Source organism: Ornithorhynchus anatinus, chromosome 16, assembly GCF_004115215.2.
Source record: "Ornithorhynchus anatinus isolate Pmale09 chromosome 16, mOrnAna1.pri.v4, whole genome shotgun sequence".
NCBI classification, from domain to species: domain Eukaryota; kingdom Metazoa; phylum Chordata; class Mammalia; order Monotremata; family Ornithorhynchidae; genus Ornithorhynchus; species Ornithorhynchus anatinus.
The window spans coordinates 44,720,812-44,838,279 of record NC_041743.1 but is presented as its reverse complement, the minus strand read 5'-3'; the positions used below and the strand labels follow the sequence as shown (position 1 = coordinate 44,838,279).

At 61.7% G+C, this 117,468-nt stretch overlaps 6 protein-coding genes across 8 annotated transcripts; 3 read left to right on the top strand and 3 right to left on the bottom strand.

Annotated features, from left to right (window-relative positions):
• The first annotated feature begins 1,231 nt into the window (after positions 1-1,231).
• Positions 1,232-6,752, top strand: CD164L2 (CD164 molecule like 2). The gene is made up of 6 exons (XM_029080390.2): positions 1,232-1,421; positions 2,955-3,056; positions 3,482-3,562; positions 3,696-3,737; positions 5,202-5,358; positions 6,413-6,752. The coding sequence occupies exons 1-6, from the start codon at positions 1,325-1,327 to the stop codon at positions 6,417-6,419; spliced, it is 486 nt and encodes a 161-aa protein (XP_028936223.1). The 5' UTR covers positions 1,232-1,324; the 3' UTR covers positions 6,420-6,752.
• Positions 6,753-11,300: 4,548 nt separating this feature from the next.
• On the top strand, positions 11,301-26,862 carry MAP3K6 (mitogen-activated protein kinase kinase kinase 6). The gene is made up of 29 exons (XM_029080845.1): positions 11,301-11,652; positions 13,496-13,635; positions 13,809-13,832; positions 14,336-14,523; positions 15,282-15,450; positions 15,814-15,920; positions 16,153-16,323; positions 16,919-17,031; positions 17,144-17,303; positions 17,825-17,975; positions 18,674-18,781; positions 18,933-18,982; positions 19,505-19,600; positions 19,747-19,828; positions 19,928-20,061; positions 20,185-20,312; positions 20,842-20,978; positions 21,086-21,191; positions 21,376-21,533; positions 21,654-21,879; positions 21,961-22,117; positions 22,419-22,581; positions 22,781-22,966; positions 23,580-23,685; positions 24,118-24,277; positions 24,371-24,483; positions 25,115-25,194; positions 25,469-25,545; positions 26,474-26,862. Exons 1-29 carry the CDS (start codon positions 11,301-11,303, stop codon positions 26,556-26,558), a joined length of 3,927 nt encoding a protein of 1,308 aa, XP_028936678.1. The 3' UTR covers positions 26,559-26,862.
• A 474-nt stretch (positions 26,863-27,336) lies between these two features.
• On the bottom strand, positions 27,337-39,958 carry SYTL1 (synaptotagmin like 1). Its single transcript, XM_029080852.2, has 15 exons — positions 39,804-39,958; positions 37,267-37,534; positions 36,231-36,379; positions 35,971-36,061; positions 35,788-35,836; positions 35,045-35,084; positions 32,853-32,974; positions 31,123-31,254; positions 30,499-30,665; positions 30,307-30,409; positions 30,055-30,216; positions 29,783-29,861; positions 29,228-29,327; positions 27,776-27,981; positions 27,337-27,634 (listed from the first exon to the last, which is right to left on the bottom strand). Exons 2-15 carry the CDS (start codon positions 37,392-37,394, stop codon positions 27,495-27,497), a joined length of 1,668 nt encoding a protein of 555 aa, XP_028936685.1. The 5' UTR covers positions 37,395-37,534; positions 39,804-39,958; the 3' UTR covers positions 27,337-27,494.
• Positions 39,959-41,908: 1,950 nt separating this feature from the next.
• TMEM222 (transmembrane protein 222) lies at positions 41,909-50,152 on the bottom strand. 2 transcript variants are annotated; one of them, XM_039914379.1, is made up of 7 exons: positions 50,026-50,113; positions 47,583-47,970; positions 46,116-46,200; positions 45,253-45,284; positions 44,069-44,165; positions 43,614-43,744; positions 41,909-43,183 (listed from the first exon to the last, which is right to left on the bottom strand). In XM_039914379.1, the coding sequence occupies exons 2-7, from the start codon at positions 47,795-47,797 to the stop codon at positions 43,096-43,098; spliced, it is 648 nt and encodes a 215-aa protein (XP_039770313.1). In that variant the 5' UTR covers positions 47,798-47,970; positions 50,026-50,113; the 3' UTR covers positions 41,909-43,095. The 2 variants fall into 2 exon arrangements, with proteins under 2 accessions (XP_039770313.1, XP_028936693.1); XM_029080860.2 differs by lacking the exon at positions 47,583-47,970 and having other exon boundaries at positions 50,026-50,152.
• A 7,432-nt stretch (positions 50,153-57,584) lies between these two features.
• WDTC1 (WD and tetratricopeptide repeats 1) lies at positions 57,585-73,443 on the bottom strand. 2 transcript variants are annotated; one of them, XM_029080851.2, is made up of 16 exons: positions 73,186-73,443; positions 67,677-67,750; positions 67,510-67,593; positions 66,211-66,257; positions 65,595-65,706; positions 64,387-64,574; positions 63,766-63,948; positions 63,484-63,578; positions 63,166-63,281; positions 62,597-62,672; positions 61,258-61,351; positions 60,492-60,665; positions 59,413-59,648; positions 58,544-58,727; positions 58,217-58,409; positions 57,585-58,033 (listed from the first exon to the last, which is right to left on the bottom strand). In XM_029080851.2, exons 2-16 carry the CDS (start codon positions 67,716-67,718, stop codon positions 57,836-57,838), a joined length of 2,022 nt encoding a protein of 673 aa, XP_028936684.1. In that variant the 5' UTR covers positions 67,719-67,750; positions 73,186-73,443; the 3' UTR covers positions 57,585-57,835. The 2 variants fall into 2 exon arrangements, with proteins under 2 accessions (XP_028936684.1, XP_028936683.1); XM_029080850.2 differs by having other exon boundaries at positions 57,586-58,033; positions 61,258-61,354.
• A 15,022-nt stretch (positions 73,444-88,465) lies between these two features.
• On the top strand, positions 88,466-115,970 carry SLC9A1 (solute carrier family 9 member A1). The gene is made up of 12 exons (XM_029080846.2): positions 88,466-88,801; positions 108,435-108,895; positions 109,585-109,835; positions 110,100-110,317; positions 111,432-111,634; positions 111,871-111,960; positions 113,317-113,387; positions 113,562-113,735; positions 114,323-114,437; positions 114,645-114,746; positions 115,098-115,170; positions 115,583-115,970. Exons 1-12 carry the CDS (start codon positions 88,498-88,500, stop codon positions 115,915-115,917), a joined length of 2,397 nt encoding a protein of 798 aa, XP_028936679.1. The 5' UTR covers positions 88,466-88,497; the 3' UTR covers positions 115,918-115,970.
• Positions 115,971-117,468: the final 1,498 nt, after the last annotated feature.

The window sequence follows — 117,468 nt, the reverse complement described above, 5'->3', positions numbered from 1 at the left end:
TCTGACTCCCGGGGTGTGCTCTTTCCATGAGGAAACGCTTCTTCTCTACACTCAGTGACAGCTGCGTGAATTGTCTTCCACAGGTTTAGCAGGGCACACCTCTCTCCACTTCAAAAATCACCCTTGATTACCCATCTCCCTCCCTATAAAGCAGAGACCGCCTCAGTGGTGGCTTCAAAGCTCTCCCAACGTGGCGAGGGAGGAGTCTATCTAACCCTTTCCCGCTATGGTTCAGGCTTGGGCTCTGGGGGACGCACCAAAGGTGGAAAATCCCCCTGTGATGGCTGGAGAGAGGAAATCTAATGCAGCGTGTTGGAGGAGAGGAAGGGAAGGCCCTCAAGCAGGGAGATACAGTGGGTGACCACTCTAGTTCTGGCCCTGAGGGTGTTTGTTAAGCGCTAATTATGCTCCAAGCACTGTAGCAGACACGGGAGTAGATACAGCTAATCTGGTTGGACACATTTCATGTCTCCCCCGTGGGGCTCACAATCTTTAACCCCCCTTTTACAGATGAGGTAAATGAGGCACAGAGAAGTGAAGTGAGTTGCCCAACTTCACCCAGCAGATAAACGGTCGAGTGGGGACTAGAACTCAGGCCCGGGAGTGTCTGCGTCTCCTGTAGAAGCAGGAGAGCCTGATGTTGTAGAAGTGGTCACTTCCCCTTGGCAGGAGGCAGGAATGGGGAAGGGGCAGGCCGGGGTCCGCAGGCTCCCCCCACCGAGGGGGTCGACCCCTCTATGATCGGGAAGGGCAAGGGGAAAACGCCCAGCGCTCTCCCTCCACCCACACCTGTCCCTGGGAGGCGGAGGAGACAGCTGGTCTTGCCCGTTAGACCTTCTCCAATCCGGACGTATTTATTCTATTTATTTTATGAATGACGTGTATATATAATTCTACTTATACTGATGCTATTGGTGCCTGCTTACTTTTTTTGATGCCCATTTTTACACCGTGAGCTCCATGGGGGCAAGGATTGTCTCTATTTGTTGCTGAATTATACTTTCCAAGTGCTCAAAAAGCCCGTTGTCGGGCAGGGATTGTCTCCATCTGTTGCCGAATGGTTGTTTCCAAGCGCTTAGTACAGTGCTAAGCACACAGTAAGCGCTCAATAAATACGATTGAATGAACAAATGACACCCTCACCCCCGTCTTCTTTTTCCCCGCCCCCCGGCGTCCCGGGTCCGCCCAATCCCTACCTCCCCCTTCCTTTTCCCCTCCCTCTTGGCCTGTGCCCCCGCCCCATCCTCGAGTGGCTCCGGCCTCAGGCCCCGCCTCATTCGGGACTGTCCTGTGCCAGGGAGGGACGGTCCGCTTGCCCCCGGCCATGGCCTTGCCGGAGCTCCGTGCCCACCGGGCCCTGCTCTGCTGCTGCCTCTGCTGCTGTTGGCTCCTGCTCCCGGGGGTCCGGCCCTCTGCGGCAGGTAGGCCGCCCACAGGGTGGGTTGGGGGGGGTCCGGGGTTCCCTCCCCTGCCCCCCTGCCCTTATGTGCCTATCTGGAACACTTATTTATAGTCATGATCTTCTCTCCCCTCTCTAGGCCCTATACTAGTTGTGGGCAGGGAATGTGTCTGTCTTTATACTGTACTTTCCCAAGCGCCTAGGACAGTGCTCTGCACACAGTGAGTGTTCAATAAATACAGCTGACTGATTCTGCTCACCCCCTGCTCCTTGCCCTGAAGACAGTCTGCCACCCCCCAGCTCCAGAACACTTATGTACAGATCTGTAACTTATTTATATTAATGTTTGTCTCCCCCGTCTCTAGCCTGTAAGCTAGTTGAGGGCAGGGAATGTGTCTGTCGTTATGTTGTCCTCTCCCAAGTGCTTAGTACAGTGCTCTGCACACAGTAAGTGCTCAGTAAATATGACTGACTGGCCAACCCCTGCTCCTTGCCCTGGCGACAGTCCTCCGCTCCAGCTCCGCAACACTTTATGTACAGATCTGTGACATTTATATCAAAGGGCAGGGATTGTCTCTATCTGTTACCGATTTGTACATTCCAAGCGCTTAGTACAGTGTTCTGCACATAGTAAGCGCTCAATAAATGCTATTGAATGAGTGAATTAACGTTCCTCTCCCCCCTCTGTAGGTTGTAAGCTAACTGTGGGCAGGGAATGTGTCTGTCGGTATATTGTAGTCTCCCAAGTGCTTAGCACAGTGCTCTGCACACAGTAAGTGCTCCATAAATATGGCTGACTGACTCTGCCCACCCCCTGCTCTTTGCCCAGCAGTCGGGGCCTCTCCACCGACCCTCCAGCTCCACAATAATATACATATCTGTAACTTATTTATATTAATGTTTGTCTCCTTCTCTAGACTGTAAGCTAGATGGGGGCAGGGAATGTCTGTCATTAGGTTGTACTCTCCCAAGTGCTTAGTACAGTGCTCTGCACACAGTAAGTGCTCAATAAATTCAGCTGACTGACTCTGCCCTCCGTCCAGCAGACAGTTCGGGCTCCTTCTCCCCTCTGTCCACCCCCTGCTCTCTGCTCAGGGGACAACTGAGACCTCTTCCCCCTGAGTCTGTTTCCCGAAGACTGGGAGTGTTGGGGGGGGGGGCCAGGTTGAGTGGGTCCTACCCTCCTCCTCCCGTACCCTGGCCCTTGTTTGTGCTGAGAAACTGGATTAGCTAAGGGAACCTGGACAGGCAGGGCTCATGGAACAGGTAGGGCTCTCTCCTGCTGGCTGACGAGGTTACAGGTACATTCAATCAGTCAACGGTAGTTACTGAGTGCACCATGGGTGCTCAGCCCTGTGCTGAGCGTTTGGGAGAGACCAGAGACACAGTCCCTGCCCTTGGGAGTGGTGGGGGCTCCAATTTAATGGCACTCGGTTGTGACAAGCCTCTCTAATGGAGAAACTGAATCCCCGTCCCACGGGCACTCTGGGAGAGGAAATGGCTGCGGCCATTCCTCCTCCCCATTCAACCTCCGGGCCCCGGGCACCTTTTGCAGAGAGCTGTGCGCGCCTGGAGTCCTGTATGCGGTGCGTCCAGGGAGAATCCGCCCGCAACATCACGGCCTGCGTGTGGGAGAGCTGTGGGGGTCCTGGGGCAGGTAGGGTCGCGGGTGGGAGGCGGGGGTCACGGTTGCCCAAGCCCTCGACTCTGCTCTTTGGGCCCTGGGTGGGAAGGGGGGAGAGCTGGACTCAGCTTTAGTTGAACACCCGGTTGGGACCAGGCCCCAAGACCACCACCTTCCCCCCGGCTTTTTCGGGTTCCCCGCGGCTGCAGCCGGATTTCCCCTGAGAAGCCTCCGCACTTCCTACTCCAACTCAGACAGGGCCATCAGGGCCGGGGTCTCCAGCGCCCGAAAGCTCCTACCCGGTCCCCATCCGGGCGAGGAAGGCTTGCGCCTGGGAAACGCAACTGCTTCTTGGGAGGGACGCTGCTGAGCCAGTTGGGCACGGCCACCCCTTGCAGGCTTCTGCGGGGGGTGCTGTGCAACACACTCTGCCCGGTCCCGGGCCACTTGTCCCGCAGAGCTGAGCCGCTGTGTCGTCCGGGGCGAAGCCGCCGTCAAGGAGGGTTGTTCCGTCTATAACGCCACCGCCATGTGCCGAGGTAGCGGGCTCCCGGGGGGTAGGGGCGGGGTGGGGGGGTACGATGCACCTGCTGCGGGGTGGGAAAAGGGGGGCAGAACACACTTCCCCCACCTCCCCCCTGGACCCTGACGGCGTTTCTGCTCTCCTTCCAGCACTGCACTTCCCCACCCAGGAACCCAGGATCCTCACAACAGGTAATAAGAATAACAACTATGGCATTTGTTATGCTCTGTGTGCCAGGCACCCTACTAAGTGCTGGGGTGAATACAAGGAAATTTCTACCCAGGCCCCCACACCCGGTCCCCGATCTGACGGGGTCCGGTCCAGGCCAAAGTCCCGTTGGGCCGAATGGGAGTGAACAGGCCAAATGCCTGGGTTCGGGAGTGGCGGCCTTGGGGGGCGGGGTGTTGGAGCTGGAACTCTCGGCTTAAATAAAATGGGTAATGGGATCCCTGACCCTGAATTATTGATGGAGACGCTCCTGCCACCGGGGCCTCGCTCAGCTCTCCCCTGCCCGATAGGGCTTTGCTCCTCTCTTTTCTCCCTTCTTCCCCACCCTCCACTCTGCATCCCCAGGGCTCCAAGTGGTGGCTTCTCCTCATCTTCTTCCTCCTCCTCCTCATCCTTCTCTCCTTCGACCCCTCTCTTGGGCTTACGGGGAGCTGGGCCCTCTGCCCTGCTGCGCTCTCTCTCTCTCTCTCTCTCTCTCTCTCTCTTCCCTTTCTCTCATCCCTCTCTCTTCTCTCCTCTGTTCCTCCCTTCTTTTTCTCTCCTCTCTTCCCCCCTCTCTTCCCTCTCTCTCTTCCCTCTTTCTCTCCTCTCTTCCCCCCCTCTTCTGTCTTCCTTCTCTTCCCTCTCTTCTCTCTCCCCCTCTCCTCCCTCCTCTCTTCCCTCTTTCTCTCTTCTCTTCCCTCTCTCTCCCCTCTCTGTCTCCCCCTCTCTCCTCTCTTCCCTCCCTTTCTCTCTTCCCTCTTCCCTGTCTCTCTTCTCTCTCTTCCCTCTCCTTTCTTTTTTTTCTCTTTCTCTTCCCACCTCCCAGCCGAAGCCCCTTTCGAGAGTTTCCAAAGTCCCACCCTGTGCTGGGAAACCTTATCTCCTGGAGGGAGGGAGGGAAAGAGGGAAGGAGGGAAGGACAGGTCACTCTCAGCCCGGAGCCGCCTCACCCCTTCCCACTTGGCTCTTGTTCCCGGGCCGCGGCTCCCACGGCGCCCCCTGGCGGGAAGCCGGTCTCTGCTCCCCCCCCCCCCCCCCCGCTCCGCCCAGCCCCCGGCTGACTAGCCAGTAATAATGATAATAATTATATTTAAGCGCTTACTATATACCAAACACTGTTCTAAGCGCTGGGATGGATACAGGGTAATCAGGTTGTTCCCACTTGGGGCTCACAGTCTTAATCCCCATTTTACAGATGGGGGAACTGAGGCACAGAGAAGTTAAGTGACTTGCCCACAGTCACACAGCTGACAGGTGGCAGAGCCGGGATGAGAACCCATGTCTTCTGACTCCCAAGCCCGTGCTCCTGCCACTAGGCCACGCTGCTTTGGTTTTGCAGAGCTGCTTGCCAGCCAGGGGCGGCACCGGACTCCCCACTGCAGGGTGTGTGTAGGCGAGGGGTGCCCTGGGGTCAGGCTGACCCATCCGTCTGTCCTTCGGTCCAGGTGTCCCCGGGAGCCCCTCGCCGCCCCCAGGCTCCCGACTGCCCGGCTTCGACGCCGCCAGCTTCATCGGGGGCATCGTGTTGGTGCTCAGCCTCCAGGCCGTCACCTTCTTCCTGCTCAAGTTCCTCAAGTCCAAGGACAGTAGCTACCAGACGCTGTAAGGGCCTGCGGGGTGGTGGGGGGCTCTGGGTGTGCCCAAGGCTGGGGGGAAACCGCACCCCCCATGGGGAGGGCACTGGTAGATTCGCCAGCTCCCTGCTTATCCATTTGTGGTCGGTGGTCGGTGCCCCGTGCTAGAGTTTGGGCTGACCCTTGCGCGGGCTGTCTGTCTGTCTCTCCCCCCGACACGCTGCCAGTGAGGAAAACCAGTAGGCTGCACCTCTCACCTGTGGGGTCACGGGGGTTGCCCCGCTCCCCCCACCACCTCTAACCCATCATCACGGTTGTCCGGGGGTAGGGGGAGGCAGGTGGGGTCCCCGTGGGCTGTATTACGGTTTGTGTGGGGAGTAGGGGTGGGGGGCACTGGTGGGGGAGGGCGCTTTCTGCAGGGGGGGAGTGTGATGCTGTGATGCCTCTGCGTTGCCGTGTGTTGGGGTGTGTGTGTGTTCGCAGGTGGGGGGGCTGTGGGAGGGAAGGAGGGAGGCCCGTGTGTTGGGGCAAAACTGTGTAACCACTGGGTCTGTATTAAAGACTCTGCTTTCGGTTGGAGCTTCTGCTTCAAGTGGGGAGGGGTCTGCAGGGTCAGGTTCTCTGGGGGGAGCACTGGGGGCTTGGAGCTGCAGAATCCGGCTCCATTGAGCTTTTAGGGGAGAAGAAGGGTTTGAAACTTCAGGCCAGGTTGTATGGGGGGCGTGGGAAGGGGGAGTGGGGTCTGTCAGTCAGTCAGTCATATTTATTGAGCACTTACTGTGTGCAGAGCACTGTACTAAGCATTTGGGAGTACAAAATAACAGACACGTTCTCTGCCCACAGTGAGCTTTCAGTCTAGTGGGGGAGACAATTAATATGAATAAAATGATAAATATATACATAAGGGCTGAGGGGCTGAGGTGGGGGGATGAATAAAGTGAGCAAATCAGGACGAGGCAGAAGGGATTGGGGGGCTGCAGGCCAGTTTGCATAGGGAGAAAGGGGTGGTTCTGTGCTGCTTGGCCTCTGGGGAAGAGAGAATCACCTCTCTCCTTCCTGGGCTGGGGTCCTCTCCGCTGCAGGATCTGATGCTAGCAGGTGGACGATGGAGGAGGAGGAGGTGGAGAAGGAGGTGGAGGTGGCAGCGGCTGGCACCACTGTCATTCTGGACCCTCTTGGTGGGCCGGGGCCGGGTCCCCGAGCCCCCACCAGAGGGCTGATGGGCTCGAGTTGGTCCTCAGAGAGGGTGGGGACTTTCTTGTGCCCGGCCCCTCCCCTCCCCGCTTCCCTCCACCAACTCTACCCTCCCCCCAGCTGCTTGCCAGGGACTCAGTTCTCTTGCCCAGCACTGACCCAGGGCAGAGGGGGCACACCAGGAAGCCGACTGGTCCTCCCCACTGCAATAAAGGGACTCTGACTTCACTCTCAGTTCTCCGCCTCTGTGTCCAACCTGGGGAGGGGGGAGGTAGGGGTGGGGAGAGCCTGACCCACACTTGGGGGTGAAGGTGGGCTGGGCCCCAGACCACCCCCCCACTGAAGGGGGCTGTCGACCTGGTAGAAGAGCTGGGGCAGCCCCTCTCTGCCATGGCGAGAGACGGGGTGCAGACGGGAGCCCGCAGAGCCCCCGGGCCTGGGCCTGCCACGCTGCATCATCCCAATCTTTCTCAAATGTCATACTTTTCCCATCTCCCCCCTGCTGTGTGCCCATCTCCCTCCACAGCAAGGAAAAACTTGGGCTTTTATTGTTCTCTTCCCAACAAGTAATGCTTTGCCCACAGCTGCTCAGTAAAAATGCTTAACTTGCATTGATTCATTCATTCAATAGTATTTATTGAGCGCTTACTATGTGCAGAGCACTGTGCTAAGCGCTTGGAATGTATAATTCAAAACTTGCTGGCTCCCTGGTACTCTTTTTTTAACATTGGTATTTAAGTGCTTTACTATGTCAAAGACTGTTCTAAACATTGGGGTAGATACAAAGTATGAATCAGGAGAAGAAGGATTTAATCCCCATTTTACAGATGAGGTAACTGAGGCATAGCGAAGTTGGAAGGAGCAACGTGGCTTAGTGGAAAGACCCCGGGCTTGGGAGTCAGAGGTCGTGGGTTCTAATCCCGGCTCTGCCACTCGTCAGCTGTGTGACTTTGGGCAAGTCGCTTCACTTCTCTGGGCCTCAGTGACCTCATCTGTAAAATGGGGATGAAACCTGTGAGCCCCACGTGGGACAACCTCATCACCTTGTGTCTACCCCAGTGCTTAGAACCATGCTTGGCACATAGAAAGTGCTTAACAAATGCCATCGTTATTATTGTGACTATGCAGGTGCCAGCAGTGCCAACTGCTTCCAGTCTGCTCTCTCCCTCCCCAACTCAACCCCCAAAGGGCACCAGAGCCCCACCAGACTGTGTGTGTGTGTGTGTGTGTGTGTGTCTGTGTCTGTCTAATGCAGCCACCTCTGGGGTGGAACACTTGGGAGTGGATAGAAGTTCAGTGTCCAGGCGTAGCAGGACGAAAGAGGAGGTTTGGAAAGAAGCAGCATGGCCTAGTGGATAGAGCAAGGAGCTGGGAAGCAGAAGGACCTGGGTTCTAATCCTGACTCCACCACTCTTGTCTCCTGTGTGACTTTCAGCAAGTTACTTCACTTCTCTGTGGCTGTTTCCTCATCTGTAAAGTGGGGATTAAGACTGGGAGTCCCACGAGGAACAGGGACTGTGTCCAATATGATTAACTTATGTCTACCCCAGTGTTTAGTACAGTGTTTAGTACAGTGTCTCTCAGTAGTATTTGTTGAACACTTACTATGTGCAGAGCACTGTACTGAGTGCTTGGGAAAGTACAATGTAGCACTTCTCTGTGCCTGTTACCTCACCTTTAAAATGGGAATTAAGACCGTGAGCCCACTGTGGGACAGAGACTGTGTCCAACCCAATTACCTTGTATCTACCTCAGCACTTAGAGTGCCTGGCACACACAGCGAGCGCTTAACAAATGCCACAGTTAGCAAATACCACATTCGCTGCCGACAATGAGCTTACAGTCCAGAGGGGGAAACAGGCATAAATATAAATAATAGTAAGCCTTTAACAAATACTGTTTTTTGTTTGTTTTTTTTTAAAAAGACCTTCCTAGGCTAGAGGGGTTGGTTGGTAGTTGAATGGTGGAGGAGTGTGGAGGCAATGTTTGCACCTGTTTGAGAAGCAGCGTGGCTCACTGGAAAGAGCACGGGCTTTGGAGTCAGAGGTCATGGGTTCGAACCCCGGCTCTGCCACTTGCCAGCTGTGTGACTTTGGGCAAGTCACTTAACTTCTCGGTGCCTCAGTTCCCTCATCTGTAAAATGGGGATTAAGACTGTGAGCCCCACGTGGGACAACCTGATTCCCCTGTGTCTACCCCAGCGCTTAGAACAGTGCTCGGCACATAGTAAGCGCTTAACAAATACCAACATTATTATTATTATTACCTGCCCCTCAGTCCCCGCTCACCCCCACCTGGGGCCTGGGAAGAAGACCCCCCCACGATCCAGCTCTTCGAACCCTTGGCCTCCCTAATCACTGCTACTGATTTGCCTCTAATTCCTAATTAAGGTCAGGAGAGAGAGGACAAGGGTCTCTCTGCCAAAAGCAAGGGACCAGATTTGGGGTTTCGCCCAGGGGCGGGGGCGTGGAGACTGGGGGCCTGGCACCCCCCCCAGCCGATGAAGCTGGTTGCCGGGGCCCCCTTCCGTGCTCTGCTGGCCCGTCAGCTCTGTGGGTGGAGTGGGAAGTGACCCGGTGCGGGGTTAAGGCAGACAATTTAATTCCCAACGGGAGAGAGGGCTGTTTGTGCAGGGTGTGGTGGAGAGGAGGAGGGGAAGGGCCCTGCAGGGTGGGAGGAGGTAGAGGCTTCTGGGAAGCCAGAGTTGTTGAAGCGGGTGGCCTGAAACGGGGAAGTGAGCTATCTGGGCACTCCACCCTCCTCGCTTCTCCCTCCCTCAATTGTCCTGGCAGGCCCTGGCAAAACCACCAGGCTCCCTGAGGCCAGGACCGTGGGGAGGTAGGAGGGGTAAGGGCCCGGCCCAGCCCTCTTGCCCCCTGACGCTGGAGACTGGGGCTGCCACATGGGTAGTGTCCTGCCCAGCAAGGCCCAGGTCCTCCTCAAGGTGCCCGCTGAACCCCTAAACCAGACAAAGCTCGCTGGGGATGGGAGAGGATTGAGGAAACACCTCCCCTAGGTAGTTTGGGATGGGGCTGAGGGGCAGGGGAAGGGGGAGGTGGAGGGAGGGCCCAGCCCGGGAAATATTCTGGGATATTCGGGCCCTGCCCGATTTAAAACATAACTTCTTTACCCTTTTCATGTCTCTGCACCTTGAATACCACAATTTTTATTTTTGAATCTCGAGGATTTCAAACGTTCCCCTTTCCAACCTCCATGGCTCCCATCCTCGTCTGGAATCCACCCACCCCTTCCCTCTGCTCGCCATTCTGATTCTTTATTCATTTTAACGTCTGTCCCTCCCTGCAGGCTGTAAACTCATTATGGGCAGGGTGTCCGATAATTGTCTTGTACCCTCCCAAACGCTTAGTACAGTGCTCCGCACATAGTAGGCGATCAATAAATACCATTGACTGATTCCTACAGAAGTCCCCAACCTCTCTTCCCCTCCCCACCCTTTCTCTGTGGCAGTCAGTCGATTGCACTATTCGCTAAGCCCTGTTCTAAGCACTGGGGTAGTTAATCGGGTCGGAGACGGTCCCCGTCCCACATGGGGAACACAGACTTAAGTGGAAGGGAGAAGGATTTAATCCTCATCTTACAGATGAGGTAACAGGCCCAGTGAAACGACTTGCCCAAGGTCCCATAGCAGGTAAGGGACGGAGTGGGGATTAGAACTCAGGTCATCGTAGAGAAGCAGCGTGGCCTGGTGGCAAGAGCCCTGGCTTGGGAGTCAGAGGACGTGGGTTCTAATTCCGGCTCTGCCACTTGTCTGCTGGGTGACCCCGGGCCGGCCGCTTGACTTCTCCGTGCCTCGGTTTCCTCATCTGTAAAATGGGGCTGAAGACTGTGGGCTCCACGTGGGACGAGCTGCTGACCTTGTATCTACCCCGGTGCTTAGAAAAGTGGTTGGCAGAGAGTAAGCGCTTAACAAATGCCATGATGATGATGATCATCTGACTCCCAGGCCCTGGGGAGCGTGGGGTTTGGGAGGGTTGGGGCAGGGAGTCGCGGCCGTTTCCCGCCAGCGCCGGCGGATCCTCCAGGCGGCTCTTGGCCCGCAGCCGGCTGTGACTCAGCGCGGACTCTGTTCCCCCCTGCGTCCCACCATCCCCACCCCCCGGGACCCCGGCGGACGCCCCTCCCCTCCCTTCTCCCCTCCCCACCTCGTCTCCCAGGGGGAAACTCGTCCGGGCCCCTCTGTCCTCGGGAAGGGAGCCACCCAACTCTTTTCCTCCCCCTTCTATGTCCAACCCCGGCCAGACCGGAGTGAGGGGAACCGCCCCCTCCTCTTGCTCCGCCCCCGGGCCCTGCTCCTCCTCCTCCTCCTCCTCCAGGGCCCCGCCTAGCTCAAAGTGCCCGCCTGCCGGTTGCCCATCGGGGCGACCCCTGGGCTGGGGGAGAGAGGGTTAAAGGGCGGAGAGAGAGAGAGAGAGAGAGAGAGGAGGGGGCGTGTGTATGTATGTGTGTGTGTGTGAGTAAGGGAGGGGGCGGAGGGTCTCTGGCCCATCAGGGAGTTGGGAGGGGAGGCAGGGCCCGAGAGTTGGAGGGGTCCGGTGTTGGGGTCTGGGGGCTTGCAGGTCCGGGGTCCAGGGGGCCGAAGGTCTAAGGGTCTGAGAGTTCAGGGGGCTGAGAGTCCAGGGGGCCGAAGGTCTAGGGGTCCAGGGGGCCGAGGGTCCGGCCGGGGCGGGAGAGCGGGCAGGGGGCTCAGGACCGGCCTGCAGCCGGAGCGGAGCCGGGAGCGAGGCGGGCCTCGGCGGCCCCGGGTGGCCGCCGATGATGTCCGGGCCCCCGGCCGAGCGGGCCGGCAGCTGTTGGCAGGACCCTCTGGCCATGGCCCTCAGCCCCCGCCGCCCCCTGGGGCCCCCGGCCCCGACCCGCTGCGGCCGGGAGCGCCCGCTCAGCGTCGTCTACGTGCTCACCCGCGACGGCCGGGCCCCGACGCCCACGGCCCCGTCCCACCCCGACCCCCATCCCGACCCCGACCCCGACCCCGACCCGTTGCCCCTGCGCTGCCTGCGGGAGGCCTGCGCTCAGCTCCAGGGGCCCCGCGGGGCGCAGCTCCGGGCGCTGCCCTTCGCCACCCTGTCCCTCGGAGACACGGCCGCGCTGGACACCTTCTACAACGCGGGTGAGTGGCGGGGGGGGGCCCAGGACGGACAGGAGGAGCAGGGCGCGCCGGGGTGGGGGGTCTCCCATCGATTCAATTCAATAGTATTTCTTGAGCACTTACTAGGCGCAGAGCACTGGACTAAGCGCTTGGAATGGACAATTCGGCAACAGAGAGAGACCCTCCCTGCCCGAAGACGGGTTTACAGTCTAATCATTATCATCAAGTGGCAATAACGAGACAGTCAGTCCTGGCCCACGGTGGAGGCGGAGCTGCTCCTCCTCCTGCTCGCCCCTCGGCCCGCCCGACCCCCCTCTCCAGGACTTCCCCAGCTCCCTTCTTCTGTTTACTTCTTTCCGGCGTCTGGGGATGCGACGCGGCCGAGGGATTTTCCATGAAATCACTAGTTAAAAACAGCTCTTCTCGCGGAGAGCACCGCGGCCGGCCCCGCCTGGACATTCAGCACGCCCATCTATCAGGAAACACAACTCACATGGGTAGTTACAGAGTCAGATACACGGAGGATACACACACACACGTGTTTGAAGAGTAAACCACGGATGGTGCAGTTCCTCGTATATAGCCAGGGTCGGACCCACCGCTGCACGCACAAAAAGTCTGTTCCCTTTTGGGTTGTTACTTATAACGTTTCCAGTGCCTGGTGCTGTCTTCCGTTTGCTTCCTTGTCTCTTCTGGAGGAGATTTCGCTCCGAAAGAGAGGGTCCTTCCTTGATAACAAAACTACACGACAGCCCAGACGACTCACAGGGTACTCACACACACACTCACACAGACGCACACAGGCCCCTCAGGGCACAGGAGATATAAAAAGAAGCAACTTTGCAGCAGGAGACTACACCGAGACGCCTACCAGCCGAGGCGGGTCCCCAGACACGGACACTACACGGGTGTGCACATGCAAATATACCCACTCACACACAGATAAACTTATGGAACAGGGAACAGACGCAGCCTTTCTGCATTCTGGCAGGGCTGGGTGCTGGGTGGATTTAGGGAAACATTTAACTCCCTTCTGCCTCGCCCTGACTTGCTCCCTTTATTCCTCTCCCCCCACTCCCAGCCCCACAGCACTTATGTCCATAACTGTCATTTGTTTTGATTTGTATTGATGTCCGTCTCCCCCACTAGACTGTAAGCTCGTCGTGGGTGGGGAATGTGTCCGCTCTATTGTTATATTGTACTCTCCCAAGCGCTTAGTACCGTGCTGTGCACACGGTAAGCGCTCAATAAGTACAGTCAGCTGCCTGACTGAAATCCCTCTAGACTGTAAACTCATTGTGAACAAGAAACATGTTTATTGTTATATTGCTATATTGTACTCTCCCAATCACTTGGGCAGGCAACTGTCATGGGGAAGGGTGAGCGGGGCTTTGTCCCGTCTTTCCCAGGAGCCCGGAGCAGGCTGGGCCCCAAAGCTTCTCCCTCCCTGCCGGTTGCAGGACGGGGGGGTAAAGGTCAGGTGGTCCAAGGCCCAGGCCAAGGACGAGGCCTGAGCTCGAAGCAGGTGGTTCTGAGATCCGCCGGGGGAAAAGGCCGCACTCCCTCGGGCGGCGGGGTGGGTCGCAGGGGCTGCAGGGAACGGGCGGAGGGGGCCCAGGCCGCCGGTTTCCTGGTGGGGAAGGAGGAGAGATTGCCCAACTCTCTGAGCAGCTTAGACCGATAGCGGTTTATCGGGTGGGGGTGCCACGCCAACCTCCTCAGGCCCGGGGTGGGTAGTCGGGTTCTGTCGCCGGGAGCTCCTCGGCAAGGGGTGAGGGTGACCTGGGGACCCTCTTGGGGCATCGCCAGCTCAACACCCATCTCTCTGCCCCCTCCCGCCCCCGTCTTCCTGTGCGCACCTCAGACGTGGCCGTGGTGGAGGTGAGTGACTCTCTGCACCAGCCGTCCATGTTCTACCACCTCGGGGTGCGGGAGAGCTTCAGCATGACCAACAACGTGCTGCTCTGCGCCCACACCCATCTGCCCGACCTGCAAGCCCTCAGGGTGAGTGGGCACCGCTCTGCGGGGTGGGCATGGGCACTCGTGGGCCTAGAGGCCCGGCAGCTCCCCGTCCCCCACCTCTTCCCCCATCCCCCTCCTCCAGCCCGGGCTAATGATGCCCGGAAGCTGGGGCTTGCGGGGCCCCTCCGGGAGGTTGAATCTGACTCTCCCCGCAGGAAGACATCTTTCAGAAGAACGCAGTGAGTGGAGCCCAGACAGCCCTGCTGCCGGGATGTGCCCCGGGCCCTGCCTACCGCCTCACCCACGCCCTGCCCTGGCCTCGCCCTACACACCCTCTCCCCTCTGGCCCCGCCCACTACCCCTCCCTGCTTGGCACCTCTAACCTCTGGCCCTGCTCTCTACACCTCTGGCTCCGCCCTCTACACTTCTCTCTTCTGGCCCAGCCTCCTACTTCTCCCAAACCTTGTCCCTCTCTTCCCACCCCTATCATCTAGCCCCGCCCCTACCCCTCCTGGATCCACCTTCAGACCCCTCCCTGCCCTGGTCCCTCTCCCACCCCTCCTCGACCTGGCTTCCATTGCCCAGCCCCGTGCCCCATGGCAGGCTAGCTGCCCCTCCCATACCCACTGAGCCTCACTGCCCCCACAGTCGCCCCGCAGCCTCAGTCCCCAGGGCGAGCACCGACGATGGGGGACTGGGGGGCTCCCTCTGGCCTGCTGACCCCTCTCCCCCGCTCCCACAGGACTGTGTGGGGGGCTACACCTTCATCCCTTATGTGGTGACGAGCCAGGGCCGGGTCCTGTGCGGCGATGCAGGGGTCATGAAGGGGCTGGCCGAGCTGTTCCAACCGGGCGTGGGCACGGAAACCTTCCTCACGCCGCTCGTGGGCCGGCTAGCCCGTCTGCTGGAGGCCACGACTACCAACTCCTGGTGCGCCCCGGAAGAGGGGGTGCAGGGTAGGGGGCGGGCAGGAGGTGGGGAGGTGACCCCCTGGCTATTGAACAGAGGAGTCGGTCAGTCAGTCGTTGAGCGCTTACTATGGGTAGAGCACTGTACTAAGCACTTGGGGGAAGACATTATAACAGTATAATAGATTCTTTGCTCACAGTGAGCTTGCAGTCCAGAGGGGGAGACAAACGTTTGTATATATATATCTATATTTTAAATATTACAGATATGTACAGAAGTGCTGTGGGATGGGGAGGGGGGATGAATAGAGGGAGCAAGTCAGGGTATCGCCGAAGGGAGTGGGAGTAGAGGAAAGGAGGGCTTAGTCCGCGAAGGCTTCTTGGAGGAGATGTACCTTCAATGAGGCCTTGAAGCGGGGGAGAGCAATTGTCCGACGGATATGAGGAGGGAGGGTGCTCCGGCCCAGACGCAGGACGTGGGCAAGAAGCTGGCGGTGAGATAGACGAGATAGAGGGACAGTGAGGAGATTAGCATTAGAGGAGTGAAATGCACGGACTGGGTTGTGGTAGGAGAGGAGCGAGGTGAGGCAGGAGGGGGCAAGGGAATTGAGGGCTTTTAAGTCATTGGCGAGGACTTTCTCTTCGTTGTGGAACTGGAGTGGCATCCACTGGAAGCCGCTGAGGTGGAAATGGTGGCCTGGGGTTGTTGGAGGCATCCTGGGCCTGTGTCCTGCCTCCCCCTCCCCTGGATTCAGCCCCGCGTGCCCGGGCTCTTCCTAGCGGCTACTTCCGGGAGACCATACGGCGGGACATCCGGCAGGCCCGGGAGCGCTTCAGCGGCGAGCGGCTGAGCCAGGAGCTGGGCCGCCTGCAGCAGCGGCTCGACAGCGTGGAGCTGCTCAGCCCCGACATCATCATGAACCTGCTGCTCTCCTACCGCGACGTCCAGGTGCCGCCCGGGGGCCGCAGGCCGGGGGTCACGGGGTGGGGGTCACAGGGTGGGGGTCGGGGGGCTCGGGAGAGGGGAGGGACTACTGCCCTGGAAGGGTGGTGAGCGGATGAGGCCTGGCACAGCGGGGGCTGGTGCCCTGGAAGGGTGGTGAAGGGGCGAGGCCTGGCACAGTGGAGGCTGGCCAGAAGCGTGGGGTCGCAGGAGGTGGGGAGGAGGCAGGGCTCAGGAAAAGGTAGGGTGCGAGGGCCACAGGGGTCAAAGGGCAGAAAGAACCAGGGCTTTGGAGCAGGGCTGTCAGGTGGCTGCGAGCCCAGGACCCCCTGCACTAGCCACCCCTCTCCCCCCACCATCTGATGCCAGGACTATGGCGCCATCATCACTCTGGTGGAGACGCTACAGGCGCTACCCACCTGCGACGTGGCCGAGCAGCACAACATTCGCTTCCACTACACCTTCGCCCTCAATCGGTGATGCGGGGATGGGGGAAAGATGGGGGGCCGTGGGGCTGGGGCGAGGTGGGCACGGGGGAGGACGGGGTGATGGGGGAGTGGTGGACATGAGGGACAGGGTGAAGGACTGGATGGGCACGAGGGGGAGAATGGGAACAAGAGGGAGGGGCACGGCGGGAGGCTACGAGGTGTAGGGCATCTCTGGGTGGGGGTTGGGGGGTCGCTGATGCTGCTGCCCCCTCCCCCCTAGGAGGAACTTTCCGGGGGACCGTGAGAAGGCCCTGCGGGTCCTGCTGCCTGTGGTGCAGAGCGGGGACGGGGTGGGGCCCGACCTGTATTGTCTGTGCGGCCGCATCTACAAGGACATGTTCATCAGCTCTGGCTTCGGCGCCGACGAGCATCGCGACCAGGCTCGTCACTGGTGAGGATCCAGGAGCCGCTCCGAGCCCTGGATGGGGGCGAGGAGGAGGATGGGGGGACTGGGAGTCCGAGAGAGCTGAGGGGAGTTGGGGGAAGGGTGGGAGGTTAGGGGATGGGCAGAGGATGAGGGGGTTGGGAGCCCGGAGGGGAGGATGCTGGGGGGTAGGAGTCAGTCAGTCATATTTATTGTGCTTACTGTATGCAGAGCACTGTACTGAGCGCTTGGGAGAGTACAGTAGAACAATAAACAGATACATTCCCTGCCCACAACGAGCTTACAATCTAGAGGGAGAGCCGGACATGATTAGAAATCAGTAAATGACAGATATGGACGTAAATCCTATGGAGCTGGGAGGGAGAATGAATAAAGGGAGCGAGTCAAGGCGACGCAGAAGGGAGTGGGAGAAGAGGAAAAGAGGGTTTAGTCAGGGAAGGCCTCTTGGAGGGAGGGAGGGAGGGGTTGGGGACCCAGAGAGGCTAAGGCGGGAGGGAAGGTGGGGGTCCGGGAGGAGAGGAGGTAGGGACTTAAGGAGGTGAACGGGGAAGGCGTTTGGCTCTAGGAGACCCCCCCCCCTGAACGCAGGCCTCGCCTCCAGGTACCAGAAGGCCTTTGAGACGGAGCCCAGCCTGCACTCGGGCATCAATGCCGCAGTCCTGCTCGTGGCCGCCGGACACCAGTTCGAGACCTCGCCCCAGCTCCGACAAATCGGTGGGAGTCACCCCGCCAAGGCGGGCAGGGGCCTTCCTCTGGGTGTGGGGAGGGTGGGGGGATTGACCTGGAGACCCTGGGGAGCCGCTCCTGATCCTGCGCCGGTGCTCAGGGGTGAAGTTGAGCTGCCTGCTGGGCCGAAAGGGCAGTGTGGAAAAGATGCAGTATTACTGGGACGTGGGCTTCTACCTGGGGGCCCAGATCCTTGCCAACGATCCCGCTAAGGTGGCCCAAGCCGCGGAGAAGCTCTACAAACTCAACCCCCCGACCTGGTAAGTCTCACCCACCTCCGATAAGGGCTGCACTCGGTCCAGGAGGGTAAATTTCCTGCCGGAGCGGATTGGCTCCCCGGCGGGTCCCTCCCGGAAGTAGCGTGGCCTAGTGGCTACTACCCGGGCCTGGGACTCGGAAGGACCCGGGTTCTAATCCAGAATTCGCCACTCATCTGCCGTGTGACCTGGGGCAGCTCTTTTCACTCTCTGTGCCACAGTCACCTCATCTGTAAAATGGGGAGGAAGACTGTGAGCCCCAAGTTGTGGGCCAGGGACTGTGCAACCTGATTAGCTTGAATCTACCCCAGCGCTTAGAACAGTGCTTGACGTATAGTAAGCACTTAACAAATACCCTTATTTTTATCCTGGGAGTCAAGCCGGGTCGGCAGCCCCCAGCCGGACTTACCCCACTTTTTCCCCCCTTCTCCCCCTGGCCGCGGGTCAGCAGAGCTGGATGGGTGGGGGCGGGGGTGACCGTGGGGCAGATGCCCCCGCCTCAACCCCGCTCTGTGCCTGTGCAGGTACGTGGTCTCGGTGATGGAGACCTTCCTCCTATACCAGCACTTCCGCCCGCCCCCGCAGCCCGCCGGGCCCCAGCAGCAGAGCTGCGACTTTTGGCTCAACTTCCTACTCACCTCATGCCAACCCTTTGTCTCCACGGACGAGTGCCCGGTAGGGGCCGGGGCGGGAGGCTGCAAGGCTGTACCGGGTGGGGGTGGGCATGGAGGAAGCGGCCAGAGCGGGGAGGCGGTGCCCACCCTAGACGCAGGGGTCAGCGGGAGCCAGTGGGCAGGAACGGAGTGGACGGTGTGGCCTAATGGAAAGAGCCTGGGCTGGGGAGTCAGAGGACCTGGGTTCTAATACCAGCTCTGCCAATTGCTTGCTGTGTGACCTTGGACAAGTCACTTATCTTCTCCATACTTCAGTTCTCCTGTTCTCCCTCCTGTTTAGACTGTGAGCCCCATTCAATTCATTCAGTCATATTTATTGAAGCACTTATTGTGTGCAGAGCGCTATGTTAAGCGTTTGGGAGAGGACAGAATAACAGTAAACAGACACATTCCCTACCCGTAGTGAGTGTACAGTCTGGAGGGTGAGCTCCATGTAGCTCAGGGACTGTGTCCAACCTTAGTAACTTGTACCTATAGTAAGTGCTCAGTAAAAAACGATGGACTGATCTACCCCAGCGCTTAGAACAGTGGTCGAAGCAAAGTAAGCTCTGAATGAGTTCCATTAAAAAAAATAAAAATAAGGCCCTCCCTGGCTTCCCCGCTCCCTCATGGCTCCCTCTCTCTCTGCCCCCGCGCTTCCCGTGATCTCCGCTCTCCCACCCCCTGCCCTCCGTCCTTCCATCCTTCCGTCCGTCCCAGGTGCTGATCCTGGAGTTGAACAAGGTGCTGCAGCCGGCCCGGCTGGTGGTCCGGAGCGGGGACCCTGAGGAAGCCGTCGCCCTGAGCCTCGCGGGGCCGGAGGCAGAGGTGGGGTAGGGGCGGGGCCCACTTCCTCCTGCCCCAAGACCCTCGCTCTGTGCCATCTTCCCCCCCCCCACCTTGTCCTGGCATCTCTCCCTCCCCTCTGGTTCCTTAGTCCCTAACCTTGCCCCATCCTCCATCTCCTTCTCTCCCTCAGGGCCCCAGCTCCAGCTGGATCTTCCCCACTGCCTCTGTGAGGGGCGTCAGGTGAGGCTAGGCCCTGGTACGGGGCTGTGGGTCTGCTCTAGCCTAGAGGGACCCACCTCTCCTCTGGGGGCTGGGGGAGAGGAGGAGGAGGAGGAGAAGGTGGGAGAAAGGAGGAGGAGGAAGAATGGAAAGAGACGGCCAGGAGAGGGGACTTTGTGGCTTCCTTCTACGAGAAGCAGCATGCCCTAGTGGATGGAGCCTGGGCCTGGGAGTCAGAAGGACCTGAGTTCTAATCCCGGCCCCGCCACTTGTCTGCTGGGGGACCCTGGGCAAGTCACTTCACTTCTCTGTGCCTGTTACCTCATCTGGAAAACGGAGATTAATCCTGTGAACTCCTTGTGGGACAGGGGCTGTGTCCAACCTGATTAACTTGGATCTCCTCTAGGGCTTAGTATGGTATCTGGCAACACAGGGCTTAACAGATACCATAAAAAAAAAAGGATACCAGGGTGGAGAACCGGTATCCATGTGGGTGTCCACCCTCAGTGCCCATCCGTGCCTACCCCCTCTCCCCTCTGGCAGCATCTCCAAGTGTGATGAGCGCTGCTGCTTTCTCTACGTCCTTCACGCGGCCCAGGATTTTCAACTGTATTTCCCCAGCCGGCAACACTGCCAGTGGTGAGGGGCAGCCGGGGGCCGGGAGGGGGCAAGGCCGGGGGTCACAGAGATGCCAAAGGAGGCGCCCGATCCCTCCGGCGGAGGATGGGAAGGCGCCGGGGCTGGGCAAATCCTGGGCGAGTCACCTCTTCCCTCTCCCGGAGCAGGTTCTGCGGGCTGATTCACACCTTCGTGGCCGAGATGGCGGTGCCCAGCGAGGAGGGAGAGGGCAGCCGGGAGGTGCTGGAGGTGAGAGCCGGCCGAGCACGGGGGATGGGGTGGTGGCGGAGCGGGGCCAGGCTCCGGGAACAGTGACCCCTGCCACCCCCCGTCCCCTCGGCCCCACAGTACGAGTACGAGTTCACGGAGAACGGAGAGCGGCTGGTCTTGGGCAAGGGCACGTACGGCGTCGTGTATGCGGGGCGAGATCTCCGCACTCAGGCGCGCATCGCCATCAAAGAGATCCCGGAGCGAGACAGCAGGTGCCCCTTCCCCCGCCTAGCGCCCGGTGGGGTAGGGTCAGGGTTGGGGTTGCGGTTGGGCGGAGCCCGTGTTGTACAGAAGGGCTGAGGCGCTGTCGGGGCCACGGGCCGGGGCTGCCGTAGATTCTCCCAGCCTCTGCACGAGGAGATCGCGCTGCACAAACGTCTGCGGCACAAGAACATCGTGCGCTACCTGGGTTCCACCAGCCAGGACGGCTTCCTCAAGATCTTCATGGAGGAGGTGCCCGGAGGTACCTGCCGGGCCTGGAAGGGGGTGAAGCAGCTTGACCTAGGGGATAGAGCCTGGGTCTGGGAGTCAGAAGGACCTGGGTTCTAATCCCAGCTCCGCCACTTGCCTGTTGTGTGACCTGGGGCAAGTCGCTTCACTCCTCTGTGCCTCAGTTCCCTCATATGCAAAATGGGGGTTAAGGCTGTGAGCCCCGTGTGGGACAGGGACTGTGTCCAACCTGATTTGCTCGTATCCGCCCTGGCGTTTAATACAGTATTTGGCACATAGTAAGCACTTAAATGCCGTCATTATTATATATCATATAAATAATATATAATACTATTAATAATAAATACGTGGGGAGGCGGGCACAGCAAGCAGCTGGGGAGTAGGAGGCTGAGGAAGGGGGAGGGGGCACCCCTCGGGCTGTGCCCGGGGCTAGGCTCCAGGCCTCAGTGGGTGTCCTCTAGACTGTGAGCTGCACACAGTAAGCGTTCAATCAATACCATTGAATGAATGAGTGAATGAATGGTCTCGTGCCGCCCTGGCAGGTAGCCTGTCGTCGCTGCTGAGGTCGGTGTGGGGTCCCCTGCAAGACAACGAGAGCACCATCAGTTTCTACACGCGCCAGATCCTGGAGGGCCTGCGATACCTGCACGACAACCACATCGTGCACCGCGACATCAAGGTGACGGGCAGGGGCCCGGGGGTCGTGGCCTCGGCCGCCACGGGGCCGGTGTCGGGTCAGCCCCCCTCCCCCAACCCCCCTTCCCCCCCGCCTCCGTCCCCCCGCAGGGCGACAACGTGCTGATCAACACGTACAGCGGACTGCTCAAAATCTCCGACTTCGGCACCTCGAAGCGGCTGGCGGGCATCACGCCCTGCACGGAGACCTTCACCGGTAACCGGGGCCGGGCCGTCCGTCCGAGGAGCCTGGCCGGGATCCCTGCAGGCCGGGTGGGGCCCTGGGGCGTCCGGGCTGGGCCGGTCCCCGGGCTGGGGGCAGGGGGCGGCTCGGGGCCCAGCCCGGGCCTGGTGGGCCTGGCAGGGTGGCGGGCTGACCGGGCCCCACGGCTCCTCGCCAGGCACGCTGCAGTACATGGCGCCCGAGATCATCGACCGGGGGCCGAGGGGCTACGGGAAGCCGGCCGACATCTGGTCCCTGGGCTGCACCCTCATCGAGATGGCCACCGGAAGGCCCCCTTTCCACGAGCTGGGCAGCCCCCAGGCCGCTATGTTCAAGGTGGGCACGGACGCGAGGCGGGCCCAGGGGGTGGCGAGGGGCGCGCAGATGGCGGGGCGGGTGGCCCTGAGGGGACGGCGCCCGGACCGGCTCCTCTCCCCGCCCCCACCCCAACCCCAGGTTGGCATGTACAAGATCCACCCCGCGGTGCCCGGATCCATGTCAGACGCCGCCCGGGCCTTCATCCTGAGAACCTTTGAGCCGGAGCCGGAGCGTCGGGCCAGCGCCGCCGCCCTGCTGGGCGACCCCTTCCTGCAGACCCGGGGCCGGGCCCGCAGTCCCGCCTGCAGCCCGGTCCGCCCGGTCCGTCCCGTCGCCAGCTCATCCCCGCCACGGGGCGCCCAGGGTACGGCGGGGCCCGGACGGGGCCTGGGGGGAGGAGGGAGAAACTGGGAGCCGGGGGTGAGCGCCCTGTGCCCCCCTCCAGGGGACAGTGCCAAGGGCCCGGCCCCTCCCAAGCGTCCTGCAGAGACAGCTGGGCAAGCCCGGACTCTGCCCTGCCCGCAGCCGCCACCCCGGAGCCAGCCACCGCCCCCCATGCGCTGCCTTAGCGAGGGAGGCGGCCCGCCATCCTGCCAGCTGGGGTGAGCTGGGGGATGGAGGGTGGGAGGCCTGAGGGCATGTTGTGCCCGGGCTGGGTGGCGTGGTGCCCCGAGTCCTACCCTTCACCCCCAGGCTCGATCCACCCGCTCCGTCTAGCCCGGGGGCTGGGATGCCACCAGCGCCCTCGTTCAGGCGCTCCCTCCGGGCTCGTTCTTGGTCCGATCCCCAGCCGGTGGGAGCGGGGAGGGGGAGGGCCGCCCCTCCCGGGTTGGGGTGAGGGTACGGAAGCCCGAGCTGGATACCCCCCCCCACACTCTGCCCCCAACCGTTACCCTGTGCCAGGGTGCCCGAGGATCTGGGCGCAGAGCGGACCCTTATAGGCGAGGAGAGCAGCCCCCGCCTGTTCTTGCTGCGCAAGGATAGTGAACGACGAGCCACGCTGGACCAGGTGCTGTGCCAGGAGCTGCCCACTGTGGTGGAGAGTCTGCTGCAGGCTCAGGAGCAGGTGGGCACGAGGCACTAAGCCACCTCCCCCTCTCCAAGTCTCTCCCTTCCCTTCTCCCCTTTCCCCACCACCATCTTAAGTGCCCCCGGCAACCCCTGCCCTCGCTCCCTCCCCCACATGCCACCTGGAATACCCGGAGGGGCTGGCGAGGCGGCGGGTGGGATCTGGTCTGCCAACGCCTGCCTCCTCTCCTCACCAGGGCCCTCCCGGCCCCCAGCTCAGCCGGGAGCAGGTGACCCAGCTGGTGAGCTGCCTTCGAGGCTACATCCGGGCCCCCAGTCGCCGGCAGCTGGCACAGGAGCTGCGGGCGCTACGGGGGCTTCTACGGGCACAGGGCCTCAGCTTGGCCCTGGCCCAGGGCCCGCTCTTTGCTTTCCAGGATGCAGTGAGTGATGGGCGGGGTTGGCAGAGGGAGGTCACGAGGGAGTGGAATGGTGGGGAGGGGGTGATCTCTGGGGTCATCTAATCCATTCCCCTGCCTCTGGAAGCTCCTCAACTTCTGGAAGTTCTTCCTACTGTCTACCCTGCTTCCTCCTCGCTGCAGCTCCCATTCCCTCCTGTCCTGCCCAAGTCATCTCAGCCCAGCCTTCCTCAGGTCTTCCCCTCCGGCCCTGCCTGTACCCCTTAAGATCCATCGGCCCTTCCCCAGAGGAGTTCTACGCCCCCTCCTCAGATGGGGCAGCAGCGTGGCTCAGTGGAAAAGAGCACGGGCTTTGGAGTCAGAGGTCATGGGTTCAAACCCTGGCTCCGCCACTTGTCAGCTGTGTGACTTTGGGCCAGTCACTTCACTTCTCGGTGCCTCGGTTACCTCATCTGTAAAATGGGGATTAAGACTGTGAGCCCCACGTGGGACAACCTGATTCCCTTGTGTCTACCCCAGCGCTTAGAACAGTGCTCGGCACATAGTAAGCGCTTAACAAATACCAACATTATTATGGACTCCTCTTCCTCCTCCTCCTCTTCTTCCTCCTCCTCCTCTTCTTCCTCCCCCACCGCAGGTGAAGCGGGTACTGCGACGACATCAGATCCGCCCCCACTGGATGTTCGCGCTGGACTCTCTGATGAGCCGGGCAGTGCAGGCCGCCCTGGCCGTGCTGGTGGCAGGTGGGGGCAGAGTGGGGAGCACCGGGCAAAGGGGCACCGGGCTGGGGGCCGAGGGGGGCGGAGGGGCGGGCTCTGGTGAGGGAAGGGCGTGGGAAGTCGCGTGGCCCGGTGGAGAGAGCCCAGGCCTGGAAGTCAGAAGGACCTGGGTTCTAATCCCGGTGTCTCCACTCCTCTGCTTTCCCTGTGCCTCATTTGTAAAATGGGAATTATGACTGTGAGCCCCATGTGGACATGGACCGTGTCCAACCCGATTACCTTGTATCCACCCCAGCGCTTAGAACGGTGCTTGGCACATAGTAAGCGCTTAACAAATACCTCCATTTAGTTACTGTTAATTATTATTATTAAGAATTAATAAGGGCAGTTCATCCCATCACCCCACCACCACCACATGTGCCCTGCCTGCCCTTACCCAGCCCCTCGCTGTTCCAGAGACCCAGGAAGTGGCGGCCGAGAGCGGCAATGAGGACGGCGGGCAAAGCCCAGGGCTGCAGGGGGCTTCCCTCAGGAAGGACCAGCCAAGAGTGCCCGAAGGGGCACCCCCTCTGTCTCTGGTGACGCAGCTGAAACACCTGCGAGCGGACACACGCAGGTGGGCCCTCCCTGACCGACAATGGGCTTGGTGGCCTGGGGGACGTCCGCGGCCCCCGCCGCTCTGACTCTGATGGGAGTCCGCCGCCCACAGGCTTCTGGAGCAGCTGGCGGAGAAGGAGCTCCAGTGCCGAGCTCTGGCCCTTAAGGCCCTGCAGCGGGTCCAGAAGGAAGCTGAGACCCTCGCCCTGGGCTCCGCCCCAGCAGGTACCTGCGGGTTTCCGGCTGGGCAGAAATGGGCACGATAGGGGCAGCCCCTCGAGCTGGGAGCGGGGAGGGAAGAGAGCGGGGGCATCAAGCAGCCCCTGAGAAGCAGCGTAGCCTAGTGGATAGAGCGTGGGCATGGGAACCAGGAGGACCTGGGTTCTAATCCCGCTCTACTTGTCTGCTGTGTGACCTGGGTCAGTCACTTCACTTCTCTGGGTCTCAGTTCCCTCGTCTATAAAATGGGAATTAAGACTGTGAGCCCTATGGGGGGGCAGGGACTGCGACCAACCTGATTAGCTTGTGTCTACTCCAGTGCTTAGTACAGTGCCTGGCACGTAGTAAGTGCTTAAAAAAAACCACTATTATTATTATTATTAATAATAATAATGGCGGCTCAACCTGCCACCCGCCCTGCACGTGCCCTGCCTGTCCTCACCCTGCCCGTCTCTATTCCGGATTCAATCATATTTATCGAGCACTTACTGTGTGGAGACACTGTATTAAGCCCTTGGGAGAGGACAATAGAACAGTATAACGGACAAATTCCCTGTCCACAACGAGCTTAGAGTCCCCCAGACATCAGGTGTTCAGGGCCTGGTGGGTTTCACCAACCTCCCCCCTCCCCACCCAGGACCGGCCCACAGCCCCCCGGACCCCAGCCTGGTCCACTGGCTCCAGCAGCTCGGAGTGGACGCGGACACCATTGAGACGGTGAGAGTCCGGGGGCCCCTGGCCTCCCGGCCGGAACGGCCCAGCGGGAGCGCAGAGCCGGAGGGGTGGGGGATGGGGGGCACCGACGGACGGCCCCTCAGCTGGCAGCAGCCGGGCCCCCGTGGATCTGGGGCTGCTGGAGGGGGAGGGCAGGGTCTGAGGGGTGGGGGGACGGGGGTCTGTGTCTTCTCCGTCTCCATCCAGCCCAACTCGTCTATCTGTCTGACTCTGCCCCCGCCCACCTGGGTCTCCCCCTCCTCCATTTCCTCTCCAGCTGCTGGGTCACAGCTTCACTCTGCAGAGCCTGCTCACCTGTGCCACACGGGATGACCTCACCTACACCCACATCAGGTACCCTCATGCCCCCCTCACCTCGCCTCCACCCACGTAGGATACCCAGCCTACCCCCGCCTCACCTACACTCTTATCAGGTACCCCCCGCCTTGCCTTTACCCCCATCAGGTACCCCCACCCCCCCACCTCACCTCTACCCACATAAGATTGCCTCCGCCCACCCCCTTTTCCCAGCCACCTCACATACACCCTCTTGAGATACTCCTGCCTCACACCCGCATAAAGTAGCATGGCGTAGTGGATAGAGCACGGGCCTGGGAATCAGAAGGTCATGGGTTCTAATCCCGGCTCTGGCCACTTGTCTGCTGCTTGACCTTGGGTAAGTCACTTCACTTCTCTGGGCCTCGGTTGCCTCATCTGTAAAATGGGGGTTGAGACCGTGAGCCCCACGTGGGACACGGACTGTGTCCAACCTGATTTGCTTGTATCCACCCCAGCGCTTAGTACAGTGCCTGGCACATAGTAAGTGCTTAACAAATACCACAATTACTATTATTTTACCACTGTTCCATTCCCACCTCTCCTACACCCATATAAGGTATCCTCACCTCCCCTCACCCCTCACCTCTACAAGGCAGCTCTACCCCCACCCCTCAGAACATTTCATCTCCAGCCATCTCAGTCTCCCACCCCACTCCCCCCAAACCTCTCCAGCTTCTGGGTAGACCCCGACCCTCTCGCCACTGGGCACTAGTGCTCCAGGCCCGTGCGGGCCTAAGGGGCATCCAGCGACCCTTCATTCCTGCAGCCGCTGCTCTCCCCTGTGCAGGAGGAGAACAGCCCGAGGGGTGAGGGGGTGGGTGCCCATCCAGGAGATGGCAAAACTGAGGTACAGACCGGGACCAGGAGCGTCTCTGGCCTCCAGGAGCAGCCCCTCCTTCTGGTTCGGCTGGCACCTGGAGCTGAGACTCCCATCTCTTCCCAGGGGCGGGATGGTATGCCGCATCTGGAGAGCGATCGTGGCCCAGCGGGCAGCGCCCGGGCTCCACGCGCCCCGAGAGGCCGAGTGAAGGCAGCGGATGCACGGGAAGCAGAGAAGCAGGTGGCCCCGTGTGAGTCTTGCTGGGCTCGATCCTTCTTGCCCCTGCTGTGGGGCACACAGGGCAGCGGTGCTCCCTGGAGCAAGCAGGTTGTCTGAGGAGCTATCAGCCTGAGCTAGTCTGGCAGCCCCAGGGGCAGGGAGCCCGGAAGCCGTGGGGTGGAGGACCCGGGCCTGTAGGTGGGCAGTGGAGGCTGGCCTACAGGAGGACCTGGGTCAGCAGAAGACATGGGTGTCAGTGCCAGCTAAGGATCATTAAACATGGGCATTTTCTACCTCAGCCTCTAGTCATTGGGTACAGGGCTGGGGGTAGGGGGTAAGGGCCAGCCCAGAGAGAACAAAACTTTCCTACAGCCTCTTCCCTCCCCTTCACTCTCCCTAGTGACCGGGGACAACCGCCCTAAGCCTGTTCCCGTCCCTCCCCTTGTGTGTCCAGTCTCCTTGTCCTGCCTGTTCACCCAAGCCTCCCTGTCCTCTCTGTCCATCCGGGCCCCCTTATCCTTCTTGTCTGTCCAGTCCTCAGTCCGTTCCCTGTCCCTGCTTAGCCTGTCCTCCCTGTCTGCCCGGCCTTCCCTGTTCTGGGGGCTATTGAGCTCAGCTTCCCTCTGCCCCCCTGGGTGCCCCGTGCTGTCTTACAGGTTGGCCTGCCCTCCCTCTTCTGGGACATCCCAGCCTCTCCTGCAGCCTCGGGGCAGCCCCAAACGTTCTCCGAACCAGCTGTGCCCTCGGCGCAGAGACCGGCTCCCTGGCACTGTTATAGATTTTATTGCTCCCGCCCACCCCTCCGGGGACCCCTCCGGCCCGGGCACTTGTTTCCTGGGCCTGGTAGGGAGGAGGGCCCTGCCTGGAGGCCGGGGGCACAGCCTGGCAGGGGAGCGGGCGGGAGTTGGCGTTTGGGGCGGGGCAGCTAGGCGCGGGGGGTGAGGTTGGTCCTGAGGGGCAGGATGCCTTCCACCCACTCGCCAGGCTGGGCCAGGAGCTTCTTCCACAGCTGCTGCTCTTCAGGGGTGGAGTCCATCCAGGTCACCTGCAGCCCGTAGCTGCTGCCTGGCGAGAGGAGGGCAGCCGGGGGCTGAGGGCAGGCCCCACCTCGGGCTCTTCACCCACCCCATCCCTGCCCCCTTAGGACCCCCCCCCAGCCCCACCCTGCTCTATCCCCGCCGGGGCGCGTCCCTCCCTCGGGCTCACCGGTGCCCAGGCTGAGGCGGGTGCCCCCCAGTTGGCGGTTGGTGAAGGTGTCACGGTCCCACAGCGTGAGCTCGGCGCAGGCCTGGCGCAGGTCGTCCGCCCGGAAGCCGTCGTATACCATCGTGTGGTTGAACACGGGGCTGAGGCTCCGCTTCACCACGCGTGTCTTCTGCCGGCTGGCACGGCTGTCGTCGGGCAGCACGAAGCTGGGGGGGGCGGGAGAGGGTGTGATGCGGGCGAGGGGTGGGTGAGAGTCAAGGGCGGGAGGGAGGAGCTAAAGAGAAGTGAGTGTGAGGAGGGGGGGCGGGGGTAAGGGCAGGGTAAACTGAGGAGGGCCCTGGGCTGAGCTGGGGAAGTTAGGGCATAGGGAAGAGTCTGGGAGATGGCGGGTGGGGAAGAGTCTGGGGCACCGGGTCATCCCGCCCTCGGCTACAAGGGGGTGGCAGCATTCATTCGATACCATCTATTGAGCGCTCACTACGTGCAGAGCACTGTACTAAGCGCTTAAGCAGGGAGAAAAGGAGGGATGAAGGACAATTGGGTAATAATAATTAATAATGATGGTATTTGTGAAGCGTTATGTGCCAAGCACTGTTCTAAGCGCCTGGGTAGATACAAGGTCATCAGGTGGTCCCACGTGGAGCTCTCAGTCTTAATCCCCATTTTACAGATGAGGGAACTAAGGCACAGGGAAGTTAAATGACTCGTCCATGGTCTCGCCGCAGGCAAGTGGCGGAGCCGGGATTAGAACCCACGTCCTCTGCCTCCCAAGCCCCGGCTCTTTCCACTAAGCCACCCTGAGGAGGAAGGACACCCCGGGACTCAGGGCCTGACCGACACACACGCATTCAATCGCATTTATTGAGCGCTTACTGTGTGCACAGCATTGTACTAAGCGCTTGGAAAGTACCATTCGGCGACACACACACAGCATGCACACAAAATACAAATAGAGTGACCCAGCGTTTAGTCCAGGGCTCTGCACGCAGATGGCTCAGTAGCGGCGTGGCTTACTGGAAGAGACCAGGTTTGGGAGTCAGAGGTCGTGGGTTCTAATCCCGCTCCTGCCCTTTGTCAGCTGTGTGACTCTGGACAAGTCACTTCTCTGGGCCTCAGTTCCCTCATCTATAAAATGGGAATGAAGCCTGTGAGCCCCACGTGGGACACCCTGATTACCTTGCATCTACCCCAGCGCTTAGAACAGGTCTCTGCACAGAGTAAGCGCTTAACAATTGCCATCATTAATTAATAAGAGCAGTGACCGATGATGATGAATGTGTCTGCACACCTGCCTCATGCGCACCCCCACAGACACGCACACATCCACCCCTTAGCAGAGGTTGTTGCCACACCCTCGGGGGGCGAGCGCCCTGACCATGCCCGCACCTGTGGGCTGGGCGGTCGACCCCCGGCCACCCCCGACCCGTCGCCCCCGGCGGGTGCCCAGCTCACCATTGCACGTAGGAGTCGAGCGGCCCCGAGCGGAGCGGGATGAGATTCTGCGCGTCTTTGACCCAGAAATGCAGCTCCCCGCTAGGCGGCAGCCCGGCGCCTGCACCCCAACCCGACCCCCGACCCCCCGCAGAACCGCTCAGAGCCTGGTGGGGGGCTCGGGGGACCCCGGCCCGGCGCTCCCTCCCCTCCCCGACCGCCGCCCCCCACCCTCGGAACCGGAACCTTGAAGGCCCGTCTCCTCCCAGAGGCCTTCCCAGACTCAGCCCCACTTTTCCTCAGCTCCCTTTGCTCTCCCCACCCCCTCTCCCCGCCCCGCAGCACTTATGTATAGATCTCCGATTTTATTTTATATCGATGCCCGTTTGCTTGGATCGATGTCCGTCTCCCGCCTCTAGACCGCGAGGCTGTTGTGGCCAGGGATCGTCTCTCTTTATCGCTGTAGCGTACTTTCCCAAGCGCTTAGTTCAGTGCTCCGCACACAGTAAGCGCTCCATAAATACAATAGAATGGATGATTGGACCGGCAGGAGCAGGGGTGGGGGGCAGAACTCACCTTCGTACCCAGCTGGGATGAACTTGAGGGCCAGGGCGAGCAGGCCTCGCGTCGGGAGGGCATCCGGGCCTCCCGGGGTCTGGGGAAGAGCGGGGGTCACTTAGTTCAGTGCTCTGCATACAGTAAGCGCTCAATAAATACGACTGAATGAACTGAATTAATGTCTGGGGGTCAGGGAGCCACCACTTGGGAGGAGGGGGCCGGGCTGGTGAGGCCAGGGTCAAAGGGGACGAGGGGTAGGGGTGTGTCTGGGGGGAAGGGGGGGTCCTCACCCGGGCCTGCAGATTGAGCCAGGCGGGCTCGACGCTGTCCCAGTCCCACGTGTCCAGCGGGATCTCGGCCTCCCCCAGGAAGAGGTTCCGTGCCAGGCTGTCGTGATGCCACACGGACAGGCTCAGCACTCGGCCTGGCAGCTCGCTCCGCTCCATCGGGTACTGGGGTGGGGATGGGGCGGTCAGAGGGGGCGGGGAGGGGAAACGGCTCGCCTCCAGCCCCCTCTCCCCAGCCCCCCTCCCCACGCACACCTTGAAGGTCTCGTTGTAGACCGGGTTCAGGCTGCGCTTCTTCACCGCCGTCTTGCGCTTACTCCGGCCGGACTTGTCCGGGAGAAGGTAGCTTTTCACGTACCTGCGCGGGGCGGTGGGGGGGTGAGGGGGGGAACGGGCCGGACCGGACCGGGTCCCCCCCCACATCAGCACCCCCGGGCGGACACTCACGGGTCCGAACGTCGTTTCTTGGCCTCGGCCAGGCCCCGGCACTGGATGACCGTGACCTGCAGCTCTCGCCGGGCCGGCTCGTAGAGCAGACACACCTGGATGGCCCCACGCACAGGCCCCGAGCTGAGCTCGGCCTCGCTGTACAGGCTCAGCAGGCTGCCGCTCAGCTAAGGGTGGACAGATGACCGGACCGGGCCCGGGGGACGGACAGCCGGGCCGGGGGGGGGCGGCTGGTCAGTCCCGGGGAGGAGACAGGCGTCCTGCTGGGCTACCGAGGGGTCTCCTTGCGGAGCAGAGCACTGTGGCCCTCCCCCCCGCTTCTCATGCCCCCGCTGGACCCCACCTTGCCCTCCACAAGCTCAGACCCCTCCTCTCATGCCCCGGGTGGACCCCAGCCTCCCCCCGACCAGTGAACCCCCATCCTCCACGAGCTCTCCCCCGGGGTCTCACCCCCCTCCTCTCGTGCCCCCAGACTGCGAGCCCGTTATGGGCAGGGATCGTCTCTATTGTTGAATTGTACTTTTCAAGCACTCAGTACAGTGCTCTGCACGCAGTAATCGCTCAATAAATACGATGGAATGAATGAATGAATGAAGGCATGACCCCGCCCCATCCCGTACACACCGTGGACGAGCTGAGGCTGGACACGGATGAGCTGCTGCTGAGCATCTTGGAGAGGGGGGACCCGGGGTCGCCGGTCCCGCCCTCGGGGGAGCTCGGCGTCTCCTCCTGCCCGTTCTCCAGCGCCCGGACGCTCTGGGGAAGGAGGAGGAGGATTAAGAACAATAATAGTATTTGTTAATAATAACTCAGTGCTTAGAACAGTGCTTGGCACATAGCGCTTAACAATTACCATCATATGTATATAATAATAATTCTTAGGGTATTTGCTAAGCACTTACTGTGTACCAGGCACTGTACTAAGCGCTGGGGTGGATACAAGCAAATCGGGTTGGACTCAGTCCCTGCTCCACTTGGAGCTCACAGTCTCAATCCCCATTTTACAGATGCGGTAACTGTGGCCCAGAGAAGTGAGGTGACTTGCCCAAGGTCACAGAGCAGGCAAGGGGAGGAGTCGGGATTGGAACCCATGACCTGCCGACTCCCGGGCCCGTGTTCTCTCCACTACACCACGCTGGTAAGCTCTTACTATGTGGCAAGGACTGTACTAAGCGCTGGGATAGATATAAGATCATCAAGGTCCCAGTCATCATCATGGGGCTCCCAGTCTAAGTAGGGAGGGGAACAGGTGTTGAATCGGCGTGGCTTAGTGGAAGGAGCCCGGGCTTCGGAGTCAGAGATCGTGGGTTCTTATCAACTGTGTGACTTTGGGCAAGTCACTTACCTTCTCTGTGTCTCAGTTCCCTCATCTGTAAAATGGGGACTGAGACTGTGAGCCCTACGTGGGACAACTTGATTACTTGGAATCTACCCCAGTGCTTAGAACAGTGCTTGGCACATAGTAAGCGCTTAACAAATACCATGATTTCCCCCCTTCTAGACTGTGAGCCCGTTGTGGGCAGGGATTATCTCTAGTTGTTGCGGAATTGTACTTCGCAATAGTTTAGTACAGTGCTCTGCACACAATAAGGGCTCAATAAATACGAGTGAATGAATGCATGAGTGAATCCCCATTTTACAGGTGAGGGAACCGAGGCGCAGGGAAGCGAAGTGACTTCCCCAAGGTCACAGAGTCGGAATCAGAACCCAGGTCCTCCGACTCCCCGGCCGGGGCTCTAGCTGTGTGACTTTAGGCAAGGCACTTAACTTCTCTGTGCCTCAGTGACCTCATTTGGAAAATGGGAATTAAAACTGTGAACCCCACGTGGGACAACCTGATCACCTTGTAATAATAATAATAATAATAATGTTGGTATTCGTTAAGCGCTTACTAGGTGCAGAGCACTGTTCTAAGCGCTGGGGGAGATACAGGGTCAGCAGGTTGTCCCACGTGGGGCTCCCAGTTAATCCCCATTTGACAGATGAGGGAACCGAGGCCCAGAGAAGTGAAGTGACTCGCCCCCAGTCACCCAGCTGACAGGTGGCAGAGCCGGGAGTCGAACCCACGACCTCTGACTCCGAAGCCCAGCCTCTTTCCACCGAGCCACGCGTGGGCCAACCTGATGACCCTGTCCCTACCCCCAACGCTTAGAACAGCGCTCTGCACATAGTAAGCGCTTAACAAATCCCAACATTAATAGGGTCCCGTAGGGGGCGCTGCTTCCCCACCGCTCCGCTCCGTATTCCGGGATCCAGGTTTTGCGCCGAGGGGGGAGGGCGTCGGGTCCCTTCCCGTCCGCCTCGTTCCGCTCCGGGTTTTGCGAGGGTCCGGGCGGGGTTTGGCTCCGCCTTACCTGGGCCGGGGGCGACACCGGCCGCTCGGTCGCACCTCCATCCCGGACTGGATCGCGCTGGGGATCAGGATCGGACTCCGGCTCCGGCTCCCCGGACCTTTCCTCGAGGACCTCCGGACCCCCTAAAAGAAAAGGGGGGACTCACTGAGGCACACCCCACCTCCCTTACCGACATCCCTAATATATATCCTATAATATAGAGGGAAGCAGCGTGGCTCCGTGGAAAGAGCCTGGGCTTCGGAGTCAGAGGTCATGAGTTCGATTCCCAGCTCTGCCACTTGTCAGCTGGGTGACTGTGGGCAAGTCACTTCACTTCTCTAGGCCTCGGTTCCCTCATCTGTTCCCTCATCTGTAAAATGAGGATTAATTGTGAGCCTCACGTGGGACAACCTGATGACCCTGTATCTCCCCCAGCGCTTAGAACGGTGCTTGGCACATAGTAAGCGCTTAACAAATACCAACATTATTATTATATATCCACTTACCTATCATTCTCTTCATTTCTATGGATGCCCCTTTACCTCTTTTGCTGTCTCCCCCCTTCTAAATAATTGGTATTTGCGAAGCACTTACTATGGGCAGGGCACTGTTCTAAGCGCCGGGGTAGACACAGGGGAATCGGGTTGTCCTACGTGGGGCTCACATTCTTAATCCCCATTTTACAGATGAGGGAACTGAGGCACAGAGAAGTGAAGTGACTTGCCCACAGTCACACAGCTGACAAGTGGCAGAGCCGGGAATAATAATGTTGGTATTTGTTAAGCGCTTACTATGTGCAGAGCACTGTTGTAACCGCTGGGGTAGACAGGGTAATCAGGTGGTCCCACATGAGGCTCACAGTCTTGATCCCCATTTTACAGATGAGGGAACTGAGGCCCAGAGAAGTGAAGTGACTTGCCCACAGTCAGCTGACAAGTGGCAGAGCCGGGATTCGAACCCATGACCTCTGACTCCCAAGCCCGTGCTCTTTCCACTGAGCCACGCTGCTTGTGCAGAGGACTGTTCTAAGCGCTGGGAGAGTTACAGGGTCATCGGGCTGTCCCCCATGAGGCTCCCGGTCTTCATCTGCATTTTCCAGATGAGGGAACTGAGGCCCAGAGACCTGCCCAGAGACACACGGCTGACAAGCAGCGGGCGGGGATTGTCCCCCTTTCTTGCCCATTTGTACTTTCCAAGCTCTTAATACAGTGCTCCGCCCCCGGTCCTCGGAATGATAACGATGATGGTATTTGGGCAAGTCACTTCACTTCTCTGGGCCTCGGTTCCCTCATCTGTAAAATGGGGATGAAGACTGTGAGCCCCACGTGGGACAACCTGATCACCTTGTATCCCCCCAGCACTTGGAACAGTGCTTTGCACGTAGTAAGCACTTAGCGCATACCACCATTATTATTATTATTATTATTATTATTATTTATAATGGTGGTATTTGTTAAGCGCTTACCATGGGCCGAGCACCGTGCTAAGCGCCGGGGGAGATAAAGGGTGATCACGTTGCCCCACGTGAGGCTCACAGTCTTCATCCCCATTTTACAGATGAGGGAACCGAGGCCCAGAGAAGCGAAGTGACCGGTCCAAAGTCACTCTGCTGGCAGGTGGCAGAGTGGGGATTAGAACCCATGACCTCTGACTCCAAACCCAGGCTCTTTCCACTCATCCATGCTGCTTCTTATAATAATGGCATTCGTTAAGTGCTTACTATGTGCCGAACACTGGTCTAAGCGCTGGGGTAGATACAAGGTCATCAGGTTGTCCCACGTGGGGCTCACAGTCTTAATCCTCATTTTTCAGACGAGATAAGTGAGGCACAGAGAAGTGAAGGTGACTTGCCCACAGTCACACAGCAGACAAGTGGCGGAGCCGGGATTAGAACTCATGACCTCAGACTCCCGACCCCGTGCTCTTTCCATTGAGCCACGCCGCTTTACCCCACACTGCTGTTCTAAGCGCTGGGGTAATTGAAGGCAATCAGAATGTCCTACGTGGGGCTCACAGTCTCAATCCCCATTTTACAGGTGAAGTAGCTGAGGCACAGAGAAGCGAAGTGGCTCGGCCCGGGTCACACGGCAGACAAGCGGCAGATGCAGGTTTAGAACCCACATCCTCTGACTTCCAAGTCCATGCCCTTTCCACAGAGCCACGCAGTAAGCGCTCAGTAAATACGACCGAATGAACGATCGAATGCCGCTCACCTGCTGCCGGGGATCCGGGCTCCTCGGCCGGCTCTGTATCCTACAGGGGCAGCGGGGGGATGGAGAGCTCGGTTGGACACAGTCCGGGTTGCTGGGCCTCCTCTGCAAGCGGGAATCCGGTACCCGGAGTCCCTGGGCAGAGAAACTGCCCCTGCCCCTGCCCCTGCCCTTCCTCGGATCCTCCCCGTGCCACCCGCCCCTTCCTACCCCACGCACAGAGCCCCCAGGCCCACCGCCCCCACCCCGGCACGCTCCCTGGGGCCCCCCAGAGATGGGGAAGTGTTGACCGGATCAGTGTGTTTGCGAGTGTGGGTGAGTGGCAGAGGCCAGTTGGGTGAGATTCTGCATCCTTGTCTGGTAATGATATTGATAATGATGGCATTTGTTAAGCGCTCACTGTGTCCCAGGCACTGTACTCAGCGCTGGGGTGGATTACAAGCTAATTGGGTTGGACACAGTCGCAGTCCCACGTGGGACTCACCGTCTCCACCCCCATTTTGCAGATGAGGGAACTGAGCCTCAGAGAAGAAGTGACTTGCCCCAGGTCGCCCAGCAGACAAGCGGGGGAGCCGGGATTAGAACCCACGACCTCCTGACTCCCGGGCCCGTGCTCTAGCCACTCTCCCTTGCTGCCTCTCTGGTCCGCTAAGGAGCGACATTCCCGTCAATTCCAGTGGGGAAGGAGCTGCCCATTAAGGGTGCCCCCCATCTTCCCGCCCTCCTCCCACCCCCACCCCGCTTACGGGGTCTTCAGGGAGCGGCTGCTCCTGGAGGTCATCCTCTACCGGGCACCTGGGGGGGGGGGACGGGACACGGGTCAGCAGCCCACGGCCCCTGAAGACCTGGAAGCCTCCCTACCCACGTGGTCCCTCCAGCTGCCCCCCAAAACTCCCCTCCAGCCCCCCACGGGTTCAGAGGTCCCTCACCTGGCTTCGGGCTCCGCCCCCGAAGGCGCTCTCTCTCTCTCCCCAGTGTCCTCCTGGTCTTCGCTCTGGCCACCCTGGTGCTCCTGGTCGCCTGGCCGAGACGAGGTGGTCGGCGACCCCGGCCCGTCCTCCCCCGACCCACCCCGGTCCCTCCCCGGAGGGTTCGCCCCGGCCCCAGCCTCCGGGACAGCCTGCTCTCCCCGAGGCCTGTTTCAGAGCGAGCCTTCGACTCGCTCCTCACCCTTCGACTCGCTGCTCACCCTTCGACTTCTTCTTCCTGCGGATGGAGGCGCGGACGAGGTCGGAGCCCAGGTGGGCGTGGCGGTGCCGCTTGGAGCGGGCATCGTGGAACCAGTCTCCCGTCAGGGTCTTCAGCTGCTCCGGGTCGGACAGGGACTCCCGCAGCTTGCTGGGGACCGAGGGGAGGGGGCACCGGGGTGACTGCCAGCCGGGGCTTTCCCTCCGGGGCTCCTCTAGCCCTCGCCACCTGCTGCCCTCCCGGCGGGCATTGGGCCGCGATGCCCTCTGCCAGGACAGCTGGGCACGGAGCAGGCCAGGAGAGGTCTCGGTGGGTGAGGCTCCGGAATCAGGAGGACGGAGGGGAGGAGGCCTCCGCTTGGGCTGAGACCCCCGACGCCCCTCCCCATCCCTGCCCAACGCCCCCCCATCCCGGGCTGCCCGGAGAAGCAGTGTGACCTACTGGAAGGAGCCCGGGTTTGGGAGTCAGAGGACCTGGGTTCTAATCCCCACCCTGACGCTCGTCTGCTGTGTTACCTTCACCTCATCTCTCTGGGTCTCAGTCACCTCAGCTGTGTAATGGGGAGTAAGACTGTGAGCCCCGTGTGGGACAGGGACTGCGCCCAACCCGATCTGCTTGTATCCACCCCAGCGTTTACTACAGTGTCTGGCACGTAGTAAGTGCTAAACAAGCACCCCAGTTATTATCGTTATTATTCCCGTTTCTTAGAGGAGCGGCTTGGCCTGATGGCAAAAGCACGGGCTTGAGAGTCAGAGGACGTGGGTCCCGATCCCGGCTCCGCCACCTGTCCGCCGTGTGGCCCTGGGCAAGTCACTTCACCTCTCTGGGCCTCAGTTACCTCATCTCTACAAGAGGGATTGAGACTGTGAGCCCCACGAGGAACGACCTCATTACCTTGTACAGACCCCAGTTCTCAGAACAGTGCTCGGCACACAGTAGGCGCCTAACAAGTACCGTCGTCATTATTATTAGCCGCGGGCCCGCCACCCGGGGCCCGCCCACATCACCCAGCTTCCCGGCCAGGGCCCCGGCCTCACCTGACCCTCCCCTCCTCCAGCAGCCGCAGCCGGGCATCCCTGATGAGCACGGCGGCGATGGCCTCGTGCTCCTCCTCCGTCAGGAAGCTCAGGTCCAGCAGCACCTCGGCCCCCAGGTCCTCCGCCATGACGGCGGGGCCGAGGGGGCGGGCGCCGCGCGGGGAGCTGGCCGGGTGAGGCTGGCCCGCCGGCGGGGGTCTCTGTGGGGCCCCAGGTGATCAGCTGGGGGCCGTGCCCGGTCGGGGCAGGGGCAGCGCCCGGCTCCTCCCTGCCGGAAGAACAGGCCGCTCAGCCCCACCTGGCCCCTCACCGGTGTGGGCGCCGCAGCAGGCAGCCGTTCTCCTCCGGGGTCTGGCCCGGTGCCCCCCAGGGATCGGCCCAGCGCCCGGGAGAAGCAGGCGGCCTAGTGGGTCGGGTCCGGGTCTGGGGGTCACGGGACCTGGGTTCTAACCCCGGCGCGGCCACCGGCCTCCCGTGTGACCTTGGGGAAGCCAATTAAGTTCTCTGTACCTCAGTTTCCTCTTCTGTAAAATGGGGATAGAGACCGTGAGCCCCAAGTGGGACAAGGACCGTATCCCACCCCGTGAGCTTGTATCTATCCCAGCGTTGAGTACGGTTGCCTGGCACGTGGTAGACACTGAACAAATGCCACGGTGATCGATTATTACCTCAATCGGGGTTATTTATCGGGCATCTACTACGTGCAGAGTATCGTGCGGAGGGGAAATAAGATAGCTGACGGGATCTCTGCCTTCGGGGAACTTCCTCTCTAGCTCGGGAGGCAGACACAGAAGTCTGCCGGAGAGAGGAGGAAGTGAGAGCGGAAAGACAGGTAGACAAGGGAACCAGCGGAGGCGGCAGCGGTCCGGGTCTCGGGGGGCCTCGGAGTCAAGGCCGGGGAACGGAGCGACAGTCCAGCCGGTTCGCGGCGGGGAGGGTGACCGGAGGAGACGCCAGGTTGGACAGGGCGGAGGGGGCGGGCCCTGGGGGAGCCTGCACACCCGAGTGAGGAGGAGGCTCCTCTTGCTTCCCCCGCCTTCCTGTCTGAGGCAACCACCTTCCACCCTCAGCCGCCCGAACACCCAACTTCCTCCCTCCCCGGCCCGGGCCCAGCCTCCCTCGGCGTCGCCGCTGCCGCTCCGGGCCCAGGGGACCCCGGCGTCCCGCCGGGGCTCCTCCGGCAGGCTCGGCCTGGGCCGACGGGACGCGGGGAGACCCCCGCCCCGGGGTCCCCGAGGCTGCGGGGTCACCCCGTACACACACTCTCCTCCCCAACCCCGGGCGCGGGCCCGGCCTCCGTTCCCCCGGGGAGTCCGTTCCGCCCTCGGCGGTGCCAGGCTGGCTGGGGGGTTGCCCCCCCCGTCCGTAGGGCCGGAAGGATCTCCGCCTTGGCCCGGGATGCCCGGACGCCCTACGTCGGCGGCACCAGGATCCGGGCCCCCCCGCCCAGCGATGCCACGAGTCTCCCCACCCAGAAGGAAAACAATTCCTCGGAGCCAGCCGGCACGTGGCAGCCGGGGGTCAGGGCCGGCGGGCCCAAGATAGGGGCCGGACCGGGCCCCGGGGGCACCGACGGAGGGCAGGGGTGGCAGGGGCCTACGTGGCCGGGGGTCACCTCGGGCCTCCAGGGGCCCGGCGGCCTACCCGCACGCCTTCCCCCAGCCCCTCGCGTAGGCCCGGGGAGGAACGCGAGGCGGACGGCGAGTCCCAGCCTGCCCGCCGCACCCTCCTGCCGCCGCCGAATCGGCTCCCCGCCCCGGGACCTTCCCCACCCCGGGACCTTCCCCACCCCGACTCCCCTCGCCCCCCACGGGTGCTCCGGCTGCCCCTCCTTCCTTCCCTCTTCCCCACGTCTCCCCGTGCCGAGGGCCGGGGGACGACCACTCCGGTACCACTCCAGAGCCAGCCGCGGAGCGGGGCAGAGGGGTGTGCAAACCTGGGGGGCAAGGAAGAGGGAGAGAGACGGGAGGGGAGATGGGGGGCGAAAAGGGTCTCGTCCCGCCCTCTCCACGTGCGGCCGGAGGGGACTCGGGCAAGGGGTGCGAGGGGTCTGGGGGAAGCGCGCCCCCCGCCCCCCTCGGGGCAGGTGATGGCCCTCCACGGTAGCCCCCAGCGGAGTGGGCGGGGGTGCACCCGACCGCGCCTGGCACCGTGCGGGGTGGCTGGGCACCTGGGAGGAGGGGAGGGGCTGGGCACCCCTCAGGGCCTTAAAGCTCAGCTGGGACGTCGCCCCCGGCCAGCGGGCAGAGAAGGAGGGCCCGGCCGACCTCTGTGGTGCCAGGCCCTCGGGGGCCGTGCACCGGCCGGGGCATTTCCCCTGCCCTCCCGCCCCAGGCCAACCTTGCCAGGTGGCTTGGCCTCACGCTGGGAGGCGAAGGGGGCCCCCCGGGGGGGCAGAAGGGGCGACCCCCAGCCGTCCCCCCATCCCCTGTCGCCCCCTCCGGGGGTCCGTCGGTCCCCGGCCCGTGGGCGGGGCGGAGGTGGAGGGGTTTCCCGCCCCCCGCCCCCGGGCAGGTGGGTCCCTGAGGCGGGTTTACCTGGCCGAAGGCGGGGAGAGCGTTTAGCGGCGGCAGCAGCAGCAGCAGCAAGAGGAGCAGCGGGCCGGGACGGTAAGGCTGACTCAACCCCGGCACCCAGGAAACCCCTCCCGCAGAGGGAGACGCAAAGCCGGGTCCGGAGCCAGGGCCCGGGCGGACGGGACTCCTCGCCCCCTCCCCGGGGCCCAGCCCACCCTCCCCCCCCCCCCCGGCGGGACGCCCCTTCGGCCCCGGGACTCCAGACTCCCGGCGAGGCCGGGCGGAAGCGAGATGGGCGGGGCCGGCCGGCCCGGGGACTCGCCCGGTCCCGGGTTCGAATCCCGCCGCCTCCGCCCCTTGGCAGCCGGGTGGCCTCGGGCGAGTCACTTCACTCAGCGCGGCTCAGTGGAAAGAGCACGGGCTTTGGAGTCGGGGCTCCTGAGTTCCAATCCCGGCTCTGCCACTTGTCGGCTGGGTGACTGTGGGCGAGTCACTTAACTTCTCTGCGCCTCGGTTACCTCATCTGTAAAATGGGGATTAAGAGTGTGAGCCCCACGTGGGACATCCTGATTCCCCTGTGTCTACCCCAGCGCTTAGAACAGTGCTCGGCACATAGTAAGCGCTTAACAGATACCGACGTTATTATTTTTATTATCGCTCCTCCGGGCCTCAGTCCCCTCGGCTGTGCGATGGGGATGAAGACCGGGAGCCCAGCGGGGGACCGCCTCCTTCCCTGGCGTCTCCCCCAGCGCTCGGCCCATAGTAAGCGCTCAACAAATACCAACAATATTATTATTATTATTATTAATCCCGTCTCCGCCCCTTGTCAGCTGTGTGATTTGGGGCAAGCCTCGGTGACCTCACCTGTCAAAGGGGGGTGAAGACTGCGAGCCCCAGGTGGGGCCCCCCGATGACCTCGTTACTACCCCAGCGCTCAGAACGGCGCTGGGCACCTAGTAAGCGCTTAACAAGTACCATCGTCACCCTTATTCGTTAGAAGCCCTGGGTTCTAATTGCGCCTTTAGCCCCTGTCTGCTGTGTGGCCTTGGGCGAGTCATTTCACTGCTCCGGGGCTCATTTCCCGCAGCTGTGAAATGGGGGGGGGGGGGGACGAGACCGCGAACCCCACGGGGGACGGGGACGGGGGGGTCCAACCCGACTCGTATCCGCCGCGGTGCTCATCTCACTGCCGGACGCAGAGTAAGGGCTTAACGAGTACCACGGTCAACACTTCACTTCCCGGGGCCTCGGCTACCTCGACTGTAAAATGGGGGTAAAGACTGTGAGCCCCACGAGGGACCCGGCCTGGTCATTTTCTACCTACGCCAGGGCAAGTCGGGGGGGCCCCACTGGGGACCGATAGTTCTCTGTCCCTCCCCACCCCCAAAATCGTCCTTTACACCCTCCTGATCGGGGCAGGGTGTCAAACGCGTGGGAACAGGAAGCAGCGGACGAAGACATGGAAGCTGCCTAGTGGGGAGGAAGGAGGAGGAGGGCAGAAGACAGCCCCGCTCTCCTCCCCCCAGGACTGGCCGCTCCTGATGAATGGGGAAACGGAGGCACAGGGAAGGGCACCCCCTCAGGCGAGGGGGTGGGGCTGGGTCCGATCTGATGATCTTTTACCTACCCCCGATCTTGTTCCACGGGAGACATTCACTAGACGATGTACCGGAGCCGCTGGGCGAACTCTTCACTTGGAGCCTTCTTGAAACCAAAGCCCAGCCTAGGCCACCATTTCCAGGTAGGCTTCAATGGTATTTATCGAGCACTTCCTATGTGCAGAGCACTGTACCCGATCAGCCCCTCCTGCCCACAACCTCCTCTAGCTCTCCCCTCACCAGCCAGCCACACGCGGGGTCCCCGGGTGCCCACCTCACCTGATGGAAAGCTCTCTGAGGGCAGGCCCGGGGAGAAAGAGATGCCCGCCACCCCCCAGGGCCATCTCCCGGTGGCCCGGCTCGGGAGACGTGGCAGACGAGCTCCCCGCGGAGGGCTGGCCCGCAGAGGGGAACCACGTTTTGCCCACCCGCTGCTCGGGCTGGGGTTGGAGCCTACTGAAGTTACAGCCCTGCCCCCTACCCACCCTGACCTCCTCAAGAGCCACAAGCGGCAGCAAAGAAGCATAGTCCGGCGGTACGACCCGGAGCCCCAGACCACTTTATTGTCCCTGCGGGGGCACCTGGGTCCTGGAACCGCCCCCCGCCGTGACCCTGCCCCGGTGAGGAGGGCAGAGGGAAGAGGACGGGCGGGGGGCGGTGGGAGGTCACCAAACCGTGGAAACCGGGCACGGCCAGGGCCCCCGCGAAGCCCGGGGTGCCGAAGGGTCGAAAGGAAGCCTCGAGGGCTGGCGGCCACACGTCTTCACACGGTACCCCACCCCTCCGTCCACCCGTTCCTTCAGGACTCCGCTCTCCGGCGTGCCCACGGCTCGGCCCTGCCCGCCCCAGGGAGGTCCACGGTGGCTCTGGGCCTTAATGACCCGGCCCGGCCCTCAGGCCGAGCTGGAGGCCCAGCTCCCGCCCCTCAGAGCCGGCCCAGGCCCAATCCTACCCCCGGCCTGGGCAGTTCAAGGGCCGGGGGTGCTGGGTCAAGTGTCCGGGGACGCCAGGCCCGCGAGGAGCCAATTTGGCTTGATGTTTTGGCAAGGGCGGTGAGGAGAGAGGGAGTCACAGTTGGGGTGATCTGAGGCTACCGGCCCCCCATTAGCTCCACCCCCGGCTGAAGTACCTGCATGGGGCAGATGCGGCCCAGCCCCCGGCAGGGAGGGAGCTGACCCCTGCCCGGGGGGAAGGGCGGGACGAGCTGAGGAGCCGATGGGTGGGACTAGGGACGTGGTCCTGGCGCCTGGGGGTGGGCTGAACCACGCTGGTCCAGGGGCTGGGAGCTCCGGACAGGGATGGGGAGGGGATGGCCGGGGCCGGTGGGCCGAGTGAGGGGACCGGACCGGATCCGGAGGGCCGAGAGGGCGGGTTCCGCTCACAGACTCGGGGGGTGGGCCGGGCACCGCCGAGGCAGATCGGCGGGCCGGGCGACGTCAGGTGGGTGGGTTTGCGGGGAGGAGAAGGACACCCTACTACCGGGGAGAGCTCCTAGGGTGGGGGCTGGGAAGACACTCTTTCAGGTGGGCGAGGTTGGCTAAAGGGCAAAGGGGGTGACGACGGGCTGTAGGACAACCCATCAGGGAGTCCCTTCCGCTCGGGGACCAACGTCCAGACCACCAGGGGCATCCCCGGAGTTCTGTCCTTCCTCCCGCGGGGCGTGGCGGGGGCCGACGTCTCCCTCTGGGCCCCGCCGGGGCTGCGGGGCGGCGACATCACCGCAGGTGGAGCGTCAGGGTGACGGTCAAGACGACGCCCAGGAAGAGGAGGAAGGGGAGCCAGGTCTTCACCAAGGCCCCGAGGCTGCGGTGGGGAGAGGGGGAGAGATGGAGGAGGAGGAGGAGGGGGAGTTGGTGGGGGTCGCTCCCCAGGACGGGGACTCCCCCCAACACACCCAGGGGCTCCTAGGTGCCACAGGGTCTCTTGACCTCTGACCCCAGGCTGAGGGGGTGCTGGCGGGCAGGAAGGCAAACCCCATGGGGCGGGAAGTCTTCCCGCCCACCCCAACCCTCCCCAGGGCGAGGTTCCCCCCTTTTCTCCCCTTCCCCCTTGACTAGGCTCTCAAGCAGGAGGTGGGCCAAGCGGGCGGCAGAGCGTGCTGGGGCCGCGACGGGCAAGAGGGCCCGCGGAGCCCGAACCCGTTGTCCGTTCGGGGACCCGGATTCTCCAGGGTGGGGCCGCCCGCCCGGCCCCCGTGGGGCCCCGTCGCGGCCGGCCCCGTGGGCGGGCTCACCTCACGTACTTCCCGTAGAGCAGGCAGTAGAGGCACAGCTTCACCATGTTCCAGCGGGCGCTGTTGTCGTAGCGCATTAGATTCAGGGCCAGCGCCACGTGCGAGTGGCAGTTGTCACAGCAGAGGTTGTGCTGCGGACGGCGAGGTGTCGGCCCTTCCCAATCCAGGGAGCGGGCAGAGCCCGCAGAGAGGGCCTGGACCCTCACCCACCCCCGCCCCGCTACGTCCCTTCCCCCAGGACCGCTCAGATGCAGGGCGGGTTTACCCCGCGGGGCCTGGACTCCCCCTCGTCCTCGATCCCCGGTCCCTCCAGCCGCAGACACTCCCGCCCCATCTCCTGTCCCGGGCGCGCCCCCCCCCCCCCGCCCGGCTCAGGGCAGGTTTGCCCCGTGGGGCATCGACTCCCCGGCTTCCGTCCCCCGTCGCCACCGCCCACCCCCGCCGGGCGGGTTTACCATGTGGTGCTTGTACTCTTCAGACGCATCGTGCACGGCCGTGTCCCAGGCGCTGGGGCCGCTGACGTACACCTTGTTCGGGTCCAGCTTCCAGTACCTGATGGCCCGGGAATCAAAAGTCCTTAGAAAGCTGGGGTCGAGACCCCGACTCTCCTCCCAGCCGGCGACAGGGGCGACCGCCCGGCCGCCCGCCCCCGCCAATTCACTCTTCGGCGCGCGTGCCCTCACCTCGCCAATCTCCTCGTGCCTCGCAACCCCCCCGGGGGAGGGACGGAGGGCGGGATCCCGATGATGACAACAGGGACGATGATGATAACCGTGCGGTTTGTTAAGCGCTTACTAGGTTCCAGGAGCCGTATTAAGCGCTGGGGTAGAGAATCGGGTTGGACACAGTCCCCGTCCCGCAAGGGGCTTCCAGTCCAGGCGAGGTCCTCTCCCCATTTCCCGGAGGCGGAAGCCGAGGCCCAGAGAGGTTAAGCGACTTGTCCGGGATCGACCAGCGGGCTGTGACAGGGCTAGGGCCGGGACCTGGGCCTCCTAACTCCGGGACCCCTTCCGCTCAGTTGCCGGGCTTCGGTTAACCCACCGGACCTGGGGGCCCGGGGAGGGGTCCCCCCCGCCGGCCCCCCCCATCGGCTCTCGGGAATGCCGGGCTAACCGATGCATTCCCTATCCCACCCTGGCCTCCGCCAAGGCCGTTCAGAGAAGGCAGCGTGGCCTAATGGGAAAAGCACCCCGGGCATCCGAGGCCTGGGAATCCTCTGATTTCCTCTGGTTCTAGTCCCGGTTCTGTCGCTTGCCTGCTGTGTGATCTCGGGCAAGTGTCTTAGCTTCTCTGTGCCTCAGTTTCCTCATCTGAAAAATGGGGATTCGATACCGGATCTCCCTCGTCCTCGGGGATCGGGGACGAGGGGGAGTCCAGACCCTGCGGGGTAAACTTAAGACTGCGAGCCCCATGCGGAACAGGGATTGATGATCTTTTATCTACCCCGGCACTTAATAAGGTGTTGAGCACAAAGCGCGTTTACCAAGTACCCCGATTATTATTACTATTATACAGAGGAAGCAGTTGGCTCCGGTGACTTGGCCCAAGGTAGCGATGAGGGTCAGTGCCGCGGGCCCCCCCGCGGCAGTGCCCGTGGCACGCGGTGCCCGCCCCGCCCGGCTTGATGGGCGACACTTACTTCGCAGGCTTTCCGAAGGCCATGTTGTCCTCCTGCAGGGGCAGAGAAGGGGTCAGGGGCCCCGCGCCGGAGGCTTCCCCGGGGAGGGGGTGGCCGCGGCCGGGGCCGAGGAGCCACCCGGCACCCGGGCGCCGGCCGAGGGATCCGCTGCCCGAACCCCCTCCTTCGTCACGGGGCCCCCGAGCCCCACTGCCCAGCCGCGGCCGGGGCCGATCGTGTACGGGGGGAGGGTGGGGAGATAGGAGAGGAAGGGGAGGAGAAAGGAGAGGGGGAGAAGGGGAAGGATGGGGAGAAGGGGAAGGATGGGGAGAGGAGAAGGAGGGGAGAGTCAGCCAGTCAATTTTATTTATTGAGCGCTTCCTGTGGGCAGAGCACTGTACTAAGCGCTTGGGAGACTTCGTTAGAACGGAGATGGCAGACATATTCCCTGCCCATAATCGTCTTACAGTCTGGGGGCGAAGACGGACGCTGATCTAAATAAATTACAAATATGGACATAAAGGGAGAGGGGAAGGGGAAGGAAGAGATGGAGCGGACATTGCAGTCGGGCTAAAGTTAAGATACCCCCTTCAACCTCGGCTCTAAGCCCGGCCCCCGCGGTATCCACCCAGCCTGCTCCCATCCTTTCCACTCCCCCAGCCCCACCCTGTCCCCCGAGCCCACCCCAGCCCACCAGAGGGGGCCTGATCCAGTGGGCGTCTGCATCAGTTCCCACCCGGCGGGGGCAGACCCCCCACACCAGTAGGGGCCCGGTAGGGGAAAGAGATCTATGCCCAGTGCAGGGCGGTCAGAGAGAACACCCTGCCTTCCCCCCTCAGCCCCCCGCAGCTCCCCGGTGCCCCGGGAGCCTGGGCCGGACTCACGGAGACAAAGTACGGGCCCGCGAAGTCCCGGATGATGCCCGTCGACGTGCAGATGCCCATGTGGCCGATGATGGGGAAAAACCACCTACGGGCAACGAGAGAGCACCGGTGGGTCGGGTCCGAGCGGGCCGGCGGAGCGGCCCCGGAGAGCGGGGGGGTTGGGGCTGGGGGGCCGGGACAGAGCCGCTGTGGCCGCCTGCCCCCGAGCGGCCTGCCGCTGGGCCAGGACCACCAGGGTGCAGTGGGCAGCGGGTAAGGGCCCGGGAGGAACCGGTGCCCACCCCAACAGCCCCCGCCCAGAGCCCTCGGGACCCCTTCCCCTCCTATAGGAACCGGGCAGCGGCGAGGGCATCGTAGGCGGGGGGCAAAGCCACCCCCGCAGGCGGCTCGGGGCCCCGGTGGAGATCTCGGAGGTGGGTCGCTGCTGGAAACCCCGCCGCCTCCAGTCATCCGGCCCAGACCCCCGCTGTGCTGGACACCCCCAACCCCCGCCCGGCTCAGCCGCTGCTGCTCTGGATGACCCCCAGCCCACTGTTTGCTCGGCACCTTTGGCCAGAGAGGTACGGCGGGGGGGCCTGTGCTGGGAGGTGGACATTGAGTCCGGGCAGTGGGCTGGGAGTCGATCAGCCAGTCCATCGTACTTGTTGAGCGCTTATTGTGTGCAGAGCATTGTACTAAGTGCTTGGGTGAGGACGATACAACAATTAACAGACACGTTCCCTGCCCACAACCAGCTTACGGTGTAAAGGGAGAAGAGGAGAGATGAGAGGAAAGGTATGGACACAGGACGGGTTGCTTTCTGCTTTCAAACACTTTATTTTCCCAGAACTTAAGTTGGGGAGTTGTTCCCTTCTTCACCCAGCAATTTAACCATTTCCAAGTGGCCCGGGGCGGGACCCATGGCTGGGCTACCCTACCCCGCTGTCTGCAAGATGCAGGAGATCAACCAATCAAATGTATCGAGCGCTTACTATGTGCGGAGCATTATACTAAGCGCTTGGGAGAGTACAAGAGAATTAGCACACGCGTTCCCTGCTCATAATGAGCTTACAGTCTGGAGGGAGAGACAGATATTAAGTCAAGAGGGGCAACTCATGGATCAGCTGGGTCGTTGAAGGGTCAAGCACGAAGAGGGAAGAGTGAGATGTGTTGGATCATTTATGAACTCCCCCTCTAGACTGTAAGTTCGTTGTGGGCAGGGACGTGTTTCCCAACTCTGTTATATGGGGATTAAAACTGTGAACCCTGTGTGGGACAGCGACTGTGTCCGACCTAAACTGTATCTACCTAAGGGCTTAGAACGGTGCCTGTTACATAGTAAGCGCTTAAAAAATACCAAAATTATTATTATTATTTTTGTACTCTTCCAAGTGCCTAGAACAGTGCCCTGCACACCGTACGTGCTCAATAAATACCACTGACGAGGATGATGATTCATTCATTCAATCGTATTTACTGAGCGCTTACTGGGTGCGCAGCACTTGGAAAGTACAATTCAGATGAGAGGGGGTGTTGGATGTTCTGCGCCGGGTCACGGGGGACACGGACAGAATGGAGAGGGTGTGGGACGTGAGTCCGCGACGGGTTACTGGGAGAGAATCGGGGACGGAGAGGTGAGTTGGAGGGCAGGATGATCTGCGCCGGATCACCGCGGGAAAAGCTGGGAATATCGGATGGTCCATGCTGGGTCACCGGAGAGAGCCAGGGACGGAGAGAGGCAGAATCAGTGGTGCCGGATGGTCCGTGAGGGGGTCACGGGGGGAGGGTGAGAGGTGGAGAGGGTCAGAGCTGCTGGACGGTCTCTGCTGGGTCCCTGGGGGAGAATCGGGGGCGTTGGAGGGTCTGTGCCGGGTTACTGGGGGAGAATCACAGACAGAAAAGGGAGAGTTAGAGGTGTTGGATGGTCTGTGCTGGGCCACGAGGGGAGGGTCGAGGATGGAGAAGGGGGGAGTCCGAGGTGTTGGGGAGTCTGCGCTGGGTCGCTGGGGGAGAGTCAGGGATGGAGGGGGGAGAGTTTTAGGAGCGTGGGATGGTCTGTGCTGGGTCCCTGGGGGAAGGGTCGTGGGCAGGGAAGGGACAGTTAGGGGTGCTGGATCACCCGGGAGGGCAGAGATGGGGAGTGTCAGGGGAATTGGTTGGCTGTACCACGGAGAGGCAGAGGAGCTCATCGTGGACAGGGAATGTGTCCGTTTACTGTTCCACTGTACTCTCCCAAGCGCTCAGTACAGTATCCTGCACAGAGCCAGCGCTCAATAAATATGGCCAAATGAATGACAGGTGTTGGATAGTCTGTACTGGGGAGTCAGAGGTGTTGACCGATCTGTGCTGGGTCAGTGGGGGAGAGTCAGGAGTTCCGGATGGTTCGTCCCCGACTCTGAGGGTGGGTGTCGGGGGGCGGCCAGCGTCCCGATGCCCGTCTCGATCAGCCCGTCTCCCCCCTTCTAGACTGCGAGCCCGTTGTGGGCAGGGACTGTCTCTATCTGTTGCCAAACTGTACTTTCCAAGCACTCAGTCCAGTGGTCTGCACTCAGTATGCAGCAGTGTGGTTCCGTGGCAAGAGCGTGAGCCCCACGTGGGACCACCCGGTGATCTTGTCTCCCCCCCCCATTTATTCATTCAATAGTATTTATTGAGCGCTTACTATGTGCAGAGCACTGTACTAAGCGCTGGAATGGACAAATCGGTAACAGATAGAGACAGTCCCTGCCCTTTGACGGACTTACGGTCTAATCGGGAGAGACAGACAAGAACAATGGCGATAAATAGAATCAAGGGGATGAACATCTCATTAAAACAATAGCAATAAATAGACTCAGGGGGATGAACAGCTCATTAACAAAATAAATAGGGTAATAAAAATATTTACAATTGAGAGGACGAGCACAGTGCTGAGGGGAGGGGAAGGGAGGGAAAGGGGCTTAGCTTCTTAGTTAAGCCCCCAGTGCTTAGAACAGGACTTGGCACAGAGTAAGCGCTTAACAAATAATAATAATGTTGGTATTTGTTAAGCGCTTACTCTGTGCCGAGCACTGTTCTAAGCGCTGGGGTAGACATGGGGGAATCAGGTTGTCCCACGTGGGGCTCCCAGTCTTCATCCCCATTTGACAGATGAGGTCACCGAGGTCCAGTGAAATGACTTGCCCACGGTCACCCGGCTGCCAAGTGGCAGAGCAGGGATTCGAACCCATGACCTCTGACTCCCAAGCCCGGGCTCTTTCCACTGAGCCCCGCTGCTTCTCCATGTGCAGAGCCCTGTTCTAAGCGCTGGGGGAGATCCAGGGTCATCAGGTTGTCCCACGGGAGGCTCCCAGGCTTCATCCCCATTTTACAGATGAGGTCACTGAGGCCCAGAGAAGTGAAGTAATAATAACAATGTTGGTATTTGTTAAGCGCTTCCTAGGTGCAGAGCCCTGTTCTAAGCGCTGGGGGAGATACAGGGTGATCAGGCTGTCCCCCGTGAGGCTCCCAGTTAATCCCCATTTTACAGATGAGGATACTGAGGCCCAGAGAAGTGAAGTAATAATAGTAATGTTGGTATTTGTTAAGCGCTTCCTAGGTGCAGAGCCCTGTTCTAAGCGCTGGGGGAGATCCAGGGTCATCAGGTTGTCCCCCGTGAGGCTCCCAGTTAATCCCCATTTTCCAGCTGAGGTCACTGAGGCCCAGAGAAGTGAAGTGCCTCGCCCCCGGTCACCCAGCTGACGAGTGGCAGAGCCGGGATTCGAACCCCTGACCTCTGACCCCGAAGCCCAAGCTCTTTCCACTGAGCCGGGCTGCTGAAGGCCGGAGGGGTGACCGGCCCACAGTCTCCCCGCTGAGTGGCAGAGGCGGGATTCGAACCCAGGACAGGTCCGGTCCTGTCCGGCCGGCGCGGGGGGGGGCGGAAGGACAGGTCCCGGGGCGGAGCACTCACGTCAGCACGGGGATGGGCGTCCACACGACGCAGTGGGGGAAGCGGCTCCGCTGGACATCCATCTTCGGCCCCGCCGCCGCCGCCGCCGCCGCCGCCTCCACTTCCGCCATCCCCGGCCGGCGGCCGCCGCTGCAGCCCCTCCCTCCCTCCCTCCCTCGCTTCCGCTTCCGCCCTCACGCGTCTCCACTTCCGGTCCTCTCCGCCCTACTTCCGGTCCCGCTCCCTTCGTCGTCCCCGCTCCTCCCGCCGAACCGCCCGCTCCCCCCGCCGTCCCCACCGGGCCCTGATAATGATGACGGTATGTGTCGGGCGCTTACTACGTGCCGGGCGCTGCTCTGAGCGCTGCGGGAGAGAGGACAGAAGGGGATTGGAGGCAGTCCGTCGCCCTTTGTCGTCCCCCCCGGAACTGGGCCCGCCCCGCTTCCGGTCCTACCGCCGGACCGTTCCCCCCCGAACACTAGTAATAATAATGGGGGGGATGCTCATTCATTCATTCATCCATTCATTCATTCGATAGTATTTCTTGAGCGCTTCCTATGTGCAGAGCACTGGACTAAGCGCTTGGAATGGACAATTCAATCATTCGATAGTATTTATTGAGCGCTTCCCATGTGCAGAACACTGGACTAAGCGCTTGGAATGGACAATTCATTCATTCGATAGTATTTATTGAGTGTTTCCCATGTACAGAGCATTGGACTAAGCGCTTGGAATGGACAATTCAATCATTCGATAGTATTTATTGAGCGCTTCCCATGTGCAGAGCACTGGACTAAGCGCTTGGAATGGACAATTCATTCATTCGATAGTATTTATTGAGTGCTTCCCACGTGCAGAGCACTGGACTAAAAACTTGGAACTGACAATTCATTCGATAGTATTTATTGAGCGCTTTCCATGTGCAGAGCACTGGACTAAGCGCTTGGAATGGACAATTGGGCAACAGATAGAGACCCTCCCTGCCCAACGACGGGTTCACAGTCTAAACGGGGGTAAGTCTGAAGCGCTTACTATGTGCCAGACACTGGTCTAAGTGCTGAGGTAGATAGGCTTAGTGGCAAGAGCCCGGGCTTGGGAGACAGAGGACATGGGTTCTAATCCCGGCTTCGCCACTTCTCTGCTGTGGGACCTTGGGCAAGCCGTTTCACTTCTCTTGGCCTCAGTGACCTCATCTGGAAAATGGAGATTAAGAGTGAGCCCCACGTGGGACAACCTCATTACCTTTTTGGAGAAGCAGTGTGGCCTAGGGGAAAGGGCCCGGGCTTGGGGGTCAGAGGTCGTGGGTTCAAATCCCTGCTCCGCCGCTCGTCAGCCGTGTGACTTTGGGTGAGTCACTTCACTTCTCTGGGCCCCAGTGATCTCTTCTGTAAAATGGGGATGGAGACTGTGAGCCCCACGGGGGACAACCTGATTACCTTGTACCCTCCCCAGCGCTTAGAGCAGTGCTTTGCACCTAGTAAGCGTTTAGCAAATGCCATCATTATTGTTATTATTCTCTGGGCCTCAGTGACCTCATCTGTAAAATGGGGATTAATACCGTGAGCCCCACGGGGGACAACCTCATTACCTTTTTTGAGAAGCAGCGTGGACCAGTGGAAAGGGCCCGGGCTTGGGAGTCATAGGTTATGGGTTCTAATCCCAACACTTGTCTGCTGTGTGACTGTGGGCAAGTCACTTCACTTCTCTGGGCCTCAGTGACCGCATCTGTAAAATGGGGATTAAGAGTGTGAGCCCCATGTGGGACAACCTGATGACCCTGTACCCCCCCCCCCCTGCACCACCAGCACTTAGAACAGTGCTTGGCACATAATAAGCGCTCAACAAATGCTATTATTATTATTATAAATAAGATAAGCGGATTGGATACAGTCCCCCTCGCTTTGTCGTCCCCCTGGTACCGGGGCCCTCCCCGCTCCCGGTCCTACCACTGAACCGCCCCCCTCGACCCCACTGGACAATAATAATAATAATAATAATAATAATAATGGTATTTCTTCAGTGTTTACTACGTGCCAGGCACTGTTCTAAGCGCTGAGGTAGATACAAGATGAATGGATTGGATACAGTCCCTCTTGCTTTGTCATTCATTCAATCGTATTTATTGAACACCTACTGTGTGCAGAGCACTGTATTAAGCGCTTGGAAAGTACAATTCGGCAACGGAGAGAGACAGTCCCTACCCAACGACGGGCTCACAGTCTAGAAGGGGGCAGACGGAGCAAGACAAAACGAAACAAGTAGACAGGCATCAATAACATCCAAATCGATCGTCCCGCCGACCCCACTGAATAATAATTGTTGTGTTTGTACTTAAGTTCTCTGGGCCTCAGTCATCTCACCTGCAAAATGGGGATTAAGAGCGTGAGCCCCATATGGGACGGGGACTGCGTCCAAGCCCCGATTTGCTCGTTTCCACCCCAGTGCTTAGTACAGTGCCTGGCAGGTAGTAAGTGTTTAACAATTACCATACTTATTATTATTAGACTGTAAGCTCATTGTGGCCCGGGAACGTCCGTTTATTGTTCTGTTGGACTCTCCCAAGTGCTTAGTACAGTGCTCTGCCCCAAGTAAGCGCCCAATAAATGTGACTGAATGAACAAAACCATTACTTGAACCGCCGACCGAGCCGTGGGGGCCCCCAGCCTCAGAGGGAGGGGAGTCCTGTGGTAGATTGGCTTGGCTGGTTACCTCCAGGTGCCGTGAACTCCCTCAAGACCAGGGATTATTTCACTTTTTTTTTTTTTTAAATGGTATTTGCCAGGCACTGTTCAAATCACCCGGTTAGAGATAAGCTAATCAGGTTGTAGATAACCAGGCTCTAGACTGTAATCTCCTTGTGGGCAGGGAACGGGTCTGTTTATTGTTGTCCGCTCCCCAGCGCTTAGCAGCGTTCTCTGGACACGGTAAGCGCTCAATAAATACAATTGAATGAATGAATAATAATAGTGGTATTTATTAAGCGCTTACTATGTGCAAAGCACTGTTCTAAGCGCTGGGGGGATACAGGGTGATCAGATTGTCCCACGTGGGGCTCACAGTTTTAATCCCCATTTTACACATGAGGTATCTGAGGCACAGAGCCGTTAAGTGACTTGCCCAAAGTCACACGGCTAGCAAGCGGCAGAGCCGGGAGTCGAACCCATGACCTCTGACTCCGAAGCCACGGAGCCACGCTGCTTCCCATGAGGTTGGACACAGTCCCTGTCCCACACGGGGCTCCCAGATTTAATCCCCGTTTTAGAGATGAGGTGACAGGCCCAGAGAAGCGAAGCGACTTACCCAAGGTCACACAGCAGACGAGTGGCAGGGCCAGGAGTAGAACCCAGGTCCCGGCTCTTTCCACTAGGCCACACCGCTTCCCTCCTCCACTCTCCCACGGTGGCCGCATCGCCCTGGCTTAGGACAGAGGGACGGTCCTAGAGGTCACGGGGCTCGCTCTCGGGAATGGCTGACCGGGACCACAGCCTCTGCTCCCGTCCCCTGCCCTCCAGTTTGGCCCCTGGGGGCTGGGCATTTCTGCCGGGGAGAAACCTTAGGAGGTGCAAGCAGGGCCAAGTGGAAAGAGTCCCTTGAACCCCAGCCTTGGTAGTCAGAGGACCTGGGTTCTAATCCCCGCTCTGCCGCTGGTCTGCTGCATGACCTTAGGTGAGTCACTTCACTTCTGCGTCTCGGCTCTCTCATCTGCAAAATGGGGATTCGATACCGGTTCTCCCTCTTAGTAAGAAAGTGAGCCCCAGGTGGGACCTGATTATCTTGTATCTACCCCAGCGCTTGGTACATAGTGAGCACTTAACTGCACGATTAATTAAGTAGTTGGGGGCTGGGTCTGAGGGAAGAAGTAGGCAGGCAGTGGGTCCGCCGGGTCCCCACCTACTGCCCCCAGCTGCTATTTTATCTTGCCCCTGGTCAGGAAATGGCCCCTCTCTCACCGCTTTCGAACGTGCTCACGCCTCCCTTATCCTAAAAGAAATGCTCTCTTGATCGAAAGCTCCCTCCAGTTATCACCCCGTGTCCCCATCATTCGACTCCAAACTCTTGAGCAAGTGTCTACGCCTGCTGCCTCCACTTCCTCTCCCCCAGTTCTCTCCTTGACCCATTTTAATCTGTCTTCCGTCCCCTTGGCTCCGTGAAAACTGCCCTCTCAAAGGGTAGCAGTCATTTCCTTCTTGCCAAATCCACTGGCCTCCACTCCATCCTCATCCACTCCTCCTCAACCTCTCGGCTGCCTTCGACGCCGTGGACCACCCCCTTCTCTTGGAAACGTTATCTAACGTTGGCTTCACTGGCACTGGCCTCTCCCGGTTCTCCCTTTATCTCCCTGGCTGCTCACTCTCAATCTCTTTTGCGGGCTCTTCCTCTGTCTCCCACCCCCTAACTTCAACTACCATCGCTTAGGGGGATGATTTCCAAATCTCCACCTCCAGCTTCTTATCTTTCGCTTTCCCTGCAGTCTTGTATTTCCTCCCGCCTTCAGGACAGTCTCTCTTTAGACGTCCCACCGACTCCTCAAACTTACACGTCCAAACGTAAGTCCTCCTCTTCCCCACAGAATCTGTCTTCCCCCCGACTCTTCCATCACAGGAGACAGCGCTGCCGTCTTCCCTGTCTCACAAGCCCAGAACCTTGGCATTATCCTCCATTCATCTCTCATTCCTCCCCCATGTTAATTACCAAATCCTGCCGGTTCTATCTTCACATCACTAAAATCTGCCCTTTTCTCTCCTTGCTACTTCACTGATCCGAGCACTTGTTCTACTTCATCTCGACTACTGCCTAGGCCTCCCCTTTGACCCTCCCGACTCCAGCCTCTCCCCGCTCCGGTCCGTACTTCGCCCCGCTGCTCGGATCATTTTTCTAAACAGCATTCGCTCCTTATCCTCCCATTCCTCAAGAACCTCCCGCCGCTGCCCGTCCAACTGCCAACAGGAACTCTTTTATAGCGCTCAGTCACCTTGCCCCCTCCGATTTCACTCCCACACCTGGCACTTTCACTTTGCTCTCACACCGACTTACTCACTGTACCTTGATCTCATCATTTTCCCGTTGACCCGTCCCCTCTCTGACCTAAAACCCCTTCCTCCTTCTCAATCGACAGACGGCTCCTCTCCCCACCTTCGAAGTCGTATTTTAAAAAACCACATCTCTTCCGAAAGACCTTCCCTGAGTTCTCATTTTCCCTCCCCCTTCTGCGGCACCCTTGCCCACAGATTTGTACTCTAAGCATTCGATATTCATCCCACCTTCAGTCCCCCGGCGATCATGTCCATCTCTGTGTTTTGTTTTAACGTCGGTCTCCCTCTCTAGATCGTAAGCTTCTCGTCTACCAACTCTGTTATACCGTTCCCTCCCGAGCGCTCAGTACAGGGCTCTGCACACAGGAAGTGCTCAATAAATATGATCGATCGAACTACGATCTCCCCGCAGCCAGCTTCCAGTCCGTCTCGGGTGGAGCGACTCGGCACCGCAGGGCGCGGCCCCAGACGGGGTGTGCGGCCGCCGACTCCCGAGGAGAAAACGGAAGGGCGGAGGTCCCGACCCAACTCGAGAAGCGGGATAGAGCCCGGGCCCGGGAGCCAGAAGGTCATGGGTTCTAATCCCAGCCCCGCCACCCGTCTGCTGTGGGACCCGGGGGTAGGTCACTTCACTTCTCTGCGCTTCGGTTACCTCACCTGTACAAAGGGGGATCGAGCCTGGCCACGCGGGGCAGGGACTGCGGCCAACCCCATCTGCCCGTAACCACCCCAGCGCTCAGTACGACGCTCGGCACATAGTAAGCGCTGAACAGATACCGTGATTAATTAACGAGGCTTCCTAGTTCCTTGCGGCGGGAGGGAGGGGTTTCCCCACCGGGCAGGGTGGAACCCCGAGGGGCACGGACCCTCTTCCCCCCTACCCTGTGAGGAAAGAGCCGGGTTAGCCCGTAGCCACCCCCCGTTCAGCAGAGCGATTGACGCTCAGCAGGCACCTCAGAGAAGCCGCAATCATTATTATCTGCAACCGGCACTAGGCTCACAGTGGTCCCCTCCCCTCGTCCCCCTAGAGATGAGGGAGCTTTTCATCACCAAGTGGAAATGACTGTACCAAAACCAGTCCAGAGACGGGGGCACCTCCCCCCACCAAACCCCACGGCCTGAGCCAGCCTCCCTTGACCGCCCCCAGCCCCGGCGGTCCCGAACTCTGCGCGGGACAGAGGGATCGACGGTCACTTTTAGCTAGAGGCTGAGGCCCGGGGGGGGGGCAGAGTCGGACCCCACAGCCCCCTACCCCACGCACCCTCCGCCCCAACAAAGGACACTTCCGCCCCTAGAACAAAATGGTTTTAATTGCTTCCCCTTTGTCCCCCGGGGGCGGAGAGCCACAAAAATGCCCTGCCTCTGCCTAAGCTGCCGGGTGCTCCGGTGGCCGGAGCGGGGATGGTGGCGGGAGGGGAGGTGGAGGGGTGGGGCGACGAAGACCACGACGACGACTTCCCTGCCCGCTCCGTCCTCGCCCGGCCCACAGAAGGACCCACCCTCCCCCCTTCCCAACTCCCCCCACCCAGGAGCTGGGAGGGAGAGGCGGATCGAGTCCTATTGGCAGCCGCTGTTTCCTTCGCTAATAAATATTCTTCACTTTCGATCGCGAGGAGGAGTGCTCTCGGTCGGCAGGGATTGGGCATCGGGGTTCGGGGGGGAGGGGCTGGACCGAATCCCTTTCCTAACTAGAAGGCCAGACGGATGACCCCGGCCACGGCTCTGGCGGAGAGACGGGCAAAGGTACCCGCTAGCTGCAGGTCTCTCGTGGAGTTGGGGAGGGGGGATGGGCCGGGTCTGGCCCGGGGGGCGGGGAGGAGGGGGCGGGGTGGGACCTAGGCCTCGGGGAGCCTAGGCCTGAGGATGGACGAGGGCGGTGGGCCAGGCCGGACTGAGGACCGGCGGGGGGCAGGGGCGCGTGCCGGCCCGGCCCGAGCCGGAAAAACAAAGGCGGCCGAGGCCGGCCGGGACCGGCTGCCCGTCCGACGGCGGAAGCGCTGCTGGCACGGCCGGGCGGGGGAGGGCGGAGAGCGGGGGGGTGAGCGCCCAGGGGAGGGCGGGGTGAGGGCGGACAGCACCGGGCGGGAGAGGGAGGGAGGGAGGGAGGAGGGGAAGCAGCCCGGCCCGCAGCCGGGGCTTCCTCCTCACCACGGGGCGGCGGCCGGGGTGGAGCCGGCGGGAAGGTGGGCACGGCGCGTGCGCGGTGCGGCCGGGGGCGGCCTGGAGGGACTAGCTGGCGGGGCGGGCCCCGGGCTAGCATCAGCCCCGGGCCTGGAAGAAACACAAAGGCTGCGCTTGAACCCCGGCCCCGTCGGTCCGGAGACCGCGCCGGGCCGCCCGAGCACCTCGCCTCCTCGTGGCCCCAACGGCGGGGGAGCCGGACCCCGGGCTAGGGGGCGGCCGCACGAGGAGGACGGAGAGCAGGGGGCGGGCCGGCCACGGTCCGGCCCGGCCCGGGGTCCCGGGGCCCCTCCGGCCGGGGAGAGGGCCCCTCGGGCGTCCGCTGCCCCGGGCGCCGCTGGGGGTGGAGGGTGGGGCGGGGGGGGGGGGGGGAGGTCCAGCCGAGGACCCCGGGGTCCCCTCCTCCCCGCGATACCGTAGGTCGGGACGCCGGTCGGCCGCCCGAGGACGGGGACCGCCGGGGAGGAGCCCGTCGGCCTCCGGCACGGGGGCGAGGGGCCGTCGGTCGGCGGCGGCCACCCCGTCCCCTCCCCTCCCCGGCCCAGGCGGGGCAGCGGAAGAAAGGGAAGAGAACGAAGCCCGGCCCTCGCCGGCGGGAAGGGGGCCCCGGCCGGGTCTTAGCTAGGCCGGCACTGGACCTGCCCCTCCGAGCTGTCCTCGTCGTCCGAGCCCCCGGGCCCGCTGCTGCTCAGTCCCGTGATGCGGTAGCCCATGTTGAGCAGCATCACCTCCAGGGGGTCGGCGTTCATCCGCCGCTGGTTGGCCTGCGACGCGCCCTCCATGTCCTCCACCACCCGGCCGCCGGCGTCTTCGCTCTGCGGGCCGAGAGGAGGGGGCGCGGTGGAGGAGGCGGAAGGGGCCGGGAGGGGCCCGCCGGGGTGAGGGGGGGGTCGGCCCCCACCCCGGCCCCACCTCCCCCGCGCCGAGGGCGAGGCCCGGGCCGGCCCCCCGGGGCGACCGCCCGGTCCCGAGCGGCGGGGCCGCCGAGGGCCCCTCACCTCCGGCCGCGGGTTCCAGAGCCGCACCACCGGGTCGATGCCGCTGGTGGCCAGGAAGCAGTAGCTGGGGTGGGGCTGCAGGCAGTTGACGATGGACTCGTCCCCCTGCAGCACCCGCACCAGGTTGGTGGTCTCCTTCTCCCAGATGAAGAACGAGCCGTCGTCCGAGCCGCTGACGATGTACTGCGCGTTGCTGAGGGGAGGGCGAGAGCGCGGAGGGTCGGCCGGGGGCGGGGGGCGCCGGGGAACCCGCCGCCCGGGGGCGGGGGCCGACCCCCGGTCCCGGCCCGCCCGCGCCCCGGGCCCCGGGGCGGGGCCGCCTCACACCTGCCGAAGAAGTTGGCCTCCTTGATGTCGGTGGTTGTGTTGCAGTGGCCGCAGTAGCGGAACTGGTAGTCGTAGCTCCGCTCCCTCAGCACCATCTCGTCCTCCGAGATGGAGTCCTTGCGGTTGGCGCCGCGCAGCCGGACCGGGGCGCCCCCTCCGCCGCCCCCGCCGCCCTTCTTCTCCTCTGCGGGGGGCCAAGCCGGACCGTCGCCCCCACGCTCCGGCCGCCTCCCCCCTTCCGCCCGCGGGGGACCGAGGTGGGGGTGGGAGGGGGTCCGCGGGTCGGGGAGCGGGGACAGCCGGTGGGTCTTCCCCGCGTCTGCAGTGGAGGGGGCAAGGAAAGGAGGGCAGGGGGCGGAGCCCGGCAGCTCGGGGATAGGCTACACCCCGGCCCGCCCGCTCTGCTTCTCTAACGCCCATCTTCTCACTCTACCTCAGTCTCCTCTTTCTCGCCACCGACCCCTCGCCCACGTCCCGCCTCGGGCCTGGAACGCCCTCCCTCCTTACATCGGACAGACGACGACTCCCCCCTTCTTCAAAGCCTCGTCGAAGGCCGGCCTTCCCTGCCTGAGCCCTCCTTCCCTCTTCTCCCGCTCCTGCGTCACCCTGACTCGCTCCCTTCATTCATCCCCCGGCCCAGCCCCGCAACACTCATGTACATATCCCTGCTTCGACTAACGTCCGTCTCCCCGCCCAGACCGTAAGCTCGTTGCGGGCGGGGTTGCGTCTCATTCGGTACTCTCCCAAGCCCCCGGCGGAGTCGTAGTAAATACGGCCGACCGGCCGAGGGGATGGAGGGAGCTCGACGTCCCGCTCCCGCCCCCCCGACCGGGGCCGGAGCCGTCCCTCCCTCCGGTCCGCCCGCTCACCGCCGTCGCTCTTGGAGAAGAGGGCCGCGTTGATGTCGCGGTTGAGGGCGTCGCAGGCGCTGCTGTGGGCCTGCTCCGGGAACTTCCCCTTGAAGTCGTCCAGGCACTCCAGCGCCTCGGCCACGTACTTGAGCTCGAAGAGGCAGCGGGCCAGGCGGAAGTGGGCCTTCAGGTGGCAGGGGTTGAGGGAGATGGCCTTCAGGCAATCCCGTAGCGCGTCGTAGTGGTCCCCGTCCCTTCGGGGGAGAGGCGAGCTGGTTGGCCTCTCCCACGCCGAGGAGGTGACGCCCGGAACACCTCCTCCCCGGGGTCCGCCGGCCCTAGCCGCAGCCCGGCCCCACGGATGCCGTCCCTGAGGGGCCCGTCACGTGGCGACTCCCCGCTTGGGCTCTAAATCCCTACCGAGTTTAGAGATCGGTAACTGGCTTCTGCCGTCATTATCATTATTATTTGAATTGTAGCATTTAGTCCCGTGGGCTAAGCGCTGGACTAAAGGCCGGGGTAGAATCGAGAGAATCGAGATAATCGGGAAGCGGCGTTGGGAGTCGGAGGTCCCGGGTTCGAATCCCAGCTCTGCCACTCGTCAGCTGGGGGCAAGTCACTTCTCTGGGCCTCAGCACCCTCATCCGTAAAATGGGGATGAAGACTGTGAGCCTCACGTGGGACAACCTGATTACTCTGTATCTCTCCCAGCGCTCAGAGCAGTGCTCTGCACAATGTAAGCGCTTAACAAATACCAACATTATTATTATAATCAGGTCAGACAGCCGTTGAGCCGGAGCCGGTCCCGAGGCGGCACGGGCCTCCAGGGGCACGGACTCCGGAGAAGATCCCAGTGGAGATGGGAGGGGCTCAGCGGGCCAGCCCGCGTTCTAGGGGAGAGATTCGCAGTCCCACCCCCGAGCCCCGCCGGAGGTCAGACCAATCCCACCTACCCCACCGTGCCGGTGACCGGCTCCCCGTGGGCTGACGAGCCGCGCCCCGGGCCTCCGCGGGCACCGGGTCCTCTCTCGGCCGTGGGGAGGAGGGGCCTGGGTCCGCGGCTCCGACCCCGTCCCCGCCCCGCTCCCCGGGCTCACCACTTGCGCTTCATATAGGCCGCCGCCCTGTTGCCGTACAGCATGGCGTTGTGCGGTGCCCTCTGCACGGCCTTGCTGTACAGCTGGATGGCCTGGGTCCACTGCTGGCAGGCGAAGGCCTCGTTGGCCTGCTGCTTCACCCGCTCCAGGGACGGGGGCAGCTCCGGCTGGGGGCTGCGGCGGGAAAGGGAGGGAGGGGGGCGGTCAGGCCGGGCAGCCGGGGATGGCGTCTGGGGTCCCGAAACGGCAACTCGGGTCTCTGATCGCCTCTGCCGGTGGTCACCCCAAACCTCTCCTCGGTGCCCACGTGAAGCCTCTAGATGGGGGCTAAGGCCAGGTGGAGCCCTGCGAGGCTGGGGGCGCTGGTGTGGGTCTAGGGGCAGAGGGCACAAGCACACCTCCCTCTCCCTTTTCTCTAGGCCCCCGGCAAGGCCGGGGGAGGGCCGAGGAAGGACTAGAAGTGAGAGAGCGGCATACGGGCTGTACCAGCCCACGAGAGAGCAGGTGACGGGCCTCTGGCTCCCCTTGCCCAGTGGCTGGACACCAGGGACCGGCCCCGGATCTTAAACCTCACCTCCAGTCCCAGCCCCAGAAGACCCCCTCCCCAGGCCGGGCCCAGCCTCCCTGCCAGGCCGGAGGCCAACAGGAGCCAGACCTCAGACCGAGGGACCCCGGGGTCGGCGTCTCTCCGCTCCCCGGGTCTCCTCGAGGCAAAGAGGGTGGCCGGGCCGGTAACGGCGGGCCCTGGTTTGCCGGGCTACTTTACCTGCTGTGGGCTCTTCCCTCAGCCAGCCGGAAGCCGTTGCTATGGAGATGGAGTCCATTGGACACCCCATTGGTGGACACCTTCCCATTCTGCACTTCTGGGGCCCAGGCAGCGTGGAAGGCAGGAGAGTCAGAGAGGAGCAGCTCAAAAAAAATCGGGGGTTTGCTTTCAACGCTTCCCCGCCACGGGCCCGGCGTGGACCCTCTCCCGGGAGGCAGGACCGTCAGGGAACGTTTGGCCGCAGAGCCGGCGGGGGCGGGGGGTGGGGCCCAACTCTCTGCTCATCCCCCCCGTCCCCATACGCAGTCGTGTTTATCGAGCGCTTACTGGGCGCGGACCACTGTACTAAGTGCTTGAGAGGGTACAATACGACCGCGAACGGACACACGCCCCGCCCGCAACGAGCTGACGGTCTAGCCCTCCGGGTCCAGCTGACGAGTGGAGCCCCAAGAGGCTTCCGGTCTCTTCCGGTCTCTCTCGGCCCTCATTCATTCGGTGGTATTTATCGAGGGCTTACCGTGTGCAGAACACTGTAATAAGCGCTTTGGGAGAGTACAACAGAACAACAAACGGTCACATTCCTGCCCACAGCGAGCTCACAGTGTAGAGGGGGAGACTCTGCGGCTACGGGAGTCGACTGATGAAAGGAGGGCCAGGCCCCGGCTGGCAGTCAGGGCCCGCGTCCCGGGATCCAGTTACAACCGGTTGGAGCTGGAGCTGGCCTCCTCTGGTCAGCCCGGGAAGGCCCCTCATCCATATTAATGTCTGTCTCCCCGTCTAGACTTCCTTAAACCCTCCTCTCCTCTTCTCCCTCGCCCTTCTGCGTCACCCTTCGTTTGCTCCGTCCCCCTCCGTCCCCACACCCCGTATGCCCATTGCTGTCGGCGATTTATATTAACGCCCGTTTCCCCCCTCTGGACTGAAAGCTTGTTACGGGCAGGGAATGTGTCTGTTGAACGTACAGCGTACTCGCCCAAGTGCGAAGTACAGTGCTCTGCACGCATTAAGCGCTCGCGAATGTAAACTCATCACAGGCAGGGAACGTGTCTGCCAATTCTGTTGTACCGTGCTACCGCCGGCGCTTCGTACAGTGCTCTGCACGTGGTATGTGCTCAATAAATATGACTGGTCGATCCAGTGGGAGGAGGTGCCGGGCCACGTGGACAGTCACGGAAGGCAACGGTGCCGCGAGGACAGCTCGCCGGTCTCCCGAAGGTGGACGCTTCCCAGGGGCACCAGGCCTAGAGACCCCAGGTCGGGGTTGGGCCGACGGTCTGGGCCACAGCCCCCCGTCGAGCTCCCCCTTCCCCCCATTCAAAACCAGACGGTCTGCACTCACCCCCTGAGGAAGGGCACTTCTTTGGCAGGAGGAAGGTGTACGGCCGCTGCTTGTAGGTCAGGTCGAACAGATAGACCTGGTGATGAAACAGATGGGAAAGGTGAGGGGCGCCCGCAGCCTGGACCCCGTCGGCCAGCCTGGATCGTCTGCCCGGGCGCGAAGGGGACCGAGGGGATTCCCGGGGGCGGGGGCGGGGGCGGGACGGCGAGACCGGACGGCAGAAGCGGGAGACCCCGGCCGGACGAGGAGATTCTGAACCGACCACTGCCACGGCGGGTCTGCCACGCTAGGGTCACCGGTGACCGGTGCAAACCCCAGCTTCCTGCCCCCCGCGTGACCTTTAGCCCCAGGCCGGGGCTGAGAGGTTCAGGCAGGTTCGGGCAATCCCCTGCAGAGAGACCAGTATGCCATCAAGCTTCCGTGAGGGCTGCTTTGAGCCACCCTGTCCTGACCCTTCCTCTCCCAGGGCCCCGCTCCTTGCCCCCGGCCCTCCGCCTCACGGTCCCGTCGAGCGGACTGACGAACACCCGCTCCTCACGTCTGGGACCCCCTACCCGGGCAGCGCCTACCTGCTCGCCCCCCATATTGACCAGCAGCTCGGTGCCGCTGGGGCTGAAGGTGACGTAGGTGGCGACCAGGACTCTCAGCCGGTTGTTGTAGTCGGGCAGCTTCACGGGCAGGTGCCCTGTCGGGGGCGGGAGGGGAGGGGAGGGAAGGGGGTGAGAAGGGCGGCAGCCCGGCCGTCGGGACAAGCGACTGGGCTCCTCCGCAGCAGCTGCTTTAGAACGGGCCGCACGCGGGGCGGCTCGGCCGCATCCCGGCAGCCGCGGGGCCCAGGCGGTCCCGGAGCCGGCCGAGGGGACGGAGGGGGCCGAGCCGGGCCGTACCTGCCACGTAGTACTGGGCTGCGCCATCGGGCAGGGGCTTCTGCCGGTCACAGAAGGTGTGCACCGCGGCTAGCGGGCTCTGCTTCATGCTCTTCCTGACCCGGGCGGGGCGGGAAAGAACCAAAGCTACGGTCACCCCCCGGGCTCCCCCGCGCCCCAGCGGCTGGCCACACCCTGGCTCAGGGATGACCTCCCCCACGTCCCCCCGGGGCCCTCCCCCAGCCCGAGACCCGGGGGTACGGTTCCTCGGTGGTCCGGCAGCGGGCACGGGGCGGCACCTGCCTGTGGTTGTGGATCATGCGGATGTCGTAGAGCCTCACGAAGGGCCCGCTGGCCCCCACGGCCAGGCAGTTATTGTCCTGGGGGTTGACCGTCAGGCACTTGGCCTCCACCAGCTGGCCGCAGTACTCCGTCAGGTCGATGAGCACCTCCGAGTGCTTGCTGTTCTCGCGCAAGTCATACTGCCTGCGGGCGGGCCGGGCCGGGCCGGGGTGCCGTCAGAGCGGAGGGCGGGGGGCGCGGGACCCGCCGGTGCCCTCGGGGGGCTCTGACGGCCGGGTCCGCCGGAGCCCGTCCCTCCCCCGGGACGCGGCCGAGGCCGGGGTGGAGCCCGCCCGAGCTTCCCCGGGCCCCGCGCCCCCGAGCTGGGCCGGGAGGAGGTCGAAGACGCTTTCGGCAGCGCCGGCGAGCCCCCGGGACCCCCGTTCCGCCTAGCGGCACTCCTAGCGAGGCCCCAGAGGGGGACTGAGCCCGCTAGGAGCCCAGCGGCCCGGATGACCTCTCTGGGTTCGCCGGAAGGCGTGCCTTCCCCGACTCGCCCCCGAGCCAGACGCCAGGCCCCGGGCCGGAGGAGAGCGCGGCAGGCGGCGGGGAGAGGGGTGGGGGGCGGGGGGCCGCCGTCACCTGATGAGCCCGTCCTCGGCCGCGCTCCAGAAGGTGTTGGGCCACATGGGGGCCGTGGCGATGCGCTTCACGCGGTTGGTGTGATCGCCGAACATGTGGATGGTCTCCTTCACGGTCAGGTCGTGCACGTGCACCTTGGAGTCGGCCGCGCCCGTGATCAGGATGCGGTCCCCGGCGTGCGGCAGGAACTGGGGGGGTGGGGATGAAGAGCAGAAGGAGACCTCGGCCGTGCCGGACCGCTTCCCCCAAGACTACCGGCTCGTCTCTTCCGACGACCAGCCCCTCCCGAATCACCCGCCCCCCACCCCGTCTCCTCTGCCCCGCCTGCCCCGCCCGAGGCTACGAGGTCTCCGGCGTACCCACCCCGGGGGGCGTTGGCACCCAGTCCCGATCGAACCAGCGGGCAGGAGATCCCGCCGGCCTGACCCCCCAGGGCCGGGGCGGCCCGTCGGCCATTCTCTGCAGGGGTCCGCCGACCCGGCGCCGCGTGGTTGCTAAGTCCACGTCTTAGCGCTCGATGGCGAAACGACAGAAATCCCCCCCAGGCCGGCTCCCCGCCTGCGGGGTCAGGACAGGGGGCAGACCCTCGAGGGGGCGAACGGGGAGCCGAGAGAGTCGCCTTGGGGACGACCTCAGAGCCACCGGGGCCGGGCACGGTCCTCGGGGAAAGTTGCCTTCAGCCCCTTTCCCTCATCCGGTCCGCCCCGCCAGCCACCACGTGCCACGGCCCAGGAACACGTAATGATAACAACTACAATCATGATAATCGTAACAATAGTAACTGTGGTATTTTTTTTTTTTTAAGCGCTCACTCTGTGCCAGGCGCCGTACGAAGGGCTGGGGTGGAGGCGAGCAGATAGAGTTGGACAACAGTCCCCGTCCCACGTGGGGCTCACGGTCTCAATACCCGTTTCCCAGATGAGGTAACTGAGGCACAGAGAAGTGAAGCGACTTGCCCGAGGTCACAAAGCGGACAGGCGGCAGAGCCGGGATTAGAAGCAAGGCCCTTCTGGCTCCCAGGCCCGGGCTCTACCCGCTGGGCCTCGTGGCTTCCGCCCTTCAGCTTGCAAGGGGTCCGCAGGGAGGCGGCTTTTGAGTTCTCCCGTCTGACCATCGGGGAAGCCCAGCTCAGGCGTCCCCCTGCCCGGGGAGAGGCCCGCGGCTTGGGCCCGGAAACGTTCGGAGAGGCGAACGCCCCCGCCCCTCACCTTGACGGAGAAGATGTTGGCCGTGTGGCCCGTGTGCATGGACAGCAGCTTCTTGTGATGCAGGGGGTCCCACACGATGGTGTGCTGGTCGTCGGAGCCGGAGGCCAGCAGGCTGAAACCCAGAGGCAAAGGGTCTGGGCGCACCCCCGTCCCAACTCCCCAGCGTCCCCTTCTCTTCCTTTCCCCTCCCGCCGTGTCCAGCCTTGCTCCCTCCCCTCTTCCTGCATGAAACAGAAGGTGGCCCCCGGCGACCCCGGTTCCCTCCCGGCCGGACAGCCCGACTCGCTCCCGCCTGATCACCGCAGCTCCTTGCCCAACCCAACGATCTCTCCCCTGTCCCCACCCACCGCCACCTCTCGGCTGGCTCGCCCCCCCCAGAGTGCTCAGTACAGCGCTCTGCACACGGCAGGCGCTCTGGTACTGATCCATCACAGGCCCGGGCAAGGTTTTGCCAGGACTGGGGGGGCGGGGGGGGGGGGGGGGGGAGGTGCCAGGGAGGGGTTCACAATCCACACCCAATTCAGGGACCCCTAGAGAGACCCCTCCCCTTGCTCCCCACTCCTCCTCCTCCTCCTCCTCCTCCTCCCCCGGTCCCGCTCGGTGCAGCCTCACTTACTCTCCCTTCTCGTTCCATTCCAGACAGTTCACACAGCCAGAGTGCCCCTGACGATAAAGAAGCGGGGAAAAGGAGGTGGGCCGCTACCCTGGATCCTCTGAGACCCTTTCAACGGGGCACGGGACCATACCGAGCAGGGGAGAGGGCCGGGCCCGCCCTCACGTAGCTCACACCCTAGGGCCATTAAAACGGGCCCTCAGGACGGGTACAGCCGTGTCGACGTACACGCGAGGGAGAGAGGCGCGTGGGTTGCCGGAAGTTGCGCCCGAACTAATGGCCCGCTCTGAGTATTTCTACATCTAGAAATACTCAGCGGCCTGAGGTTTTCCATAATTTCTTCGATGTTTTCACCTGCTTGTTTTTTTGCTCTCTCCTGGCCACGCCTCGTTCTCCCCTCCCGCTCTGGCTCTTCGAAAATTACGTCCGTCTGCCTGCCTCACCCGTTAGATTGTAAGCTCCTTCAGGGCAGGGATCACGGGAGGCCGGGGGAGGGACGTCTCTGCCCGATCCCACACAGCCAGCTGGAGGCCTGGTTTGAGATCCCGTGAGAGCCCCTTGGCACGCCGATACCACATCCGATTTCTTTCCCAGGCGACGGTCAGTGCTTTGCACACAGTGAGAGCTACTAGATTACTACCGCTATTAGACAGCGGCGCGGCTCAGCGGGAAGAGCCCGAGCTTGGGATTCAGAGGTCGTAAATTCTAATCCCGGCTCCGCCACCTATCAGCTCTGTGACTTTGGGCAAGTCGCTCAACTGCTCTGTGCCTCAGTTACCTTATCTGTAAAATGGGGATTAAGACCGTGACCCCCCCCCCCTCGTGGGACAACCCGATAACGCCGCATCTGTCCCACTGCTCAGAACGGTGCTCGGCCCACAGTAAGCGCCTAACGAATGCCGTCGTTATCATCAGGTCGAAAGGGCCCGAGGTCGGGCAAGGGGGGAGCGGACTCCCTCACTCCGTCCGGATCCGACCCCGACGGGCTAGCCGTGGGGAGGGCGGGCGGAGATCTCTCCCGGCCGCGGCCCCGGGAGGGTCCGGGATCCCGGCTGGCAGACCGACCCTCCCCAGATCGAGGGGCATACCCGGGGGCCGGCGGGGGAAGGACGGAACGAAGGCAAGCGGAGGTTCCTCGCCCTCTCTGGAGGCGTCTCCCCGGCTCCGGGGCACGCGGGGGCTGGGCTGGGCAGGAGAAGGCCCGACGGAGGGCGTCCACATGGGCTCAGCAGGACCCCCTCCGTCTGGGGGGGGGGGGGGGCCCGACCGCTCTCGGCAGAGGGGGCAGAGCCGGGTTCCCACCTGCAGTTCGGCCTCCAGGCCCAGCCGGCGGATGAACGGGTCGGTGACGTGGTAGCGTCGCTCGAACCTCACGGCGCCCCTCTCCTGCGCAAGAAGCAAGCTCCGGTCGGCCCCGGGCGGGAGTCGGAGCCGGCCGTGGGGTGGGACGGGCCCCCGGGGTGGCCTACCTTGATCTGCCGATGGATGAGGTCCCGGGCGACGTTGGCCATGTTCTCGGCGCGGGGTCGGGGCTGAGGAAGAGCTAGGGCGGGACCGGCCGTCCACCCGGGCATCACAGACCGGCCGGCTCCGCCCGCCACGGCCACGCCCGGCCATCTTGGGGAACACCGCCCGCCCGGGGCCTCCGTCCCCCGGGCGGCCGCCGGGACCCGCGGGGAACGGACGAGGGAGCCCCGGCCCGCTGGCGGCCCGGGCCGCCCCGGAGGATGGAGGAAGGGGACGGGAGAGGCGATGGGGGAGCCGTCTCCCTCGCCGCTCCCGGCCGAGGGCCTCCACCTCGCCACAGCCTCCCGGGCATCCCCGACCACCCCGACCTCACGCGGGGAGGGACCACCCCGCGGTTCAGGCCGCTCCGCGGTCGTTCGGCTGTATTTATTGAGCGCTTACTGTGTGCGGAGCACTCTACTAAGCACTTGGGAGAGTGCAATAAAACAATAAACAGGCACACTTCCCGCCCACAGTGAACTTTCAGACTTGGGACGCGGGGCCGGGGGGGGGGGGGAGGGGGGAGAAATCAATACAGATAAATGACAGATACGGACGTAAGTGGTGTGGGGCTGGGACGGGGGAGGGACGGAGGGAGCAAATCGGGGCGACACAGAAGGGAAAGCGGGGAGAAGAGGAAAGTAGGGGAAGGCCTCTTGGAGGAGATGGGCCTTCCAAAAGGAGTTGAAGGGGGGGAGCGTAATCGTCCGTCGGATTTGAGGAGGGAGGGCGGGCCGGGCCAGAAGCGGGACGTGGGTCAGGGGTCAGCGGGGAGACGGGCGAGACCCAGGCACGGTGAGAGGGGGAGCACTAGGGGGATGAGGCTAAGGAGTCAGCGAGCACCTACGGGCTCGAGAACCGCTCTCTCAGTTCTCCCCACGGTCGCTCTCCGCTCTCTCCATCCTCCCTTCCCCCAGCACCGGCCGCCGGCTTCCCCAAGCCGACGTCCGAGCGGCGCCCCGCTCCCGTCCGTCCCGGAGGGCCAGGCCCTCTTCCCTCTGCCACCTTGGAGTCCGGACCCATTAGTCGCTGACGCCCCAGAGCCCCGAGCCGGAAGAGGGGCCCAGAAAGACTCGGCGTCAAGACTCCGGGATCCGGCCGGGGAGAGGATGAGTCGCTCTTTTTTGGCGGGGAGGTGTTGGTTAAGCGCTTGCCCTGTACCAGGCACCGGACTAACTGCCGGGACGGGTACACGTTAATCAGGTCAGACCCGGTCCCTGTCCCACCCGGGGCTCACGCTCTTAATCCCCATTTCACAGATGTGGAAACTGAGGCAGAGAGGATTGAAGTGACTCACCCAAGGTCACGCAGCAGACAGGTGGGACTGGGCCCAACCTGATTAGTCTGCAGGGTGGCTCAATGGAAAGAGCCCGGGCTTGGGAGTCAGAGGTCATGAGTTCGAATCCCAGCTCTGCCACTTGTCAGCTGTGTGACTGTGGGCGAGTCATTTCACTTCTCTGTGCCTCCGTTCCCTCATCCGTAAAATGGGGATTAAGACTGGGAGCCTCACGTGGGACAACCTGATGACCCTGTATCTCCCCCAGCGCTTAGAGCAGTGCTCGGCACAGAGTAAGCGCTTAACAAATACCAACATTATTATCATCATTATTATTATTATCTACCCCAGCGCCCGGCACAAATTCCCCAGAATAAAAAAATTTAAACCAGAAGGCCCACCGGACGACTAGCAAACCTGGCCGACCCCCACCCGTGACGAGCGAGGCCGCGCGCTGGGGATCGAGCACGGCAGGGGGTGGGCGGTCGGACCCCCCGACCCCACTAAGCGGGTAGCCCTCGTGGGGCAGCAATAATAATAATAAAAACTGTATTTATTAAGCGCTTACTATGTGCCGGGCACCGTACAAAGCGCCGGGAAGATCAAGCGCTTAGTACAGTGCTCTGCACACAGTAAGTGCTCAATAAATACAACCTAAATACAAGCAAATCAGGTTAATAATAATGTTGGTATTTGTTAGGCGCTTACTACGTGCAAAGCGCTGGGTGGATACGAGGTGACCGGGTTGTTCCTCATGGGGCTCACAGTCTTCATCCCCATTTTACGGATGAGGTCGCTGCGGCCCAGAGAAGTGGAGTGACTTGCCCAAAGTCACACAGGTGCCAAGAGGCGGAGCCGGGATTAGAACCCACGACCTGTGACTCCTAAGCCCGGCCTCCTTCCACTGAGCCACACTGCTTCTCTGTGTCCATGGGTTGGACGCAGTCCCTATCCCATGAGGGGCTAGCAGTTTCAATCCCCAGTGTGGCTCAGTGGAAAGAGCCCGGGCTTCGGAGGCCGAGGTCATGGGTTCGAATCCCGGCTCTGCCACTTGGCAGCTGTAGGACTGTGGGCAAGTCACTTCGCTGGGCCTCAGTTCCCTCATCTGTAAAATGGGGATGAAGACTGGGAGCCCCACGTGGGACAACCTGACTCCCCCGTGTCTACCCCAGCGCTTAGAACAGTGCTCTGCACCTAGTAAGCGCTTAACAGATATCAACATTATTATTATTATTTTACAGATGAGGCGATGGGGACAGAAGTGAAATGACTGGTCCAGGGCCACACGGCACAGACAAGTGGCGGAGCAGGGATTAGAACCCATGACCTCCTGACTCTCAGGCCCATGCTCTGCCCACGGTGCCACGCGACCTCTCCCTACGCGGACCCCGTCCCCGTTGGCCCGAGGACTCGACGCCGATGCCCAGGTTCGCCTTGAGGACGGAGGAGACAGGGAGCCCAAGGACCGCTCCCAGATTTTACTCGGTTCCCGCCCGGCGCTTTGGGTTCTCTGACCGCTGGGAGACACATAGTAAGCGCTTAACGAACGCCACAATTATTATTACTACTTCACTTCTCCGTACCTCAGTTCCCTCATCTGGAAAATGGGGATGAGGACCGAGAGCCCCACGTGGGTCAGGGTCCCTGTCCAACCCGATCACCTTTATCCACCCCGGCGCTTAGAACAGCGCTTGACCCATAGTAAGCGCTTAACAAATCCCATCATCATTATCATTAAAGGACCGGGACCGGCTCCGACGCTTGTCTGCTGTGTGACCGTTACAGGGCATTCATTCAATCGTATTTATTGGGCGCTTAATGCGGGCAGAGCACTGTACTAAGCGCTTGGGAAAGTACGATGCAGCCAGAGACAATCGCTGCCCACAATAATAATAATAATAATAATGTTGGTATTTGTTAAGCGCTTACTATGTGCCGAGCACTGTTCTGAGCGCTGAGGTAGACACAGGGGAATCAGGTTGTCCCACGTGGGGCTCCCAGTCTTAATCCCCATTTTACAGACGAGGTAACTGAGGCACCGAGAAGTGAAGTGACTTGCCCAAAGTCACACAGCTGACAGGTGGCAGAGCTGGGATTCGAACCCATGACCTCTGACTCCAAAGCCCGTGCTCTTTCCATTGAGCCACGCTGCTTCTCACTGTGGGTAAGTCACTTAACTTCTCTGTGCCTCAGTCACCTCATCTGTAAAATGGGGATTAACCGTGAGCCTCACGTGGGACAACCTGATGACCCTGCATCTCCCCCAGCGCTTAGAACAGTGCTCGGCCCATAGTAAGCGCTTAACAAATACCAACATCATTATTATTATTATTATTATTAAAAAGTAACCTTAACTTGTCTGGGTCTCAGTTTCCCCCTCTGTAAAACGGGGTTCGATCAACCGATCGGCAGCAGGTGGGTTGCTGCCATCCACCCCTCACGGAGAAGTTTCCAACGGGGTCCCGGCCTGCCAGGGGCAGAGCTGGACGGCGAGCTGGACGCGGGCGGAGGATGCGGGCAGAGAAGCAGCGTGGCTCAGTGGAAAGAGCATGGGCTTTGGAGTCGGAGGTCACGAGTTCGAATCCCAGCTCTGCCACTTGTCAGCTGTGTGACTGTGGGCGAGTCACTTCACTTCTCTGGGCCTCAGTGACCTCATCTGTAAAATGGGGATTCAGACTGTGAGCCCCACGTGGGACAACCTGATTCCCCCGTGTCTCCCCCAGCGCTTAGAACGGTGCTCCGCACATAGTAAGCGCTTAACAAATACCAAATACCAACATTATGCGTCTGTCTGCTGTTCCGCTGTCCTCTCCCGGGCGCTCGGCGCAGTGCTTTGCACACAGCGAGCGCCCGATAAATACCACCGCAGGAACGGATCCCCGGCCACGATTTCATTCACGGTTTCATCTCGTCGAGAAGCGGCGGGGCTCAGCGGCAAGAGCCCGGGCTCGGGAGTCCGAGGTCGCGGGTTCTAATCCCGGCTCCGCCACCCGCCAGCTGGGTGACTTCGGGCAAGTCACTTCTCTTCTCTGGGCCTCGGTTCCCCCCTCTGGAAAACGGGGATGCAGACCGCGAGCCTCACGGGGGACCACCTGATGACCCCGTCTCTCCCCGGCGCTTAGAACAGGGCTCGGCCCATACTAAGCGCTTGACGAATACCAGCGTTGTTATTATTAAGATGGGGATGGGGACCGTGAGCTCCACGTGGGACACCTTAATCACCTTGCATCCGCTCCTGCGCTCGGAGCGGTGCTCGGCACATAGTAAGCGCTCAACGAAGACCAAAAGTCTTCAAATTGTGATTCAGGCTCCCGGGGGCACCGCCGCCGGAGGGGCAGCGGGTGCGGAGTGGATGCTGGAGGGAAGGGAAGCAGCGTGGCTCAGCGGAAAGAGCCCGGGCTTTGGGGTCAGAGGTCATGAGTTCGAATCCCGGCTCTGCCACTTCACTTCTCTGGGACTCAGTGACCTCATCTGTAAAATGGGGATCAAGACCGTGAGCCCCGCGTGGGACAACCTGATTCCCCTACGTCTACCCCAGCGCTTAGAACGGTGCTCTGCACATAGTAAGCGCTTAACAGATACCAACGTTATTATTATTAAGAGGCCAGGGAGAAAGCACCCCTGCCGACCTCGGGGGCCCCCCCCGGGCATTTTCACCTGACCCTCTGACCCCCCCCGCTCGGCGGGCACCGGCTCCCAGGTCCAAGGGCCCTCTCGGTGCCCAGTCTGGGCCTGGCAGGACCTCCTCCTCTTCCAGGGTGACCTCTGGGACTGCCCCCGACGGTCCCTCCGCCTCCCCCCTGCCCCCTGGGCGGCCCGGCCCAGGATGACCGGGAGGGGGGACACCCGGGGGGGGGGGGGGGACGGGACGGGAAAGAGAGGCCCATCGAGTCCTCCGTCGGTTCAACGGAAGGCCCCCCCTCGGGCGCGGCCTCCCCTGGGGCCTTTCGGCCTCGGCCTCCTGGTTCCTGGGGGAGGGGGGATGGTGGGGGGTGGCAGGCGTGGAGGGGTGGCAGGCGAGGGGGGGTGGAGGGATGGCAGGACTGGCAGGCGTGGAGGGATGGCAGGGGTTGGCAGGGGTTGGCGGGAGTGGCGGGGGTTGGCGGGAGTGGCAGGGGGTGGCAGGGGAGGCAGGGGGATGGCAGGGGGTGGCAAGGATGCAGGGGGTGGGCAAGGCCGTAAGAACAGAGCGTTACCTGTCAGGCCCGGCGTCCGGTTGGGCGTGCGGGGCCCATGTCCAGCGTCGGGGCGGCCGGACCGGGGGGCGGGGAGGGGGAGGGGGAGGAGGGTGCAGGGGTCAGAGGTCAGGGAGGCCGGGCAGGGGGGAAGCCCGGCGGCTCAGCCCCTTCCCACGCTCCCCACCCCCAACGCACACACACATAGGGGCGCGCAGGCGCGTGCAAAACACGCACACGCACACACACTCCCTCTTCCTCCCCCTCCTCCTCCTCTGTTTATCTCCCCCCCCCCCCTCCCTCCTCCCCCAGCCGGCCGGGAGCGGGCCAGACCCCGCACTGCGCCTGCGCCGCGCCGCTGGCGCCCCCGCCCCGCGCGGGCCCCCGCCTCCTCCCACCGCGCTACGCTACGCCCTTGGCGTCCGACGTCTTGGAGAATGGCGCCCGCCCCCCTCCCCCCTCCCCCCTCCCCCCCCCGCTCAACGTCTGCCGCTCCGCGAGCGAAGGGCGGCCAATGGGAGCGGGGGGGCGGAAGTGACGTCACGCCGCCGCCGCGGGGCCCGCTGGGACTTGTAGTCTTTAGGCCTCGTGGGGGGGGGGCGCGGAAGGCGCCGCCTTTGGGCCTCCACCTCTCTGCCATCGAGCGATGATAATGTTGGGATTTGTTAAGCGCCTACTATGTGCCGAGCACTGTTCTAAGCGCTGGGGTAGACACAGGGGAATCGGGTTGCCCCACGTGGGGCTCACAGTCTTCATCCCCATTTTACAGATGAGGTCACTGAGGCCCAGAGAAGTGAAGTGACTTGCCCACAGTCACCCAGCTGACAAGTGGCCGAGCCGGGATTCGAACCCATGACCTCTGACTCCAAAGCCCGTGCTCTTTCCACTGAGCCACGCTCCTTCATGTGCATGTGCTTACTATGTGCAGAGCACTGTTCTAAGCGCTGGGGTAGACACAGGGGAAGCAGGTTGTCCCATGTGGGGCTCACGGTCTTCATCCCCATTTTCCAGATAAGGTCACTGAAGCCCAGAGAAGTGAAGTGACCTGCCCACAGTCACCCGGCTGACAAGTGGCAGAGGTGGAATTCGAACCCGTGACCTCTGACTCCAAAGCCCGTGCTCTTTCCACTAAGCCACGCTGCTTCTCCAATGCTCCGTGCCAAGCATTGTTCTAAGCGCTGGGGAGGGTACGTGGCTCAGCAGAAAGAGCCCGGGCTTTGGAGTCAGAGGTCAGAGAAGCAGCGTGGCGCAGTGGAAAGAGCACGGGCTTTGGAGTCAGGGCTCATGAGTTCAAATCCCAGCTCTGCCACTTGTCAGCTGTGTGACTGTGGGCAAGTCACTTAACTTCTCCGTGCCTCAGTTACCTCATCTGTAAATTGGGGATGAAGACTGTGAGCCCCACGTGGGACAACCTGATTCCCCCGTGTCTACCCCAGCGCTTAGAACAGTGCTCTGCACATAGTAAGCGCTTAACAAATACCAACATTATTATTATTATTAGGTCATGAGTTCGAATCCCGGCTCCACCACTTGTCAGCCGGGTGACTGTGGGCAAGTCACTTCACTTCTCTGGGCCTCAGTGACCTCATCTGTCAAATGGGGAGGAAGACTGAGCCCCACGTGGGACAAGCTGATTCCCTCGTGTCTACCCCAGCGCTTAGAACAGTGCTCGGCACATAGTAAGCGCTTAACAGATACCAACGTTATTATTATTATAATTACAAGGTCATCGTTTGGACTGGGAGCCCGTTGTTGGGCAGGGATGGTCTCTCTCTGGGGCCGAATGGTCCATTCCAAGCGCTTAGTTCAGTGCTCTGCACACAGTAAGCGCTTAATAAATACGATTGAATGCATGAAGTGTTGCCTGTCTCCTTTTGGACACTCCGGGGTCTTCAGTGTCATCTAAAATGAGGGTGGAAGTCTTAGGATTAGGGATCCGAAACCATGTCTAATTAGCACCTGTGTGCTTTCTCCCAGGGGTTGGTACAAGGCTGTGCACACAGTAAGTGCTTAATAAATATCATGCCTATTACTGCCGTCAGGGAAAGGGTGAGGCCAGAGAAGGAGCAGGGCAAAGGGCACCCACCTTATCTTCTTGTCCTCTTCCCGTTCATTAATTCAATCATATTTATGGAGCGCTCACTGCGTGCAGAGCGCTGTACTAAGCGCTTGGAAAGTACAATTAGGCGACAGATAGAGACCATCCCTGCCCAACAACGGGCTCACGGTCTAAACGGGGGAGACAGACATCAAAACCAACAGGTAGTCAGGCATCAAAACCACCCTTGCTTTCCTCCCGCCTAATAATAATAATGATTCATTCATTCATTCATTCAATCGTACTTACTGAGCCCTTACTGTGCGCAGAACACTGTACTAAGCGTTTAGGAAAGTATAACCCTGCCCACAGCGAGCTCACAGTCTCGAAGCAGGGAGACGGACGGCAATACAGATGAATGAAACGACAGATAGGGACAGAGGTGCTGAGGGGTTGGGAGGGGAGAAGAGTAAAGGGAGCAAGTCGGGGCGACGCAGAAGGGAGTGGGAGATGAGGAAAAGTGGGGCTCAGTCTGGGAAGGCCCCTTGGAGGAGATGGGCCTTCAATAAGGTTTTGAAACCGGGGAGAGTGGTTTTCCTTCAGATTAGAGGAGGGAAGGTGTCCTAGACAGAGGCAGGATGTGGGATAATTGCGGTGTTTGTTAAGCACTTACTACGTGACCGGCATCGGACTAAGCGCTAGGGTAGATACAAAGATATTCGGGGGGGAGACAGTCCCTGTTTCCCAGTTTAAGTGGGAGGGACAGCAGGAACTTAATCCTCGTTTTACAGACGAGGAAACTGAGGCGCAGAGAAGTTCAGTGATTGGCCTAAGGCAAGCAGGCAAGTGGCAAATGCTGGGATCAGAACCCAGATCCTCTGCCTCCCAGGCCCGCCCGTGCTCTTTCCACTAGGCCCCACTCCCTTCATTCATTCAATCGTAGTTATTGGGCGCTTACAGGGTGCAGAGCATTGTACTAAGCGCCTGGGAGAGGACAGTGTAACAAGAAGCAGACACATCCCCTGCCCAGAACAAGCTTACAGTCTAGAGGGGGAGCCAGGCATAATATAAATAAATAAATCACAGATACGCATGGACATAAGTGCTGTGGAGCTAGGGCGGAGGGATGACTAAAGGGAGCTAGTCAGGGCGACGCAGAAAGGAGTGGGAGAAGAGGAAAGGAGGGCTTAGTCACGGAAGGCCTCTTGGAGGAGATGGGCCTTCGGGAAGGATCGGCCCCACGGCTTCCGTCTGTATTGTGGCTTCAGGGGCAGAGCGACTCCAGCTAGAACCACACAATCCACACTTCTGGATCTCAGGGAGCTCTGATTCCCCCCCCCCTATACAGGCAAACGTATCTTCTCTCTCTGCCTCTCTCCCCTAGGCATGTTCCTGGTCAAATTTAGTTGTTCGAGACAAAAACACACCCAAAGAGTCTAAAGGGTGAGGGGAGATGGACTCTTAGTTGTTGGGACTCCTGGTCACCTTAGCCCACCAGCCTCTATCCACAATGCCTGGCTTCCCGGGACCCTCCCAGAGCCTTAAATGCTGCAGGTGGCTACCGAGGGAACCTGAAACCGCCCCCCTCCGAAGAAGACATTCCCCCCACCCCGGCAAACAGATCACATGGTCACGATGCCATTAATCAACAAGCAGCGTGGCCCAGTGGATAAAACATGACCTTGGGAGTCAGAAGGACCCGGCTTCTAATCCTGCTCTGCCACTTGTCTGCTGGGCAGGTCGCTCCATTCATTCAGTAGTATTTATTGAGCGCTTGCTAGGCGCAGAGCACTCTGCTAAGCGCTTGGAATGGACAGTACAGCAACAGATAGAGACAATCCCTGCCCAGTAACGGGCTCACAGTCGAAACGGAAGACAGACAGCAAAGCAAAACAGAACAAAACAAAACAACACCAGCAAGATAAAGAGAAGCATAGAGGTGAATACCTCATTAACAAAATAAATAGGGTAATAAATAATATACTCAAATATGCACCACGCTGAGGGGAAGGGAAGGGGGAAGAGCAGAGGGTGGGAGATGGGGGAATGGGGAGGGGAGGAGGAACAGAGGGAAAAGGGGGGGGTAATCTGGGAAGGCCTCCTGGAAGAGGTGAGCTTTGAAGAGGGGAAGAGAGTTAGTTTGGTGGATGTGAAAAAATATTCTCCGTACCTCAGTTACCTCAGCTGTAAAATGAGGATTGAGACTAGGAGCCCCATGTGGGACCCGGCCTGGGTCCCACCTGATTAACTCCTATCTATCCCAGCGCTTATTACAGTGCCCGGCACATAGTAAGTATTTAACAAATACCACCGCCAAGAACAGAACCCCTTCAAGAATACTTCTCTGTGTCTCAGTTTCCTCATCTGTAAAATGGGGATGACATACCCGTTCTCCCTCGCCCTTAGACTCTGAACCCCACGTGGGGCCGTGAACTGTGTCCAATCTGCTCATATCACATCTCCCCCCAGCGTTTAGTGCAGCGCTGGACTTACGGTAAGAGCGTGAGAAATACCAAAATTATTATTATCATCACTATTATTATTATTACAAGGATGACTAGTTTGGAAGCTATTCCAAGCACTCAGTACAGTGCTCTGGCACATAGGAAACGCTCGATAAATACTATTGAATGAATGAACGAATGAACGACCGAAACAAAGCAATGTTTTCCATCTAACCACTTTCCCCTTGTCCCCCGAGTTTCGGTTGTGAGTTACTAATGGGCAGAGTCCGGGGTTGGAGACCTCCAGAAAGGATCCCAAGCAGCACTTTTTGTTCTCTTCCAGAGTGAGGATGGGAAACAGCAGCAGCAGCAGCACCTCTGGCTCGCCTCTTCCCCCGTCTCCTTAGCGACCTCGAGCCAGCCCATCCCTAATCTCAGAAACCTCTTGGCCCGGCATCGCGGGAATCAGCCTTGGCGGCCGGCCGGATGGGCGAGCGGAGCCCGACCCCGGCTGAAACCGTGCGTTTTTCAACCGGCTCCGCTGCCGTTCCGGATAGCCGGAGCGGGGCCCGCAGCTGAGGGGGCGAGTTGAGCCGGGGCGGAGGGAACAGGAAGCCACACAAACTCAGGAATGTCATGGAAGATACCCAGCGCAACCCTTCTGGGCTGGTTTTTGACGGGTCACCACCTCCTGGGTTGTGATTCATCGACAGTTGAAAAACAACCACCTCATCATAACCAACGGCGGTGGCAGGAAACGAGAGTCTTGAGGCTTTGACATGAGCCAGGGGCGGCTGGAGTCCAGATTTCGGCCAGACGGCCTCAAAATGGCGAGGCCTCTTAATATTACGGTTGATATTAATAATAATAAGTACTTATCAGGTGCCAGGTTCTGTGCTGAGCACTGGGGTAGTAAGAGATCATTGGATTGGGCCCGGGCCCTCTCCCACCCGTGGCTTACGACCTGAAAGGAAGAGTGGGAATCTTATCCTCCTTTTTCAGATGAGGAAATTGAGGTCCAGAGAAGTTAAGTGATTTGCCCAGGGTCACACAGCAGACCGGGACTAGATCCTGGGTCTTCCGACTTCCAGTCCTGCGTTCTTTCCACTGGAACGGTGCCTTCGAGCACTCAGTCGGCTCCCCCCTCCGCCCCCCATCTTAACTCGCCGATTTCCTCTTACAACACACAGCACGTCCACTTCCCTTCTCTAACGCCAAACAAGTCACTGTACCTCGATCTCGTGTCTCTCACCGCTGACCCCTCGCCCATATCCTGCCTCTGGTTTGGAACTCCCTCCCCTTTCCTATCCATCAGACCACCTTCAGAGCCTTATTAAAATCCCATCTCCTCCAAGGGGTCTTCCCCGACTAAGCCCTCATTTCGCCTACTCCCTCTCACTTCTGCGTCACCCTGGTACTTGGATTTCTACCCTTTATTCACCCCACCCTCAGCCTCACGGTACTTATGTCCGTATCCGCAATTTATGATAATAACGACAGCGGTACTTGTTAAGCGCTTACTATGTGCCGCACGCCGTCCTAAGGGCTGGGATGGACACAAGCAAATCAGGTTGGACACAGTCCCTGGTCCCCCGTGGGCCTCCCAGTCTCAATCTCCATTTTACAGATGAGGAAACTGAGACATAGAGGAAGTGAAAGGACTTACCCAAGGTCACACAGCAGACAAGTGGCGGAGAGGGATTAGAACCCGTGGCCTTCTGACTCCCAGGCCGGTGCTCTATCCACTAAGCTGTGTTGCTTCTATTTATTTTAATGTCTGTCTCTCTCTCTAGACCATAAACTCCTTGTGGACGGGGAACGTTTCCACCCACTTTGTTGTACCGTACTCTCCCAAGAGTTTAGTACAGTGCTCTGTACACAGTAAATGCTCAATAAATATAATTGATCGGGCATGACTAAAATCCCACAGCTTCCCAGCAGTGCTGTTACTTATTAAAAAAAAAAAAGGCTGGTGAGGGGGGTGAAGGGTGACCAGTTGTCTGGTTTTTTACCCAACAGTCTGTTTTGCAATTAATCTGTCGCTTGTCTGATACGTACTGAGTGTTACTGGGTGCAGAGCATTGGAGGGGGAAACAGCATGGCCTAGAGGAAAGAGCCCAGGCCTAAGAGTCGGAAGGCCTGGGTTCTAATCCTGCCTCCACCATTTGCCTGCTGAGTGCCCTTGGGCGAGTCACAACTTCTCTGTACCTCAGTTTACTCAACTGTAAAATGGGGACTCAGTACCTCTTCTCCCTCCTCCTTAGACTTGGAGCCCCATGTGGGACGGGGACTATATCCAACTGATGATCTTGTATGATCATAATAACAATAATGAAGGCATTTATTAAGCGCTTACTATGTGCAAAGCACTGTTCTAAGTGCTGGGGAGGATACAAGATGATCAGGTTGTCCCACGTGGGGCTCACAGTCTTAATCCCCATTTTACAGATGAGGGAACTGAGGCACAGAGAAGTGAAGTGACTTGCCCACAGTCACACAGCCGACAAGTGGCGGAGCCGGGATTAGAACCCATGACCTCTGACTCCCAAGCCCATGCTCTTTTCCACCGAGCCACGCTGCTTCTGTAATCTCCCCCAGCGATTAGTACAGAGCCTGGCCCATAGTAAGCGCTTAACGAGTATCACAATTATCATTAGTATAATAATAATTTTGGTATCTGTTAAGCGCTTACTATGTGCCAAGCACTGTTCTAAGCGCTGGGGGAGATACAAGATAATCAGGTTGCCCCACGTAGGGCTCACAGTCTTCATCCCCATTTTACAGATGAGGTAACTGAGGCACAGAGAAGTGAAGTGACTTGCCCAAAGTCACACAGCTGATTAGTGGCAGAGCCGGGATTGATAATGTTGGTATTTGTTAAGCGCTTACTATGTGCAGAGCACTGTTCTAAGCGCTGGGGTAGATACAGGGTCATCAGGTTGTCCCATGTGAGGCTCACAGTTAATCCCCATTTTACAGATGAGGTAACTGAGGCACCGAGAAGTGAAGTGACTCTCCCACAGTCACACAGCTGACAAGTGGCAGAGCCGGGAGTCGAACCCATGACCCCTGACTCCGAAGCCCAGGCTCTTTCCACGCTGCTTCTCTAAGTATTATTCTCTATTCTATCATTCTAAGTATTATTCTATTATTCTCAGTGTCTCAATTTCCTCATCTAAAGCGGTGATAAACTATCTGCTCTCCCTCTCTCTTAGCCTCTGAGTCCTGGGTGGGGCAGGGACGCAGTTTAATGGGATTATCTTGTCTCTACTCCGGCATTTAGCACAGTGTTTAGCACCTAATAAGTGCTTAATAAACACCCCCGTCAATCAACTGGGGGATGGGTCGGTTTTTTCCTCCGGCTCCCCCTGCTGGCGACCCTGTGGTTCAGCAGCAGGAAGGCTCCAGCCCAGCTGGGAGAACTAAAAATAATAATAATTAATAATAATATTAATAATGTTGGTATTTGTTAAGCGCTTACTATGTGCAGAGCACTGTTCTAAGCGCTGGGGGAGACACAGGGGAATTGTCCCACGTGGGGCTCACAGTCTTAATCCCCATTTTACAGATGAGGGAACTGAGGCCCAGAGAAGTTAAGTGACTTGCCCACAGTCACACGGCTGAGAAGTGGCAGAGCCGGGATTCGAACCCATGACCTCTGACTCCAAAGCCCGTGCTCTTTCCACTGAGCCACGCTGCTTAATAATAATAATAATAATGGAACTGGTTAAGTCCTTACTGTGTGCCAAGCACTGTTCTAAGCACTGGGGTAGATTCAAAGTAAGCAGGTTGGACACAGTCCCTCTCCCACATGGGGCGCAAACTCAATCCCCATTTTCCAGAGGAGGTAACTGAGGCCCAGAGAATAATAATAATACTACTGTTGGTATTTGTTAAGCGCTTACTCTGTGCAGAACACTGTTCTAAGCGCTGCAGGTGGGGGGGAAACAGGGTAATCAGGTTGTCCCACATGAGGCTCACAGTCTTCATCCCCATTTTCCAGATGAGGGAACTCTGCTTCTCCACCCCAGTGCTTAGAACATAGTAACCACTTAACAGACACCATAGAAAAATAATAAGAGAAAACCCCTGGTGGGAAAGAGGCCGTGTCTGATCTGATTATTTTGTATCTACCCTAGCGCTTAGCTTAGCTTCTGACTCCCAGGTCCGGGCTCTAGCCACTAAGCCACACTGCTTCTCAGCGGGCCAAAGCGGGTGCTCGCTCCCTGGTTGCAGAGAGAGCTGCCAGTTAGAGGTATTTTTTGAGCACTTACTGGGTACAGAGCACTGTACTAAGCGCTTGGGAGAGTACAATATAACCATAAATCGACCGTTCCCTGCCCGCCACGGGGCTACCGTCCAAAGGGGGAGACAGACATTAACAGAAATAAATGAGTTAGAGATACCTGTGGCGGGCTCAGTAAAATGCCTCACCAATCCAAGGAAGAACTCGGGATCTATCGGCGAGGGAAGTGTACATTTAAGAGGGAAAGTTTTAACCTGGGATAGGAAGTCCCGGAAGAACCAGCAGGAAGAAGGAAAGAACAGGCTGCGAGTCCCACGTGGGCCGGGGACCTAATTAAACTTGTATCTACCCCAGCGCTTAGAATAGCGCTTGGCGCGTAAGAGGTGCCGAACAAATGCCATAATTATTATTAACGGAGCATGAGAGTCCCTGGAACTTCGTAAAATCTTACAACTGAGCCAAGCTGTCCGTTTGACAAAGCACGCGGGGTTTGTTCTAAGCGAAGACACGGGGTTACGTGAGCAGAGTCGATTTGGTTGAGAGACAGCGTGAGGTTTAGGGGGGAGAATCAGTCGGTCACCTCTATTTTGGGGGCTCTTACTGTGTGCTCAGCGCTGGGATTCAGGAGACCTGGGTTCTAGTCCCAACTGGCCCACGATAGGTCCTTGGACGAGTCACTTGACCTCTCTGGGCCTCAGTTTCCTGATCTGCAAAATGGGATTCAGATAACCGCTCTCCCTCCCTTAGCATCACCCTATTTATTTTGTCATTACCCTATTTATTTTGTTAATGAAATGTACATCGCCTCGATTCTATTTAGTTGCCATTGTTTTCACGAGATGTTCTTCCCCTCGACTCTATTTATCGCCATCGTTCTTGTCCGTCCGTCTCCCCCGATCAGACCGTAAGCCCGTCGAACGGCAGGGACCGTCTCTATCTGTTGCCGATTTGTTCATTCCAAGCGCTTAGTACAGTGCTCTGCACATAGTAAGCGCTCAATAAATACTATTGAATGAATGATTGTGAATCCCTCTTAGATTAATAATAATAATAATAATAATAATAATGGTATTTGTTAAGCACTTACTATGTGCCAAGCACTGTTCTAAGATCTGGGGGATATACAAGGTAATCAGATTGTCTCACGTGGGGCTCACGGTCTTCATCCTCATTTTACAGATGAGGTAACCGAGGCACGGAGAAGTGAAGTGACTTGCCCGAAGTCCCACAGCTAATAAGTGGCGGAGCCGGGATTAGAACCCACGACCTCTGACTCCCCAGCCCAGGCTCAGATTGAGAAGCAACACGGCCTAGCGGCTAGAGCACAGGCCTGAAAGTCAGAAAAATTTCTAATCCCGGTCCCACCACTTGTCCGCTGTGTGACCTCGGACGAGTCGCTTCACTTCTCTGTGCCTCAGTGACCTCATCTGGAAAACGGGGTGAAGACTGCAAGCTCCATGTGGGACAGGGACTGTGTCCAACGTGATCAGCGTGTCTCCACCCCCCACTGCTTAGCACAGTGGCTGGCACATAGTAACCACTTCACGCACACTGTAAAAAAATAATAAGAAAAAACCCCTGGTGGGACAGAGGGCGTGTCTGATCTGCTTATTTTTTATCTACCCTAGCGCTTAGCATGTAGTAATAATTATAATAATAATAATGTTGGTATTTGTTAAGTGCTTACTATGTGCAGAGGACTGTTCTAAGCGCTGGGGGAGATACAGGGTCATCGGGTTGTCCCACGTGAGGCTCACAGTTAATCCCCATTTTACAGATGAGGGAACTGAGGCCCAGAGAAGTGAAGTGACTTGCCCACAGCCGCACGGCTGACGAGCGGCAGAGCTGGGATTCGAACCCATGCCCCGTGGCTCCCAAGCCCGGGCTCTTTCCACTGAGCCACAGTAAGTAGTTGATACAAGGCAGCCTCATTCTTATTGTTGTTATCGGGGCAGTCACCAACCGCAGGGAATCCTGTGCCCGGGCGGGGACGTGGCCTTGTTCTCGATGCCTTTCCGGTTGTCATAGCGATAAGTGGCATCAGTCCACCTGGGATCACCATGAGTGATGCCCCCCCGGGGCAGGAGCTGGGGCCCCTGAGGTGGTGATTGAGGGAGGGAAAGGTGCCCGGACGCCCTAAACTAACAATAATTGTGGTGTTTGTTAAGCCCCACGTGGGACAACCCGATTACCTTGTATCCACCCCAGCGGTTAGAACGGTGCTTGGCACACAGTAAGCGCTTAACGAATGCCTTAATTATTATGATCATTATTATGTGCCAGGCCCCTTTCTAAGCGCTGGGGTGGTCACAAGCAATTCGGGTCGAGCACTGTCCCTGTCCCACGTGGGGCTCACAGTTTTAATCCCCATTTTACAGAGAGGTAACTGAGGCGCGGAGAATAATAATAATAATTAGGGTATTTGTTAAGCGCTTAACTGTGTTAACTAGTGAAGCAGCATGGCTCAGTGGCAAGAGCCCGGGCTTGGGAGCCAGAGGTCATGGGTTCAGATCCCGGCTCTGCCACTTGTCAGCTGTGTGACTGTGGGCAAGTCGCTTCACTTCTCTGGGCCTCAGTTACCTCATCTGGAAAATGGGGCAGGGATTGTCTCTATCTGTTGCCGAACTGTACATTCCAAGTGCTTGGAGAAGCAGCGTGGCTCAGCGGAAAGAACCCGGGCTTCGGAGTCAGAGGTCACGCGTTCGACTCCCGGCTCTGCCACTTGTCAGCTGTGTCACTGGGGGCGAGTCACTTAACTTCTCTGTGCCTAAATTCCCTCATCTGTAAAATGGGGATTAAAAGTGTGTGAGCCCCACGTGGGACAACCTGATGACCCTGTATCTCCCCCAGCGCTTAGAACAGTGCTCTGCACCTAGGAAGCGCTTAACAAATACCAACATTATTATTATTACTAAGCGCTGGGGTGGTTACCAGCAAATCGGGCTGGACCCAGTCCCTGTCCCACATGGGGCTCACAGTCTCAATCCCTATTTTACAGATGAGGTAACTGAGGCCCAGAGAAGTTAAGTGACTTGGTCAAGGTCACAGAGCAGACGAGCGGCGGAGCCGGGATTAGAACCCACGACCTTCCGACTCCCAGGCCCGTGGCCTAGCCATTATGTCATGCTGCTCCTGTTCCCATCCAACACCGATGCGAGTGTTTTACGATTTCCTCTTCGGTGTCCAGGAAAGAGGAAGAGGAGGGTCAGGGCCGGGGGGGCCGGGCGATTCCAGCATCTCTGCTCCTTCCTCTCTCCCACTTCCCACTTTTTCCCGTCCCTCCCGAGGAGGGATTGACCCCGGCTAGGTTGAAACCGGCGTCCAGTAGAGGGGCCGAAGGGGAGCGGGGGGGAGTGGTCACTCAGTATAGCCAGCGGAGAGGAAGATGACGGCGTGGCTCAGTGGAAAGAGCCCGGGCTTCGGAGTCGGAGGTCATGGGTTCGAATCCCGGCTCCGCCCCTTGGCAGCTGTGCGACTGTGGGCAAGTCACTTCACTTCTCGGCGCCTCAGTGACCTCATCTGTCCAATGGGGATGAAGACCGGGAGCCCCACGTGGGACAACCTGATTCCCCCGTGTCTACCCCGGCGCTTAGAACGGTGCTTGGCACATAGCAAGCGCTTAATAAATACCAACATTATTATTACTTCATAAAATAATTCAATTGTACGGACAAAAGTGCCGAAGTTGTCGGAGGAGTTGGGTACCCCGGTGTCGGGGCTGGGGGGGGCGGCACGTGTCAAGGACACACCACCCAGCCGCCCGCAGCCGCTGAAAGGCCCGGGAAAAACCACCAGGTCCCGCGGGGGCCGGGAAGCGGGAGAGGGGATTGGGAAAGGGGAGAGGCGGAGCAGGGTGGGACTTTCCGGCTTCCCAGATTTTGCGGGGACAGGCGAGATCTTATCCCTCACCCACCTGGACCTGCTGGGGAGATAGATGGGAACTGAACCCCCACCCACCCCCGCCCCAGCCCTCTGGCTACTGACTACACCGATGTATCTAATAATTGTGCTATTTAAGTGCTTCCTGTGTGCCAGGCACTGTACTAAGCACTGGGGTGGATACAAGATAACCAGGTAATAATAATAATAATGTTGGTATCTGTTAAGCGCTTACTGTGTGCAGAGCACTCTTCTAAGCGCCGGGGTAGACACAGGGGAATCAGGTTGTCCCACGTGGGGCTCCCAGTCTTAGTCCCCATTTTACAGATGAGGTCACTGAGGCCCAGAGAAGTGAAGGGACTTGCCCCCAGTCACACAGTTGACGAGTGGCAGGGCTGGGATTCGAACCCATGACCTCTGACTCCCAAGCCCATGCTCTTTCCACTGAGCCCCGCTGCTTCTCATGGGGCTCACAGTCTCGATCCCCATTATACGGTTGATTTAACTGAAGCTCACGGAAGTGAAGCGACCCGCCCAAGGTCACACAGCGGAGAGATGGCGCGGCTCAGTGGAAAGAGACCGGGCTTGGGAGTCGGAAGTCATGGGTTCTAATCCCGACTCCGCCACTTGTCAGCTGTGCGACTTTGAGCCCGACCCTTCGCTTCTCTGGGCCTCAGTGACCCCATCTGTGAAACGGGGATGAAGACGGCGAGCCCCACGCGGGAGGACCTGATGATCTGGTATCCTCCCCAGCGCTTAGAACAGTCCTTTGCACATAGTAAGCGCTTAAGAAATGCCATCGCTGTTATTATTATTGTGGAGTGAGTGGGTGAGCGAATGAGAAAGTGAGTGAGTGGTTGAGTGAAGCAGTATGGCTCAGTGGAAACAGCCCGGGCTTGGGAGTCAGAGGTCATGGGTTCTAATCCCGGCTCCTCCGCTTGTCAGCAGTGAGACTTTGGGTCAGTCCCTTCACTTCTCTTGGCCTCAGTGACCCCGTCCCAGTTCTGCCACTTGTCAGCTGTGTGACCGTGGGCGAGTCACTTCACTTCTCGGTGCCTCAGTTACCTCATCTGTCAAATGGGGATTAACTGTGAGACTCACGTGGGACAACCTGATCACCCTGTATCTACCCAGGTGCTTAGAGCAATGCTCTGCACATAGTGAGTACTTAACAAATACCAACATTATTATTATTCATTCATTCAATAGTATTTATTGAGCGCTTACTATGGGCAGAGCACTGTACTAAGCGCTTGGAATGTGCAAGAGACAGTCCTACCCAGCTGACAAGTGGCAGAGCCGGGATTCGAACCCATGACCACTGACTCCCAAGCCCGGCTCTTGCCACTGAGCCACGCTGCTTCTCTGTGAATGAATGAATGAACAGTCCTTTGCACATAGTTAGCGCGGACATCCTGATGACCTTCTATCCTCCCCAGCGCTCAGAACAGTCCTTTGCACATAGTAAACGCTTAACAAATACCATCGTTATTATTATGTGTGGCTCATTGGAAAGAGCCCAGGCTTGGGAGTCAGAGGTCATGGGTTTGAATCCCGGCTCTGCCACTTGCCAGCTGTGTGACTGCGGGCAAGTCACTTCTCTGGGCCTCAGTGACCTCATCTGTAAAATGGGATGAAGCCTGGGAGCCTCACGGGGGACAACCTGATGCCCTTGTATCTCCCCCAGCGCTTAGAACAGTGCTCTGCACATAGTAAGCGCTTAACAGATACCAACATCATGATGATTAGATCATGATTATTAGAGAGAAGCAGCGTGGCTCAGTGGAAAGAGCCCGGGCTTGGGAGTCAGAGATCATGGGTTCGAATCCCAGCTGTGTGACTGTGGGCAAGTCACTTCTCTGGGCCTCACTGACCTCATCTGTCAAATGGGGATTAACTGGGAGCCTCACGGGGGACAACCTGATGACCTTGTATCAACCCCAGCGCTTAGAACATAGGAAGCGCTTAACAAATACCAACGTTATGATTATTACTGGGCGGGGGGGGGGGGGGAGGTGGGCTCCGGTCCTCCCGGCGCTAGGGGTCGCTGTCCCCGAGCGGCCCGATCCATGGGGCCGCTCTAGCCTTGGGGGGGGGGTGGAGCGTGTCTGTGGTGGGTATAAAAGGCGGTGTCGGGCGGCGCGCGGGGTCAGAGCGCTGCGGGCCGGGCGGCGGCCGGGTTAGAGGTCAGCGGGCGGGGGCAGGGGCCGGGGGCAGGGGGTCTTCTCCGAGCCCGGACGGGGAACGGAGGGCCGGAGGACGACGACGAGGAGGAGGAGCCGCCGCGGGACCGGCCGGGAGGACCGCAGCCCCGGGGGTCCCGGGACCGGCCCCTGCCAGGGCTCCCTTCCCGGGTGCCGGCCTCGCCAGCCGCCCCTTCGCCCCCTGCCCGGGAAGCCCCTCTCCAACCCCCCCCCCAGCCTCCTCGCGGGGGCCTTGGCCCACCCCGGGCATCCCCTCCTCCCTGCCAGTCCTCGCCCCCCTCCCATCGGCAGAGGGGCACCCCCGCCGCCCTCCCTTCCCCCTTCCGAGCCCCCCTCCCCGGACTCGGAAAACATCCCTCCATCCCTCGCCCCCCGGGGACCCCGCCTCCTGCAGTTTTCCCACGAGTTTATTTTGGGCCTCGAGGCCCTCGCCCCGCCCCGTCCCCCTCCTATGCCCCGGCCCTCGGCCCCCTCGAGCTGAGGGTGCCCGCCCCGGGGGTCCCCGGGGTCCCCCGGGGGAAGATGCCCGGCTCCCGGCTCCGCGTCTTCCCGTCGGTCTTCGCCGTGGCCGCCCTGGCCGGGCTGCTGCCCGTGCTGCGGAGCCACGGCCTGCAGCCCGACCCCACCTCCGTGTCCCGGGGCCTGCCCGGGGAGGTCACCTCCGCCCCGCCGGACCCCCAGGAGCCCCGCTACGTCAACAACCACACGGGCGGCAAGGAGGGCAGGCCCCGAAAGCCCTTCCCCGTGCTCTGCCTCGACTACAAGCACGTGCGCATCCCCTTCGAGATCTCCCTCTGGATCCTGCTCGCCTGCCTCATGAAGCTGGGTAGGTGAGGGCGAGGGGCCGGGGTCCGCGCCCCTCCGGCCCGGCGGACGCAGGGGGGACCCTCGCGGAGGCGGCCCCGGCCTCGCTCTTCCCACTTCACGCCTCGGACCGCGACGACTCCCCGGGCGCCGGGTCGTCCGGCCGGGCTCGGTCCCCGCCCGCCTCCCCGGGATCCCGGTCTTCGGGAAGGCCGGCGGGGATCTCACCCCCGGGTCACAGAGGAGGGAACCGAGGCCCAGTGAGGGCCACCGACCCGGCCGAGGTTGCGGAGCAGACCGGTGCCGGAGCTGGGATTGGAAGCCGGGGCTCCCTCTCCTCACCGGGTCGTGCCGAATGTCAGAGGGTGGCGTCGGCTCCGGAGGGTGAGAGGGGAGAAGGCGGGACGCCTCATCTCCGCCGCCGTCGGGCTGCCGGCGGTTGTGGTCGGCACCTGCCCGGACGGCAGGCTCCCGGGCCCGAGGCCCCGGGGAGCCCGAGACTCCGGCGGGGCGGTTTCTACTGTGGAGTTCTGACTCCTCCTGGGTATTCCCCGTCTCCGCCTCGCCCCGGGAGGGCAGCCCGAGAGAGGGGGCCCCGGGCCGCCGCCCGGCGGGCACCGTGACCCCGCACCGGGTCGGACGTGGCCCGGGGCTGGGCGTCTGCGGCCCCGGGACGTCGGCCCCCGAGCCGGAAGCGCGACGCGGGAGGTGTTGGGAATCTCCCCGGATCCCCGTCCCCGGTGAGCAGCCGGAATCTTGGCCCCGTTCCCGAGTCGGGGCCGGGTCTGCGTTTGGCCGGCAGTCAGAGCACACTTCGTGCCCGATGTCGGCGCCGCTTGGGCATCGGCGGGGCGGGACTGGGAGGCCCCGGTGGAGGCGGCGGCGGCGGCGGGGCCGGCCGCAGTGGCCCGAGGGTGACGCCACGGGCGGAGTGGGGACTCCGGGTGGGAAGAGCGCGTCTTTGCCGTTTGCGTTCCGGGGCAGCCGGGGGAGAGTGGCCGGGTGGCGTGCTCCCCGAGGCTCCCCCCGCTGAGCCCGCATCTCCCGGCCGCCCCCGGCTCACCTCCTGCCAGGCTGGGAGGTTCTTTCCCGGGGTCCGGTTTGGCCAGCTCAGGCAGGGCTGGAGGTCTCAGACCGAAGCTTCGGGGGCGACCGGCCTCGGCGTCCCCGCTCCGGTGAGCCGGGTCCGACGCCTCGGACTTGGGGCTTTTGGTCGACCGGGGTCGAACCGAGCCACGAGGAGGAGGAGTTGGGGACTCTGGGACCGAGGGGGTCGACCCTCCCCAGCCCCGACACCCTCCCGGGCCACCGAGTCTCTCGAAGCCCGCGTGGCCGGGTGGCGACCAGAGGCCGGGGGCTCCGTGCCCTCCTGGCTGGCGTGCCCGACCGGCCTCCCTCCGTGATCTTGACTGGGCGGGTTCGCCTCGAGGCGTCAGTCTCCACGGCGTCAAACGGGTGCGCTCCCCAGGGCCCAGAATAGATCGGGGGCGTCTGCAGCCCCCGTGAATCCGGTGCAGCTCGGCTCTGGCTTCTCCCGAGGACCGAGGGGGCCGGGAATCTTGCTGCCGCTTAGTTGGAGCCCACGCAGAGAGGGACGCCGAGGCTGAAAAGCCCGGGCCTGAAAGAGGGGACGTAGAACCTGGAGCCTGGGCCTAAAGACGGGGAGAGGAGGCTGGAGCCTGGCCCTCAAGAGAGGGGAAGTGAACGTGGAGTGGGAAGAGAGGAGCCCAAATCTCAGCGTGAACCTGGGCCTTGGGGTGTTTCCGTAAATGGGGTTAGTACGGCCCGCCTCGGCTGCCCCGCTAGGAGCGGTTTATTAGCGGTTGACCGAGGGAGGGTTAAGGTTCAAGGTCTCACTGCTCGTTGACCCCCCCCCCCGAAGCCGAGCTATCAAAGGATTTCCTGGCTGCACCCTCCATCTGGTCTCGCGGGCAACTCCTGGGAACTGCCGGTTGACTTTGCTCCTTTTTCCCGGTCCCTCTCCCCGAAACTCCAATCTCGGCTAATTTCCGGTGTGGGGGAGGAGCCACGGCGGGAAGCCGCTTCCCAAAGGGGCCGTAACGGGTTCACACCTGTTCACCTTGCAGGTAGCGGGGAAGCAGCACGGCCTTAGTAGATAGCGCCCGGGCTGCTGTGTGACCTTGGGCAAGTCGCTTCACTTTTCTGGGCCTCAGTTGCCTCATCTGTCAGATGGGGATTGAGACCGTGAGCCCCATGTGGGACGTGGACTGTGTCCAACTTGATTAGCTTGTCATCTACCCCAGGGCTTAGAACAGTGACTTGCACGTAGTAGGCACTTAACCACCACCATCATCATCGTTATTATTAGCCACGGGACCACACCGCTATTTTGGAGCTTTGGCCGTTCTAAGCTCCTTCCCCCAGTGCACCAGTTTGATCAGTAACCCGAGCCAAGTCCCAGCCCTCTTGACTGTAAGCTCGTTTTGGGCAGGGAATGCGTCTCTTTTATCGTTGTACGCTCCCAAGCACGTAGTACAGTGCTCTGCACACGGTAAGCGCTCAATAAATACGACTGACCGATTGGAGAGGCCGCCCCAGCCCGGGGTCACCCCTGTTAATAATAATAACTACGGTATCCGTTAAGTGCTCACTCTGTGCCAGGCCCTGGACTCAGAGCCGGGTTGGATACGAGTAAATCGGGTTGGACCTAGTCCCTGTCCCACATGGGGCTGACGGTCTCAATCCCCATTTGACAGATGCGTTCACTGAGGCCCAGAGAAGTGAAGTGGCTTGCCCAGGGTCACACAGCAGACAAGTGAGAAGCAGCGTGGCTCAGTGGAAAGAGCCCGGGCTTGGGAGTCAGCGGTCATGAGTTGGAATCCCAGCTCTGCCACTTGTCAGCTGGGTGACCGTGGGCAAGTCACTTCGCTTCTCTGGGCCTCAGTGACCTCATCTGTCAAATGGGGACTGTGAGCCTCCCGTGGGACGACCTGATTACCCTGTCTCTACCCCAGCGCTCAGAACAGTGCTCCGCACATAGTGAGCGCTTAACAGATACCAACATTATTAAGAGGCGGAGCTGGGCTTAGTACCCACGACCTTCCGACTCCCAGGTCCCTGTTCTGTCCACTGAGCCGTGCTGCTTCTCGTGCCCCTCTCGGGAAGGGCGTCCCGCCTGGCCGGCCCCTCCCCGGTTCCGACTCGGCTGCCCAGAAGTTCCCCGGGCCGGAGCGGCCGGTTGGAAGTCGAGGCTGCCGGCCACTCCCGGAGTTCCACATGCCAACCACTTCCCCTTTCGGACCTCCGTTTCCCCATCTGGGGGGCTGAGTTCCCCCTCCCCCGGACGGGCACGTTCTTCTCGGAATCCGGATGGGTTCTGGCAAGCGGGGACGGGGCCTTGGCAAACTCGGGCTGTGGCCAAGTTGGGCGTCCTCAATAACCGAGCCTCCGGCCTCCCTTTGGGGCTTAGGTTTGCCGGGCTCACCACCCCTTCTTTTCTGGCGTTGCCTTCGGTCCTCTAGAGCGCGAGCTCGTTACGGGCGGGGAACGTGTCTGCCAATTCGGTTGGATTGTACTCTCCTCAGCGCCGTGCCGTGCAGATAGTAAGCGCTCAGTAAATGGAGAAGCGGCCCGGTGCAGTGGATAGAGCACCGGCCTGGGAGTCAAAAGATCATGGGTTCTGATCCCGACTCCGCCCCCTGTCCACTTGTGACCTTGGGCAGGTCGCTTCGCTTCCCTTGGCCTCAGTTCCCTCATCTATAAAATGGGGATTGAGATTGTGAGCCCCATGCGGGAGGATGTGAACCCGTCATCGGGCAGGGATTGTCTCTGTCCGTTGCCGAACTGTACGTTCCAAGTGCTTGGAGAAGCAGCGCGGCTCAGTGGAGGGAACCCGGGCTTCGGAGTCAGAGGTCACGGGTTCGACTCCCGGCTCTGCCACTTGTCAGCTGGGTGACTGTGGGCGAGTCACTTCCCTTCTCTGGGCCTCAGTTCCCTCATCTGTAAAATGGGGATTAAAAGCGTGTGAGCCCCACGTGGGACGACCTGATGACCCTGTATCTCCCCCAGCGCTTAGAACAGTGCTCGGCACCTAGTAAGCGCTCAGCAAATACCAACGTTATTATTAGTACAGTGCCCTGCGCGTAGTAAGCACTCAATAAATACTGTTGAATGAATGAATGAAGGGACTGCGTCCAACCTGACTTGCTTGTATCCATCCTAGCCCTTAGTACAGCGCCTGGCACATAGTAAGCGCTTAAGTGCTACAATGATTATTAATTATTATTTAGTACCATTGATCGATTGATTGGCACTGTCAGGGACGACAGGCTGGGTGGGTGGGCACGGGCTGGGGGAGGATCAAGAATTGCTATCTCTCCGTACCTGGCATATAGTAAGCGCTTAAATACCGTAATTATTATCGTTATTACTACTAGTTATGGGGATGGGGGAATGAGCCGGGTCGTGGGCAGCCAGCTGGGTCTCGGAGGGAGGGGCCGGGGCCGCCTCTCTCCCCCTGCCCGACCCTCGCCTTGCTCCCCGGAGCTGTTAGATTCTCACCGAGGGCCAAACCTGCCTTTCTACCTCCCAGCGGAGGCCCGGCGTCTTCCCGTCCAACCTCGCACTCGAGTCTCCCGTCCCCTTCCTCATCCTTCCCCAATTTCCCCAGATCGCGGCCCTCCCCGCTTTCAAAGCCCTCCTAAAAAATCCCGCTTTCTCCTCTCGATTTCCCGGCACCCTGAGCCGTTTCGTCCCTTCAGCCAACCCCAACTCTCACCAGAGAAGCGGCGTGGCTTAGTGGAAAGAGCCCGGGGTTGGGAGTCAGAGGTCGTGGTTTCTAATTCCGGCTCCACCACTTAGCTCTGTGACTACTTTCTGCAAGTCACTTCCACTTCTCTGCGCCTCGGTTACCTCATCTGTAAAATGGGGATGAGGACTGCGGGACAACCTCATGGCCTTGTATCTCCCCCAGCACTTGGAACAGTGCTCGGCACACAGTAAGCGCTTAACAAATACCGGAAAAAAATAAGTACTGATAATGGTGGTATTTGTTAAGCGCTTACTGTGTGCCGAGCACTGTTCTGAGCGCTGGGGGAGATACAGGGTCATCAGGTTGTCCCACGTGAGGCTCACAGTTAATCCCCATTTTACAGATGAGGGAACTGAGGCACAGAGAAGTGAAGTGACTTGCCCACAGTCCCGCAGCTGACAAGTGGCAGAGCTGGGATTCGAACTCATGGCCTCTGACTCCCAAGCCCGGGCTCTTTCCACTAAGCCACGCCGCTTCTCTGTGCTCACAGGTCTGTGTCCGTTCGTTCTGTTTATTTCTTGTGACCTCTCTAGGTGCATATATTGGTATGATCATCTCCTATGGTCAAGTGCAAGTTCTTCGTAGGCGGAGGAGGAGGCCTGCCTGGGAGCCTAGGACAGTGCCTGCCTCTGTAAGCTCCTTCAGTCAATCAATCGGTGGTATTAATTGAGCACTTTATGTGTGCACAGCACTGTACTAAGCACTTGGGAGAGTACAGTATATCAGAGTTGGTAGACCCATTCCCTGCCCACAGTGAGCTTACAGTCTAGAGGGGGCAGAGAGTCTATCAATTCTGTCTTACCCTCCTCTCCCAAGACCTCAGGGCAATGTTCTCGCACACGATCGTCAATGCTCCGCACAGTAGGCGTTCAATAAATAGCATCGAGTGAGCGCTCAGTCAGTTCTACTGCGGTTATAGAGTGGGCGGTAGCCACTCAGAATTGGATTTGCTCCCTTTTCCACCCCTCCCTCCAGCCCCACGGCACTCGTGGCCCTATCCGGAATTTACATTAACGTCTCTAAACTGGAGGCTTTTTATAGGCCAGGATCGTGTCTGCCGACTCTGTTCTGTTGTCCTCTCCCAAGCGCTTAGTAGAGGGCTCTGCACACGGCAAGCGCTCAGGAAATAGCGTCGATGGATAATCGAGCTGGGCTTCTTCTTTGGGGCAGTTGGATCAACCGGGGGAATGGTGTTCACTGGGGGGAGGGGGAGGGTCCTTCCCGGTTCACGCGGGTGAGGGGAGAGTGAGCTACTGAGTCAGGGAGCCGAGAAAAGGTGACTTACTCTGCGCCAGGCACTGTGCTAAGCACTGGGGTAGATACAAGTTAATCCGATCGGACGGAGTCCCTGTCCCACATGGGGTTCACAGCCTTAATCCCCATTTGCCCGCCGAGGGAAACCGAGGCCCCGAGAGGCAGGGTAACGTGGCCGGGGTCACACAGCAGACGAGCAGCAGAGCCAGGATTAGAGTAACAATAATAATAATAATTAAGGTATGGGTTAAGCGCTCAATACGTGCCAGGCGTTGTACTAAGCACTGGGGCGGATACCGGCGAATTCGTTCCCGTCCCACCCGAGGCTCACAGTCTCGATCCCCGTTTTCCAGATGAGGTAACCGTGGCCCAGAGAAATGATGCGACTTGCCCGAGGTCACCCGGGAGACCCGTGGCGGAGCCGGGATCGGGACCCAGGTCCCCGTGACTCCCAGAGCATCGCCTGGGGGTGCTCTGGTGCAGAGGGACCCCGGGGCCCCTCGGAGGGCTCCCCCGCCCCCTGCCCCGGTGCCGCGAGGCGGAGCGTGCCCCCACGAAGGTGGCTGCATTTCTCCGGGGAGCCCCGCGCCCGGGTCTGAGGTGCGGGCCGGCCCGAGCGGAGCCCGGCCTTTCCCTGAGTCATCGCCTCTGCTGCACCCGCGCTCTGCAAACGTCTGACTCAGGCGACGCGTCTGAGCGAGGCCGTCTGCTCCCCTCTCTGCTCCCCTTGCTGGCCGCCAGCCGGGCCCCGGCTCCCTGGCTCCGAAGGAGGTGCGGATAAACATCCACCGGGCCTCCGACACAGCCCCGTCATTAGCCCCGGGCATTCTTAATCTCGGGTGGCCGGTCTCATTTCGAAGCACCTGCTGGGGGTGGGGGTGAGGGGCCTGCCCCTCCGGCCCCCACGCCCACCCCGGCTCCCGGGTCGCCCCGACCCCGCTTGGCTCCGTCTCTTGGACTTGGAGTCGTGGGCCTTTTCTTCTTTCCCCTCCCCCCGGCACTTTTGTTTTTAATGGTATCTGTCGAGAGCCTACAATGTGCCGGGCACCGTAGGAAGCGCTGGAGCAGATGCAAGCTCATCAGGTTGGACGCGATCCATATGCCATATGGGGCTCACGGTCTTAATCCCCATTTTACAGATGAGGTGGCGGGGGCAGAGAGAAGTGAAGTGATTCGCCCAAGGTCACAGAGCAGATGGGTGGAGGAGCTGGGATCAGAAGCCGGGTCCTTCGGATTCCCGGGCCCGGGCTGAATCCGGCAGGCTTTGACGGCGGCGATTCCCCCCCCCCCCCCCCCCCCCCCCCCCCCCCCCCGACATCCTCACCTCATCCCTAAGAGGGAGCCGGTGAATGAGGGAGGCGGAGGCCGACAGGACTGCGCCCGTTTCATGGAGGCAGAAACCGGAGCCCGGAGAGGTTCGGCAGCTCGCCCCGGTTACCCAGCCGGGGGCGAGACCCCGGGTCCCTTCCCTCCCAGCCCTGGGCTCTTCCCACCAGGGCACACTGCTTTCCCGGGGATCTTCTGGGGTCACGGTCCGGGTCGCGGCCGGCAGGACGCCACCGTGCCCGTGTCCCCGCCCCCGGAGCCGGGAAGCGGCGTGTGCCGCCATCGCGGCGGGCGGAGGGGGTGCCGAAGGGTACCTGGGGGCAACCCCGTCTCCGACAGCCCCGTCCCTCCTGTCCGTGGGGGCCCGCGGGGGCCGGACCCCGGGCCGGGGACTCCTGACGCCTGGCAGCGGCACGGCGTGCCAGGTGTCATCCCGTGACCGCAGTCTCCTCTCCCTGTCCTCCCTGTGCTCGGGTGCTCCCCGCCGCTTCCCCGGGCAGCGGCGCCGCGGATCCGTCGGCCCTCCGGCCTTCTCTGGCCACGCGCCCCTCCCGCCTGGGAGCCAGGGGTGGCCAGGGTATCTGATGGTGGAATTGACCTAGCCACGGTAACTTGGATGCCAAGCGCTGGGGAAGATATACGTCGCTCCCACTCTAGACCGTGACCTCGTCGCGGGCAGGGAATGTCACTGTTTGTTGTCATATCGTATTTTCCCGAGTACGGAGTACAGTGCTCCGCACCTAGTAAGCGCTCCATAAATGTGATTAAACGATTGAATTTAGGATTATCAGGATGGACACAGTCCCCGTCCCAGAAGGGGTCTCCCCGTTTTACGAGGGGGGGGAAGCCGAGGTCCAGAGAAGTGGAGGGACTTGCCCGAGGTCATGCGGCGGGCTGGCGGCGGAGCTAGGATTAGTACCCAGGTCTCCTGACTTTCCATCGGCTCGGGCTGCCGTCCCGGCAAGCCGCCCGGTGAGGGGAGCAGCTGCGGGCCGTGCCCGTTTGAGGGGAGGCTCACGTCCCGCGCCCTCCCGCTCCAGTGGGCTTCCTCCGTTGACGGTACCCGGCAGAAGAAAAGGCAGCCACGTAACCCGTACGTTTGAGGTCCGCCGGGATTCGCCGGCTGGCATGGGGGAGAGGGAGGGGCCGGAGTCTCCTTAGTACCAGTCTCTGCTGCCGGCCGGGAAACATCCTCATGGCCCCGAAGAGCCTCCTGGTTACCCCAGGGAGGAGTTGGGAGTCAAGGGGTTTGGGCACCTGGGACCGGCACGGAGTAGGCAGCTGGTGGGGGGTGGCGGGGAGGCGAGTGCCCGGTCAGGAACAAGGAAGGGATCAGGGCCGTCCGGGGGTGCCGACATCCTGGCCCCTTCTCGGATGGTGCCACCCCTGCCTCTGACATCCTGAGTTCTCTTCCTGCAGTGCCCGCGATAATAAAGGGGCTGTCGGTTAAGCGCTTCGCCAAGCGCTGGGTAGATGGAAAATAATCAAGGTCGGACAAAGTCCCCGTCGCACCTAGAGCTCGCAGTCTAGGGAAATGCCTGTTGAATCCTCATTTTACAGGTGAGGAAACCAGAGGCAGAGGGAAATTAAGTGACTGGCCCTAGGTCATACGGTGACCTAGCGCAGGAAATGTGAGGAGCTGTGTGGCCCAGTGCAGAGAGTCCCGCCTGGGAGTCGGAGAACCTGGGTTCTAATTCCAGCCCTGCCACTCGCCTCCTCTCTGACCTTGGGCGAGTGACTTCTCTGCCTCAGTTTACTCACCTGTAAAATGGGAATCAAGTGACTGTTCTCCCTCCTACTTAGACGAGGGAGTCCTAAATGGGACGGAAACTGGGTCCCGCCGGATGATCCTGTATCTGCCGCAGTGTTTAGGGCAGCGTTTGGCCCACAGTAAGCGCTTAGTAAATGCCACTGTAGTTGTTGTTATTATTACTGTTATTACCGTTAAGGGGAGGAGCCGGGTTTAGAGCACGGGTCCTCTGACTCCCAGGCCCATGCCCTCTCGGGTAGGCCACGCTACCTCGCCGCCCCGTCTTGTGCCGGGGCCTCTGCGGTGCACGGTGGCAACCGGAAACCGGCAGTGATTTCAGACAGTCGGGATGGACCCCGGCGGGGGGGGGGTTCCTCTCCGGAACCACCGGCCGTCTATGTCCCCGGGATTTCCCCGTCCCGGAGTCTGGTAACCGGACGGCCTTCCTGGGTCGTGCCGGTCGGCAGGTCAGGGGGAGTCACGTCCCCGCGCTCCCCAGCCGAGCTCACAGCCGATTCTCTCCAACCTTCCCCCCGGCCTCAGCTGTTCCCCCCGGGGGCCCGGGCGCCGGGCTCGTGGCAACCCGCTCGGCGGGGAGTAAGTTGCCGGGGGGAGCCGGGGACAGCGGCAAGCAGCGTTCCCCTTCCCTCCCTCCCGTCCCCGGGGGTCCCGGGTGGCCTGCCCGGCAGGGAGTTGGCCGGCTCCCGCTTCTCACGGTGCCCCGGCCACCCGTGAGGTTTGCCCGGTCGGCCGTCCCGGGCAGGCCCGCCGCCCGAACGGCAGCCACTCCCCCACCGGCTCAGAGCTCACGGGCACCAAGCCTCCTCTGCAGATGTTGATCGAGCTCCCGGGTTGCCTGGCTCCACCCTCCCGGGCGGGTACCGGAGCGGGCGGCGCCCGGTCCCGGAGGAGCCCGCTGGCACGTAGAGGACGGGGGGCCGCCTCAGACGGGCCAGTACCCCGGCCCGGCAGCCCCCCTGAAGCCAAGCGGCTCGGGGAGATGGGGGCTCCGTGGGCACCTCGCGGGGAAGAGCGTCGGGGTGGGGGGGGGGGGTCGGTCTCGGGGGCTCCCGAGGCCGGGTCCGGCGTCGGCCGCTGGAGGAAGCCTCGATTTGCTTCCTCCATTCGCCCCGCTCCCAGCCCCGTATGTCCGTCTCCCCCTCTAGACCGTAAGCTCCTCGTGAGCGGGGGATGCGTCTGTTTTATCGTACTCTCCCAAGCGCTTAGAACGGTGCACGCGTTTACGATTGACTGACGGGAAGGACGTGGGCTGAGAGACCAGTTCCACTGGGGCGGACCCTCCCCGCCAAGGCCTGGCCCCTCGCCCCCTCTTCCTTCTCAAAAAAGGTTGGGTTCTCCTGTATCGTTAAAACGGTGTTAAGCGCTCACTGCGAGCCAGGCACCACACCGAGCTCCGAGGTAGACGCCACACAGTTCACCTCCCACGTGGGGCTCACCGCCTTAATCCCCATCTTGCAGATGAGGTAACCGAGGCACGGGGAAGCGAAGGGTCCGGCCTAAGGTCTCACAGCCACGACGTGCCAGAACTGGGGCTGGAACCCAGTTTCTCTGACTCCCGGGCCCTCGCTCTTTCCACGGGGCCCCGCTGCTTCAAGTTGGAGTGTGAGCCTGTGTGGGATGGCCCCAGTTGACCCTGGAGTGGTGCCTGGTGACTAACCTTCTCCGCCCTGCCCCCCTCCTACTCCTCCTCCCCGCCCCCCCCTCCCCTCCCTCCTTCCCCTTCATCCGGGCCCGGCCTTTCCCGGAACTACAGCTGCTCGCCGCCGGGCCCCCTTCCCGTTGCCGGGTGCTCAGCCCCTGGCCGGTCCCGAGCAGAGCAGCGGCGCTTCCCGGTCGCCCAGACCCGTCACTGCCAGAAGCGCCCCGAGGCAGCGACGGTCGCCATCAGAAATACAAAAGCCCGGGAAGGGGAGTGGGAGGTGGAAGGAAGCAGGAAGGAGTAGCGGGTTGGGCCTGCCCCTAACAACCGGGGCCCCACCGTGGGATGCTGGGGTCGGGGGAAGGGCTTCGGGACCGGCCGGTTTCTCCCCCTCCACCCCCGCCAGGAAGTCTGCTCTTGGCCCACGGCATCCGATGTGGGAGGCGTGGATTCCTCCTGAACGCCCGTTTCCCAGCAGCCTGTCGCTCCGACCTGGGGGGTCGCGTCCCACCCGCTGCCCGTCTCCTGCCTCGTGCCTTCCCGGACCGAGCTCGGGCGAACTCAAGGGCGTGCTCTCGACCCGGTCCCCGTGGGCGGAGGTGGCAGGGATGAACGGACCCCACGGGGCAGGACCCATTCCGTGCGTGGGGTTGAGCACCTGTGCGGTCAACGCGGGGGACGGCCGGGAGAGTCGAGCCCGGAGAAGACCCTGCCCTGCCTCCCCAGCCAGCCCCTGGGCCCGTCCGACCCGAGGGTTCCGTCGCCGGATGGGGCACCGTTACAGTCGGGGGAATCGTGTGCCGATTGCCCTCCTGGCCATCCACCGTTGCGGTTAGGGGTGGACCATCTGCTGTCCCTTGACTCCCCTCTTCATCCCCGACTCTCCCCCAGTGACCCAGCAAGAACGGTTTGTCCCCAGATGGATCCCAACCGCTCCCGAGCGAAGCCCCGTCTTCCCGGAGACACATTTCTTCCCTCCTCCTTGGCCCCGTCAGTGGGTGGGGGTGACTGGAGCCCTTCAGGCTGCCCCGTGTCCTTCCCCCACCCCCCGCACAGCCTGGTCCACCCCCGGAGACCACGTCCCAACCCCTTCTCCGCTCCCCTGTGAGCCTAGTTTCGGGGGTTCCCCTTTAGTGTGGAGGGAGGGTTGTGCTCGTAACCAGTCGGTGACGGGGGTTGGTTTAAGGGGAGCTGGAGGGGGAGATCACGGCCCCCGAGGCTCCGAGGGCTTGGCCAACCGGTTCCACCCATCCGCATCTGGCCGCCGCAACCTGGAGATTCCCCCACCCCCAACCTCCTCCCGTTGCTATTATTAGCCCGGATCAGGGATTTTCCACTTATCCTCTCAGCCCCGGCCCCTCCGATGGGGCCCCAAGGCAGTCGTCCTCCTTCCCTCCTTCCTTCCCTCCCTCCAAGGACCCCTAAGCCCTCCGGGCTCCGCGGGGCCCGGGGTCGGGGGCCAATCAGTCAATCGGTGGTATTTATTAAGCTCTTACCGTGTGCAGAGCCCTCTGCCCAGCGCTTGGCCCCGAGGACTTCACTTTGTCCCTGACCCACAGGGCCCCCAGTCCTAGCCCCGGCCTTCCCCCCTCTAGACTTCCCAGAGGCCGGGGCTAGGAAGGGAGAGTCTGTCGCCTGTCTCTAGCCTAGAGGCTTATCAGTCAGTTGTATTTATTGAGCGCTTACTGTATGCAGGCACTGTACTCAGTGCCCGGGAGAGGACAATATAACAATAAACGGATTCCCTGCCCTTGATGAGCTTACAGTCTAGAAGGGCTTGCTCTCCTGCTGTCATCTCCCTGTTCCCAGATGGGTCGGGAACCCAGGTTCTAGCAGCGCCTCCCTTCCCCGATTCCCAAGAGATGCTGATGAGAATTGTGGAGTTTAAGTTGGCACTATGTGCCAGGCACTTAGAATTGGGGTGGATACAAGACCGACAGGTCAGGCACAATCCCGGTCTCAAATGAGGCTCAGTAGGAGGGAAAAGAAGTTGTGGCTTGGATGGTGGGACTCGGAGCTTAGGGCCCCCTCTTGCTCCCGTGCCCCTCCCCATCACCCACACATACCCCCCTGCCCTCTCCCTATCAAAGCAGGGTGGTTTAGCGGATAGATCCCCGGCCCGGGAGTCGGAAGGACCTGGGTTCTAATGCCGCCTGCCTGCCGTGTGACCTCGGGCAAGTCGCGTCATTACTCTAGGCCTCGGTCCCCTCATCTGTAAAATGGGGATTAAGACCGTGGGCCCCAGGTGGGACAGGGACTGGGTCCGACCCGATCGCCTTACGCCCATCCGCGCGCTTATCACAGTGCCTGGCGCAGAGTAAGCGCTCAACAGATGCCTCTATTCTTATTATCTCGCGCACGGCCCATCCGCTCCGGGCGAGTCCCGGAGCCGTGGCGGGCGCCCTGCCTGCCGTGCCATGTGCGGGCTCGTACGGCAGCTGGGGAGTGCCGGTCAGGAAGCCGAGGCTGCCTGACAAAAGCGGCTCTCATATCCACTTCCTGGATGACGGGGCACAGAGTGGCGGAGGGGCAGGACCGGGGGCCCACTCGGCCCCATTGGCAGGCAGAAGTAAGAGCAGAGGTGGTGGAGGGGGGTCCCACGGTCTCCAGGGGCTCGCTGCTCACCCTATCCCCCGTTTTGTTTTTTTAAAATGGTATTTGGAAAGCGCTTACTCCGCGCCAGGCACCGTGCTAAGCACCGGGGCAGATACGTAGAAATCGGGGCGGACAGTCCGTGCCCCACGAGGGGCTGACGGTCTTAACCCCCGTTTTCCAGAGGAGGTAACGGAGGCCCAGAGAAGTGAATCGACTTGCCCGGGGTCACCCAGCAGATAAGCGGCGAAGAACCCAGGTCCTTCTGGCTCCCCAGCCCCTGCCCTATCCACCAGGCCACGCTGCCGTTGTCCCCCTGGGGTGGTCTTCCCCTGTTCTCCCCACCCCAGCGGGCGACACCCCCGTCGGCACAGCAAGGGGAGCCCAGGGGAGGGGATCTGGTGTAACGTCAACCCGACCGCTTGGAGAAGCCGGGTGCCAGAGAACCCTCCCACCCTCCCACCCCCGGCCGGGTAAGCCCACCTCTGAGCAGCAGGGCTGGCACCCAGCCGATTCTCTGGGCTTGCCTCTCCCCCGCGACCCTCCTCTGTCTGGGGGTCCCGGCCGGCCGGCGACCAACCCCACCCTCCCTCCGTCGTTGCGCCGGGGTGGGTGCGGCGAGAGAGGGCAGTGGGACCGCTGACGGGGAGGGGCCGGCTGGGGCTGGGAAACTCCATTCGGAAAGAAACTCCGTTTGGAAAAAGCGGGGAGACCCCTATGGGTCCGGGGGCTTCTGGGAAAGAAGGGGGAGTGGGGAGCTGAGTGAGTAAAGGGCGAATCTCAACGACCTGCCCTCAACGAAGGGGGAGGGGGGTCGCCAGCCTCGAACCGTCAGCAGCGGCACCTGGCCGCGGCCCCCTCACCGAGGCGGGCACCGGGCCCCCCTCCGAAACAACAGCCCGTGGCCGGCGTGCAGCCGGAGTCTCCGGAGAATCTCTGCGGTGTCCTTCCAAAGGGCAGCCCCTTTCGAGCATGCCCGGCCCTTTCCGAGCCCGCCCGGCTTCCCCCGTCAACTCCGGGGAGCGGGGACGGGGCTCGGTGTCCCCCCCACCCCCCCACCCCTCCGGGTCCCCAGCCCCTCAGGCTTCCCTCACTCTGCCGTCCGTGTCCTTTGGCACAGTCTGAGCAGGATCTCAGTGGGCGTGGGTGTTGACCACGCGTGTGTTTTTGAGGGTGTGCGCGGGCTCAGCCTCCCTCCCGGCGCAGTGCCCTTTCTGGGACCGGAGGGAAAGGAAGTGTGTGTGCACTGGGGTGGGAGGAATGGCCCGTCCAACCGGCTCTGCTGGTCTCCCTCCCCCCGGCGGGGGGGGGGGGGGGGGGGGGGACGGACCCTGGGCCAGAAGGTCGTGTGAGGGCTGGGAGGGAAGAGATGCCACGGTGGGCACCGAGTGCGAGCCCCCTGCACCTTGCGGGGAGCCACTGAGGCCCTCCGGGGCCGAGCTGCAAGAGGTTCTGTAGCCCGGCCGGGACCCCGCGAGCACAGACCCCCCACCCCGGGCCGAGGCCGAGCTGGGGGCCCTCCGGAGCGGGGAGGGAGAGGAGAGAAGCCGCGCGGGGTGGGGCAGCCGTGGCCCTTTCCCTTAGTGTCTCCCGGCTCCCGCCCCCTCCATCCCTGGCCCGGGCCCTGCTGAACTTTCTCCCGGAGCCTCTGGAGCCCGGCCCGCCCTCTCCGGTTTCACCGCGTTCCCGCCCTCCCCGTCCCCGTCGGAGGATCCGACCGCACCTCGGGGCGCCGCGGTCTGGGTCCGGGCCCGCGGAGAGCCGGGCGGGGAGGCCTTGGTCGTTGAGCTGACCGGAGGCCGGCCTGCGCCTCGCCCCGTGCTCACCTCCCGCGACAGAGGGTACTCCGGTTCCCCGTAACCGGCAACCTCCTGGTCGGGGGGAGTCCCCGGTTCTGAGCCCCCAGCCCCCCGGTCCGGGGTACCATATCCCGTCCTCCACGCCGAGACTCCGGGAGCCTCTGGGTGAGGCCGTCTCCCCTCTCCCCCCCGAGCACGTGGGCCCGTGTTGTCCGTGTCGGATGTGCGGTTGTGAAACGCGACAGCCGCCTGTCCCCCCCCCCCCCCCCACTTCCCTGCCGGTTCCCTTCGGTCCTCTCCCGGGCTGGGGATCGGGGATGGCCGTCTGCCGGGCTTCCCTCCCTCCTTCCCTCCCGGGCGTGGGTGGGTGCCGAGGGGCGGTCTGCCGCTGGGGGGGCCGGGGGGGTGCCCCGCCACCCAGCCAGCCGCCCCACCCCGGGCTTCCGACCGGTCCCGGGCCGGAAGGGGAACCCCGGCAGCCTTCCCGGTTCAACGGGCCTCTGTCGGCTCTTCCTCTCCGCCCTCCCCTTCTCTCCGCTGCCCGTGCTAGATACCGGACTGGGAAGTGGGGAGCGGGGGGGGCGACATCTTCGGCGGAGAGGACCCCCCCCAACCTCCCCTTCCCCACCCCACCCCGGTCTTTTCTCCGTGTCGGATGGTCCCCCGTTAGGCTGTAGGTGACAGTGAACTCACTGTGGGCAGGGAGTGTTCCTGTCATATCGGTCTGTTGTGTTTTCCCGAGCGCTTAGTACGGTGCTGTGCACACAGTAAGCAGTCAATAAATACGATTCACCGACTGACCGCCGGTTTCCAGGGACCAGGAGCCCAGCGGGTCAGCAGGAGGCCGCCAACTGGCTGGGGCCCCCGTCGGGGTTCGGGGCCCGGGGGGTGCCAGGACGGGCGTGGGCCACGTCCTTGGTTATTATAGTAATAATAATAACGATGACGACGATGAGAGGGTATTTGTTAAGAGCTTACTAAGTGTCAAGCACTGTTCTGAGCACTGGGGTGGATACAAGCTAAGTAGGTTGGACACGGTCCCTGTCCCAAACGGGGCTCAGTCTCAATCCCCGTTTTACAGATTACAGGGAATCGAGGCCCAGAGAAGTGACTCGCCCGAGGTCACGCAGCGGGCGAGTGGCGGAGCCGGAATTAGAACCCAGGTCCTTCCGAATCCCAGGCCCGAGCCGTAGCCGCCGGGCCGTGCTGGTTGTCTGCCGGGACTGGGTCCGTGGCCTTGGTTCTCTGCTGGGGTCATCCCCATTCGTTCATTCCTTCATTCATTCGGTAGTATTTATCGAGCGCTTACTACGTGCAGAGCACCGTACTAGACGCTTGGAATGTACAAATCGGTAGGTTCTCCGCCCCTCGCAGCGATGCCTAGGGTGCCGAATGGGGTGCCGGGGCTTGGGTGGAGATCTCAAAGCCTCTTAGAGAAGCGGCGCGGCTCAGGGGAAAGAACCCGGGTTTGGGAGTCAGAGGTCATGGGTTCTAATGCCGACACCGCCACTTGTCAGCTGTGTCGGGCAAGTCACTTCACTTCTCTGTGCCTCAGTTCCCTCATCTGTCAAATGTCCCACGTGGGACAACCTGATGGCCTTCTACCCACCCCAGCGCTTAGAACAGTGCCTGGCACGTAGTGGGCGCTTCACAGATACTATCATTAATTAGGAATCGGGCTTCCCAACCCCGGGTGGCCCCGCCGGGAAGGGCGGGCCCGAGGTCACGCTCCGGGTCTTCGGGCCCGGCCGGGCGCCGGGATCCCGGGCAGGGCTGCCAGTCGACCTTCCCCACCCCCGAGAGGGCGGCGGAGGGGGGTGGCGGGGTCTCCCCGGGAGCAAGGAGGCTTTTCCTCCTTAGCAGACGCGGCTGTTTACTTCTCGGGCATTAGGGTGAGTCATCGATCCCGGCAGCGGCGACGGTGACGGCGGGGAGGACGGGGAGGACGGCAGCAGCTGTGGCAGCACGGTGTTCCGGCTCCCCGGGCCTCTGGGCCGGGGGGGAGCCGGGGCGGTGGATCGGACGATCGGAGAGATGGCCGACGGTGTTCGCCGGCTGTCGACGAGGGGGAGACTGGAGCGGCCGGGAAAGCCAGGAGGTCGTATCGTTAATAAGAAGAAGAAGAAGAAGAAGAAGGGGAAGCATGGCCTCGTGGTAGAGCACGGGCCCGGGAGTCAGAGGGTCACGCCTTCTAACCCTGGCTCCGCCACCTGTCCGCTGTGTGACCTTGGACAAGTCACTTCTCTGGGCCTCGGTGACCTCATCTGTAAAATGGGGATTGAGACTGTGAGCCCTGGGTGGGCCAGGGCCAGCGTCCAGTCTGATTTGTGTGCGTCCGCCCCAGTGCTTAGTATCATTCATTCATTCATTCAATCGTATTTATTGAGCGCCTACTATGTGCAGAGCACTGTACTGAGCGCTTGGAATGGACACGTCGGCAACAGATAGAGACGGTCCCCGCCCTTTGGCGGGCTCACGGTCGAATCGGGGGAGACACAGTCACGATGATGACGTTGGTATCTGTTAAGCGCTTGCTCTGCGCCAAGCGCTGTTCTGAGCGCTGGGGTCCGATACCAGGTGATCAGGTTGCCCCACGTGGGGCTCACGGTCTTCACCCCCATTTTACAGATGAGGTCACCGGGGCCCGGAGAAGTGAAGTGACCTGCCCAAGGTCACACCGCAGACAAGTGGCAGAGCTGGGATTAGAACCCAGCTCCTGACTCCCGGGCCCGGGTTCCACCCGCTAGGCCCCGCTGCTTGTATGCACTGTTCCGTGCGCCGGTGGATACGGAGGTTATCGGGTCGGACGCGGTCCCCGTCCCACACAGGGCTCACGGTCTAGGAGGGAGCAACTGAGGCGTAGGGAAGTGAAGTGACTTGCCCAGGGTCGCACAGCAGGCAAATGGTGGAGCCAGGATTAGAACCCAGGTCCTCCGACCCCCAAGCCCGTGCTCTTTCCACTAAGCGCTGCTGATCCAGGTCGTGGGTAGGGGAGCTGTCCCGGGGGTGCCCGGTCTGAGGGATGTGGGGGTCCCCGGAGTCTGGTCAGTTTATGGCATTTACTGAGGGCCCCGAAGCCCCGCGCTGAGCGCCGGGGCTGACGGAGGACGGTCGGATCAGACACGGTCCCCGTCCCCGGGTCCCCCTGAGCCTCGCGGCCCAAGAGAGACGCGGAGCAGCTTTCGTCCCCATTTTACAGGTGGGGAGACCGAGGCCCAGAGAAGAGAAGCCATTTGCCCAGCGACTCCCGGGCCGGTTCCCCCAGCCCCTGCTTGCGGACCGTTTTAGGTTCCCCCTAGGAGCCAGCCGCCCCTCCCCGAGCGGGAAGCCCCCCCGCTACGGGGGCGGGCGGGGGGAACGTGGGAAGGGAGCCGAGCGGCGGCTGGTCCCCTAGCAACCGAGCAAGAGACGGGAGAGGGCGCGGGGCCCCGCCGAAGCAGATGGGGACCGGAAGGAGAAGAGAATCAAAAGTCCGGAGGCGGGAGCCGCAGGCAGCGATGCCGGCGTGGAAGAGCGGGGGGCGGCGGGGAGGGGGCGAGGGTTGCCGCCGGCAGGCCGGGCTGGGAAGAAGAGCGGGCGCCAAGCCGTGAGAGGCAACATGGTCTAGCGGAACGGCCGCCGGCCCGCCGGTCGGGGGACCTGGGTTCTGATCCCGGCTCCGCCACGTCTGCCGCGTGACCAGGTCGCTTCTCCGTGCCTCGGTTCCCTCGTCTGTAAAATGGGGAGCGAGACCGTGAGCCCCACGTGGGGACGGGGACTGGGTCCCGCCCGATCACCTCGTATCTTCCCCAGCTCTTGGAACGGCGCTGGGCACGTAGTAAGCGCCGAACAGATACCGTCATCAGCAGTAGCAGTAGTAGTATTTGCGGACCGCCGACCCCCTCGGCCCGCGGCCAGCCGAGCACCTTCCCCCGCCCAGTGCATTCAGTCAGTCGGTTGCGTTTATTTAGCACTCGGTGTGTGCAGAACACTCAACTGAGCCCTTGGGAGAATGCAATTGGACAATAAAGGCCGCACGCCCGGTTCCCCGTGGGGGCTGTGGCCGGCGATGGGTACCGCCAGCCCACCGGGCGAGGGCGGGCGGCCGGCCGGATGGAGAGACCAGCCCTACGCGGGTCCCCCGCTGGCGAGATCGGTCCCGAGGCGGCAGATTCCCCTGGGCTCTGGGCGGCCCCACCTCGCCGCCCTTGTCGGAAATTTCACACCCGAGGCCGAGTGTCTGCCCGATCTGAGCTGGAATGTCTCGAACGGGTGACCGGCGACGGTGCGGGGGCGACGGGAGGGCCCCGGCCTCGGAGGGGAGACGCGCCAAGCCACCGGCACCGCCGGGGCGTGGGGTGGAGGCAGTCGGCCACCGTCCCGTCCCCCCCCCCCCCGACGTTCCGGGCTCGCGTCCTCCGGCCCCCCGGGCCCGGGGATGAGGAGGGGGATCGGGGTGAGGGCGGGGTGGACAGACCGTACTCGGCGGAGTCCCAACGTTCTCTCTCCTCTCCTCCGTGCCAGGCTTCCACGTGATCCCCACCATCTCTAGCATCGTGCCCGAGAGCTGCCTGCTGATCGTGGTGGGGCTGCTGGTCGGGGGACTGATCAAGGGGGTGGGCGAGAGCCCCCCGCTGCTGCAGTCGGACATCTTCTTCCTCTTCCTCCTGCCGCCCATCATCCTGGACGCGGGCTACTTCCTGCCGCTGCGCCAGTTCACGGAGAACCTGGGCACCATCCTCATCTTCGCCGTGGTGGGCACGCTGTGGAACGCCTTCTTCCTCGGGGGGCTCATGTACGCCGTGTGCCTGGTGGGGGGCCCGGCGCTGAGCGACATCGGGCTCCTGGCCAACCTGCTGTTCGGGAGCATCATCTCGGCCGTGGACCCCGTGGCCGTGCTGGCCGTGTTCGAGGAGATCCACATCAACGAGCTGCTGCACATCCTGGTGTTCGGGGAGTCGCTGCTCAATGATGCCGTCACCGTGGTGAGTGGGATGGGGTTAGCCCCGGCAGCCGCCCCGGGCGTCGGCCGCGGGGGCGGGGGGCTCCGGGCCCCCGGTGGATCGCTGTGCCCACCCCACGGGGGAGAGGTCCTTGCCCGGGACCGGTTGGGGAAGGGCTGGGGAGGAAGCAGTCAGCTTACTGTACGCAGAGCACTCTACTGAACGCTTGGGAGAGGACGGGATAGCAGTACGACAGACGCATTTCCTGCCCGCGGTGAGCTTCCATCTAGAGGAGGGAGCAGGGGGATTTGGGGCCTGGGAGAGGTCAGGACAAGCAGGAAGAATGAGGCGGTGGGCAGCACCGCCAGGCTTCTCCCCCAGGAACCCCAACCTGATTGCCCCTTCCTGGGTTCACGACGCCTTCGATGGGCTCCCGGGCCCTCCCGGCACACTTCCGTGTCGGTTTCCGGCCCGTTCTCCCTAGACTGCGAGCTCATCGTGGGCCGGGAACGTGTCTTCCGATTCTGTTGTACTGTACCCTCCCGAGCGTTCGGTCCAGTGCTCCGCATGCAGTAGGCCCTCAGTCAATACCGTCGATTGATCGGCGCGGCCGTGCTTGCGCACCCGTCAGTCCCGGTAGCCGGTTGACCGCCGTGGGCCCCTCCCTACACCCCGCGGGTTAGGGCGAAGGGCTGAGCCGCCGTTCCCCTCCCTCCCCCCCGTAACCGCAGGTGCTGTACCACCTCTTCGAAGAGTTTGCCGGGTTGGAGCAAGTGACCTTCATCGACATCATCCTGGGCTTCCTGAGCTTCTTCGTGGTGGCCCTGGGCGGAGTCTTCGTGGGCGTCGTCTACGGGGTCATCGCCGCCTTCACCTCGCGCTTCACCTCCCACATCCGCGTCATCGAGCCGCTCTTCGTCTTCCTCTACAGCTATATGGCCTACCTGTCCGCCGAGCTCTTCCACCTGTCCGGCATCATGGCGTGAGTGCCGGCGGTGGCCGGAGGGTGGGCCGCAGGGTCGCCTGACTGCTCCGAGTCTGGGTCTCCGCATCCGTGAACTAGGGATTCGATACCTGTCCTCCTGCCTGCTTAAACCGTGAGGGACGGGGACCGTCTCCAACCCCAGCCCCTAGCACAAGTGCTCGGTGCTTAGCGAGCGCTTAAAAACCGTAATTATTATTATTTTTGGTGGGGACGGACCCAGCAACCCACTCCTAAGTGCTCTGTGTTCCTCCCCCGGCCCAGGCTGATCGCATCGGGCGTCGTGATGCGGCCCTACGTGGAGGCCAACATCTCCCACAAATCTCACACCACCATCAAGTACTTCCTGAAGATGTGGAGCAGCGTCAGCGAGACCCTCATCTTCATCTTCCTGGGCGTCTCCACGGTCGCCGGTTCCCACCACTGGAACTGGACCTTTGTCATCAGCACCCTGCTCTTCTGCCTCATCGCCCGCGTCTTGGGTGAGGGGGACGGGAGGGAGCGGAGCCCCGGGGGACCCCGGAGGTGGGCAGCGGGCGGGGGACCTGGTGGCTTCAAGCCAAGGCGGTCAGCTGGGCTTCAGGTGCCACCCTCCACCCCGCCATGCCCCCGGGGTGGGGCCGAAGGCCAGAGCTACGATCCGGCCTCGGTCCGCCGTTTGGGTGCCCCGTACTAAGCGCTTGAGGGGGACCCCCTGAAAGACCCAATCCCTGCCCTCGAGGAGTCCACCATCTAGCAGAGGAGACCGACCCAGAAAAAATTCACACTGGCGTCTCACCTAGCCACTTGGCACCGTACCCTTTATGCGCTTCGATTTTTCACGTCTCTCCCGTGGTCCTTCTCTGCGTGTATCCATCCTTAATTTATGTTGACGTCCACCCCTCTCCCCTGGTCTTTAAGCTCCTTGTGGGTGGGGATCGGATCTATCTGCTGTGTCGTATTGTTCTCCCCGAAGCGTTGAGTTGGACGCTCGATAAATGCCATCGACTGAGGAAGGGCGAGGGGTGGAGGAGTGGCCGAGTAGATGCTGAAACTGGGGCGTGTGTGTAATTTCACATATGGGAGGTTGTGAGTTCACAGGCACGCAGTTGGTGAAGATGGGGTGATGTGGTGGGGGGGGGCGGGCGGTGTGTTTGTGTGTATTCGTGAGTGTGTGCGCGTTGGGGGCGGCTGTCCTCAAATCCAGCAGACAATTACACTTCCCCCCCCTTCAAAGCCTTATTGAAGGCCCATCTCCTCCAAGAGGCCTTCCCAGACTAAGCCCCACTTCTCCTCATCTCCCGCTCCCAGCCCCCAGCACTTAAAACGCACATATCTGTTATTGTATTTATTTGTGCCGACGTCTGCCTCCCCCACTCTAGACTGTGAGCCCGTCGTAGGCGGGAGCCGTGACTGTTTATTGCCGTATTATACTCTCCCAAGTGCTTAGTACAGTGCTCTGCACACAGTAAGCGCTCCATACGAGTGAGGGAATGAATCCTGGACCGCTGTCCTTCCCAGGCAGAGGGCGATGTGATGCGGGGCGCCTAGCACAAGGCCCGGTCCACGGTAAACGCTCCGTAAATACCTTTGATGACGATGACCCCACCCCCGTAGGTGTGCTGGTCCTCACCTGGTTCATCAACAAGTTCCGCATCGTGAAGCTGACCCCCAAAGACCAGTTCATCATCGCCTACGGCGGCCTGCGCGGGGCCATCGCCTTCTCGCTGGGCTACCTCCTCCAGAAGGAGCACTTCCCCATGCGGGACATGTTCCTCACCGCCATCATCACCGTCATCTTCTTCACCGTCTTCGTGCAGGTGGGCGGGGACGACCCCCCCCCCCCGCCCCCCAACCGCGGCTCCGGGTCTGGGCTGTGCGACCTCGGCCCGGTCGCTCGACCTCTCCGGGCTTCGGGGTCCCCTGGGTGGCGGGGCGGGTCGAGGCGGTCCGACTTCAGCTCCCTCTCGCCGCGGGGCGGAACCCTGCCCGGCGGACTGACGCCTGGGGCGCCGGGGGCTCGTAGTAGCCGTTAAGACCTCCTCCCCCTTCCCAGGGGATGACCATCCGGCCCCTGGTGGACCTGCTGGCTGTGAAGAAGAAGCAGGAGACCAAACGCTCCATCAACGAGGAGATCCACACCCAGGTGAGGGCGTGACGGCCCCGCGGGGGTCTCGGCTCTGGGGGAGCTGGCCTCCGGGCACCCCGAGGAGCGTCCTCGGCTGAGCCACCACTGAGGCCGGAGGGGGTTGGGAACGTGGGATCCGCAGGGGGGCCGAAGAGGCAGCGGGAGTGCGGGCAAGCGGGAGCGGTGGGTAGAGCGCGGCTCTGGGAGCCGGAAGGACCTGGGTTCTCCTCCCGGCTCTGCCTCCGGACCGACCGCCTGCTGTGTGACTTTGGACAAGCCGCTTCACTTCTCGGTGCCTCCGTTACCTCATCCGTAAAACTGGGGTTCAGACTGGGAGTGTGAACTCTGGGACCCGAACTGTGTCCAACCTGACTAGCGTGCATCTCCCTCAGCGTTCAGTACAGTGCCTGGCCCACAGTAAGCCCTCAACGGATACCCTCCCCCTAAACGGGCCAGTCTGGCAGAACTGGAGTTCGGGTCAGGATGGAGAAGCATAAAATCACAGGGGTCATTGTGAAGAAGCAGCGTGGCGCGGTGGCAACAGCCCGGCCTTGGGAGTCGGAGGTCATGGGTTCTAATCCCAACTCCGCCGCTTATCAGCTGGGCGACTTTGGGCCAGTCACTTCACTCTCCTGTGCCTCAGTTACCTCATCTGTAAAACGGGGATTAAGACCGTGAGCCCCACGTGGGACAACCTCGTTGCCTCGTATCGACCCCGGCGCTTAGAAGAGTGCTTTGCACACAGTAAGCACTTAAGTACCGTAATTATTATCGTCATCATCATCCCGTCCGTCCCCCAGCCTCTGGTTCAGCCCGGGCCTAAACCGGCGGAGGCGTCTGGGAACCCACAGGAAGCCCTCACCCCAAGGGGGCTGGCCCTGAGGAGCCCTTGTTGGGAAAGGAGTGGGGGTGGCCTGCTTGAGGCTTTGCTGGCCCCTCCTAGCTAATCTTCGAACTTCCTTATGATCCAGAGTTGCCCCATCCCACCCCGAGCTCCCTTTCAGGAACCCAGGACCTGGGGTTGGAGTCTTATTTTTTCTCTGGTACCTTTAAGCGCTTACGATGTGCCAAGCGCCGTTCTAAGCTCTGGGGTAGCTACAGTTCCATCGCTCTGGATGCAGTCCCTGTCCCACGTGGGGCCCACGGTCCGAGTAGGAGGGAAAACAGGTATTTTGCAGCCGAGGAAACCGAGGCACAGGGAAGCGAAGCGACTTGCCCAAGGTCACACGGGAGGCGGAACTGGAATCCAGATCTTCCGGCCCCAGGCCCGGGCTTTATCCGCCGGGCCGCACCGCTTCCCGCCCCCGGGTCGGGGAGGACGGGGTCCGGAGGGCCCACCGGCTGCCCCGTGACTAGGTTCTACGTCGGTTTTAGTTCCTGGATCACCTGCTGACGGGCATCGAAGACATCTGCGGCCATTACGGCCACCACCACTGGAAGGACAAGTAGGTGCCCGGTGGGCGGGCGGATGGGCCGGGCCCCACACCTAGGGCCCGGGAGGGTCCGAGACGGGGCCGGGGCTGGCCGAGCCCCTCCCTCTCCCGTGTCCCCGGGAGTCGGGCACCCCCGGCCGAGTCCCGGGGCAACCTTGCCCTCTCCCCGCCACCTTCCGTGCCCAGGCTGAACCGCTTCAACAAGAAGTACGTGAAGAAATGCCTCATTGCCGGGGAGCGATCCAAGGAGCCGCAGCTCATCGCCTTCTATCACAAGATGGAGATGAAGCAGGCCATCGAGCTGGTGGAGAGCGGGGGCATGGGCAAGATCCCCTCCGCCGTCTCCACCGTCTCCATGCAGTGAGCGCTCGGGCCCGCCGGGCGGGAGGGGGTGGGAGGTGTGGCCGGGGGGCTCGGGGACTCAGGAATAATTAATAGCGTTGATGACGCTATTTGTCGAACGTCTGCTAGGTGCCAAGCACTGTTCTGAGCGCTGGGGTAGATACAAGATACGATCGGGTTGTCCCACGTGGGGCTCACGGTCTTAATCCCCATTTTACAGACGAGGGCACCGAGGCTCTTCTCGTAATTAGTAATTACAGTACTCGTCAAGCGCTCGTTATTTGCCGAGCACCGTTCTAAGCGCTGGGGTCGTTACAAGCTGATCAGGTTGGACACGGTCCCCGTCCCCCGTGGGGCTCACGGTCTTAATCCCCATTTTCCAGATGAGGTAACCGAGGCCCAGAGGGGTGAAGTGACTTGCCCGAGGTCACACCGCAGACGCGTGGCGGAGACGGGAGTAGAACCCAGGTCCTTCTGACTCGTGGGCCCGTGCTCTATCCGCGAAGCGGTGTGGCTTCGCGGGATGGGCGGGAGCCCAGTGGTGGGGCTCAGGGGGGACCTCCGGGGCCATCCTTAATCCCGGTTACCCTCCGCCTCCGCCCCAGAAACATCCACCCCAAGGCCCTGCCCGCAGAGCGCATCCTGCCGGCGCTGTCCAAGGACAAGGAGGAGGAGATCCGGAAGATTCTGCGGAACAACCTGCAGAAGACGAGGCAGCGGGTGAGCCCTCAATGTCCCCCCGCCCCCCAGCCCGTCCGGCCCCCCGTCCCGCCGCACCCCGCCTCCTCTGCCATCCCACCTCCGACGCACGTGGGCTCCCATCCCTTCGGCCCCCCCCTCCCCCCCTTCCGGCGCGCTCGCATACCCGCGCGCACCTGGACCCCCGTCCTGACGGCCCCGTCCCCACCCCCCCATCCACTCTTTCAGCTGCGTTCCTACAACCGGCACACGCTCCTGGCTGACCCCTACGAGGAGGCCTGGAACCAGATGCTGCTGCGCAGGCAGAAGGCCCGCCAACTCGAGCAGAAGGTGACCGTCGGTGGGGCGGGGGCGGGGACCGGGTCAGGCCCAGGGCGGGGGCAGAGGGGGTGGGGGGGGCTCCCTCAGCGACCGGAGACCCATCTCTCCTGACTTGCCCGTCCCTTGAGCCCGCTGCTGCTGCTGCTGCTGCTGCTTGAGGCCGGGCTCTGCCCCCGGGGTGGCGTCCGGGGGCCCCCGTTCCCCTCTCCCCCCGCTCCCCGGGCCCCTCCGCCCTCGCCAGCTTCTCTCTCCGGGTGGGGCCCCCTGCGGAGGGGCCAGAGGGCGAGCCCTGGGCTCCGAACCGCCCAGGGTCCCAAGCCCCTGACCCACAGCTGACCGGACCGTCGCCGTCTCTCTCAGATCAACAACTACCTGACGGTCCCGGCCCACAAACTGGACTCTCCCACCATGTCCCGTGCGCGCATCGGATCAGGTCCGGGGTCCCCGGGGGTGCGGCGGGGGGCGCGGGGGGTGGCGTCCAGCTCCTGCTAGGGAGCGACGGAGGACCGCGGTCAGCTCTGCGTTCAGGATGGTCCGCTCGGGCAGCCGGGCGAGCGCCCCGGTGGTGCCCTCTCCGGGCTGGTCTTTCCGTGCACCCGCTTCTCCCCACGGGGCGGAGGGGAGGGTCGGTGCCCGGGTAGGGGCTCCAGACGGGGGCCTCGGCCCCCCGTTTTCTGAGCTTATCTCCCTCCCCCTGCCGAGACCCGGGTCCAGCGAGGGCAGAAACCCGAGGGGAGCCGGGAGACTCCGGGTCGCTGGATGGGTGAGCCCCAGGGGTCTTCTTCGCCTCTGGCCCCTGCTCCTGCCATCTCCCCACCCTGACCTTCTCCCCGCCCCCGGCGCAGACCCCCTGGCCTACGACCCGAAGCCCGACGCGGAGCACCTGCCCACCATCACCATCGACCCGGCCTCGCCCCAGTCCCCCGAGTCGGTGGACCTGGTCAACGAGGCGCCGAAGGGGCAGGGGCCGGCCCCGGGCGTGGAGGAGGAGGACGACGAGGAGGGCGAGCGGGGCCTCGTCATGCGGACCAAGGAGCCCTCCTCGCCCGGCACGGACGACGTCTTCACCCCGGGGCCGGGCGACAGCCCCGGCCACCAACGCATGCTGCGCTGCCTCAGCGACCCGGGGCCGCAGCCGGAGCCCGGCGAGGGGGAGCCCTTCATCCCCAAGGGGCAGTAGCGCGGCGCGGCCCCCGGGCCGCCCGGACCGGACCCCCCCCCCACCCGCTGCCCCGGCGGGCGCGGCCCGGGTCGGCGGCGGCCGCGGGCCGGGGCCCTCCCCCCCGCTCAGCATGGCATGTGGGCGCCGAGCCCGGCGCGCCCACCCGCACGGCTTCCCCGCGCCCGCCCCGCACGGCCCCGGGACCCGTCGCCGCCGGCCGCGGCCCGCCCTCCGCCCCCCCGCCGGCCGGAGGGCGGCGTACTGCCTTCGGCGCCCCCGCCCCCACGCCATTCTGCCCCCGGGGCCCCGCTCCGTGCCCGCCGCCCTCTGACTCCGAAGCCCCGGGCCACGCCCGCCGGCCCCCCCTCAGCCGCTTCCAAGCTTTACGGCGTGGGCCCCCGGCCGGAGGCGGATCGGGTCCGGGAGCGGACGGGGCCCGGCCCGGCTCACGGACCGTGGGGCTGGAGAGCCCCCGGCCGGCCACCCCGCCCGCCCCCTGCCGGGGCCGAGCGGGGCCCGGGCCCCCCTCCCGGCTCTGGGCTTCGATCAGTCGATGGTATTTATTGTGCGCAGAGCACCGTACTAAGCCCTGGGGCTGTCGCGGGGTCGGCCCCGCAGCCGCCCCCTCCGCGCCCCCCAACCCAGCCCCGCCGGCGGTCCTCTGATCGGATCTCGTTCTTCGTTAATCAATCGCCGTGTACAACCAAAGACTCCCGCTCGGCCACCTGGGCTCCCGGCCGAGCCGCCTCCCGAGGTCTTCCCCTGGCCTGGGGCCGCCCCCTCCGGCCCCGGGGGCGACCCCGACCCCGGAACGGTCACTTCTAGGCGGATCGGTCCACTCGGGGCAGGGATCTCCGCCCCTCGCCCGTGTCGCCCGGGGCGGGCACGCTAGGCCGGCTTCGCCGATCGTCCCTCCGGGTCCCGCCCGACCCCGGGAGCGGGAGGAGGGGGGGGGCGCCGGTCCGTCCCGTTCCGTTACCGCCCGGGAACGGCTCTGGGCGGCGGTGGACCGGGCCCCCGGGCTCGCGCTGGCCGGCCGGGGCCCCTGCCGGCCGGGACCGAGGGCCCCACGTGCCTCGCCTGCCCCACTCGACGAATTCCACGACCCCGGAGGGTCCGTTGTAAGGGAATTCGCTTAAAAAGGGAAATCGCCCCCCCCCCCCAACTTCCCGACGCCACCGGCCCCCCCGCCTCTGCGGTGGAGGCACCCCCGGCCCGAGGGCCGCCGCCGGGCACGGCGGGTCCCCGATCGGGGGAGAGCGGCGGGGAGGGGGCCCGGCCCGGCGCTGTGCCTTCTCCCACCGCCCGTCGCGGCCCTGCCTCGTGCTGTCTGTCTCGCGTCCGTCTCTCGTCTGTCTCCGTCTGCGATCACGGGTTCGGCCCACCGGCCCGCTCCCGCTCCTCCCGGTGCCCCCCCCCCCCGTACCCGCTCCAGCCTGGGACGGAGCTCCCCGTACACACCAGCTCGGGAGGGGGTCCGGGGTGATCTCCCCACCCCCACCCCCCCAGTAGTCCGGCCGTCCCCTGGGCGGTATCAGCCCCCGGGCCCCACCCCCGCGATCGTGCAAT

What these genes read in the sequence shown, in the direction of transcription:
- TMEM222 (XM_039914379.1), bottom strand. Translation starts at nt 47,797, where the DNA reads ATGGACCATCCGATATTCCCAGCTTTTCCCGCGGTGATCCGGCGCAGA. An exon ending in CGGGCCCGTACTTTGTCTCC is followed by an intron (nt 45,285 to 46,115) that starts GTGAGTCCGGCC and finishes CTGCCCCTGCAG; the next exon opens with GAGGACAACATGGCCTTCGG. An exon ending in CTCTACGGGAAGTACGTGAG is followed by an intron (nt 43,184 to 43,613) that starts GTGAGCCCGCCC and finishes TCCCCACCGCAG; the next exon opens with CCTCGGGGCCTTGGTGAAGA.
- MAP3K6 (XM_029080845.1), top strand. Translation starts at nt 11,301, where the DNA reads ATGTCCGGGCCCCCGGCCGAGCGGGCCGGCAGCTGTTGGCAGGACCCT. An exon ending in CGCGACCAGGCTCGTCACTG is followed by an intron (nt 16,324 to 16,918) that starts GTGAGGATCCAG and finishes CCTCGCCTCCAG; the next exon opens with GTACCAGAAGGCCTTTGAGA. An exon ending in CATGGAGGAGGTGCCCGGAG is followed by an intron (nt 20,313 to 20,841) that starts GTACCTGCCGGG and finishes CCGCCCTGGCAG; the next exon opens with GTAGCCTGTCGTCGCTGCTG.
- CD164L2 (XM_029080390.2), top strand. Translation starts at nt 1,325, where the DNA reads ATGGCCTTGCCGGAGCTCCGTGCCCACCGGGCCCTGCTCTGCTGCTGC. An exon ending in GGTCCGGCCCTCTGCGGCAG is followed by an intron (nt 1,422 to 2,954) that starts GTAGGCCGCCCA and finishes CACCTTTTGCAG; the next exon opens with AGAGCTGTGCGCGCCTGGAG. An exon ending in ACCCAGGATCCTCACAACAG is followed by an intron (nt 3,738 to 5,201) that starts GTAATAAGAATA and finishes CCTTCGGTCCAG; the next exon opens with GTGTCCCCGGGAGCCCCTCG.
- WDTC1 (XM_029080850.2), bottom strand. Translation starts at nt 67,718, where the DNA reads ATGGCCAACGTCGCCCGGGACCTCATCCATCGGCAGATCAAG. An exon ending in CCAACATCTTCTCCGTCAAG is followed by an intron (nt 64,575 to 65,594) that starts GTGAGGGGCGGG and finishes CCACCCCCCCAG; the next exon opens with TTCCTGCCGCACGCCGGGGA. An exon ending in CGCATGATCCACAACCACAG is followed by an intron (nt 63,579 to 63,765) that starts GCAGGTGCCGCC and finishes CGCCCGGGTCAG; the next exon opens with GAAGAGCATGAAGCAGAGCC.
- SYTL1 (XM_029080852.2), bottom strand. Translation starts at nt 37,394, where the DNA reads ATGGCGGAGGACCTGGGGGCCGAGGTGCTGCTGGACCTGAGCTTCCTG. An exon ending in CGGTGTCGCCCCCGGCCCAG is followed by an intron (nt 31,255 to 32,852) that starts GTAAGGCGGAGC and finishes CTCCTTCCCCAG; the next exon opens with AGCGTCCGGGCGCTGGAGAA. An exon ending in CCAGCCTCAGCTCGTCCACG is followed by an intron (nt 30,666 to 31,122) that starts GTGTGTACGGGA and finishes GTCCACCCTTAG; the next exon opens with CTGAGCGGCAGCCTGCTGAG.
- SLC9A1 (XM_029080846.2), top strand. Translation starts at nt 88,498, where the DNA reads ATGCCCGGCTCCCGGCTCCGCGTCTTCCCGTCGGTCTTCGCCGTGGCC. An exon ending in CGCCTGCCTCATGAAGCTGG is followed by an intron (nt 88,802 to 108,434) that starts GTAGGTGAGGGC and finishes CCTCCGTGCCAG; the next exon opens with GCTTCCACGTGATCCCCACC. An exon ending in TCTTCACCGTCTTCGTGCAG is followed by an intron (nt 111,635 to 111,870) that starts GTGGGCGGGGAC and finishes CCCCCTTCCCAG; the next exon opens with GGGATGACCATCCGGCCCCT.